Source organism: Cricetulus griseus, assembly GCF_003668045.3.
Source record: "Cricetulus griseus strain 17A/GY chromosome 1 unlocalized genomic scaffold, alternate assembly CriGri-PICRH-1.0 chr1_1, whole genome shotgun sequence".
Lineage (NCBI taxonomy): Eukaryota > Metazoa > Chordata > Mammalia > Rodentia > Cricetidae > Cricetulus > Cricetulus griseus.
This window is the reverse complement of record NW_023276807.1, coordinates 68817791-68961137: the sequence shown is the minus strand read 5'-3', so window position 1 is coordinate 68961137 and position 143347 is coordinate 68817791. Positions and strand designations below refer to the sequence as shown.

The window sequence follows — 143347 nt, the reverse complement described above, 5'->3', positions numbered from 1 at the left end:
ACATTTAGGGTGGGTCTTCCCATTTCCTCCCAATCTAGAGACCGTCACAGACAAGGTCCAGAGGTTTGCCCCCTAGGTGACTCTCACAAGAACTTGTCAAGTTGGCAGCCATCACAAATGGTTTGCCATGGGCAGTTTTTATTTGACTTGGGGAGGGGAAAGAAATGATGAAATATATTGTCTAAAAGGTTTAAAAATAATAAAAATGTAATAATAAAAATAAGTTTGGCCGTACTTGGAGTACAGGAGCGAAAACACATAAAGCTCCTTACAGGGCATGCAGCCAAGTGGGTATGTAAAAGCCACAGACCAGTCACATCTGTCCCTGGCTGTCTGGGTCCTCTGTGTGTGTCAGAAACCCCCAGGCTCCCAAGTGACATGACACCTGGCAGGTCTGGACATACTGTTCCAAGAACAGGGGAGCTGAGGCATTTGAGGAAGGTGGGTACAGGAAGGACTCTGACTGCCTCTGCAGCAGGTGACAAGGCTCTTGTGTGAGAGATGCCCTTGCTCAAACCAGAGGAAGGAAGGCCCTGTCTCCAGGGATCCTTCTCTCAACCCTGGTTCCATCTGGTCATATGTGCCCACAGCGTGGGGACTCCAGTTCCTAAGATGGCTTCCATGCCACCTAATACTTAACAATGAACAATATCCACAGTAGGTGAAAGTGTCTGTGTTCCTTTGTTCCAGGGGTGCCAGCAGGAATCTCATACATGGAGATGGTTGGCTTTCTTCCTGACTCAGCACTCCATTGATTTCCAAGGACTCCTCCACCACATTCACAGCAGCTCCAGGCTGGGCCCTCTGACACAGGTAGCACAGACACCCCAGGCCCTCTCTGTGGTGATGTAGAATGTATGTTTTTAGTTAATAAAATGTGTATGCATATGGGTGTTTTGCCTGCATGCATGTCCTTAGCTCAACCCTGGATCCATCTTGTGATGTATGCCCACAGCTTCCCACAGTGTGGGGGCCTTGGAGTCCAGAAGAGGGTATCAGATCCCCTGGAAGTGGAGTTAACTTATCTTTGTGACCAGTTATTTGGGTGCTGGGAACCTAACCCAAGCCCTCTGTTAGAGTAACAAGCACTGTTCACCACTAAGCTATATCTCCAGCCCCAATTTCTTTTCCTAAAATTTTCTCTTTAAGTAGTTTGTTGCTGGTCGTTGGTGGCGCACGCCTTTAATCCCAGCACTGGGGAGGCAGAGGCAGGCGGATCTCTGTGAGTTCCAGGCCAGCCTGGTCTCCAGAGCGAGTGCCAGGATAGGCTTCAAAGCAACACAGAGAAACTCTGTCTCGAAAAAACAAAAACAAAAAACAAAAAACAAAAAAAAGAAGTAGTTTGTTAATTCTCTGAGAACTTTGTACACTATGTTTTGATCATATTTACCCCAACTAGCTCCCCCAGATCTACTCCATCTCCCCTCACTCATGGTGGGAGTTCTACGTATTTACGCACACGTGTCTTGCTCAGCTATTTAAAATGTGTGTTGTTGGGGAAGGAGAAGTGGGCACACAGCCCTATCCTTACCCAAGAAGCTGTTTGCAGTTGATACCTACTGAGACAGGACGCTTGGTGTATCAGCCACACCCCATGCTCAGGAGTAGTTGGCCAACACAAAACCACTCTGTGTGCTTGTTGTTTGTGTGTGTGTGTGTGTGTGTGTGTGTGTGTGTGTGTGTGTGTGTGTGTTGTCTTTTGGTTTGGGGCAGGCAGGAGAAGGAGAAAAACCTGAAGTTGGGTGGGTATGGAGGTGGGGAAGGATCTGAGAGCACTTGGGGAAGGGAAGGAAATGATGAAATATATTGTCTAAAAAATTTAAAAATAATAAAAATGTAATAATAAAAATAAACTGGAATGGGTGTTTTTTCATTAGGTGGCTAACATGCCTGTGTTTACTGGTGAAGCTTCTGTGCCCTGCCCCCCCCCCTGTGGTTTTTAAATCACTTTTGCACTTTTAGGGGACCTCTGTGGATGTTCAGGATGCATCATAGTGGAACTGACTGTGGGTATCCAAAATAAGGACCAAGCATCCAGGCTGAATTCTGAGAAGCCAAGCTCTGTGGCAACTGCCCTGTCTATGGCATGTGGCAGCTCCCTGAATATAAGAGATTATTATAAGAGATTATTAGAGAGACGGAGCAAGAGGCTGGGATGCAGCTCGTTTTAGAGTGCTAGTCTAACATACAAAGTGGGGTTTGGTCTCCAGCATCACAAAAACTGTGTGTGTAATCCCAGGACTCCAGATGTGGGGAGGCAGGAGGGTGGAAGCTCAAGGCCAAACTTAGCTACATAATTAGTGATCAGCTTGGGTGACTGGAGATCCTGTCTTAAAAAGAACAACAAAAAGGAAAAATTAAGATGGGTCTGTTGCTCTTCTGGTGCCTGTGACAAAATGCTTGACAAAAGTAGCGAAAGCCAGGGTGTGTTTTGGCTGGATGTTTAAACATGGGTTAGTGCCATTATGGTGGAGGCCGTGGTGGGGAGAGCATGAAGCAGCTGCACCACTCACACAGGACCCGAGCGGCATGGAAGCTGTTCCACCAGCCTCTTCCTGCCTCAGTCAAGGACCCTACGGGGGATGGTGCCACCCACATTCTGGGATGTCTTCCCTCAACTATACCTCTCTGGAAACATCCTCAGACACATCCAGAGGCTCATACCTTTAGTCCCAGCACTCGGGAGGCAGAGGCAGGCTGCTCTCTGTGAGTTCGAGACTAGCCTGGGCTATAGAGTGAGTTCCAGGACAGACAAAGCTGTATAATAAAGGCCCTGTCTTCCTGTGATGTTGGAAGGGTTTTCAGTAGTGACACACTGAGAATACCCAAGGGAGTGACTAAGGGAGTCATGTGCCTGGCCTTTTGGGACACATATTTTTGGATGGTCACGCTGTCTCCAGGCCCTTTGCCCTTAGTGACTGCAGAGAGAAGCCATGATTGCTTAAATTGGTGAGCCAGCAGGCACTTGAGTGTCTGCATATTCCGGGAATACAGCGAGGGAGTCCGTTATTTATGGAAAGCCTTGTGAGAATGCTGGAGTCTTGGAAGAACTTCACAGAGTAGGAATGTGCAGCGCAGGCCTGCCAGTCATGTTCACAGTCGCTGGGAATGCCTGCACTCAGGATGTGAGGGAATATATCTGCTGTGTGTGCTGGGGTTTGGGTTGGTCCCAGGGGTAGCCTGGGAGTGCTGTGGAGTGCTGGCCCTGAGCACTGCTGGCTCTGAGCAGGGGAGTAGAGGAGGCTGAGAGCCAGACAAAGGTAGTAGCATCAGCTCACTGTCAACACCCACCCAAGTAGCTGTCCTGGTTTCAGCCTTGTGCTTCTGAGCTAGCCCTGGAAGGCCCTTCTAGGAATGGCATCACCCATGGGCTTGATGTAAGTGGACTCATGGGGTTGGTCTAGACTAATTGGGGCCCTGTGGTTAAAAGGAGAAACTACCTGGTGTTCCCATCTCCACTGGGACAGGACTGCAGGGCCAACCCTCCAATGTTAATCTTTGCAGGCTGGCTTATGAGCTGCAGGAGTGGTGTCACTGGTGTGTAGCATCCCTGCTGAGGGCAAATGCCCTATGATCATCTACTTGCCTAAGGTCCCATTGCCTTAAATGTCTCTGAAAAGATGCCTTGCATTTCCTGGTGTTGGGACGACTGAGTAGAAGTTATAAGAAACTGACTCCTGGGACTGATCCACAAACGAGAGCCCTCATCCAGTGGCTGATGGAAGCAGAGACAGACATCCACAGATATACAATGAGCTGAAATCTGGAATCTAGTTGAAGAGAGGGAGGAATGAAGAGCGAAGGGGTCTGTACCAGGTTGGAGAAATCCACAGGAACAGTTGGCCTGAACAAGGGAGAGCACATCGACCCCAGATGCTGTCGGGGAGGCCAGTACAAGACTGATCCAGACCCCTGAACATGGATGTCAATAAGGAGGCCTCTGCACTCCAGGGAGCCTCTGGTAGTGGATTAGTATTTTTCCTTGGTGCAAGAAGGGACTTTGAGAGCCCATCCCACATGAAGGGATACACTCTGGCCCTGGACACATGGGGAAGGGCCCAGGCCCAGTCTGCCACCACAGGGCCCTGAGTGCATGATGCAACCAGCCTTTGAGTCTCAAATCTCTGTAAAGTTCCTGCTTGCAGATTGTGGCCTTTGCCCAGAATATCACCATAGAGACCATCTTTATTGTACCACTCGACCTTCCATGGTGTCTAAGGGACACAAATGACGCAGGGGGCTTGTTCTGGAGCCCAGCCTTGTCCTTGCAGGTTCTGCCATTTTTAGGTCATAGTTTGGGTAAAGAGATGGCAGGTTATAGCAATAAATGCTAAGGGAGAAGTGTATTTTTCTACTCTATGTGATCAGTAAGCACTGTTCATACAACTGACTCCCCACAAACAGCATTTATCCCACGAGTTCCAATAACCCCTCCATTCACTTCATAGGACACAGAGGGTCAGCGAGACAGAATAATTTACCATGTGTGCTCTCTCTAAGCCTGTGTATTTTTTCTTTCCTTCCTTCCTTCCTTCCTTCCTTCCTTCCTTCCTTCCTTCCTTCCTTCCTTCCTTCCTTCCTTCCTGTCTTTCTTTCTTTCTTTCTTTCTTTCTTTCTTTCTTTCTTTCTTTCTTTCTTTCTTTCTTTCTTTCTGTTTTGTTTTTCAAGACAGGGTTTCTCTGTGTAACAGCCCTGGCTATCCTTCACTTTGTAGATCAGACTGTCCTCGAACTCACAGAGCTCTGCCTGCTTCTGCCTCCCAAGTGCTGGGTGTGCGCCCCCACCTCCCGGCTTCAAGCCTGTGTGTTTTCAGTTTGCCAAGTTTCAAAGACTCCCTTTTTCTTCTCTCCTCCATTAGGTAGCATCTTTCATTCAACTCAAGTGTTGGTGGGCCCATGGGGGAGTGGGCAGTCTTACCCTTGGGACAGGCTCACAGCCCTCACAAACCTCACTTAAATCCAGTTGTTGTTTTTAGTAACACAGTGGTTCTTCCAGCAGGTGGACTAGCGGTGGACAGAAATCCCATTTTACTACTCTGTGTGGCTTGAAGGGCAGTGTCTGAGTGCCATCCTGAGAGAAAATCCATTTTTAGAAACTGAGCTACCCAGAGGTGCTGAGACCTGGGAACAGTCCCAGGGTGCAAGAGAGGCTCAGAGAGAAGAAACAAAGGGAAGAGCCAGACAGGAGGAGCTGAAGGGCACAGCAGGAGGTTCTGCTCCAGCTGGAAAGTGCAGAGAGAAAGCCAGCCCTGCTCTCCACAGCTGGATAGGAGACTCATCCATTGCGAGTGACCCCGGACTTGGGAAGCTCCAGGCCAGCCCAGGGCTGGTCTTCCTTGGGGGTCAGGAATCCACAGCAGGTTGATAGAGCCTGATGGGGTCCCGAGAGCATGAGACAGCTCTCCACCTTTACCTCTGCAGTGCTAGCTATCCACCTGCGCAGCGCTCGCTCGCTCGCTCTTCATCTGTGCAGCGCTCGCTCTACATCTGTGCAGTCCTCGCTCTTTATCTGCTCATCTCTCGCTCCACCTGCGCAGCTCACGCTCTCCACCTGCGCAGCTCTCGGTGCCCTGGTGCCATGGTGCCGCCATCACTTCCCACGTTCCCAGGGTACTGGGGAGACACGCCCCAGCCTGAGCACCCTCCCCACCTCTGCACACACTCCCCCTCCCACTTCTGAAAATCTACAGAGAATCAGATCCATCACTTTTCTTTAAATGTTTAAATATTACATTTACACCCTGTGCGGGATAATTTGTAGAGGTTGATATTTTTTCCTTCTACCGTGTGGGTTCTGAGGGCGGAACTCAAGCCATCAGGTTTAGTGACAAGTTCCTCCACTCTCTAAGCCAGTTGGCAGCTCTCTTTTCCTTTCCTGGTTATTTTCTTTTTCCTTTTCATACACCCCTAGCAATATGATCTGTGTAGACTGGTTGGCTGGGTTAAAAACTACATTCTACAGTGACTGTAGGTACATACCTCTCAGGCACTTGTCTTCTGCTCTTCTGGGGGTGCTGTGAAACCATGCCACCATACACATGGGATGCATTCACACTTTGGCCTTGGACACCCAGCCTCCAGGACTGTAAGAAAGGAAACTTTCTTTTTTGTTTTTAATTTTTTTTTTCTTCGAGACAGAGTTTCTCTGTGGCTTTGGAGGCTGTCTTGGAACTAGCTCTTGTAGACCAGGCTGGCCTCGAACTCACAGAGATCTGCCTGCCTCTGCCTCCCGAGTGCTGGGATTAAATGTATGCACCACCATTGTGCAGCGAAAGGAAACTTTCTTCTTCATAAATTACAGTTTCTGGTATCTCCAGATAGCAGCCAGAATGGGCTAAGATAGAGGGAATAGGTCCAAAGGCTAGTGTAAACATCTGGAGCCAATTTGGAGAGAGACAATGTTTGCAGGGGGATGGGGGATATGGGCTATCTAGGGAGAAGAGCATTTGGCAGCTAGTTAATAAGGGAGGCAGCTCTCCCAGGGGGTGAATGCCAAGGAGCAAAGACTGGTGTGGTGGAGGCCCTGGGGAGGAGCTGGTTTCCTGCAGTAACTGGGGAGAGGCCCCTGAGACCTGGGCGCTGGGGATGAGGTCTGCCTGGCGGCCTTCCCTGCAGATATGTTGTATCTACTCAGATGTCACAGGCAGATGGATAGAAAAATCACCATTTGGAAAGGGACCCACTGTGTGTGTCATTTCAGGAAAGCTGTCCCTTCTATGGCAGTCAGCAGGGTTACCCATGGTGGGAAGGGCTGCAGAGAGTTCGTTCTCAGGCTGGACATACTGCTGGGATGCTTACCAAAGCAGAAAAACCCAGAATTTATTTATTTTATTTACTATTATTATTATTATTATTATTATTATTATTTATTTGGTTTTTCGAGACAGGGTTTCTCTGTGTAGCTTTGGAGCCTATCCTGGCACTGGCTCTGGAGACCAGGCTGACCTCGAACTCACAGAGATCTGCCTGCCTCTGCCTCTGCCTTCCAAGTTCTGGGATTAAAGGCGTACGCCACCAACGCCCGGCGAAATCCCAGAATTTAGATGCTAGAGAAATGAGCAAGCTTGACTACTGGACTTGAGCAAAATGTGGAGTGGGAGAATCCAAATTCCTCCCACAGAAATCCTGAACCCACCATTGCTGAAAAAGGTCTGTGCTCTCTGGGTGTGTCTGCTTGCCTAGAACATGGATACACACAGAAGCAACCATCTAAAGCCGCAGCTGTCCATTCTAAAGCAAGGCTTCCCCCCTGCTCTGGGCCTGGGTGGGTGCTCGAGTGACTCAGCCATGCACTTGCTGCTGGCAACCAACATTGGGTGCTGGTTAGCAGCGAGGCTCATTGATTACAAATCCTAAGATTACAAATTGATAAGAAAAAAAAAGAGAGAGAGAGATTGGGCCAGAGAGATGGTTTAGCCATTAACTGCATATACTGCTCTACTAGAGGACAGGAGTTTGATTCCCAGAACCCATGTTGGGTGGCTCATAACTGCCTTTAACTCTACTTCCAAAGGCCATCTCTGGCCTCCACAGCCACCCAACTTATGTACACACACACACACACACACACACACACACACACACACAAATGTGCATATAATTAAACATAAAGTAAAACTTAAAATAGTACCTAGCCTTTAGACACACACCTTTAATTCCAGCACTTGGGAGGTAGAGGTCGGCAGATCTCCGAGAGTTGAGGCCACCCTGGTCAACATAGAGAGCTCCAAGACAGCCAGGGCTATATGGAGAGACCGCGTCTTAAGAGACAAAAGTGAAACAATCACACCTTTGGGTGGGTCTGTGAGGGCTTTTCTAGAAAGAACTGACTGAGGGATAATGACCTGGGCTGACTGTGAATGGAACCATCTATGGACCCGGGGCCTGGGCAGAAGAAAAAGGCAAAAGGACAAAGCCAACTGTGATGGCTGATGCTGGTTGTCAGCCTGGAAGTGGGAATCCTCAGCTAGGGGGTTGCCTCTGTCAGATTGGTCTGTGGGACTATCATCGATGTAGAAGGCCCTCTGTGTGTGGTACCATTCCTCAGGCAGGGGAGCTTGAGCTGAATAAAAAGGCTGGTTAATTTATGAGCAGGGAGCAAGCCCAGAAGCAGTCTTCCTCTGCAGTTTCTGCTTCCAGCCCCTGCCTTGAGTTCTTGCTTTGGTTTCCCTCTATGAGGGACTAGAAGGTGTAAGATGAAATAAAACCAGTCCTCCCCAAGTTGTTTTTGGCCATGATGTTGCCCACAGCAACAGAATCCGAACTAGAACACAGTTGAGTGCTACCATGCCTTTCTCCACCTCCTGATTTGCCCATGTGCTCCTGCTATGATGGACTGGACCCTCCAACCATGAGCCCAAATAGCCCCTCCCTGTCCAGGCTGCTTCTCCCAGGCACCTTTTCACAGTGACAGGAGAAGTGACACAGGTCTTCACCGGCCAGTGGGACTGTTAGGTACATGTTGTTTACATGCTAAGTTTTTGAGCAGCCGCCATACCATTTCCCACAGTGGTAAACTAAGTTTTGTTTTGTTTTTGTTTTTCAAGACAGGGTTTCTCTGTATTGTTTTGGAGCCTGTCCTGGAACTCCGCCGGTAAACCAGTCTGGCCTCGAACTCACAGAGATCGGCCTGCCTCTGCCACCTGAGTGCTGGGATTAAAGGCGTGCGCCACCAACGCCCCATTTCCCGCAGTGGTAAAGGATTACATTTGTGTTTCTGGGACTTTTGGCTGGCCCTGAAACGTAAAAGTCATTCAGTGGCTGCTGGGGTACCTTAGAAAGGTGGGGAGACCCAAATCTCCTTGTGTTCATAGCCTTTCCATCCAGACATTTGTGGAGCAGCGCACAGGGCATAAAATAAAACACCACCAGCTCCTGTGGCTATTCCACTTCCCTATTCCAGGGAGATTAAAAGTCCAGGTTGGGCAGAACAATTATAGGGGTGGGGTGGAGTGGGGGCATACCCTAAAAGGCTCATCCAGAGTGCCTGAGGAGGCAGGGAAGAATCAGCACTGCAAATACGGTCAGGACATGGGAATGGCAGGGGCCTTAGATCCAGCCATCCATCCTAGAGTATGCAAGAGCTATGGGAAAATACCAAAGTTAGCATTAGTGGAATTGGAACTCCAAAAGAAAAGGAAATAGGGCATGGGAAATATTTGAGAGTTCATGCCCAAGAATTTTTGGAAGGAACCAGGCTCAAGAGAAACAGGGAGATAAATAGTACAGGGAGGCAATGACCACACAGTGTCATGGGAAGTGCGGTCTACAAGCCGTGTTCTTGGGAGGAAATGTCTCCAGCGTGGGAGAGAGCAGCCGTGAGTGTGCTCGTCCTCAGAGTGACTTCTCTGCTCCTGTTCTGTCAGGGTATGAGATGGTAGCATCCCCGGTTTGGTTCTAGCTGTGGAGGCTAAAAAGGTGGAGCGAATGGGTGTGTGACCAAGATGAAAGCAAAATCCAACAGAACCAAAGTGATTGTGACTGCAAGGCAGAACACAGGATACAAGTGATTACAGTTGTTCAGAAACACCCACCACTGGACATCTGAGATCCAAACACAAGAGGCAGGGAAGTGTGAGCCAGAGAGAGAAGAAAACCCACGGCTGGAAACTGATCTGTAAACAAGTCCTCGCTGGAGAGATGGCTCAGTGGAGAAGAGTGTGTGCTGTTCTTCCAGAGGACCTGACTTCTGACCCCAGCACCCCAGCAGGAAGCTCCCAACCACCTGCAACTGTAGTGCCAGAGGATCAGTGCCCTCTTCTGTTGTCTTTGGGCACCCACACACTCTCATGCATACAGGCAGTGTGTGTGTGACACAATATTTTAAAAACATAAGTAAATAAATGACCCTCCTCATAGAACTGATGCACAAACTGACTTCCATTTGTTGAAGGAGCTAGAGGACAGAATGGACGTGTGGAGGAACGACATAATTAAACATGACCAGAATCAAGTGTCTAGATGGTGACTAATGCCAGATGAGCCCCTGTGGAAAAACAGACCAGAGGGTGTGACATACAACACCCAAAGTGAGGTGCAGAAAAGAAGCCAGAGACACATGACCTGCCCTGATGCCCCAAATTATACAGTGAAAATTCAGTTTACTCATTACTCATTATGGACAGGGTTCCCAGCATATTGATGCCACAGTTACAGAAAATTCAGAAAGACACCCTAGATACAGATAACACACACACACACACACACACACACACACACACACACACACACACAGTGAAGTTTGTTTTAATGGATATACTTGGAATGATGTACCTGATAATCTGAAAATTCTCAAATGTTCATTCTTGCCAGACACTTGTTTTTATAAACCAGCTCCTCACTAGGCCACCGAGCAAGGCTCAGCAGACTTCAGTGACTAAATATGAACCCCACTCTCCATCCACAAAGACAATTAAATTAGAACTCTAAAATATGTGTGGATAGGTTTGAAGAGCCGATTTGCTGAACTAGCACATATTATGGAAACTGCTTGCTTGATACAGGGTCTCAGGTAGCCCAGGTAGGCCTCAAACTTGCTATGTAGCTAGGGATGGCCTTGGACCTCCCATTTTCCTGCTTCCACCTTGAAAGTGCTGAGATTACAGGCATGAGCTACCACACTTGGCTCACCATGTGAGCTGGCTGATCTTAGCTCTCGATTTGAGTTTCAGGGAGAGTGGGAAATCTGAGTTGAGGAATTAGCTTCACCAGATTGGCCTGTGGGCATATCTGGGGCTCTTTTTTTTTTTGTTGTTGTTAATTGATGGCGGAGAGCCCATTATATCCCTGGGCAGGTGTTGCAGCATATTTACACTGTGTGAAGATGTGTCACTATGATTGGTGTAATAAAAACCTGAATGGCCAATAGTTCATCAGAAAGAGGTTAGGCTGGATTTCTGGGGACAGAGAGAATTCTGGGAAGAAGAAGGCAGTGTCTCCAGCCAGACACCAAGGAAGCAGCATGAGCAGTATGGAGAGATGAGGTAATGAGCCACAGGATAGAATGTAGATTAAAATAAATGGGTTAATTTAAGTTATAAGAGCTAGTTAGGAACAAGCCTAAGCTATAGGCTGAGGTTTCATAATAATAATAAGTCTCTGTGTCATGATTTGGGGGCTGGCGGTCCAAGAGAGTCTCATTACAGGAATATTTCAAACTCCCTTGTTGGCTTGCTAACAGTACAGCACAGATTTTCCTAGAGAATATGGCTTAATCTTAGATGAATATCTAAATGCACACACTGCTTTGTGTCTCACTGTTTTGTCCTAAGCTACTCTTATACAGGTCATCTATTTCATTACAAACCACAAGTAGTAATGTAATCCATTTGGGTATGTCTGCAGGAAGCACCCACAGAGCCTGTCCCCGCCCCCCAGCCTCCTGTGGTGTCCTGTGCCTGTCCTTGTTTCCTATCAGGCCTCTCTTCTCCATTTGCTGAGCTGAGGAGGGCCACAGCTTCTCTGTTAACTGGACTGACAAGGGGCTTTAGACTATGGTGAACACTTGATCAAGGGGTTATGTTTATCACCAGGAACTATTTTAGGAAATGATATGCATTTTATGAAGTTAAATGTTCTCTAACATAATTTTATAAACATGTATTAGAGTTTTTTTAAATTAATTAAATCTCTCCAGAGTTATCCAGTGTTTTCTCTGATCTTTGAGGAACAGTTGACTGGCTTGAGGATGACCCTGAGCTCTGGACCCTTCTGTGTGTACCTCCAGAGGGCTGGGATTGCAGGCACGCACCACCATGTGTGCTCTGTTCAGTGATAGGGGTGGGACTCGGGGTTTTGTGAATGCTAGACAGACAGTCTACCATCTGTTCTAAAATTAAGCATCTACTTTGCCCTAGTCTATTTGTGGCACAATGGCAAAATAGGACAGATACATAATCAATAAAGAACAGACAGTTATTACCCACAGCTCTGGAGGCTGGAAGGCTGGGATCAAGCAAGCCCACTGTCCAGTGAAGGCTCAGCCCTGCTCAAGATGGTATTGAGTACTGTGCCCTCACAGAGCGGAGCACCCCATCCCACCCTCACAGGTGGAACACCCCATCCCATCCTCACAAGACGGAGCACCTCATCCCACACTTATAGAATGGAGCACCCCATCTCATCCTCATAGAATGGAGCACCCCATCCACACAGGATGGAGCACCCCATCCCATTCTCACGGGGCAGAGCACTCCATCCCATCCTCACAGGGTGAAGCACCCCATCCCACCCTCACAGGGAGGTGCACCCATCCCATCCTCACAGGGTGGAGTACTCCATCCCATCATCACAGGATGAAGTACCCCACCCCCTCCTCTTGGTGTAGGGCACCCCATCCCAGCAGGAAGAGTGGCAGGGTGCACTGGCACAAAGTCATATAAGGGGAGCACTCATGACCTGCTCACTCTCAGAGGCTCTGTCTCCCACTTCCATTGTCTGAAATTCCATTATCTGGAATTTGGAAGAGATACTCAAACCATGAATAAATTGACTGTTAAGTAATACCATCTAGATTCATGGAGTAGGCTTTTGGGGTGGATGCTGGAGCAATTGATTTTTGTCTTTTTATGCATCTGAATAAAAATGGAACTTTCTGTGTGTACATGTGTGTATGTCTGTGTGTGTGCATGTGCTCACATGTACATATAGAAGACCAAGGTCAGTGTTGGATATTGTTCACAGGTCATCATCCACCTTGGTTTGTGAGGCAAGGTCTCACTGGTTTGGAACTCATTAAGTATGCAAGGCTGATGGGCCAAGAACCCAAGGATCTGCCTGCCTTTGCCTCCCTAGGGCTGGGATTACAAGTGTGCACCACCACACCCAGCCTTTTCTCCTGGATTGAACTCCAGCCACCAAGCTTGCATGGCAAACACTTTTCTGACCAAGCCATCTCCCCAGCCCCAAGGAACTTAACTTTTTAAATATGGACTTTGTATTCTACCCAGATACCATTGTGTCACTTGTAAGGTTTTACTTAGTGGATTTCAAGTAAGCATAGCTTGCTAGACTTCTGCTTCCTGGTTGAAACCCTGCACCAAACTCAAGGAGCTGGACGGGGAGATCCAACATAGACAGGCAAGGAGTCACATCCATGTCTGGAAGGTGTGACCTACCTGTCTGGAGCCTGGGATTCTCAGAGCCAGCACTTGCTAAGATAGAACTACAGGAAGCAGGACACTCAACTCTCCTCCAAGCTCTACTCCTGAGGCCCTTTGCTTCAAGTAGCCCTTGTCACATGCCTCTAAATTCTCCCCAGTCCCTAGTGTGGCCTGGAGAAAAACCTAGTATTTCTGGTTATACAGACATTTACATCTGGCCTAGCAGCCTGTGCACTTAAGGCAGGGATCTGTCCCTTTGCTTTGGTCCTTGATTCACCAGGAAGCAGTTCCCAATCAGGCGCCATCGCCAGCCTTCTGCCTCAAGCCTTTCTCCAGAACTTTCATTCTGGGGTCAAGTGTTAGGTTTTAAAATCCAAGTTTCTTTCAAAAGCCATAAAAGAAAAATCCACAGGATGTTTCAAACCAAGGGTTCAAAGGTGTTGTCAGGCTTTGCCACTTATAGGCCACAGTTTCCCCTGCTTTCCTATGATATAACCTAGGCCAAGGGGGCAGAGGTGGCTGACTCTGCCACTCAGTGACTAGACCGTCTCGAAGGGACAGGCTCCACTTACAGTGTCAATCAAGGCTAGGGCATCAGGCTTGGCAAGGCCATTCTTAAGGGAAGTGTGTCTTGTCGCCTCCCCCCCCCCCCCCCCGTGTGTGTGTGTGTGTGTGTGTGTGTGCTCAGAATGTTCTTCTGATGGGGCAGAGAAAGCAGGTAACATGGAACTGGTATGCTCACTACTAAACAGTCCAGGTAAGCATGGGTTTCTGTTGGGCTCACCTCTAAGAGGCAGGCAAGTACAGTCACTGCAGCTGGGCGGAGAGCAGCCTGAGGCCAGGAGTGTCTGCAGTGTGAGCTGTGGCCTCAATACATTTTGGCTCAGAAGATCTGATAGTGGGCAGTGCCTGTCTGCTCTGTTGAGCAACTTGCCCAGAGTCACTCCCAGCTGTCCTGGCCCATCATTTCCTATTCCTTCTTATTTTATTAAGAAACAGAATACAGTGTTTGGCCTGTGTTTTACCCGTGATAATCACAATGCAGAGGGAAGCCAGGGAACAAGAAGTAAGTGGTAACACACCTAGGGGTGACCCCACTCCAGCGTTAGCATCTACTCTTCTCTTGCTTCCCACATAACCCTCCTCTTAACCACCACAACTTTAAGCTATGTTGTGTGTGCTGAGGTTTGGATCCTTGTATTTTCGTTGGGATTTATTCAGCCTCTTGTGTTGTATACAAATGTCTTAGTGTTTCTATTGCTATGATAAAAAACACATTGACCAAAAGCAATTTGGGAACAAACAGGTTTTATTTTAGCTTACAGTTCCAACACATAATCCACCTTCTTAGGAAGCCAGGGCAGGAACTCAAGGCAGGAACTGAAGCAGAGGCCATGGAGGAGTGATGTCTACTGGCTTGCTCCTCATGGCTTGTTCAGCCTGCGCCCCCCAACACCCCCCCAAAAAAAAACCAGGGTTTCTGTCTGTGACAACCCTGGCTGTCTTGGAACTCAGTCTGACCAGGCTGGCCTCGAACTCACAGAGATTTGCCTGCCTCTGCCTCACAAGGGCTGGGATTAAAGGTGTGCGCCACCATGCCTGGCCTGCAGCCTTTCTTATTACACCAGGAACCACCAGCCCAGGGGTGGCACAGTGAGCTGGGCCCTCCCACATCCATCATCAATCAAGAAAATGCCCCACTGGCTTCCCTGCAGGCCAGTCTGGTAGAGGCATTTTCTCAGTTGAGGTTCTCTCTTCCCAAATCACTGGAGCCTGTGTCAAGTTGACATGAAACTTGCCAGCTCCCCACTTAATGACTGTGTAGCATTCATGTTTTACTGCTTTGTGAGGGTTCCATCACAGGGACAGAGCAGTTTTTTTTTTTTTTTAAAATCCATTTTAACTTCTGTATTTTTTTCTATTGGAAACTTTCAAAGGTAGAGAAAAGTTAGAAGAATTGTACAATGAACAGCATGTACCTTCCACCTGGATTCCAGAAAGCATACTGTCACCTCATGCTCGTTCCCCTGGAGAGGGTTCTCAAAGTGCATACGAGCACCCGTAGCCCATGCCACATTCCAAGGGTGCATTTCCTAAGAATGCTTTTTCCTGAGGATGTTTGTCTGTATGGCAGTTACGTCATTATGAAAATGGAAATTATTTTAATTCAATAACATTATATAATGATGTATTTTTCATATTCAATTTTCCTGGATTATTCCCAAATGTCTTTTTCTCTTTCTTCCCAAATGTCTTTTTTCTTTTTTTTTTTTCAAGACAGGGTTTCTCTGTGTAGCCCTGGCTGCCCTGGAACTAGATCTTGCAGACCAAGCTGGTCTCGAACTCACAGAGATCCACCTACTTCTGCCTCCCAAGTGCTGGGACCTCCCGAATGTCTTCTTTTTTTAATAGCTGTTTTTGAGGAATGAAGTGGGGCTTGATTGCATATAAAATGTCACTGTCGATCACCCGTGTTCTGAGTAGCTGGGACTTCTTTTCCTCATGGGACCTTGGATGTGGCTCTGTGGCAACCCAGGGGTCGTTCATGGGTGTGGTTCTGAGACCCTAGATCTAAGTTTGTTCTGAGTCTTACTCACTAGAATCACAGCTTTGGGTGAGTCGCCTCTGGGCATGTTATGGCCAAGGTGCCTATCACTGTACCCCACTGGGATATAAATCTTGGAGTGTGTCCCACATGCTACCCATGGCTGGACAGGGTGAAGCATTGATGTAGAAGAAGGGAATCACAGTGATGTACAGACCTTTTCATCAGGGCTGTCTTTGCTCTTGGGGTTCCTGTTTGGCCTGAAGGCTGGTGAGACTGGCAGAGACTCACGTGGTGTAGCCTCCTCAAACCTTGTTTTAGAATGTGGGTCCCTAAGTAGCACTGTGTTAATAGAACTGTAGTCTTATAGCAGATGCTGAACCCCCAGGAAGCAACAGGGAAGCAGCTGATGTTGTCCCAGTATTTTAGCCTCACTGCCCTGGCCAGGTTTGGGGCTGGGGTTCTGCATTTGCTGACACCACTGAAGAAGGACTGTCCACCATCATCACCCATGGAAGTAACAGAATTCTTGTAAATCCTGAAGCTTCTATGGGACACAGGGATGGGGTGGGTGTGTGGGAGGTTCTCTCCCTGGTGGGCTTGACAACACCTTACCTAGGCTGAAGGACCTGGAGGGCACACAGACGCTCTGGAGAGGCTGTCCAGATATCTGTACCAGGTTTTATAATAGCAGACACTGAGGTTGTGGCTTGTCTCTTCTTTGAACCCACTGTCTCACCATTGTTACCTGGTCTCTTGAGCTGGAGGTCCATTCACCATGGATGGTTCTGTGGTGGTGGTGGGAGGGCAGTACTCGCACTACATGCATATTTCCTAACAGCATCTGGGCAGTCTTGAAATTCAATTTAGTTCTTGGACAAGTAGGAAGCCATGTTTTTTAAGGAAGTGTTGTATCCTCCTTAAGTTGTGACTTCTAAAAATCAGGTTCCAATTTTCCAAGCCCATTGCTCATTTGGTATATATATACTTTCAAGGGTGTGTCACAATGATGGAACATAGGTCATTTGAACATGCTTCTCACTGTGAAATCACATCCAAGTCAAGGAAGATGTTTACAAAGGGAAATTTCTCACACGTAACTAATGTTATTGCTTAGGACAAAGGCTAGAAATACTCATTAACTGGGCTGGAGAGATTTCTCTTCTTGTAGAAGACCAGGGTTCAGTTCCCTGCACCAATGTCAGGGGGCTAACATCACTTGTAATTCCAGCTCTAGGATCCTGATACCCTTTTCTTGCCTCTGTGGGCGCTACACTCATGTGCACAAACATAATAATGATAGAAATAATAAATCTTTAAAAAAATGGCCAGGCATGGTGGCACATACCTTTAATCCCAGCACTAGAGAGGCAGAGGCAGGCAGATCTCTGTGAGTTCAAGGCCATCCTGATTTACATAGTGAGTTCCAGGCCAGCCAGTGATACATAGTGAGAGCAGAAGCTACTAATTAGGCACAATGAAAAAGCCTCAGTAATCTGCCAATTCAGTCTAACACCTCAATGAAAAAGGTTGAACACTACTGTTTGGTCCAGGAGTTGTCATGTATACAGAATGAAGAATGTATACAAAATGAAGAAGAAATACCAGGTTTGCTGAACTTACTGTGGAAAACCAGGATAGAAGAGAGCATTGTGAACGAACTTACAGTGTAGAAAATGAAAAAGACAAACTGCACGCCAAATATACACAAATCTCTAAAGCAATTTGGGACTTACAGAGAACTCGATTTAGTTTTTTTTTTTTTTTTTTTTTTTTGGCAAAAAGGACTTAGAAACTCAGTAGGCAGAGCATGACTTTAGAGCTGACCTCTAGGAAGCCCGTGTGGTTTGGATCAGGGCTAAAGCCACATTGTGGTAGTGGCTTTGTGAGTATATCCATAGAATACATGCCCCCAGCCTACACACCTCACACCATACACACCCACATCCAAGAGCACACACGTGCACCGATATTACACACACACACCATACATACACTCCCCATATCACGGGTGCACTTGCACATATTCCCATACTACACACACCATACCACAGCCCCTCCCCCCCCACCATGTGCTGTACACACCTACCTACCTACCTCTCTCTCTACTCCCCCCTTACACACGGTGTCTGTCAAAGTCTGGAGGGAGCCACATGATACATTTGGTTCAGTTACTAACTGCCCACCTTCAGAGGCTTGTCTTGAAAATGTGCTCTGGTTGTGTGGGTGGTTATGGGTGGACGTCCTGGGTGTGGGGCTCATGGAAACTATTCTTGATACATACTGTGAGTGTACAAGTGTTTCACAGGAGATCTTTTCTTCTTTAGGCACAAAAGCTTATGTAACATACATTCTCTCAAACAGAGAACATGCACTCGTGTTCATGGACCAGTTTTGGAAAGTGGTATTTACCGGCTCAGTTGCCGGGTCACATCAGTGGCCAGCAGCCTCGAGTTCTTGGCTATTAAGAAATGCATTCTTGTCTAGCACTGTGGTTAAGGAGAGGATCAGAGGAAAATTATAAAACCCCTTGGAAGTAGTAAGAAAGGAAGCATTCTCTTACAGAACTCATGGGACACAGTGAGGGTTCTCTCTAGAGGGAGTGGAAGCAGGATGGGAGGAGAGAGGGATGGAGTGTTGTTCTTGGAATAAGCAAGGCACCATGAGGAGCTTCAGGGAGAGTCCAGGATCTTTGTCAATCTGGGCAGTTACCTAGCATTCTAGCTGCTGGTAGGGACTGTGTGACTCCTGGGCTTTGGACAGAGCACCTTGGAGTCTTTCTCTGTAGATGACAGGGGCTTTAGATTTGCATCTTGCTCCTCCCTCCTGAGTCTTCAGAGCTGGAGTGGGGCAGTGGGGCAGGTTGATGCTGCATGGGGTGGGCTTGTGCCACAGACCAGGGTCCGTGAGCTCTGCAGACAGTCCTTATAGGATACACAAACCTGCTCAAAGTTGGTTCCACAGGAAGACATGGTTTTTATCCGCTGGCCAGCCAAATTTTGTCCTCTGCCCAGGATCAGAGATTAGATTTCTATTTTCTTAGACAATCGCTATAACTAGCCAGGTTGCTTAGAACTATGGAGCTTATTGCCTCTGCTTCCCAAGCACTAGGATTACAGGTACAGAATACTTTTGAAGGTGAGTGAGGAACAAAAGCTGTGATGTCAACCACCAGATGTCCATAAATGTGAGCACCCTGGAGCAGGCATGAAAAGACATAAGCAAGAGGGAGTAGCAACAGGAACGCTGGCACGTCTTTCCACAAACCCAGAATGCTCCTCTGCCACTCATGGTTCCAAAACTAGTGGGCAATGGGAAGGAGCAGGGGAGTTCCCACCTTGATTTCTCTGTTGGAGCCACAACACAAGGTCCTCATAGAGGACCCGAATTTCAACTGACAAACAACAGGGACTGGCCACTTCCAGAGAATTCCAGAATCCAGTAGGGTGATTGATGGCCCTTGCATCACAGAGGGTGATTGATGGCTGGGTTCCTGAGGGATTTGCCTAATGGTCACACCAAAGCCTGTATAGCCAGACACATCCCAGGGAGGCCTCAGACACCATACCCTTCTGAGGGATGGTGGGAAGCTCTGTCTCATCCTCCAGTGGGATGTATCTGAGTGGGGTCCTGGATGCTCCCTGGATGTCTACATGTATTATCTAACATCTAACAATCCAGCACCTACCACCTGCCTGTCAATTATTTATTATCTATCTATATCCATCAATCACTTAGACAGTCAGGTGATCATGGGGTACAGTCTCAGGTGAGTGGGAGGGCTAGCTAGTCCACTCCTCCAGGTGGCTCAGGCAGGAGTGGCAGGGGCTGACATTCCAGCTGGTGTTTCTTCACTCTCTCCGAGAAAGGCATCTCTACTCAGTCTTATAGCAGGAACTTATAATAAAATGTCACCCAAATTTGACCAAGTGCTGACTTTGGATGCCAGAAGTGCTCAGTGAAGCACCAGAAAACACTCAGTTGTGAGCAATGCCACTTTCTAGGGTTCTTCTCCAAATAGTCGTATGAAGTTAACATGTACTCAAGTTAGAGAGAATCCAGTCTATGAGTTGAGCATTTTGCATCTTAGAGACTTTTGCCAAAATGAACGGGTGTAGTCAGTGGCCTGTGACCATTGATTCCCAACTTCCACAATCTCCTAGGTCTGCCTAGACCTGGGTTTCTTAGGGTCACTCAACAGTCAATCTATGTAACTATCTTTTGTACTACTGGTAAGTCTAGATCTAGTCTAACAGGGTTTAAAATTCGTAACAAATGTGTTCTCCATTTGTTTTCAAGTTCAGCACTAAGCGATTATTTCTGGCTGGAGCAGCATGATTGGTGGACTCTTTGGTATGGATGGTCAGTTGCATTGCCCCTTTCTGGACAGGCATAGGGTAGCTGGATGGGAAACTGGTTGGCTGCCCCTGGGGCAGGGTAGCTGAGGCTACCTCTCGTAGGAAAATAGAAAGTGAGGCTTGGGTCTGTCAGTAATAAAGACACCACAACTGCAGCCGTGGTTGGTTAGCGCTCCTTCAAAGGCAGCAGCCATCACAGAGGAGCTCACCCTCAACAGACTTCACACTATTCTAATGCTTTGTTTGTGTCTGGAACAGAAATGTAACCACTTAGCCGGAAGATGCTATTAAATGCAATCGATGGTGGTGATTGAAGCTCCTGGGAGAATGCAGGGGAGAGGGTAGAACCCCTAATCGTTTTCTGACAGCGTCTCAAGGCTTCTAGCCTTGAGCAGTTACAGAATGAATGTGCATGCCTGGCCCCGGGGAAGGTCTCCCGGGACATTGCAAGCGCTATTTTAAACTGTCACTGTCGCGGAGTGCCAGCCGGCAGGGAAAGCATAGGGCCGGGGGGCTGGAGTAAGTGGAAATCCAAGTCGGTTGACGGTGAGCACCCCCACCCCCAAGTCTCCTGTCATGTCCTTCGCGCTGGAAGAGGACACCGAGGTCCGGGCCTGAGCGTGGCCAGCACGCTCTCCCGCGGATGCTAATCCCCCTTTCCGCGCAGACCCACCCGAGGCTGCGCTGTGCTCTTGACCGCTGGACACGTCATCCTCAATCTCCTGCGGAGTCACGCAAGGTTTCTGACTGATGAGGTCGCCTGCGCTCCCCCCTATCCCCTCCCCCAACCAGTGGCTTTGCAGCCAGCTGCTTCGCACCGCGCCCGCGTCCCCGAGGCTCGTTCCTGCCCGAGAAAGACCCATCTGGTCACAGATTTAACGAGCATGTGCGTGCCGTCACCGCCGGCTGGCGAGGTGGCGGAGAGACGCCCGCGCCCCGCAGGCGGCGGGCAGGCTCAAGAGAGCATTCTGGGAAGCGCTTACTAATCGCGCGCCGCCCTACCCACAAAGGCGCGCAGCCCCGGGGCGCGCGGGCGGCGCAGGTGAGCGGGGGGCGCGCCAGCTGTCGTGCGCCCGGGCTGGCGCGGGCGCGCGCGGCGGCCCCCGCGTCTTTCTTTTCTGGTGATGTCATCGGGCGACGGCGGCCGCGGCCGGGGGGCGGCGGCGGGGCGGTGCCGGGCGCCCGCAGGTTCCTGCGCCGCTAATGAAAAGGCACTTGACAGTGGGCCAGGGCGCGCGCGTCCCGCGGAGCCTAGCGGGCCTGCTGGGCCGGCCGGGCCAATCGCCGGCGCGCGGCCGCCCATGGGCGCGGAGGCGGCGGGGGCGCGGGTGGCCGCGGCCCGGGCCGCTCCGAGGTGATCGCGCGCGGCGCCCCCTCCGTGCGCGCAGCCCGAGCCGCCGCAGCAATGAATTCTGCCGAGCAGACCGTTACGTGGCTCATCACCCTGGGCGTTCTGGAGTCGCCCAAGAAAACCATTTCGGACCCCGAGGTCTTCTTGCAGGCGTCGCTCAAGGACGGGGTGGTCCTGTGTCGGCTGCTCGAGCGTCTGCTGCCCGGGACCATCGAGAAAGTAAGTGGCCCTGGCTTGATCTCCGGGTGGGTCCCTGGCCCGGGCGGGAGGCGGGCGGCGGGGCGCGCGGGAGCACCTGGCGCGCGCCGACTTGGGGCCCGCGCGCCCTCCTTTGTGCGCGGACCCGGCGGCGCGCCGAGCGCGGGGACCGGCGGCTGGAGTTCGGGGCGCCATTGTGTGCGGGGCGCCGGGAAGGGGACCCGCCCTGAAGGCAGGGGCAGTGTAGGGGGCCCGCATCGACGCGCGGGGCGGGGTCGGGGTCACGGGAAGGAGAGTTGACTGTGCGGGAGCCGTTGGGGTTCTGCTCCACCCTAACATGAAGTTGGGAGGTCAGCTTCACCCCTCGCCGTGACCGACCAGAAAACCTCGTCTCTGCGCCGCGCAGCTGTCTGCGATGGCTTTGTCTGAGTGGTTTTCGTCGCTGGCTATGCAGTCTCACCCTTGCGTTGAATGGACCGGTGGCTGGGCATGTTTAAAGGATGCCTCCATCAAAACTGAGGGAGGGCTGAGCTGTGAAATGACTTACTGCTTTTCCTACCAAAGGACTCTTCACTCATCCAAGCCTGCAGAACTGCGCACTTACGGTGTGGAAGCCCGACTTTTGGGGGCTGGTTCCGAATTTTCATCTAAACTGCATGCTGAATTTGGAGCAGTCAGCTTGCTGCTGCTGGTTGGTGGCTCCCCGGAGGCGGCGCAGCAGTGTGAACCTTGACCGTAGCTGGGGGTGACCAAAGTTTGTTTTCATATGCAAGCTCACAGAGCAGTGTCAGGGGTTGACTTCGCTTCTCAGAACAGTCAACTCTTATGTGTTAAAAAATACTGAAGTCCGTGTTCAAGATTTTGGTCAAAACACATTTTACAAAAAAAAAAAAAAAATTGAGATCCTTAGTTACTTGAAATACAGAAATCAAACTGCCCCATAATTAGGAAGGAGTAGCACTTCTTATTGGAGTACACACACACACACACACACACACACACACACACACACACACACACACACACACACACACACACACACACACACAGGCCCCAGGCAGGACAATTTGTTATTAACAAAATGTGGATTAAGTGATTTGAAAAAGCAAACATTTTAATTTTACTTGTAAATTGGCACGTTACAGTGTTATTGGAAAACATTTAACATGAACTCTGCAGGCATACCATAGGTTTTTACGTATTTTTCTGAACATTATTTATGAAAAACAACATGCATTTTAAAACGCATAACTGGCTCCCTGATGTGAAAATGATGCTTATAAATGAGGCAAATAGATAAAGTTATGATTTAAGATGGGACGGACTGAAGAGCCGGGTCTGACTGTCATCTGGACATCGGTGCCAGCGAATATGAAAGACAGATGTCCCGATGAGACATGCTAAGTTTTCCAAAATAGGTCTTAAAGAAAACCCTGTCCTGTTTCTGAGGATAAGCCTTAAAAAGATTCCTGCTGTCTCAACTTCCACAATATGCCCCTATCAACATACACACACACACACACACACACACACACACACACACACAATGTGGCATGTTGGCTGCATTAATATGGATTGTCAAACTTCAATAATCATATTCTTTTTAACTTCTAGAAAGAGTTTTTTGAAACTGCAGAGGCCCTTTCATCTCTGAGACAACAAAGAGAGGGATGAATAAAATGTTTAGCTTCTGGCAGCCAGATTGGACCTAAACATTCTGAAACTACAGTCAAGTGGAAATGTGTAGTTTTGTCTCTCTGAGCCCCGACTGGTTGGTTTTAAACTGACTGTGAGGGCTGATGATACCATACAGATAGTCCCTAGCTCTTTGGGTCAAAGGTAGGTGTGGGGAGTAGACCATTAGCCACTGTGTGAAACCCTGAATTCCATGAGTTTGCATCTGCCGTGAAGTCATGGGCACTCGGGGGTGCCTGCATGTCATCACATTTGTCTCAAAGCACATGTGTGGAGAAGCTCTTGCTTAATTGAAGGAATGCAAGAGTGAGGCAGTTTCTCCTTAAAAAGGAAACACTTGGGAATGGAGCTGAACATTTATGTGGCATGGAAAGGGTCTAAGCTGGACCCTTTGCCACGTGGACATGCTGACTCTGGTGAATTGTGAGCAGTGTGGGACTTCCCTTCTGCAAGTTCATAAGTTAAAATGAAGCTCAGGCCTGGGAAAGAGCGCAGAGCGAAGGCTTCCCATGTGTCTTTTATTAAGAACACGTCCTGTTCTGTTTCAGAAAGGGGTTGGCTAGAGGGGAAGGGACATTCCTTGGGCTCCAGCTCAGGCAAAGAAAATGGCGGGTTAGGGTCCCTCTCTTGGAGCCTCTCTTGTTTGTTCCTTGGAGGTGAGAAGAGGGAGCTCTAGACTGGTCATGAGAGGTGCTACTGTCTGGTGTTGGCCACAGGCTTTCTACTACAGGGAAGAAGGGAGATTTGCAAGTTTTTCCAGCCCTCGGTATGAAGGTCTTGCCCTTTCATTATCCTAGGGAGAGCCGACCCTGAGCCGGGCCCCCATCCTGTCTCCTCCCTCTTCTGATCCCAAACCTTCCATAACCATCATGCCCCTGACCCCCGATAGCACTATCCTGGCAAGTTCTCCCTTCAGACATTTCCAGGTTATTTTGTCAAAGGAGGCACACTTTAGATGCAGGAATTTTAGAGTATAGAGAAATGCCAAGAATAACCTCTGCTAAAATGCTGTTTTAATTTTACTTGTGAATGCAGGGTACAAAGTTGTTAATTACTATGAAACTTCCAGGAACTTTGTTCCCTCTGTGTGTCCCAGAATGGGACAGGGAAGCTGCGTGCAGTCCACATGGCGTTTTCTGTGGGATATCTGGGGCTGACAGGGATTGGGGTGTAACTGAATCAGAGATCCCTCCTGGGATACACATTTTTTTCATGGTCTGGAGGCTAGAAGTTCACCATTGAGGTATGTGCTAGGGTGCTTGTCCAGGCTTTTCTCACACAGACAGAGACCCCTAAGTTTGTGAAAACATAACTTATATGGCATTCTCACTGTGGCCTCCATTCTATCCAAATCCACTATAGGCACCCTACCCAGTATGACAGCGTCCCTAATTACATCCAAAGTGACCTCATCACCAGGTAAAGCCACATTCTTTGGAACTGTGGGCTGTGACACCCATGTGTGAATTTTGTGGAACACACTTCAACCTATAGCAGCTGGGCTAAATCAGCTTACTAAGAACTTTATTACCTACTTGACACTTCTGGCATTTCTTTTTTTAATTGTACTTTTTATTATTTACAAGTCCTTCCAGACTCTCCCTGCACACAACTTTAAGTTCTTTTTCAAAAACAAAAACCTAATACAACAACGCCCCCCAAAACCAAGAAAATAAAACAATACCCCTAAAAGAAAACAAAAAAAAAAAAAACAACTACCAAACTGTAAGCAAATGAAGCACACACAATGAAACTGTGTAGTCCATTATATATGTTGGCCAACTACTACTGAACACAAGGCCTGCCCTGGAGTGGCTGATATACCCCATGATCTTCCCGCCCCAGCAGGAATAAGTGACAGTTGTTCATAACCTTTACTCTAGTGGCTGGGTTTTCATTTATTTTTTTAAAATATAATAAGCTAAAACTATCACATCAAAGTTGCACAAGACAAACCCACAGAAAGCGAAGAGTCCAAGAGAAGGCACATGTCAGAGACCCACTCATTCACCCCCCCCCCCAAAAAAAAAGAAACTGAAAGCTGTAATGTGTACACAGAGGGTCTGGCACAGACTCGTGCAGGCACCATGCGTGCTGCTTTGGTCTGTTCGTCCATATGAGCTTTGCTCATGTTGATTATGAGGGTCATGTTTTCTTGGTGCCCTTTCCCTCTGGTCTTACACTTTTTCTGCCTCCTCTTCAACAGGGTTCCCTCAGCCCCAGGGGAGGGATTTGATGGAGACATCCCATCTAGGGCTGAGTGCTACAAGGTCTCTCTGTCTCTCTCTTTGCATAATGTCTGGCTGTGGTTCTCTGTTTGTTTCCATCTGCTGCAGGAGGAAGCTTCTCTGATGATGGCTGAACAAGGCACTGATCTATGAATATAGCAGAATGTCATTAGGAGTTAATTTTATCACTACATTTCCCCACTTTTGTTTTAAGATCAGTATTGTTTGGTTTTACTCCAGGTCCCTGGGCTATCTAGCATCAGGTTCTTAGCCACCCAAGCAGAGTCAGGTATGGGTTCCATCTTGTGGAGTGGGCCTTAACTCAGATCAAATACTGGTTGGTTACTCCCATAATCTTTGTGCCACCATTGCCCTCACATATCTTGTAGGCAGTACACCACTGTTGATGATAGAGTTTGTGGCTGGCTTGTTTATATTTCTGTTTGGTGGAATGCTGAACACCTTCCTATATCAAAGACACTGGGACATGGGGGTAAAGGCTCTCTGTAGGCACCAGCCTGACCTGTTAAATAGCAGGTTCTTCTTAGGAAGTTAGAGCATGAGGGAACAACACTAAATGCCAGAATGGTGTGAGGCAGAGAGACCATGCATATCCTTGGTGAGATGGAGAGGAGGCCCAGCATTTGAGGTGAGCGGTCTGGACTGACCTTCCTGACTTCATGTGCCTCTACCATGGACACCTTCCAAAGGCCTGCTCTCTCATTTGACACAAGACTCACTTTTGGTTCAGGTTGGAATGGGAACAGAAAAAGAGTCTCCATGGCACAGAAAGTAGAAGTGCCCATTTAAGAATGGCACCTCCTCTGGCCCTGGGCACCCGACAGCACATGCTGAGTGGTGGCAGTGGTGACAGTATTGATGACATGATCACTCATTGAGGGTTGTGTAGGAAGGGTGAGTACAGTGACTCTCATGAAGGCATGTCAATTGACTGGTAGTGAAAGCCAGACTTTCTCCAGAAAGTTAATGACAAGTTACACCTTGAGTAGAAACTTGAATGCTGAACCTTGCAATAGTTCACCTTGTTTCCTTTAGAAGCATGGGACTTCAGGGTACCACCTCAGCCAGGAACCAGCAAGTGCAGCAGGTGGTTTTGGGTTTCAGGCCTGAAGAAGAGTGAACTGAACCTGCCCCTTTGGCTCGCAAAAAAATAAAACAATGAACAAAAAACCGAAAGACACTTAAATTCAGTTTAACTCAGGAACTCCTAGGAGACTTCCCAAGGGCCAGACTGGAAACACATTTGTGTTTGTGTTGGCACTGTGCATGTACACAGGCACACCCACCCACAGGTGAACATGAAACAACCAAGGAAGGTGTGTGTACACTTGCTGCTGTGCATGTGTATCCTCAGATGTTCACACACAGGTACACACAGAAGCACAGATTGCATGCTTATATTCATAAAGGTGTATGCATGCTCAATAGGATGCATGTACACTCACAGATGCATGCAATACACACATGTGCACACAGCAGTACACATGCATGCATATGCATTAAAGTGTGTACATGTGTGTTGGTGACTCCTGAGTTTCTGCACCAAGGCATGTGGTGTGCACACAGGTATGAGCAACAGACTGAAAGGGAGAGCAATGTGAGAGTGAGCATTTTATTTCCTCAGATACGACTGGTCCCTGTGAAATACAGTGTGGAATTCAATGTAAAATGGGGATTGCCCGTGTCTGTCACTGTACCTGGAGGTCAGGGCTCACTGATCCTCTGTGTCTGCAGCTCTGACACATGAAAGCCAGAGGCTTCTGGTCTCTAGATCTCTTGTCACTTCCTGGGGATCTGTAAGAAATGGTTCTTGTAGGTTTTCCAGGGTCAGGGAGACTTGGCTTTATGCCACAGTCCTTTGCTGGGTGACTCTGGGTCACCTGCTCACCTTCTCTGAGTATAAGTTTGTGCAGCCCTCATGGGCAGGAGTGGCCTTATGGGGCAGCAGGGTATCCCCAGGGTTAGTGAGAAGACATGCTGGGTTCTGAGGAACCACTGTTCTGTCCTTGAAGCTAGAAGCTAGGGTGTGACCACAGAACTATCAATTCCAGAAACAATGTTTTATTCTCATGTGGGATTGACTCTAGCAACCTTTTTTATTTTTTATTTTGGAGGGGTTGTTGCTTCCCTCCCTTTCCTGGATAGACCACTGTCATCTTGGGGCAGAGCATAAGGCTCAGCTCCCAGGCCCCATGCAGCTGCTGGGTGCACAGCTGCAGGCTGTGTGAGGGCTGAGCCTCTGCTGCTCAAGCTTCCCTGGTCCACTTTCATGCAGGCTAAAGGCCAAAAGTCACAGATGGGAGGGGAGACAAGCAGCTCTGGCTGTGCCACAGGGAGGGGGCTCCAGGCTGCTTGGCCTCTTCCATCCAGACATTATCCTCTCACTGTGGTCAGGTTAGGAGACACTATGTTTCCAGTCTTTGCCCCGAGGTTCCCTGGTGTCCTCAGCCAGGCTGATGCTTCTCACCCACTTTGGTCCTGCCGATAGAGCAGTGGGATGTTCACACAGAACATGAACAAAGCCCCTCCCAAATGTACTTGTTTAAATTAATCCAGGGGCTAGGGAGGTAGCTCAGTGGGCAAGGTACTTGCTGTGCACACAGGATGACCTGAGTTTGGATTTGTAGCTCTAAAGTAAAAACTGAGGCATGGTGGTACTTGTCTCTAATCCCAGGTCTGAGTTGGGGATGGAGGCAGGAAGATCTGTGGAGGGGTCCTAGCAGAATCAGCGAGCTCCAAGGTCAGTGAGTGACTTTGCCACAAAAAAATAATGATCGACCACAGCTAAGCACTGGGCCAAACTCCTAGAGTCCAGTTATAGAGAGGGAGGAGCGATAATATGAGCAAAGAGATCAAGAACATGATCGGAAAATCCACAGAAACAGCTGACCCGAGCGAGTGGGAGCTCACTGACTTGGGACTGACAGCTGGGGAACCTGCATAAGACCAAACTAGGCCCTCTGAACGTGGGTGACAGTTGGGTGGCTTGGGTAGTTTCTGGGGTCACTGGTAGTAGAACCAGTATTTATCCCTAGTGCATGAACTGACTTTTTGGAGCACATTCCCTATGGAGGGATATCTTGCTCAGCCTATATGTAGTGGGGAGGGCCTCAGTCCTGCCTCAAGTGATATAACAGACTTTGTTCATTTCCCATGGGAGATTTCACCCTCTCTGAGGAGTGTATGGGGGTGGGGAGAAGGTGGGGGGCATGGGGGGATGGAAGGGAGAGGGAACTGGGCTTGGTATGTAAAATAAGATTGCTTTTTAAAAAAATAATGATTGAGGAGGATAGCCAGTGTTGACCTCTGACTCTGACTGGCCTGTGTGCGTGCGTACATGCAGAATCATTCAAACCTAATGTGTTTATCAGGTTTCTGTTACAGGTACACACACACACACACACACACACACACACACACACACACACACTGGACCACCCTTTCAGGGACATCATAGTAGACCTGCTCTGGTCTTAGGTGTAGAGTGTTTGAGCCTCCGTGTGAAGGGCACAGCCGTCATCCAACCCAGATGTCTTCTTACACAGGTTGCTCAAGGGTAGTCACACAGGGTTGGGTACATTGTGAACTTCAGTCTCAGGAGAACTGCTCACACTGGAGTCTAAGCAAATGGTGCTCACAGGACTGTGCTGGGAGGGGCTCCCATGTAAGAGGAAGGACAGCTGCTCAGAACACAAGTAGCAAGGGTGTGGTTGACTCAGGAAGCGACCCCGATTCTCCAGCCCCCTCTGCAACTACACTTTTTACCTCAAGATGACTTGACTTAGACCATTTGAACCTGGTTTTGATGTGCGTCCAGCAAGATGGCAGCAACATCTGGCGCTGGTGCTGGCCTGGGTGTCAGTAGATAGGCCTGTGCTCATCCACTCTTTGTAGATTCTGACCTACCATGAAGACAAGCTTGGAACAGCAAGAGAGAAGCAAGCTTGGAGCAGCAAGCTTGGAGAAGAACTCAGCCATTCTCACCGAGGTCACCCCCACACCCATCAGCCAGCACTGGAGCACACCCCTCTAGGACCAGCAAGATGCCAGACTCAGCCAGAGTGGACACCAGTATGTGATCGAGGTTGTCCAGGCTACCTGTAAGCTGTAGGCCAGGGATGTGGCCCAGTTGGTAGAGTGTTTTCCTAGCATGCCTGGGATCTGTCCTCAACCCCACATGGAAGTGGGTGTGATTCAGAAATTTAGGGTCATCCTCAGCTACATAGCAAGTGTGATGCCAGCCCAAGCTCCAGGAGCCTTGTCTTTAAAAATGGCAATAGCAGCAGCAACAACAAACCATTTGGGTAGGAGTACAGATTTTCAGAAAACACTGATTGCCTTTTGAACACATGACAACAGAGCGACTTTGTTGGTCTCCTTGAGTAAGAGTATCACAATAATTGTGACAGAGTGACAGAAAAGGAGGAGCTTGGGAAGGATGTTTCAGGTTTTATCGTCTGTGCGCAGGCTCGCAAGAGGAGGGAGAGGCTTCATCCCAGCTGCCCTGATTTCTCCTGAGCCATCTCCCTGTGGTGTTAAAGAGCTTGCTTTACTTAAGATCCAGGTGTCTAATTAATCTCAAGAACACCAGTGCTGGTCACAGGATTTTCCAGCACAGAACATGCTTTCATTTGAAAACAGGCTACATCCATAGCACATGGTCCAAGTGGTACTTCCAGACTATGCCATGGAGGCCAGGTTTTTCATGGACAGGAGAATGGGATTAGTGTCTTCCAGACACTATCAACAGGTGACAAGTGGACGAGGGTTAGCGCTCACCTTTGTTATGTCTGTGGACTCGGCTATGCTGAGTCAGCTCTCCAAGGGGCAAGCAGGGCTCCATCATGGGCTCTTGACTGTGAGGCCATATTTGGGATGACACAGAGATGCCCAGCACACAGGATGTTCTCCAGGTGTCTGTGACGGAGTTTCTGCTTGAAGAGACTAGAATAAGTCTCAACTTACCCCAAAGGAAAGAGCAAGAGTGCAGAACAGCAGAATGGAAAGCTCTGAAATATAAAGTCCCACAGAAAACCAGGAAAGCCAGAAGCTGCACCCGAGAGAGACCTTTTCCAGACTGAGGAGAACAAAGGAGAGAAGAGACAGCCACCAACATGGGAGTCACAGCAGAGTCCACAGGTGGGGACGTGTCAGAGTGAACTGACAGAGGGAAACTCTCCCCAGTGGGCTCTGTTTCTTTGCCAGTGAATTCTACAGCTTAGAGGAAGTGGACAAATCCCCTGGAAAGCACAAACTTCCAAAGCTTACCTTAGAGGAAGCCAATAACCTAAATAATCTTTTATCTATCGTAAAAATTAGGTTTGGAGGGGAAAACACCTCCAATAAAGAAAATTCCAGGTCAGATAATTTCCCAAGAGAATTTACCAAGTGTTTGGAGGGAAATAATGACAATTATGCATGAAGTCTTCTCAAACTTAGAAATAAAGGATATTTACCCCTTTATCCTAAGCAGTCAACCTTATCCCAAGGACGAACTTGACAATGACATTGTAAGAAGAAACATCATCCACACATGACTTTCATGAACTTAAGGGTATAGCTTCCAAAATTAGTCTGTCAGGAGCTAGAGAGATGGCTCAGTGGTTAAGAGCACTGGCTACTCTTCCAGGGAACCCAGGTTTGATTCCAGCATCTACGTAGTAGCTTATAACTGGCTGTAACTGAAGTCCCAGGGGATTTGGTGCTCTTCTAGCCTCTGTAGACACTGTATGCATATAGTACACACGCATGCAGACAAAACACCCATGTGCATTAAAATAAAATTAGTCTATCACCATTATGTGAAAATGGTATAATTCCTTACCAAGAGGGACCAATCTCAAGAGTCATGTTGGTTTCTCAGTTGGAAACCAGTCAATGTAATTGATTATGTTAACAAACTACAAAAGAAAAACCGCAGGATTGTTTCAGGAGACGCAGAGAAACATCCAAGACCATGTAGCATCCATTTCTGAGACATCCTGTGACCAACTCAGATGAGTAAGAAAGGTCATCCAGCCTGCTGAAGTGGCTGCTGTGGAATCCACAGCCATAGTTGTGCACGGGAGTGAGATGGAACTTCCCCAAGATTGGGAACCAGACCAGTATGCAACTGTCCCCACCTCTGCTCAGCCTTGCCCTGGATGTCTGAGAAGAAAAGCTGAAGTAGCCTCCTGGAAAGGAAGGCAGGGTTTCCTTTTTACACAGACACCACAGCACACAATTGTTTAAGCAGAGAACGGAATGTGTACCACAAAACAGCCAACTAACAGGTGACCTCAGCTAGACTTATGTATGAACCCTCTATTCCTGCATATTGGCAAGATAACCTGAATCTGACAAAACAACAACAACAACAACAACAAAACAGAACAAACCAAAAACAAACCCCTCCCAGTTGCCATAGCGAAAGGGAAAAAAAAAAGGAAAACAAAACAAAAGATCAAACCTTACTGGTAAATCTGAGATAGGAAGGAAAGACCTGTGTCCTCATTGACACTGCCCATGGATGCCTCTGCCAGTGGCACAGGACAGTCTCCATCACCCGTTTCTGTGGGGGACTTTAACTCATCACACTAGCTGTTTCCTTTGAGACTCCTTGTGAATGTGGAAGACATGCATAGAATTTTAAAGTCTGAGGATGACTGATGTACTTGCATTTATGGGAATGGGGGCTACTGTGGAGAACTTCCTTGTCCTTGTTCATTTGTTTGTTTGTTTGTTTGTTTTTCTCACCAAATCTTGTCTAAGTGCTTCCTATGTTCCAAGAATTGTGGAGAATAACATTGAAGAAATGAGTTGGCTGTACTATGAACGAGCTACGTGCTCTGACAGCAGGAGACAGCTTTCCAAATACGTGCAGCAACAGGACCTGGCTGACCCCTGGCAGATGGGACCGAGGATGGCTATAGCCTGACAATGATATTTGAGTTGGGCTCTGGCAGATGGCAGATATATGGAGGAGGGGATGTATGCACTAGATAGAGGCTCTGCTTGACCTGGGGCGGGAGTGACCTGGTTCCTTAGACTTGTGCATGTGTTCAGGGCTGAAGCACAGTGTTCTCAGAGGGCTAGAGAGGAAGACAACAGAGGGCCTGGTGGGTCAGTTGTTCTAAAGGCTTTGGGCCATTACTGGCTAAGTGTTTAGAAAACATTGCTTCAGTTATAGGGTAGAAAACACAGGAGAGCTCTTAGGGCTGGGGTTGGGGTGGGGGATGGAGAGAGTGCCAGAGGAGGATGGTAGTGGGTTGAATGCAGGATACCTGGGAAAGGCCTTTGCAGTCTTGCCCTCTGGAAGTTCAGCAGGAGAAGGGTTGTTGTCTCCCTGGAAGCCTGGATATGAGCCCTGGCTGGTGTGTGGAGGTCACAAGTGTGTGGAGCATGGTGTAGAGTTGTCTGTGGAGCTGTGGTGGTCTGGGGGACAGTGCCCAGTTATAAATTGGGGAATCACAGTTTAGAGACAAGGCTTGTAGCTGTAGGCAGAGAAGATTTCATACGGGTATTGTAATGCCAGTGTGGGAAGCCCTAAGACCAAGGTGGCAGTGTGGAAATGAATGAGGACTAGACAATGCCTGGGAGACCAGGAGACCAAAGAATGTGGCCAAGGCACCTACATGAAGACATAATAACAGGAAGGTTGGTAGAGCCCGGTGCTGCTGAGATGTTCGGGTTTGCCACCCAAAGATGCATCACCATGAGGGAAGGATGCCCCACTGTGGCCACCCAATGTCAGCAGGGCTGGCTAGGGCCACCCAGGTTGAAGGTCGCCTCCCTTATCTTGGTGACCTTAGCCAAGGCCCTGTGCTGAGGGTGGGCTGAAGGGGAGAGAGAAGCCCACTGAGCTTGAGGAATGGAAGTAGAGTTGCAGAGTATGATGGCCTCACTGAGCAAGAGTTCATAGAGCTGGATGTCTGTGGAAAGATGATGTGGGAAGTTATAGCCGTTTTGGGGGGCCCAACTGGAGGTCCTGTCACTATATACTCTATTGGGAATTTATTAGTAAGAGTGGCCCTTCAGGTATGTTTTTCTCTGTGTAAGAGTTCTAGCAAACCGTACTCATCTAGGACATGTTTCTTTGAATTCTCAGTGTTTAAAGTCTGTTCCTTTTCTTCAAAGTGGAAGAGTCCTTGGGTTAAGCCAAGTATATGCTATGTTGAGCGTAAACAGTTACATCCTGAGAACTTCCAAGATTGCCACCTTTAACCCATAAATGCTTAAGTGTTGGGTCTTTGCTCATTAGGTAATGGTTTTTAAGGGAACACTGTAACTCTCAGTGTGTGCCTTGTAGCTGATACTTCCAAGTCTAGATATGGGAGAGGTCAGGCATTTCAGGGATGCTGATGTAGAGTTTCTGCCAAGTTCAGGTTGAAGTTGAGGGTTATTTGTTATCATTTCTTCTCTCCACAGACTCTCAGGCTTTGTCTCTCTTTCCATGTAGTAAAGGCTCATGGCATGTCACATATGATAAGCGGGGAGGTAAATGAGCCAAGGGTTGTTTGTCAAATCAGCACTGCTGAATACTGTACAATCAATGGAAACAATTTTCTCTGGGTTTATTTTTTCAATTGAAAACCAGCACGATTCAGCCCCATCTTCATGGCTAGGGGAAACAAACACATTGAGTTTACCTTCTCGCTCCCTTCTCTTGAGAGGCCTGGAGGAGAGTTTTGGGGAGTGGGTGTGGGGAAGGTGTCTCATTACTGAGTTCTGGGCTGAAAATGTCTGGGTTGGCTGGTTCACCCTCTCCTCTCGACAGAGACAACATAGCATATTAAAATGCTAACAATGTCACCTGTATCAGTTGGAGGGCATGGGGTTTGGATCCACTTGACTTACAATGGCGCCTTCTATTATCTGTGCCTCTGGTTCAGGTGGTTTGTGGGTGAAAGTCACCGGATGGGCTCTTGAATCTGAGACCGTTGGTTTTCATCTGCAGAGTTCCTGATGTCATAAGCTTGGGCCAGGCCTGAGAACCTGTGTCTTAACAAGGCCACAGGGAAAGCTGATGCTCTGGGGGTCCCGTTGAGAGCCATGACGGATCTACTGAACAGACCACACAGCACCAGGACTAGATGTACCTTGGGGATGCTTGCACAGGTTGCAGCCCTGCAAAGGGTCTAACTGTGATCTGTTCCACTGTATCAGTCAACTTAGCTCCTTGTGACAAGTTTCCCTTTGTGAGGTGTAGCTAGGCTTTGTGCATCCATACACCGCCTCTAGGGGCATGAGGTTGGTTGTCCTTCCTCTGGGCTGCCTCTGCAAGTCTCAGGCACCTAGTGGGGCCAGGCTCAAGCGGGACTTGTGGTTCCCACCAAGCCTAGGACTCTCTGAAGGTCACCCCATCTGCTTCAGTTCAGCCTCTGTTGAAAATGCATGAGCAGAGACACCTGGCAGTACTTGTCCCATCAGGCCATAGAAGAACACTGTCGTGCATAGGAAGATTAGGTGCCACTGAGCCTTATCTCTGGTCAGCGTGGACATTCTTACAGGGGTCTTATGGAGATCCTGTGGTCACCTTTTGTCTATTGAGGTGATTCTACAGCCATGCCTGGGGAATTCCAAGAAGGCCAACAGGAGGAAGCCGGCTTTGAGAAACAACAGGTGAGAAAGAACACCTCAGCAGAGAAACCAGGCTGCAGGACGAGAAACCAGTGAAGATCATAGATCGGAAGAAAGAAACACTAGAGCAAATATCCCAGTGTGGGCTTGGAAGCTGAGCCGAGATGACTGAGGGCAGAATTGCTAAGCCAAAGTCACATCTGCAGACATGCTCAGCGTGACAGAAAGTGTGACCCGAGTAACCTGAGGGAAGATGAGAGAGTAGGCAGGCTGTTGCCATAAGCTGGCGGGCATTTGTGAGCAGGCGCCAAGGTTGGCATGGGTAGACGCCCCACTCACCCTTTCCTCTCTGTGTGTGTCTGCCTCTGGTCCAACCTGGCTCTGTGGTGCTTCACTGCTGCTCTAAGTGTTCATCTCTCTCCCTCTGTCTCACACTCTCTTTCTCATCTCTGAAATATCAGAGTTGTCAAGGTCTACACAGAGTCCCCACCTGAAACACAGCCCAATTAAATATGCAGATCTCAGAGGCGGCCACATAAACTGCCAGCGACAGGAGCTAGACAAGACCAGATGATCAGGCCAGCTGGCAGGGGACCCTGTGAGGAGCCATACATTTTCCTTAGTGATAGAGGATGAGCGCTGAAACCAAAGCTCCCTTGGCAGTGCAGGTTGCACCGATGCCTTGATGCACCTGCAGGAAATGGAGCCCCAGACCCAGTGTGGACATGCATTATGTGTTGTGTGACAAAACTTTTCCTGGGGAGACGCAACACACATGTCCACACCCCACAGATAGGAAGCCCACAACAGACCACAGTGCAGATACTACCAAAGTCTAATTATTGTGGTTACTTACAGGACTACAGGCAAGGGGTTACTTATAGGTGTAGAAATGACTCAAAGACAGCTGCTGCCTCACCAAAGCCCTCCCTAGCATGGGTGACAGACAGTTCACAAAAGCTGGAACCTGGAGCTCACTGCCCAGCCAGTGGGCAGCGCAACAGGTTGGAGAGTGTCCTGTCCAGGTAGTTGAGTTAGTATGAACCTCTTCCAGTTTCTTTCCTTTGCAGTTTGGCTTCCCAGAGGGACCTCTTTGCAGCTTGACTGCATAGTCTGAGGGGACTCTCAGCAATTATTCCTTATTCAGGCAGGGAGGGGCAGGTGAATCTGGTCAGCTTCAGGGACTTCCTGAGGCTATGTGAGTTGTGTACCTTTCTGCTTAAGGAGCTTCCCTAAAGGATGGGAGGTTTCAATCTCAGAGGAAACTTACACAAGAGTGTGTCTGAGGGCTGGGCAACTAGAGGGAAGCAGCTGAAAACATTCCTGTAATAACAGGAAGAGTTTGTGGTCTTAGAAAAAACCAAGGAGTTGGTTTGTTCCCTGTGTCATTTGCCCCAGAGACCGTGTTTCCAAGGAGACAGCTTGAAGACACTTTAAGTCTTACATCAGAATGGTTGGTTCTGCAGTTTTTGGTGGACAACGAATCATGCATCCCAGTGGTCCGGTGACGAGCCTCTGTTGCCTAGACTCTTTGTAGCTGCTGGGCTCAGGGGCACACTGATGTCCAGACAATGACAGTGTCACCGAAGGAGTTGTTTTTCAGGCTATGGGCCACATGATACAGCAGCCATCAGTGTCATATTTGGTGGCTGTACTCAAGTGGATTGTGGTATTTAGAGGCATTTCGACACAGGTCCTTAACTTACTAATTCACTGAAAAAATGTATAAAGTGCCTATACATATCATATTCAGCTATATCTGTCCCTGTGGTGGTTTGAATGAGAATGGCCCCCATAGTCTTATATATTTGAATGTTTGGTTCCTAGTTGGTGGACTGTCTAGGGAGAATTAGGAGATATGTCCTTTTTGGAGGAGGGGCTGTCACTGGGGGTGGGGGTAGGCTTTGAGGTTCCAGATGCCTACCCCAGGCTCAGTAAATCTCTCTGACTCTGACTTGTGGGTAAGATGTTAGCTTTCAGCTACTGCTCCAGCACCATGCTCCCCACCATGGTTGTCATGGGCCCTCACCCTCTGAAACTGCATGCAAACCTCCAATGAAATGCCTTTTATAAATTGTCCTGGTCATGGTGTCTCTTCACACCAACAGAATAGTAACTAAGATAGTTCCCCAGACTGTTTATTTTTGCTGATGGAGCTTGTACTGTAGAGTGCAGGGAGATACTGTGTAAAGTCAGTGCACAACATGTTTGCCAGTGACTAGTGTCAAGAAGGAAAACAAAACAGGAGAGGGAGAGAGGGACAGGAGGGACAGGGAGAGGCCGGGAGAGTGGGTAACAGGGCAGCTTGCATAAGGAAGTCAGGGTAGCTGTCGGCTGAGATGTGTCATTTGAACAGAAACTTCTCTGGATGCCCTGGAGGAGAGTGATCTGGCAGACAGGATAGTAAACATAAAGGTCTTAAAGGTAGCAGGGGCCTGGCCAGGCCCAGGAAGAGCAGGGCCAGTGTGAGTGACACAGCAGCTGACTGATGTCCTCAAGGTGGGAGCCTGAGCTGACCACACCGTCTGGAGGGACCCACTGTGATCAGACATTTTTCAGAACAGAAAGTACAACGAGTCCCCGTATTGTCTCCCTTCGTCACCCACAGCCTTTCTCATCTCAGCATCTCCTGTAGTCATGATGCACCTGATACAACTAATGGCAGATGTTGGTACTTGATTAGTGTCTTGGTTTTCCTCTGTTGCAGCAGAGATCAATAATCAAAGCTTGCTGAGCCCAAGGATAGAGGCTGCAAAGTTCAAGATCCCAGGGCCACTCTTGGTAAGAGCTTTTGTGTCACGCTATAGGGTGACAGAAGGGCAGGCAAGCACTTGAGGGGTAGAGAGAAGCAGGCCAGACTCCCACTCCTGCTGTGTCTCTCAGTCCCTCCAGGAGGGCAGATATCCACATGAGCTGTAGAGACATTTAGATAATAGCAATTAGTAACCGAAGTCCAGGTTCCTAGGCACCACTCTGTGCTTGTGTCTTGACAAGTATATAATGGCATACAGCCACTTCATAGCATCACAGGGCAGTTTCCTTGCCCTCAGATTCTTGCCTTCTCTCGTCCGATCTTCAAACATCTCCAACATCAATCTTTGGCCTAGATGGACGCACAGTGGTTACTCCAGGTATCTTCTTCCAGTGTGCGCCGAGGCCTATCTTAGTTTGATTCTGTAGGTATGACAAATAACTTGGGGAGGAAGGGTTTGTTTACAACTCCCAGGTCACTTGAACACTGGTGGGAAGTCAGGGCAGGAACTGAAGCAGAGGCCATGGAGAAACACTGTTTACTGGCTTGCTTTTCATGGCTTACTCAGTCTGATTTTTTTATAGAATCCGGTACTATCACTCACAGTGGGCTGGGCCCACCCAATCAATCATTAACCAAGAAAATGCCACCACAGATATGCCTACAGGCCCATCTGATGGGGCATTTTGTCAGCTGAGCTTCCTTCTTACCTGATGACCCTACCTTTTGTCAAATTGACAAAAACAAAACAAAACAAACAAACGAAACTAACCGATCAAAGCTTCCACCCACTTCATGGCTTGGTGTCGCAGTTTCTAATGAGTTGGTTGCTGAGGGATGTTTTGTGGGAATCACCACTGTTTCCTCGACTCACCTGCTGGAGCACACCCAGGAGGCTTCCAACGTTGCCAGCTGTTTATAAGCCAAGACAGATGTCATCTGCAGCTACTGATGTGTCTGTGCGGGCAGACACAGACACCAGCACACATACACTCTGGGTCTTGCGGTAAGACTGTGTAGAGTGTAAGAATCAACCAGATAGCCTTCTAAGGCAGTTGTGCCATTTGGTCTTATGTCAGCCATGCAGGTTTCTCTGTCTTTGTTAGCACTTGGTTGTGTCTGCTGTGGGTTTCACCACCCTGCAGGTGTGCAGTGGGACTTCCATGTCTGAGAGTGCATTTCCCTGAAGATGGGCTGGGAAGCACTTTCCATATGTTTGCTTAACGCAGTGTCTTGGATCAGTGTCCCTTGGAGCCTGAAGCCTGGTCACCAAATTGTGCTGCCGTGGAAGATGGTGGTACCTCTAAGAGGTGATGCCTGGCGATCGGAGGTGTGCTCCTGAAGGGGAGGCATTCCTCAGTCCCGTCCTCTTTCGCTTGCTGCTTTTTGGCTGCCATGAATGAACATCTTCCTCTGCCATGCAACCCTGTTGTCATGTGCTGTGTTCACACAAAAACAATGGGACCGAAGAACTAAACACTGAAACTGTGAGCACAGACAAACCTTCCCTCTTTGAAGGCGGTGTGTCTCTGATATCTGTTACAGTAGGAGAAAGCTGACAAACACACTTGGTGCCCAGGGCCTTCTTTGGGGAATTGGTGACAGGTCTTTCACTTGTCTTTTTCTTTCTTTTTTTTTTTTCTTAAGATTTATTTATTTTATGTGTGTGAGTGTTTGGCCTGCCTGTACGACTCTGTACTCTGTGCATGCAGTGCATATAAAGGCCAGAAGAGGGCACTGGAGTCTCTGGAACTGTAGTTAAGACCTTGAAGACATGGCTGCAGGGATTTGATCCTGGATGCCTCTGCAAGAGCAGGCAGTGCTCTTAACAATTGAGGCTGGCCTCAAACTCACAGATCTGCATGCCACTGCCTCCCAATTTCTGGAATTAAAGGCATGAGCCACTGCTTGGCATCAACCTTATTTTTAACCAATGAAGTCCATTTTTTTCTAGGTGTGTTTCTAGAAAAATATAGTTCTTTAGGATGCTGCTCATCATATTCTCTTCCAGCTGTGCCCTTCTTAGTTCAGACACACTGTGCTGACACCAAGGTTCAGGAGTTGGTGGCTTTTTACCACCCCTTTGTCACTCCTGATACTAGTAAATTCCCTGCTGGCTTTGAGTTCTGTCCCGAAAGGGGGGTTAATTTGCAAGCATGCTAGGCCACTGACACTTCCCACCCTTCTTGTCCTGGCCTTCCTCAAGGGCAGGGCCCACCTGCTATTTATAGAGCTGTGCTTTACTCCACATGTCCTCAGCTGTTCCACCTCATGTTCAGCCAGCCATCTCCCTGGAGGGCTTTGTGGTTCTCAGGGTCTCTTGTTCACCACATGCCTGGCCTGCCTTGCGCTGCTCCTTCAAAGTCCCTGTGAGCAAAGGCACAATGAGGTTGCCTCGGTGGCTGTTGGAGGGACTCTGAGCATGGCAAATATGGCGCTAGCAGGTCTTGCCCTTCTCTCTCATTCCTTCTGCCTTGCTAAGAACTGTTAGATTACATTCCTAAAGCTAGCCCTCAAGGTCTATTACCTTATTTGGCTACATCTTCCTCCTGAGACTGACCACCAAGGTCCAGCTATCAAAGTATGGAAGTCTATGAAACAGAAGCCCCCTTTGGTTCACCTAATTAACATGCCTGATTAAAGTTAAGCTCCTCATCCTAACATGGGGTTTCCCCTTGTACCTTTATAAACTGCCATTTACCTATGGGCCACGTCTGTCTTCTCTCTACCCAGAGGCAGTCTTTGTCCCTCTGGGGCAGTTATCCCTGTCCCTCTCCCTTGTTCCCTTCCCCTTCTCCCTCGTCCTCTGTCTCCTGTCTTTGTCTATAATTACTTCTTCTCTGTCTCTCTGGGGAAGATGCATCTCTTTTGTGCCAAGAACTAGGTGTTGGGGTCCTGAGCTAATACAGGTCCTTTCTGATGTCTGCTTGCTATACATGAAGCTTCCTGAGCAATTTCAAAACAATGCAACACTCCTCTCTCTCTCTCTCTCTCTCTCTCTCTCTCTCTCTCTCTCTCTCTCTCTCTCTCTCTCTCATACACACACACACACACACACACACACACACACACACACACACAATCATACTAACAATGATAATACAAGCAAAGAAGGTTGTTTGTTCAGCAGAAGTGGGAACAAAGTCCCAGAGCCTGTGGGGATCACCTACTATTACTGCTAGTGTCACTGGAGGTAATGGTGGGAGAGTCCTTCAGAAGTAAGTATGAGTTGCCAAGGCAAATCAAATGACACATAAAACACTGTAGGGGGTGAGTGAGGAGGAGGTATGTGCCCACCCTGGGGTGCCTGACCAAGGTGGGACATTGGGTTTCTGGTGAGAGAATGGCAGATGTGTGTGCACACCTGGTTGGAGCAGGCTGGGCTCATGCACAGGATGTGTCTCCTTCTCTTTCTTGGAAGATGACTGCCCTGTTTCCCGGCAGGCTGAGCAAGCCCACACTGGGGATTAGTGCCTGTGTTATCTTTTTCATAACAGTGACAAACACTGACAAAAGCAATCCAAGCAATGAAGGGCTTGTTTTGGTCTTCAGTTCAAGGGTTCTGTCCATCATGGTACGGAAGGCATGAGAGCAGGAGCTCCTCAGCTGTGGTGGCTGGACCAGAAGGTGGCTGGGTCACACTATGTCTGCAGTCAGGAAGCAGGGTCATGGATATGGGTTTTCTTATCCCCCCTTTTTTTATTCAGCCTGGCATCCCAGACTGGTGCTACTCATGTCCAAGGTAGATGTCTTCTCACCTCAGGGTAGCCTTCCTGGAGACACCTCTCTGTAAATGTCCCGAGGTTTGACTAGTAAGTGATTCTAAATGTCATAAGTTGACAAACAAGACTAATTGTCATATCTTCTGTAAATGGCCATGGCTCTTACTGTACTACATATCAAATGGAGAGTTAGAAATGTTATCAGTGCCACTTTAAGATATACTGGGCAAGAGAAGACATTAAAGGGTCTGGGATAGCACAGACACAGAGGCAGGAATCAGGGGCTGGAGAGATGGTTCAGAGGCTGAGCGCTTACTGCTTGTGCTGAGGACCCAGGTTTGGTTTCCAGCACCCACACCAGGCAGCTAACAACCACCTGTAACTCCAGTTCCAAGGCATCTGACACCCTCTGTCCTCTGAGGGCACTGTACGCACAGAGTGCATATGAACTTATGCAGGTACACACTCATTCACATAAATAAAAACAAATACATCCTTTAAAAAAGAGGAAACAAACCGGGTGGTGGTGGCGCATGCCTTTAGTCCCAGCACTTGGGAGGCAGAAGCAGGTGGATCTCTGTGAGTTTGAGACCAGCCTGGTTTACAGAGCCCGTTCTAGGACCATCTCCAAAGCAATATAGAGAAACCCTGTCTCAAAAAGCCAAAAAAAAAGGAAGAGGAACCATAGTATCAGAAGTGTTTAACGTAATAAGGTATCTTAGGCAAAGGACCCATTCATTTATGTTTGTGTATACTTTATATGCATAGCCTGAAGATAATTTTTTAAAATATACTCATTGTATGTGTGTGTTTGCCTGCATGTATGTATGTATGTGTGCCATATATGTGCTTGGTGCCTTAGAGATCAAAAGAGGACATTGGATCCCGTGGAACTGAATTATGGATGGTTGTGGACCACCATGTGGGTGCTGGGAAATGAAACTTGGCCTTAAACTGCTGAGCCATCTCTCCAACCCCCTGAAGATAATTTTATATAATACTTTTACTATTTTTGTACAGGAAAAAGAGGAAACAGTAAGCCACTTAGGTTCCCAAGATGCCATCCCATCATTTATGGGCATTCACTAAGTCAAATGCATGAGGACAGATAACAAAATATGACTACTCAGTGTGAGCAGCTAAAATTTCAAGGGAAGCCTCTGACCACAGACTTGGTTTGACCTGTGACTCTTCTTCGATTTTCTGTCCAATGATCCCTGACTGGACAAGAGTGGCTTCCACGGAGGAGTGGAGTGAACCTTCACGATGGCCTATTCTGGCCACACTGTTGGGTATTAAAGTAGGGTACCCGTCCTTCCCAAGTTTCTTTCACTTGACAGATCAAACTCTGTGTCCTGTTTTTGTAGCATTTCTGGGAGAAGGTGATCTTCTGGATCCACGTGATCAACATTTTGGCTTTAAATATTTTCTTATCTGTTTTTTGGCATTGGCATGCCTGATGGTAGCTACCTCTCTGTGGGGCTGGACATGTTTGTAGGGTTGGTGGGAACCAGGTCCCTGGGAATGTGGTTAGCTTAAGCAGCGTAGTCTGGGTCATTCCCCGGTGTGTTACATCTTTGGCATTTCTGAATTAGGGTGGGGCTGGAGGCTGTGTGCTATCACCCGTTTTAGTCTGGTCAGTTTTATCCAATTGGAAAACATTTAGTCTTCTTCCTTGTGGCTGTAGCATCCCATCTGGGAGCTGGGATTTGGAATATTGGGCACAAAAAGCAAAATAAAAGTATACATTATTTAAGGTTTACACCTTTTCCAATAAACTTTCTTGCCAAGCTACCTATTTTTGAGGAGGACTTTATTTGGCCATTGGATTTATTTGGCCGCTGTTCCACTCAATTCCCAGTGGATTTGGGAGAATCATCTGTGGACTGCCTGGCAGCCCTGCTCACACGTTGTTAACTCCATGCTGCGTTAGAGCGTAATCACAGAGTGCTTGGAAGGAGTGAGACCCTGCTGCAGCCTGGCTGGGTTAGCGGGACAGCTGCTGTGATGGAGTTGCAAGCCGGAAGAGGTGAAACAGTTGACTCCAGAGGTGCACATAGGGTTCCATCCTCAGCCAGGAGTGAAGGAGATCTGCGCCACAGGATCCAGCCCTACATGAGGTGGCTTTGTACTTGAGGACAGTTTATGACCGGGAAGGCATGTTGACCTGAGGGGAAGGGTGGCGGATTTGGGTTGTCATTGTCCTTTCCCTATTTAGTTTAATAATGAGGTACAGTAAGTGCACAGTTAGAAGCAGCCTTCTACCTTGTCCTCCTAGAGGTCGTCTGCTGTTGGCATTGCTTACGGGCACCACATGTTATTCTGGGTACTTACAATTTTATCATAAAAGTGAGTATTGCCCACACTGTACTATGTGTTTCTTGTTGGTTACATAGAGAAAGCTAGGGTTTTGCAGGGGGAAGGGCCTCACTGTGCACCCCAGTCTAACCTTTTACTAAATCTCCTTCTATCTCTGTCTCCTGTGTGTTACCATTACAGGCTGTGCCATCACAGCACTATCTCATGGTGCTGTGTGGTTGTGGTCCATCTTGTGGAAGCATCATAGTCTTTACTGGTTTTATTTTCTGATTATCTGTTTCCAGCTACCACCAGGAAGCTCTCTAGGTTAGGGTCTCTGTAGAAAGCAGGTTACATTAGACAGATGAGGCTGGGATAGCCCATCTGTGAAGTGGGTAACTAAGAGGCCTGTAGGGGGCAGTGGGAAGCAGGGCTTCTGGAGTGAGCTGGTGTGAATGCTTAGCAACCAGCTCTCAGGGGTGGGGACCCTGAGTCATATTTGCTGATTCCTGGGTACCAATGTGATGTCACCCAGTGCAGAACTGGGATGAGATGCTGAGATTCCTGGGTACCAATGTGATGTCACCCAGTGCAGAACTGGGATTAGATGCTGAGATTTCTGGTTACCAATGTGATGCACCCAGTGCAGAACTGGGATGAGATGCTGAGATTCCTGGGTACCAATGTGATGTCACCCAGTGCAGAACTGGGATGAGATGCTCCCAGCTCTGTGAGCTTGCACCAGCACAGCATGTAGCCAGTGCCACCAGTGTCCAGAAGGATGCATCTTCCCATTTCCTGCCAGGACCTCCTGCTGGCTGAACCCCCTCAAGGCCAGAGGGCAGGACCTGAGAGATCATTCCTCTGCAGATACGGAACTGGCTGATGAAGCCTGCGGCAGATAACTTGAGGCAGCAGACCTTGTCACTTCTTCGAGTAAAATAAGAGCTCCCTGTTTTTTCCCATAGGAAGGTTTTTGCACTTTAACACCCCAGTTAGTTATTATTGGCTATTTACCATGAAGTGCTGGCAGGCTGGACTTAGGGCTGGATGTCTGATAGAGCTGAGGTATGCCTGAGTGGTGGATGGCACAGAGAGGCACGGGGCTCAGAGCACACAGCGATTTCTCCATTGGGTGGCAAGATTATTGATAACAGAGTGGGACCTTTGTTCAGGAGTTGGGAGCTTGAGTGACTCTCCATTGTTGGAGAAAACTGGAATATTCCTTCCCCAACAGCTTAATTCACTATTTAACTTACTCTCAAGGTCCATGTCCTGGTGTCTTGAGCACCTCCCAGGATCGTTAGGCCTTTGACAATTCTTTTCTCCAAGCCTGGCTGGGCATCAGAGTCAGGTGGGGGTTTCAGACACACATAGTGGCTTTGTACAGTGAGAACCCCAAGACTAGGAATGCTGGGTAATGGGTTGTTGCTGCGGCAGTGTGAACAACTTTCTCCTTTGATCTTGGTAGCTTAGGCAGCAAGTGCCCTGCTTGCTTACAGCCCTGCTGACCTGCCTGTCCTGCCTTCCCATACAGCTTTTCCACAAACTCCTTAAACACTGTCCAACTGTCTGTCTGAACCAGCTGCCTTCACTGGCACTTTGTTGAGACTATGGAGGAGGGGCTCGCTGCCCCCCAAGCCAGAAGCAGCTGGTGAAGAGTGGAGGAGAAGCTGGACAGCTGCGGAGCTTCTGGGCTCTCGGTTCAGCATTATTTGGTGGTCAGTTTTCATATCAGACATGCTCTGACCAAATACTGAGCACAAAAGCTATTTCTCTGGAAACCAGAAGGTTCTGAGACAATTTCTGATTAGCTTCTGAAAAGCCTGCAGGTTGTTATTGTGGAGACCCTGGATGTGACCTGGGCAGAGCAGACAGTCAGGTCTCTATTGTTCTGGAGTGAGTGCAGAGTCCTTGCTAGTTAGGAAGCAAATGGCTGTGAAGATTCTTAGGCGGGGCTTTTGGTGAACATGTTTTCTCCTGCGTAAACAACTACTGGGTCCTGGGGTAGAAACAAGTTTAGCATTGGAAGAAACTCTGTCTTCCAGTTCTACTCTCCTAAGTCAGGGACGAGAATCACACTTGCTTTTCAGCCGCACCAGCCCTTTCCTTGGCTTCGAAGCTTCCCTGGGTGTGCAGTGTTAGCTGGGGTTTTAATGTGTATTTCCCTGGTGGCTGACGTCAGTTTCTCATTTGTTCATTGACCATGTGCAAAGTGTCTTTAGAGAAGCATGAAGGACTTTTCCGAGTTGCTCTGTCTTGTAATAATCCTAGAGAATTTTTTTCAATATAATCTTCATTGCCCTTGACTATGTACATTTTAGAAAACACCATGGACTGGTGAAATGTCATAGCTGCCTCCACCCCCATCCCCAGTGATCTTGCTGTGCTGCCTGGACTCAAACTCATCAGCTCAAGTGATGTATGCCTGCCAGTCTCTCAAGCAGCTGGAACTGCACTTTATTTTCAAAATGAAGTGATGTGCTGTGAAGCCGAGGCCCCATAAATATTGCTGGATTAATTTATTTTTGGCTGGAACCAACAACTCAATTAATCTATTAGCCTTGAACTGGAGATAAGGAAATAGACTCTGCAGGGTCATGTAACCACCCTAGGTGCCGTGTTTGTCACAGAGAGTTACTGACTTGTAATGTCGACTCTTAGTTTTCCAAACAGCTGAATGTTTGTTGGTGTTGTAGCGACATGCACCCATGTCCACAAACCAGACTTTTTTTTTTCAATTTTTTTATTTGAATTAGAAACATAATTGTTTTACATGACAATCCCAGTTCCCTTGTCCCTCCAGTCTTCCTCTCCCACCCCCACCCCCCATCTAAAACCCTACCTATCACATATCCTTTCTGCTTTCCCTGGATGGTGAGGCCTACCATAGGGTGTCATCAGAGTCTATCTTATCCTTTGGGATAGGGCCTAGGCCCACCCCCGTGTGTCTTGGCTCAGGGAGTATCCTCTATGTGGAATAGGCTCCCAAAGTCCACACCTATGCTAGGGATAAATACTGAACAACTATAGAAGGTCTCATGGATTTCCTAGGTTTCCTCACTGAAACTCATGTTCCTGGGGTCTGGATCAGCCCTAGGGATGCATGGTATTCTATAATCTGGACATGTCTTGTTTGATGGAATAATAATTGTGATGCCACAACCATTTTGGGGTTTCCATTTTTGCTACAGTGAACACTCTGTACAGGTATCATAGGGAACTTTAAGAGTGTGGACACAGCGGGGCGTTGGTGGTGCACGCCTTTAATCCCAGCACTTTTGGGAGGCAGAGGCAGGCAGATCTCTGAGAGTTCGAGACCAGCCTGGTCTACAAGAGCTACAAACCAGACTTTTAAAAGAGTTATTTGAGGGAAGGAAGCTTTAAGGCAACCCTTGGATAGAGCCTCAACTTGCGTGTCCACAAAAAGGAGCCTGTGATTATAAAGACACATAGCCAGTTGGTCTGTCCTTTCCCCTTTTGTCACATTCCTTCTTTCACCTCAGACAAAAGGCAGATCTTCACTCATTCTCTGTCTTTCTTGGACATACTGCTAAAAGATGTGCCGGGTCCGGCCTGTCTCAGTCCCACACTACAGAGGCCATCTATTCTGGACTGATGTCTTTGGGGCTACAATCAGAGCCTGCCGAACGGCCCCGGGTCCATCCCTGAGTGGGGGAGTGTGGGCCGGGAAATTCCTAGCTACCCAATGGCATTAAGGACGAGACAGACACATCTTGTCATCTCAGGAGGGCTCTCAGTTCATACTGGAGTCCACAGTTTATTCAAGCATCCTCTTAAATAGCTTTCCAACAGTGGGGGTGATAGCAGAAGACATCTATTATCATGTGTAAAGCTGATATCAAATATTTCCGTTAATCCCAGAGACAGTCTTAGAACTGCATGTCCTCACCAGCTTCTCACCAGTCCCTAGGCACGTATACAAACACCCTGCCATTCTACAAGGGCACGTCTCCTAGTCTCTTACTAGTTTATAGACATGTTCCACCAGCCCCATGATGGGTGTATGTCCACCCAGGGGCCTAGGCTTATTGTTAAATAAACTATGAACCATTCCCCACCAAGGCCAGGCATCTGGAGGTAATCAGTTAGCATCTGAAAGACAATGGGAGATTCAAGCTCCTAGGATTGAGCTGAGGTTTGCACCCCAAAATATCATAATCTATATTTTCAGTCCCCGAGAAAGTTGAAAATCTTTCCTGTCATTAAAGAGATGATCAGAAACATGCAAGTATAAAAAAGACAAAAAATGAACAAAGTGAAAACACCCAGGATGTTAAGACTTCAGTAACCTCCAATGACAGGAACTCTTGACTCAGGGTTTTCTAATTCCTCGATTTCCTAGAGATCGTAGGAGGCTCTAATGAAACTTTAACACTTAAAAGTCTCTGTCTATGTCACTCACAAAACTCCCATTTCCATGTGCTCATCCCTATGGATGGTTTCTCAGCACCTGCATGGAGAGCACAAGCTGGGAAAAAAATTGATGGTGGAAAACTCATCATTCTAACAAAGTGGTATTATCCATGGTCAAATAATAAATCCAGGCTAGTGAGAGAGCTCAGTGGGAAAGGTTTCTGCCACCAAGACTGATGATCTGAGTTCAATTCCTGGGACCTCCATGGTGGACACAGAACTGACTGCCACAGCCTGTCCTTCCACTTACACACACGGCACACATGCCCCTATACGAGTGAGTGTGATTAAAAAGTCTTCACATTTCTCATTAAGATATCCCCAAGTAGTTTTTGTTTTTTATAGGTAATAGTTACCAAAATTCAAGTATGTTTCCATTATTTTATATAGTTATTATATAGGAGAAAACGTAAGTTAGCCTTATGGTTTCGTAATCAAATATAGAAGAGATGATTTTTATTATTTGTGGTAGTTTCATTCTATAAAGTTATCTCAAATATTGAACTGCCCATGACTGTAACATTGTTCTTGGGGTAAATACAGAAATAGGGACCCAGGAGACTGGTCATAATACAGATTTTTTGTTTTTAATTTGTATGTACATGTGAGTTTGTGCCCACGGCTGGTCACAGTATTCTGTTAACCAGTGAACACATTTCTGAGTATATATGCTATAAATGAGATGCATTTACTTGCAGTAAAACATCAACTCAAGTCCAGCACTATGTACTATACCAGACCGTGGCGGTGTGGTTTGTCACATATACACACATACACAGAATACTCATAATCAGACAGTAAATACAGCACTGTACACATATGCTAGGCACTGTACAGTAGTCAAGCAAATAATCATGCAGTTGGCTTCATGAAAATGTTCACTAAAATTGCACCATTGAGGGAGCTGCAAGATGAGTGTGCTTTGACCTTTGACCTTTACTGAGGGAGTTAAAAGTTCTTTACAGAAATGAACACGCATATTATCTAAATTAATAACACTCAGAAGGTTAAGTTTTCACCCTGGAAATAGTGTTCATCATCTGGGATGAAGCAGTTGCGGAACCAATCCCAAAATATTTCAGATGCTGCCCATGCTTTTTTTTGGCACGCAGTTGAGTTTTCCATCCTAAGTGCTCCCAGGATTTGTTTTTTTGTACCCCATTAGCAGCAGCTTACATTTAAAATTTGCCCTTGGTATGGACACACTCACAGCAAGGTTGTGTCATCCCTGAACGACTCACCCAGGAGTCTGAGAAGCTGTTTTTATCACACAGGTTTGTTTACCAACATTCATGCAAAACAAGACAGTCTCACTAGCACTGAAAACCTGTTCTTCATCATAGTCCTAATCGCAGATAACACACAAAGAAGTTTCTAAACTCTCTCTCTGTAGATCACTCTCCACTGAGTTGAAATTTTCATGATGCATCAATTTTTGAAACACAGTGGCCAGGCAGAACTAGCTGAGAAGACTTTATGTGTTTCTGACCCTGGGTAACAGACTGTAAATTTTTTTGTTTTGTTTTGTTTTCAGACTCACAGTGCTGGCTAATTCTTTTTTAGTGGTCATCATCTCAAGAGTCCACATTTTGCTGCTTTTCCATCTTCTCTACAGCTTCATCAGGCACATTTGATGTTGTCTTGTTACTTTCTGGAGAATCCTGCTCCACCGACATAGCTCTTCTCTCTCTCTCTCTCTCTCTCTCTCTCTCTCTCTCTCTCTCTCTCTCTCTCTCTGTCTCTCTCTGTCTCTCTTCTCTCTCTCTCTCTCTCTCTCTCTCTCTCTCTGTGTGTGTGTGTGTGTGTGTGTGTGTGTGTGTGTATGCTTTGTAGTGTTCAATCACAGCTCATTATAACTCATGCCCAAATGAAGCTTATCTAACAGATTTTTCTTCTGTAAAACACACCTTCACCTTATGAACTCTAACAGCATTTTTGAATGATTGGAGGCCATTAAAACAGCGAAGTTGCATGCTAAAAGTACATCAGCAGACAAATATCGAACTAACTATGAGAAAATGGCATCTGCGTATAGTTTGAGAACTAAAGCAAGCAAGCATGGCTGTGCTCACTGGACCAGGGAATGCACATGGAAAGCAACTTGTTGAGAACATGCCATATTTATCCTGGGGTTAAGTGTAAAAGCTCACAAATAAGTCTTCGATGACTTTATGGATGGGTCTCTTGCAAAAGAAAACAAACGAAGACAATGTGGAGGGTAGGGGCTCATTACTCTCAGCATTTCTGAACAGTTGCAGTTTTTCGAGACCCAAGCACTTTGCAGAGAGACCACCCGCTGTATTCCTGAGAGAGGTGGATGGATGATGTGATTTCTCCCTGTAAGAAACCATCTTCAGTATTTTCAGTGCTAAAATTCTGGATGATGATTTAAACACCAACATTTACAAATCTTTAGATTTAAAGAGAGATGGCTCAGAGCATCTCTGAGGTTAAGAGCACCGACTGCTCTTCCAGAGGTCCAGAGTTCAATTCCCAGCAACCACATGGTGGCTCACAACCATCCCTTATGAGATCTGGTGCCACCTCTTCTGGTGTGCAGATATACATGGAAGCAGAATGTTGTATACATAATAAATAAATAAATCTTTTAAAAAAAAGAATAAAAACTTTAAGAATTGAAAGCTTTCTGATGGATTGGAGTCTTCCTTGCATTGTTCTAGTTACGCATTCTGCTTCTGTTTCCCTTACTGTCAGGCATGGTCGGGTGCATAACATAACACGTGTGGCAGGATGCCAAAGTGGGCCTTAGGTCGCGATGCAGGCTAGCCACACCAGCTTTCCCAGATGCCATACCCACATTAACCGGCCATTCTGGTTAGTCATTCATAAAGCACATGGCCTGTGTTTAGGAAAAGAAATGATGGCAGCTCGTTATTTGACGGTATGAGACTAGGTGAGAAAGAGCGTTAAGTTCTCTCCAACCTCCCTGAGACTGCTCGACCAGCAGAGAAAGGGAGAGTGCTGTGCATTGAGAGCGAGGTGCCGCTACTAGACTGCAGGTCGGGAGGCGGCACGCCTGGGAAGGGAACCCACCAGGGAGGAGGTGGAGCGTGTGGGGCCGGGTCTGGGCCTGCAAGAGAGAGCTCAGGGCCGGAGGGGGGAGGTCTGGAGGAAGCAGGGCCAGGAGGTGGCGCCCGTGGTCCGGGAAGCCGGGCCGGGGGGGGGGGAGGAGGAGGGCGCGCGTGAGGCGGAAGCGAGGCCTGGAGGAGGCAGCGCGTGCGTGGGGCTGGGAGAAGCCGGGGCGGGGGAGGAGGAGGGCGCGCGTGGGGCTGGAGCAGGGCTGGGAAGACTGGGCACCCGCGGGGGCGCGGTTTGACGACGTCACTTCCGGTCACGGGCGCACTTCCGGGTGCGGGCTGGGGGCGGAGATTGGTGCAGCCCGAGGAAGGGAGCGGATGAGGCGTCCAGCCCGCTCAGCGACGCTGTGTGTTGCAGGTCTACCCGGAGCCGCGGAACGAGAGCGAGTGCCTGAGCAACATCCGCGAGTTCCTGCGCGCCTGCGGGGCGTCCCTGCGCCTGGAGGTGGGTGAGCGCTGGGCCTGGCCGAGCCGGGCGGGGCGGGGGAGGCCGGGGCGGGGTGGAGGAGGAGGCCGGGGGCCGGGCGAGCCGGGGGGTCGGGTCGAGGTCTCGGTAGCTGTCGCTGTGGGGCGACCGCTCCTCAACGCCGCCTCCCTGCCCTTTGTGGAGCAGGGCTCCTTGTCCCGGGAAGCACCCCCTCGATGTCTCCTCGTGGCCGGCGGGCGGATCCCACACCTTGTGATGGTTTCCACGAGAACCAGTGATTCTCAGGCTCGTGTGCAGGTGGCAGAAATTCCCGTTGGCCGGGGACACCTGTGCATCCCTGAACGCTGAACCCTCCACAGTTCCCCAGCATCGTATCCAGGTAGGGCTTGGCCCTCAGTAGGTGGTCAGGCAAGGGCCAGGCTCAAACGACGAGGGTCAAACCCCTCCTGATCGCACGTCCTCACCTACTGTTCTGCAGGCCCGAAATTCGGCGGTGTGACCGGATTCTCCACCCTGTAGGTTAGAAAACCCATGAGGCTTGAGACTAGGGTTTGTAAAGCCTTGCTTCCTGGGATAGCTCCTCGGGGCTGTCTTTTCTGTACTGCTTGACGTTTGGTGCTGAACACCCTTTGTGGTCCTTCAGTGGCAGATCTCCAGGGATGTCGCTCTTCCCTTGTTTTTCTTATTCCTGGGCAGTGCTGTAGATCCAGAAAACTGGCTTGGCATAGAGAGTTTGGTAGGAACCTAGCACAGGTTCCTACCTGTGTGCAGCCACTTGCTTCTGTGCGTAAATCTCATTATGTTTGCAACCTCACCGTGTGAAAGGTTGGTAATACCACATGCACTCCAGTTCTGTGATGACCCAGTATAGCTCTCCTTTCCTGGTAGGACAGTCTTCTATTGTATTATTCCTGGGAAGAATTGCAGAAGTTATCCAGTCATGTCTGGAAAATATTTAATTGAAATTGGAATGTAGTGATTTATGGTGATTAAAGTGTTACCGTTTTTTTAAAAAAAATAATTATCTTTGATGCCCTCGAGGAAATTGCTGCAGGTAGTGGGATAGTGGCTGGGGCGATTTCAGAAAGCCTTACAGCTCTTCGAAGATGGGGTATTGGCTTCCTTGGTGGTATCAGCTTTGTCATTTCAATGACAACTTCCTCATTGGACCGGAGAGCAATTTTTACTTTGTCTTGACCTTTGTCATAGGATTTCATTCTCTCCACACTCTTGGGTTTCATTTGTGTTACAGTATTTTTCAGACTCATGCTACACATTAAGATAACCATTGTAAACTAGGAAGTTGCTTTAAAGGAAATTGAATGTTGCACCCTTTTGTTTTCAGCTTTCCAAAGGTTGGTTGCTGCTATGACTTTCATGGTTCTGAGTTTGCCCAGAGATGCTCACAGAGCTCCACGGGGACCTGACCCAGGCACCTAGAACATCACTTGAGACAGAGCAGGACCTTGCAGAGTATTGCTTACCAAGAGGATGAATCTGGAGTTGCACTTGTGATAGCAAATAGGTTTCCACTTGAAGGGGGGAAAAAGACCAATAATGTCTTATTTTGTGCTGACCTTAAAGAGTAAATAAACTCTTCCAGTTACTTAAAAATGTACTAGAGGAAAATATAGGATTCTTTCAAGGTCAGTATATCACACTTAAAACTCATAATTAGCCCAGGAGATGATAATAACAAAACAACACACCCTAATTTATTCAGGCATCATTTTTAAGGAGGTTCTTGGAGAAAGGAATGTCTTTAACTCAGCCATCCATTTGTAACTCTGAGTGAGGGGAGAGGCCTGTACAGGGAAAGACAGATGTTCCACAGACAGATGTATGTAGAGAGCCCAAGGAATGGCCTTGTTGTACCTTTGAGCAATTCTAGGACTTGTACATTTAATTTCCACCAAATTCTCAAAGATAAGAGACAGAAAACATTTTAAAATTACAAATGGGAAGCAAAACAGCTTAAATGTCAAGTTAGCTTTTGTTCTTAGTTCTTAATACCAGGTTGGTTTTTTTTTTTTTTTCTCCAAGAGGTTGTTTCAGGCTGAATTGTGTTAGCAAGAAAGACTGTCTAGCTCACTCCACTTAAGCTCCTAGTGATTCCTTTAAGGGAAAGAAATGCAATATTATGTTACCAGATTGGTCGTGTGTGTGTGTGTGGGGGGGGGGGGGGGGAAGGCTCCAGTATGCCACAGTACTTGTTTGGAGGTCAGAGGACAGTGAGAGTTGTTCTCTCCATCCACCATCTGAGTTTCAGGGATGGAATATTTCAGGCTTTGACTTTACCGTCTTGCTGGCTTCTTTATTTTTTAATTTTTTTACAATTTATCTTTCTACCAACCACATGCCTTAAAATTTTGGTGTAGCTGCCAGGGAGATGGTTTATGCAGTAAGGTGGTTGGTGTACAAGCATGAGGACCTGAGAAAAAGCCATGTGTGGTGGTGTGCTCGGAATCCTAGTGATGTGGTTCTGAGACAGTGGGATTCCCTGGGGTTTGCTGGCTAGATAGCCTAGCCAATTTGGCAAGCTCCAGGTTCTGGTAGAAACCTTGGCTCAAAAAATAAGGTTGAGGCTGAGTGACAGAAAGAAGACAGCCATTGTTTGTTTCTGACCCTCACACATGCACATACACACATGCATTTTATTTTCTGACTTGTGCAGAAAACTGGGCACAGCAATGCCAGTTTTCTTCCATTTGTATTTAAAAAAAAAAAAAATCAAAACCAAAATGGTAATGATGATGTGCTTGAGTTTTGTGAATAAAAAGTACCTTAGTGAATTGAAAGACAAGTCATGAAGTCATAGAGTATTTGGCTGCAATTCCTTAGGTGAAATAGATGCAGAGATACAGACTTTGTTTTCTAATTCTTTGTTCTGTTTTTAACTGTTGGTCCCAGTTGTGCTAGGTATATTTGTTGATGGTCACTGTACATTAGCTGCCAAGATTTTCTTACCCAGTGTTCCTTAATTAGGCACCTAAAATGTATTAAGACAGGTAACCTGTAACTGTTCAGAGCAGAGGCCTTTCTTGGAAAAAGTGGTTTTCCCTGTCACCTATGATGCTTGTACTAGCTTTTTATTCACTGTCTAAAATAGGTGTTAGAGAGATGGCTCAGCAGTTGAGAGCACTGGCTGCTTGTCAGAGGGTCCAGGTTCAAGTACCAGCACCCACATGGTGGCTCACAACCATCTGTAACTACAGTTCCAGGAGATCTGATGCTCTCTTCTGATCTCTGCAGGCACACATACACAGACATGCATGCAGGCACAACATTCATAAACATGAAATGATAATTTTAAAAAACCCTAAAATTAAGGTCATATGACTCTAGTTCTTAATGGTGTCTTCTAAAGCTTAGTCCTTGTCATGACACACAGCGTCAGGGCAGTTAGCAGCAGAGTGGACTTGGATCTAGTTGTTCATCAGAGAGCTATCTAGTGTCTCAGTGTTTAGTTATATTTTAAATACTTTGGTATAGTTATATAATGTGCATTGCTTTTTTATTATGAATTTTGAAAAGTTGGAATGTAGCACTATTATAAATGGGTGTATTTAAGGTCATTTTCTAAGATTCAAGTTGAAATTATGAAATAGGAGCCATGCTTGGCTTGTGAGCTTCCCTGGCAGAGTCCTCTCCCCAGATGGCAGTGGCCTTTCCAAGGCAAGAAAGAGATAACTGGGTTATAAATGAGGAATTGACAGATAGATCTGCGTGCACCAAGGCTCTCCTGCTGAAGAGCTGATACTGCTTCCAATAGTGTCTGCTCTGGAGAGGAAAATAAGATTCAGATGGGATTTCTCACCGTTGCCAAGAAGGAGTCTGTCAAATGAGGCTGCCACAGCTCTTCTCTCCAGCCAGTTCTGGCTCTGTTGCGCGGGACCTGGAAGGGACGATGACCCACTGCAGTTAGCCTTCCTGCTTATTTCACACACCAGATTATTTAACATTCCTTTCTGGCTTTAGGTAGAAACATTAATTAAAATATTAATGTATCAGTCATCCAAAGTTCTAGGTGATTCAGAACAGAAATGGCTTCCCTCCTCATTTTTGGACTTGCAGATCAGTAAAGATTAAAATGTAGACATACATTTGTTGTTGGCATAAAGTTTGCTTTACAAGCTAGTTTTTTTTTTCTCTCTCTCTCTCTCTCTGTGTGTGTGTGTGTGTGTGTGTGTGTGTGTGTGTGTGTGTGTGTGTGTGTGTTTGAGACAGGGTTTCTCTGTATAGCTTTGGAGCCTATCCTGGCACTTCCTCTGGAGACCAGGCTGGCCTCGAACTCACAGAGATCTGCCTGCCTCTGCCTCCCGAGTGCTGGGCTTAAAGGTGTGTGCCACCAACGCCGGCCAAGATAGTTTCTTAATATGTGTATTTATCTGGTGTATTGTGGTGTTTGGGATATGTGAATACATCTCAAATCAAGCTAATCTCCATTTGTTACCACCATAGACTTTTTTGTGATGAGACATTTTAAATTCTTTCATAGCACCTTTACATTGTATGTTGTCAGTAGTAGCTGCCATACTGTGCAGTGCCCTAGACTTTGTCCCCTCTGACCAACAGCCTCCCATTGCTCTGTCCTTTCTCCTAGCCCCTGGTGACTGCGTCTCGTACTTTTGTTAGTTCAGCAGTGTTGGGCTGTGTATGTGAGTGAGGCCATGTATTACTGGTGTTTTGGTGACTGGCTTACTTTATTTACCTAGTGGTTCTTGAGGTTTATCTACACTGTCACTATATGATTTCATATCTTCTTTTTACACTGATAGTGTCCTGTTGCTTATATGTATCTTATTTCCTTTTTACATCTGCCCACCTCAGGTGGCTTCTGTTTTGTGGCTGTTGTGAACATTCCGTCCATATATAGCGAACACTTTTGTGTTTCTCCAACATTTTCTCAGTTTCTTTGGCTATACACCAAAGAAACTCGTAGTGGGATCTGGGCCACAGAGTGATTTTTAGTTTTCTGGAGAACATCTATATCAATTTCTCTAATGATTTGACTAGCTTACATTCCCACTAACCAATATTCAAGGATTCCATCTCCTCACATTTTACCAGTAGTTAACTTTTGTGTTTTTGACAAACATTTGGAGAGGTTCATTATGATTTTTACTTTGCATTTCCTTGATGTTAGTGATGTTGAACTTTATAAAAAATAGTTATTGGCTATTCTTATGCTTTTTGAGAAATGTCAATAGAAAAAAGGTTTTAGATGGTTGTTTGTCTTCCTGGTGTGTTTTGGACACTGGCTCCCTTCCAGATGCACGACATACAACTCTTTAACTTTGTCAGTTTAAGTGGGTATGATGATGCTTGCTTTTTGTGTGTGCTGTAAGAAACATGGGTTAGCAGGAAGCACCAAGGAGAGTGCCAGGCAGGCCTGAAGAATTTTCTGTGCTTCAAACCATGGTGTATAGTATGCTTTTAAGTTGCCTAACAGCCTGTGTTTGTTACATAAAGCTCAGGATATAGAGAAATAAAAAAAAAATGCATGATACTGCCAACTAGAGCTATCAGTGTGTCACATGCAGATAGCTTTAGAGACCAGTGACACAGTAGCATATATGTTCTGTAATACACTTCAATTTGATATGGTGGCAGTGTGACCATCTCCTCGTGCTCAGTGACTGCCTCTTAGAGGCCAGCAATCCCTGTTGGCTGTGGACATGCTTTTCAGTTTTCACTGCTCTAAACAGTGACCCACATGAAAAGCTATTTTTTTCTCTGTGTTCCATTAGCCTCGACTGTCACTCCGGGGTGCAGTTCCTGCTAGGCCACAGCCTGCTAAAGGTGGGAATTCGTGCAAGCTTCAACAGCTGCCATCATGGCACTGGGCTGTCAGTAGCAGTGTATGAGAGTGCCTTCCCAGACTGCCCTCGGTTGCTTGTACCTGATAGAGGCGGTCTTTCCCTCCAGATGAGTGGACCTCTATGCTACGCTGTGTGGTTTCTGTTGGTATGTCTTGCTTGGGTGTGGTAAATGAGGCCGGGGTGAGGCACTCTCGGTTCCCTTGGTGGACCTGTGACTGAGGATGTGAAAGAAGAGCAGCCCTGGGAAGTACAGTTGGAAGCTGGAAATCTGCAGCGCTTCCTTCCAGCCTGGCATGAATAACCAGGCATGAGGCACTTTGTGCAGGCGGAGCTCCAGAGCTCTAGCTGAAAGCAGTTTGCGACTGTTTGCAAAGGTGAGAAGGCCAGTCTCCTTCAAGTGAGGTTTTCATTCCTGCCTTAGCATTGAAAGAGTTCCCGAGGACTTCAGTATGCAGTGTTGTAATGGACCAGGCTGACTTAGGGTGCTGAAGTGAGGCTCTAGAAAGGCTCTCCTTAAGGATAAGCTCATTACTGGCCTGTGTAAGTCTTTGAGATGACTATGAGAGTTTGGTAGTGGAGCTAACGGACAGGAGTTAAATAATTTCCAACTGTAGGTAGTGCTGTCACTTCACCTGTTCTTTGGGAGAGAGAGGGTGGTTGGGATGCTGTCCAGACCTGACAGTAATTTTGTTTCTGTAAATTCTCAAAACTAGTTGTGATTGAATGAGAATATGCTCCATAAGCAAGTATGTCTGAATCCATCGTCCCTAGTTGGTGGAACTGTTTGGGAAGGGTTATGAGGCATATGACATTGTTAGAGGAAGTGTGTCACTGGGGATGGGCTTTGAGGTTTCAAAAAACTTGCCAGGTGTGGTGGTTTACACTGTTAATCCAAGAGGTAGGTAGAGCTCTGAGTTTGAGCTCAGCCTGGTCTACACAGAAAGTTCCAGGACAGCCAGGGCTACACAGAGAAACCCTGTCTTGAAACAAACAAACAAAAACATTGCACCATTTAAAATGTGCTCTTTTTCTATCTCCTACTGTGGATCAAGATATGAGTACTCAGCTGTTCTGCTGCCATGCCTTAGCTCCAACCCTCTGACATTTTAAGTCCACTTAAGTTCCTTCTTTACTATGGTAGTGATGTTTTGTTATAGCAGTTTTAAAGTAACCAAGACACTAACCATACCTACTAAGAAGCTTTGAAGTTAAATGCACACACTTAAAATATTTTCTTGAAAAGTAAGTTTTATTTATTTTTTGATGCTTCCACCTAGACAGTATTATAACCTCAGCCAGCTTTTGGTTACCTCTGTCTGGGGATCTGAGGAGAGCTGAAACAGTGCTAGATTAGCAGCAGGTACTGAATTAATTTTGCCCAGCATACATGTCTGCATTTTTGGTGTAATGTAATGTAAAGGCTCTGTGTGTTTCTGGAGTCCAGACATCTCCTTTCTTGTCTTTCTGTGTGTGTCCTCTCAGTGTGAGCTTTGAGTGTCACTGGACTGTGGCCGTCCACAGAGTGTTTGATGTTAAATGTCAACTTGCCACAACATAATCACCTGATAAGAGCCAACAGAGGATTAGCTAGATTAGGTTGGCCTGGAATGTGTCTGTGAAGGATTATATTGATTTTTAATTGGGGAGACCCATCCTGAGTGTGGACCCTGAACTACAAGACTGAATGAAGAATGTGGACCCTGAACCACAAGAATGAAGAATGTGGACCCTGAACCACAAGACTGAAGAAAGCTAGTTGAGCATGAGCAGCAAGTGAGTGAAGTTCCATTTGTTTCTCTCTGCTTGGGAATGTGATATGGCTAGTTGCTTGAATTCCTGCCTTGACTTCCCCTCAGTGATGACTGTAACCTGTAAGCAAAATAAACCCTTCCTGTCTGACTTAGTCAGTGTTCTGTTGCTGTTAAGAGAAACCATAACCATTGTAACTCATATAAAGGAAAAACATTTAATTGGGGTTGACTTACAGTTTCAGAAGTTTAGCCCATTATCGTCATGGAGGGAAGCATAGCAGCATGCAGGCAGACATGGTGCTGGAGAAGGAGTTGAAAGTTCTACATCTGCATCAGCAGACAGCAGGAAGAGAGAGCCACTGGGCTTGGCTTGGGTTTTTAAAACCTGAAAGCCCACCTCCAAGTGACACACTTCCTCCCACAAGGCCACACCTACTCCAACAAGGCCACACTCCTAATCGTGCCACTCTCTGGTGACCAAGCACTCAAATATGTGAGCCTGTGGGGTCATTCCTATTCAAACCATCACACACCCCTAAGCAGCAGAAATGAAACTAGTGTACTTGGGCTGCTGCTGACCCCGGCTTCTCTGTTCATAAACTATTAAGTGGGAAGGGGCTGGAGAATAGATGGCTCAGTGGTTAAGAGCACTGAGTGCTGCTCTTGCAGAGGACCCAGCACCCACCACTCCAGGTCCAGGGAATCTGACATCCTCTTCTAGCCTCCTGTACATGTGATGTACAGACATACAATTAAGAGGGTGAGTGGAGAACTATTACAGAGTGCTGTACTTTGTCATCTGCTGTTGTGAGTGTCCTTTATCTTAGCTTTACCCAGTCCACACTGATGGAGATACTCAGGGTAAATGCAGCAACTGTTGTGTGACAGAGTTTTCGTGGAGCAATACAGCATACACAAGTTGTTTACTTATCCCAAATACAGTGTTCACAGCAGTCCAAAGTCCAATTTGGTGAACCAGTGAATTTATTGGGGTTTCTTACAGGAGTATGGGTGAGGGGTACTTACAGGAGCAGAATTGACTCTGAGACAGCTGCATCACCAAAGCCCATCCCTGTGTGGAAATCTAGAGCACACTGCCCAGCCTTTAGGAAGCAGCTCAGCAGGTTGGAGAGTATCCTTTTCAGGTAGCTTAGTTGGCCTAAACCTTTTCCAGGTTGCTTGGTTGAGTTGTCTTTGCAGCTCACTTGTCTGAGAGTGACTCACACTGCTGTACTGCCAGTACTCTTGGGAGGGAGCAGCCTAGAGAATGTGGTCAGTTTCAGGGACTTCCTGTCTTAATTGAGCTTCCCTGTAGGATGGAGTGTTTGACTTCTCCTTAGGACATCTTGTTGTTTCACCTTCTTGTAAACGTCCTAAAATGCCCACATTGTTTCACCTTCTCTGTGTGTCCTGTGCCTTCACAAATTGCCCTCCAGAGAAAACTGCTAAATAACATGAACCAAAGTAAAGAGTCCTGATGATGGCCAGAGGTATGAGAAGACAGTGGGGAGCAAGGGATGGTAGAGAATTCTAGGAATGGACAGGTGATATGTAAGGCCCAAGGACTGGAACTTCTCCAGTGACCTTTGTCTTAGAAAACTAAGTGAAGGAAAGGGAGAGTCCATTGCAAGGGGGCTAGTGTAGAGGACCCAGAGTGGAACTGAGTCTGTTGCTCAGAAGCCTGCTGAGTGGGTGAGTTTTAGAGGGGCTGGGAGATGAGCCCTGGGTGGACCTCCCCAGTTCCGTTTGCATCATTCCTGCTGCAGGTACATTGATCTGGCCTCTCTAGACCTTTCCTTGTCTCATAGAATCTGCACTGCAGCCTTTTGCAGGGTACTGTCCCTGTCTGTGAATGAGGATAGGAGGCATGGATGCTCTAAGCCTGTCACAGCTGAGTAGGGAGTCTGGTCTTGGATGTCTTTTTCTCCTTCCCTCCCTCCCTCCCTCCCCCTCCCTCCTCCCTCCCTCCCTCGCTTCCTTTCTTCTCTCACTCTTTTTTTGGGAAGATTATTTATTGTGTATACAGTATTCTGCTTGCCTGTACACCTGCAGGCCAGAAGAGGGTACTAGGTCTCATTACAGATGGTTGTGAGCCACTGTGTGGTTGCTGGGAACTGAACTCAGGACCTCTGGGAGAGCAGCCAGTGCTCTTAACTGCTGAACCTACCTCTCCAGCCCCAAATTCATTTTTCTTTATGATTCATTTCTCTTTTCTAAGGGCCAGGATGTGTAGAAATGTGGGTTTTCTTCTGACTGGAGAAGCTGCTGGGGGTGCTGGGATGTGGTCCACAGGCTTGTTCTAGCTACCTCTGGGCCACACTTCTGGCCCTTTAGACTTGAGTTCTTGCTCTTCTGTGACTTGCTGCCAGGTGATGAATGAGCTGCTGACCTGTGCTGCTTTAGTTCTGCCTTTTGTTTCTGAGGTCTGCAGGACAGTGTCCCTGGAAAGTTCTGTATAACATGTAACCTTCCCTTCAGCAGGCTCTTCTTCCCAGCTTGTCTCCCTGCCTCCTTGTTGTGCTAGCTTGTGGTGGGATGGCTCATATGGTCTCTAGCCCAGTTTTCTGCTGGCCTGGCACCTGGCACTTGTGCCACTTTCCTGCCTGCCTGTGATCCGGGGAGATGAGTCAGGTTGGGCCTGTCCAAGAGCTGGCCTTAGTGGACCAGTCTCTGTAAAGAGCATCACCTTTTCTTGACCTGTGCGCTCTTGGACTTTTGGATTTGGAGTTCTAGTCGTGTCCACCTGTTGGAGACGTCCATAATGGTAAATGACTTATTTCTATGAGTGACTTGTAATCTGTGCAAGGAGTTGTAGCTTCACAGGTGTCAACTCATTGAGACCTCTACCAGCTCTTGTGAAGTGGCATTAGTGCCTAAAAACTGAGACATGGAGAGGTTGGGAGCAGAGCTATGGTCATTGGCCAGTGATTATTATGCCTTCTTGTTCCTGTGCTTGGAGAAGCCTGTGTTCTGTCCTGTCTGTATAGTTGTCATCTGGGCCAATGTATACTGTTTCCAGTGCCACTCCTCCCTTCATTCTGGGTGCTTTGGGCTGTCTGCCTGTCTATGGCTCTTTGAACATGTGTCCTTGCTCATGGATCACTAAGTAGACATTTGTTGAACTGGCAAAAACTCTACCAAGTGTCCACCCAGGGCTCTTGTGGAACCCTTAGGGACCATGGGGTGTCCAGCCAGGGAACTTGGGATACTTGTCAGAGACCTTGGGCATTCTTCAGGAACCATAGGCTCTAGGGGCCTTAGGGTACTGTCCGAGACAAATGATAGGGGGCTCAGTTGCATGGTGTCTGTGTTACCTCAGTTTCTCCCCTCTTCCCTCCCCATACACTCCTTTATTTCGTCCTTAGAACTACAGAATTTAGTTTTGTTCTTTCAAAGCTTTGCTGTGTAAACTGTTACAGATCAAGTGTAATGAGATAAGCAGCCTTTGTATCAGATGGTTTATATGAACTCTGACTTGGATCCAGTGGGTGCTGTCAGCCCTGACATATGGGGATCAGTTAGAGAGGACAGATGGCTGGTAGATGGCTCTGTGCCCCTTGCTGGCTAGTACTGAGCCCAGGTTTTGGTGCTGGCTTCCTTGTGGTGGAACTCAGTGGAAGGATGCTCAGGTCCTAGAGACCTTGAGGTTCTGCAGACTTAGACATGGTACAAATTTCAGAGTTGGAGGGTCCCGGACTAAGGTAGGGAACTGGGCCAAGCACATTTCTGCAGTTGTAGAGGAAGAGAAACTGAGGTGGTTCCGGACAGCAGCAGGATGGAGGGCCACACATTGTGCAGCCTTTCCTCTGGCCTGTGTGCTTCTGCTCTCGGATGATGGAGGATGCCCAGAACCATTTTAGGTCCTGTGCAGGGCAAGGTGCTCCTTCAGTCTCCACCGTGGGAGGCTTGGGGGAATCTTGGGAAGGGAGGCATGCAACATGGAGAAGTCCATGAGTACTTCTGCACTGCCCTCCTGTATCTCCATCTTGCAAGGAGCCCAGCTGGGCTCAGTTTGGTGTCCAGTGGATGGGCACATGGGCAGTTATTGGCTGTGGTGGGTTCTGTGGTGAGGTCTGTGCCTGCTGAGGAGACAGAGCAAGGCTGTACCTCTGAGCCTCAAGGTAGGAGTGCAGGTTTCAGGCCAGGCTGTGGCTGTCACCCTAGGTAATGCTGTTGTGCTGGGTGGCTTGTCTGGACTGGCTCATTTGACCACATGGGTCTGGGAACCTTCCTGAGAAAGCCTTTTATCTCAGACAGTGTCACTGAACCAGGGCAGGTAAAAAACCAGGTGTTCGAATGTGAAGTGTGCTTTATCCTGCTGCAATAGGTCATGTGGATGTTTTTCAGGGATGTTCAGGGTTGGTTAAACAGTAGGAAAATGCTTCACCGAGAATTTGTGCTTTTCTTCTCCTCAGTCCTTGCGGAAAATGAAACAGTGACAGCCATGACAGATGGGAGGCTGTGGAATGAAGCTTGAGATGTACAGGTGTGGCTGAGAGCCCTGAAATAGAGTGACTGCTGTTTCTGTGTGGGGGAATCCTACAGTTACTCACAGTGACCTTTCACCCTTCCCTCTGTTTACTTCCTATTCCGTATCATCATCTCTCCCCCCTCCTCCATGCTGGGGATGGAACCCAGAGCTTTGCACAAGCTAGGTAGATGCTATCTCACAGAGTTAGGTCCTCAGCCCCTCCTATCTTTTCTAAGTCTAGTAAAACAGGTTTCTTTTTGATTGTCCTTTAGTTATCATCTTTCTGTTTTCCTTTGAAAACAAACCCTGCAAACCCCAGGCCATTGTCTGGTTGGATGGGGAAACCCTCTCTTTTCTTGACAGCTCCTTGTCCTTCATCTTTTTGTCTCTGAGTGCCCTTTGTGTTCTGGGAACCAGCTGAGGACAGGTTCCCACTGAGTCAGTGTAACAAAAGCCAAGTCAAAAGCCAAGTCATTGCACTGTGTTTGGATGTGGAGTCTGTGTTAAAAATAACTTTACCCGGGCTGGAGAGATGGCTCAGAGGTTAAGAGCTCTTCCAGAGGTCCTGAGTTCAATTCTCGCAATTCCCACATGGTGGCTCACAACCATCCGTTAAGAGATCTGGTGCCCTCTTCTGGTGTGCAGCTATACATGGAAGCAGAATGTTGTATACATAATAAATAAAATCTTAAAAAAAATAACTTTACCCAGAAAATGTATTTTTGCTCAAATTTGCATTAGTCTGTGTTGGTGTTGTCTCCTGTAGTTAGGACCCTGACTGCTCTTCTGCCATGGCGTGGCATTGATTACTGTGGCTTGTACTACTCTACTCCCATAGAGAATGGCCGCCTCACCCTTCTTCTGTGATGCTTACAGGTGAGGGAGGCTCCTATTACCCTCCTGGGCCTCAGTGTGGGGGAAGCTTTACAGAGACTCTTGAGGTCTTGGAAAGTGCTGATGTGTTTGGTATCTAGAGCTGGCCAACTCATCTACAAGCCTTGGGTTTGCTGAGGGGCACGGGTGGCACCTGTGACCAGCTGGGGCATGAATGCCTGACATCACAGGAATTCAGAAGAGTGGAAAGTCTTGGTGGCCAAGAGCAGGAGTGAGAAACACTCTTCTCTCCAGCTGTGGCTTCACAGAACTGGGGCCACCTGGCTGCCCATTGTGTGAATTGTAGGAAGTGAGCTGTGTGGTCCCAGGAGTGCTGTTGGGCTTTCTAGGATTGCTCACTGCCAGCTGCTGGACAATGGATGCTTTCCTTTTCCCGCCTTGAGAGGTTAGGGGTGGATGGATGCTAGAGAGCTTCCTGGCCTGTTCTCCCTGGACTGTTTCTTACATTAGAATTTGAGCAGCTGGCTGGAAGACAGCAGAGTAAACACTTGGGCCTTTGTGTCTGTCCAGTGCTTATGCTTTGCATTTTATCTCTGCAAGTTTCTACACGTTGGTTTACATTTTATTTTGCTAAACTTTTAAACTACATTATAGACTTGGTGATACTCCTGAATACTTTAGTGCATGTGTTAAAGTATGGATGCTAGCTTTCATAGTTTCCCAAGACATTTAGCATAGTAATCTGTTATTTCATGTTTAGTCCATGTTCAGATATGCATCCTGTTCTCAAAGTGAAGCATCTGAGTAGAGGGAATGTATCATTTACTTTGTCATCCCAGTTCAGTTTCTTTTAACAAAGAACTGCTCTCTTGCCTTTATCATAATTTATGACTTGGAATCTTTAATTTTTATTTATTCTTTACAGTTTTATGCATAAATGTAGTATACTTTGATTGTGTTCCCTCATTATCCTCTCTTACCTCTTTTCCCTCCCACCAAACCCTTCTTCCCAGCAAGTCCCTGTCCTTCTTTGATGTCTTTCCCCCTGTGGCCCACTGTGTTTAATTAGGGTTGTCTGCATATGTGTAGGTGGGAAAGTTATGTGAGAAAGGGTGACTTACTTGACCAAACCACAAAGGAATATAACTTGCTTTCTCCTAGCAACCATTGCTGCTATACCTCCTCCCGGAGGGCTGGGCCCTTATGCATCCCTTCTCTCATCCACAGTGGAATGTCACTGGGCCCAATCTTGTACACATAGCTGCTTGCTGTGAATTCATGGATGTAGACGGCCGTGTCAGGTCCAGAAGATGGTGTCTCACAGAACTCCTTCCCATTGGCTGGCTCTTCCATTTTTTCCTCCTCCTGTAGTGTTCCCTGAACCTTGGTGGTGATAACATAGATGTTCTGTTTAGGGCTGAGTTCTCAGTCACCATTTTCTTAGCATGTGATACGAATTTCTTATTAGTGGTCACCTGCTATAAATGGAGGCTTTGCAAACAGGCTGAGAGAAGCAGAGTCTATGGGCACAAAGAAATATTTCAAAGGCAGTGTGATACCATGTCCATACAGCGAGCGAGCGAGGGAGCAGAAGTAGGTCAAGTGTCTTTCCTCTCCTCTCTCTTTAGCTATGACCCTCTCAGCCCTAGTTTTTGACCAGGTTTACAGTGCCAGGCACATATCCACACCCCTTCAAAGGCCTAAACCCCAGACAGAAGACTGGTGGTTACACTGTGTCTGCAGGTTGGTTATTCTAGCTTGCTGGGTCTACACCTGAGTAAGACTTGACACTCTCGGCATCTTCTGTGTAAGCTAGCTGGAGGAGGGATGCTTCTGGAATAGTTTGAGCTTGATTCTCTGTCATTTGTTTTTATTTTGTTTTGACACAGAGTCTTACTGTATAGCCCATGTTAGCTTGATTCTCTGTCATTTGTTTTTATTTTGTTTTGACACAGAGTCTTACTGTATAGCCCTCTAGCTTGAGATGCTCTGCCTTCTCTCTCCCCGCCCCTTGCAGGTGTTCAGATTATAGTCGTGAGTTGTTATGCCTGCTTAGATGTGTACCTGGTTGTGGTTTGATTCTAGTTAAATAATTTGGGCAAGAATTCTGCGTGAGCTGGGCATTGGTGGCGCATGCTTTTAATCCCAACACTCAAGAGGCAGAGGCAGGTGGATCTCTGTGAGTTTGAGGCCAGCCTGGTCTACCGAGCGAGTTTCAGGACAGGCTCCAAAGCAATACAAAGAAACCCTGCCCCCCAAAACAAACAAACAAAACAAAACAAAAGCTGCATGAAGGTATTCCTGATTTCCCATAGCATTTGCGAGAGGGCACTTAGTGTCTGTCTCTGGGGCCGCAGAGTTAGCTCTTAGGTACCGTGCAAGTCATTAACACTGTCATACCTGTGCTGTTCCTGCCTCCACACCTACCAGGTGATATATCTGACCCAGCTGGCCACCTTTGCTTGAAACACTTTCCATTTTGGTAGTTGATATTTGGTATCAGACCCTTGGGTGTGAGGCTGCCCTTGGGATATTAAGCGCTGGTCAGCACTCTTACAGTACAGTAGACATTGGTGAGTAGAGCTGGTGACATCTAGGCTAGAAGATTGTGTGGGAGAGGAGAAAATACTCCCCTGCTTCTAGAACCAATTATTTGCGTACATACTTATCCACTTCTGACCTCTGTTATGCAGGGTTTTTTTTTTTTTTTGTGTCTGTCTGTCTGTGTGTGTGTCTGTGTGTGTGTGTGTGTGTGTGTGTGTGTGTGTGTGTGTGTGTGTGTGTGTGTGTGTGTGTTTTTGAGACAGGGTTTCTCTGTGTAGCTTTGGAGCCTATCCTGGCACTCACTATGGAGACCAGGCTGGCCTCGAACTCAGAGATCTGCCTGCCTCTGCCTCCTGAGTGCTGGGATTAAAGGCATGCGCCACCAACACACCTTGTTTTTTTTTTTTTTTTTTTTTTTTTTTAATCAGAGGAATGTCAGTCCGGCCTGGACTAAGGCTCTGAGCTCAGTGTCATACTCATGGACTTCAGTTGTAAAAGGAGAAATGTTAACCAACAAGCCTAGTCTACTGAGCGAGTTCCAGGACAGGCTCCAAGGAAGGACACAGGGGAAGCAGCTGCACTATGTGTAAGAAGGAATTGGGAGTCCAGAAGCAGAGGTAGAATGCACTTGTCATGAAGCACACTGGCAGCTGAGTGCAGGTCGCTGCTGTTGCGTCCTTACTTCTCAGGACCAGGACAGCTATAGGACTTGGGTGGAGATGCTGCTGCTCTGCCACATGATGGGGGCTCAGGGGTAGAGATGTGATCCTGTGCCCATGTCTAGTGTATACCCAGTGATAGAGTTGACATTTTAGTGTCATTTCCAGAGCTGCTTTGTTTGACGTTAATTACCTGCTCCCACAGGTAGTGGTGGCTATGCTGTCAGGCAGTTGACTTCTGGGGTTCAACTGTGTGGTTGTTTGAATGAAAATCTCCTCCTCCTACCACCATAGGCTTTTATATTTGAATGTTTGGTCCACAGTTGGTAGAACCCTTTGTTGGAGGAGGTGTGTCCTGTAGCAGTGTAACTGAGCTCTGGGGAATTGCCCTGTGGGGCGGGTTTACTGTCTCCTCCCCCTCTTCAGTGTCTGTCCTGTGAGTCCAGGAACATCTCAAGTTGATCTGCTATTAGGATTCAGTGTAGTGCCTGCTTCTCCTCTGGGGAGGGGTCAGGGTGCTGTTCAACTTCTGTCCAAGGAAAAGGTTGTGGGTGCAGTTGCTTGTGTTGCTCCGTGTCTTATGGCTTCATGGGGTTCTTCCCAACTCTTAGGATTTTCAGGGCCCAGTAGTCATCTATGCTGAATGCTTATAGTCTCTCTCCCCACTTCAAGCTTTTCGCTTGTCACTTCTGTGTGCTATGGGAGGAAGAAGGGGTATTTGTGTGTGTCTTGAAACACATTCTGGGGTTTGTAATTGCTGTTAGTTTTGATGTTTATGTGATATTCTCATTGTCTTTTAGAACTGTGACTGCTGTCACTTCCCAGTCAGGTGTCAGGCCTCTGTCCAGGTCCTGCTGTGGTTAGGTTCAGGTTCTAGTGATAGGTAGGCAGTGCTTTGCCAAGTGTTGGTAAGGGACCCGGGGCAGGCTGTATGGGAGGCCTATGTGGAACTGCACCCTAGTCTCCTCTTCCGGCTGGCAGTGTGCTGTTAGGACAAAGTCCAAGTGGTCTGAGTCAGAGCTTATTTCTGCTCATCAAGCTTCCTCTCCCGGTGTGTAAGATAAATTTGGCACATGGTCTATACTGGGAGGTCCAGGCTGTGCACCAGTTGGTGTGCCATTGATCCTCAGCAAGTTTATTTCCCTTCTGCTGTAAATGGAGCTGCCACTGTCCCAGGTGTGCTTTATGAAGGGTTCTCCTAGGCCAGGGAAGGATGCCTGCCCTTCTGTCTTCCTGTTCTCAACTGTCTCTTCTGTACTCTGTAGGTCCTCCTGGAAATTACCAACACCAATTGATTATGTCTCTATGAATATGTGTTCCCTGCCATATGTGTTTGCATGTTGTTGATAGAACAGATCCACAGACCTGGTAAGATTTGATTCTGATCTTAGAGGGAAGTAGCTTGTTCAGGGGTGTGTTAGGTGAATGTGTTATAACTTCTAGAACCTGGTATGAAGCTCTGTTTTTGTCTCTGGAAGCAGAGTAGGTGGGATAAAGTTCAGAATCTGCAGAAGCCAAGGAGATTAGGGGACAGGGCTGTATTTTACTGTCTTCAACAGTATGGACCATTTGCAATAAACTTAAATAGCACCACTTAAGATTCATTGTCATTCTTGTTCTGAAACCAGATTCCCTTTGACAATATGATAAGACAAAAATCTGTTTTTAAACTTTGTGAGCAACACTCCAGAAATATCTGCCAAGAGTCATGCTTTGTGTGTGCCATTGTGCACATGTGTTTGTGAAATACAACTTCTCATAAACCCTTTGTAGTGGAACTGATGTCCAGGCAGGTGTTGGGGAATTGAAGCCTGGGGTCAGTCTTCTGCAACAGTGTTTCATTCCTACTGAGATGGGGAGGAGAGACACATTTCCCAGGCGCTTTCTGGGTGTAGCCACCTGGGGATGTCATGTACATATGAGACACTCTGTTTTGCTTTTAGGTCAGTATTGCAAGGTGAGTCATGTCAGTTAACAGTGGTCAGTGATGTTTGTGCTTGTGTGGCCAAGCTGCTCTGCTTCTGAGGAGACAGTTGGGCACAGGGTGTGGGAGCACTTGGTGGAACTTGGGTATTATTAGCAAGAGAAGTATCTGGATGGGCTCTGTTCATGTTTAGTGCCCAGTCTTCTAAGTTTAAATTACATGTGGTCTAGGTTGTTGGCTCCTTGCGTAGCTCTCCTTCTGTCTCAGTGGCCACTGGCTTGGCTTGTGTCTTGGTAGTCAGTCTCAAGCCCCTGTTCTTCTTTGAAGAAGGTGCTCTACTACTTGCTGCTGTGGGCTACACTGAAAACTCCTGATAAATACATGGCTTCCTAGAGTAGGCCATGCCATTCCTGAAATTGTAGGCCCTACCTTCCTTTTGCTTGCATTAGGGAGCTTTATCCTTGCAATGTGGACACTAGGAATCCAGGTTTCCTTCCAACAGCCTTGCAGTGGCGATTTCTTGTTATCAGGATTTCCAGCCCATTGACACCTTCAGGCTGCCAAATGCCTTCAGCTTCCCACCTACATTCATGCAGCAAGTTGCTTCTGAACGTAAATTAGAACACTATAGATGTTTTCTGTTCAAGCTACTGAGTTAGAGAATAGTGCAGAAATGTGTGGTCACTTAGGTTCCTAGAGGTGACCTAGAGTAGAGGCATGCGTGGCACAGGCCAGAGTAGAGAGTCCACCTGGGCTGTTGGTCTGTCACCTACTGAGGGTACAGTGGGGCCCTCTGGGAATGAGCTCTTTCACAACCGATTTGCTTACATCCAGGCATCCCTCCCCCTTTCTTTGAAGCCTTAGCTGCCAACAGTTTATAATGACTGTGCTTTGGATTTGGGTAGAAGAGAATCCTTGTTTGCTAGGAAGTGTGACATTGCTTGCTCAGAGTCACAGCGTTCTGAGAGGAGGAGGTGCTGTGCTAAAGTGCTCTTGCTCTGTATGGCCTGTGCTTCTGAAAGTCCTGGCTGTGTTTGTAGGTAGAAGATGGCACCTTGCTGAGGGACATTGTTTATGCATCGCTCTCCCACCCCTGACCAGTTCTGCCAGCTGCAGGTAGGTGTCACTCTTGGCAGCAGCTCCACTTGGGCCTGGCCCTTCTCATTTGAAGAACTTGGTCAGAGACTTGTTGATACTCCACAAGGCTCCTGGAACTTAAGTAGGCCTGCAGGATGCAGGGCCCCCAACCCCCCAAACTAGTGAGGAAAAGTCTAGCCCTACTAAGCCTGGGTTAGAGAAATAAAGGAGGTCAGACCATTGAGTCCTGATAGGGCAGTTCTGGGTGGATCAGCTTCTAGCAGCCATGCTCCATAGGCTCCTGCTTGTCCTACTGTTCTTGGATGAGACAATGTTATAGTTTGGTCAGAAGAACTACATTTGGGGGACACAGATGACCAGGCATGTTTACACCTGTTCACAGGTCACCTTGATGGTGTCACCTTACCTCACAGCTGACCAGGCACATTCACACTTGGTCACAGGTCACCTTGATGATGTCAGCTTGCTCCACAGGTGACCAGGCATGTTCATACCTGCTGAAAGATTACCTTGATGGTGTCACCTTACTCCACAGGTGACCAGGCACATTCACACTTGGTCACAGGTCACCTTCATGATGTCACCTTGCTCCACAGGTGACCAGGCATGTTCATACCTGCTGAAAGATTACCTTGATGGTGTCACCTTACTCCACAGGTGACCAGGCATGTTCACACCTGCTCACAGGTCACCTTGATGGTGTCAGCTTGCCATACAGATACTATGTGAACAGTTAATACCACATTCTTCTCTGTTCAGGCATTTATACAAGAGCTAAGCCTGACATTGTGTTTGGTTCTTGCAGATAACCATAAAATAGGGACTGTGTGCAAATATAGCACTTTTAGAGATGTAGAAGATGTTGTGGCTTGAGATGGCAGGTAGATCAGATTGCAAAGTCTTTGAAGGTCAGAATTGGCTTATCTGGGAATGTGGCCAGCAGGGTCACAGACTTCTGTGCCTGGACAGAAGGAATGTTAGGGCAGGAGAGGGGCAAGCAGACCTTCTGAAGCACATGTGTACCTCTGGTCTGTGTGGCAGTAGCCTCCTGCTTCTGTGTGCTGTGAAGGCCAACTGTTCTGCCAGTTGGTGGTGTTACCTTTTTGGCGAAGCACAGCGATTCCAGGCTGTGCATTCTGTCCTAGACACTTCATGGCTCTGGGGAGTGGTCTTGTATGTCATACTGACTGGCTTAGATGGGAGGTGTTCAGGGAAGGCTCCAGGCCTCTTCTGGTTCCTTTAGTGTGACCGTCTCTGAATTAAGGCCTTTTGGTTATGTTTTTGCTGGCTGGGTTGCTGTTTGGGGAAGTAGTCTGTTGTGCTCCTTGGAAAAGCACCCCAACTGAACGCTCAGTTCACCACATTAGAATGGGCCTCCTGGTTTGTCTGATCTCACTGTTGGGTTTCCTGGGAAGGAAGGTAGCAGTACTTACTGAGGTCTCATGTCACGCTGAAGCCCATTGGCTGCAGCTTCAGCCAGTCAGATGCTCCGTGGTATCTGGGTAGGAAAGCTATATAGTCTTGGAATAACAGGAAGCGTTCCCGTATTTCACATCCTGTTGTTCTGGGGTTTGTGACTTGCTGCTTCACCATAATGAAGGTTAGTGGGAATTTGTATGTTTCTGGTGGAATACCAGAGCTTGAATTTTCCAGGCTCAATATTAGACCTTAGAGCTGAAGGACAGCTCACCATTGTGGCATTTTATAATTAAGGGAACTTCACATTTTTCATGAGGAAACTAAGGCCTAGGCAGGGCAATACATTTTATTCTTTAAAAAATGGAACTTAGCCTATTGTGATCCTTAAAAATTGTAACAGGGAGGTGAACCTAGAAGGAGTTCCCATTTGGACTGGCTCTCTCTGTAAGCTACAAGTGTTACAACCCAGGACAAATTGCAGCCCATGAAAGTCCTGAGGGTTTTGCTGGAAGGGATCAGAGGAAGACTGACCTGCCTACTGAGACTGGTGGAGTTTGAGACGATTGCTTTTTGGATTTTGGGGTTTTGTGCTTTGGTTTGGTTCTCATGAATTTTCAGCAGTGTCCCCTTTTGAACCATCATCCTCTTTTTAAGGTACATCTTACTCTCTGGATGGGTGATGCACAAATCCACTCAGGCCAGGTCCAGTATACATTGGGTGGGTGGTGGGAGATGTGTAGTCAGCCTCTTTAGACTTTCTGCCCTAGGATGGAATGCACACATGGACGCTGGTACTTGGGGGATTTCTGGGAGCTCAGCACAGCTGGGGCAGGACTTCAGGAAGTAAAACAGTGAGACTCTGCAGGAAGGAGGTGGGGTGTGGGAAGGCAGGAAGGGGTGGAGGAGGGAGTTCCTGGCCCTGGTGGGGAGGCTGCAAAAGGAGGAGGAGGGCAGAGTGGCCAGCCCACAGGTGCTTATCCCAGAGCAGCGGATCAAGATTGTTCTATTTTGCTTCAAGAAGAGAAACTATGTTAATTTGTTATGCATTTGGGCATCCAGCTTTTGGCATTTAGCTTTTCTTCCTATAATTTACACCATTTAGATTTGTCTTAGTTTTTCTGGATGATTTGGTTTATAAAAAGTATTTGAAGAGGTTATTTAGTGATCAGAAGTGACACACAGTCCTTAAAGAGTGCTTGGAAAGAGTTGTGCATGTTTTAGCACATCTGTAAGCAGGCATGTGTGCACACATTCCTCCAAACAAAAGCAGAAGTGTTTAACCAGGTGATCTTCTCACATTCTCTCCTAGATTTAGGTGAGTGGTACATCCACATAGCACACAAATACATACACACACACGGGAACACATTCTTGTGTTTGGATTCCAGCTGTCTTAACCCAGGCTAGCTCATGTGTCTTCTCTCCTGGCTCAGTCTTGTGGTGTGACTGACTCAGGGTCAGAGTGAGTTCTGGCCTACAGTCCAGGTTCTTCAGAGCTCTCTACCCTGGGCCCTACCTTGTCTCTCTCCTGGGATCAGCTTCATCTTCCATCTGTTTCTCTGTCACCTTCTGTGCTTTCCCCTGTCTCCATGTACCTTGTGTGCTGTTCCTTGGATGGGGTGCATTTAATTTAACTTCTTATGTACTAGAAGAGAACATCTTTGGCATGTCCTGTCCTGTAGACTCTATACAGTCTAAAGAAAGAGGATTTCAGCCCTCCCCGAGCCTTCACTCAGTACCTTTATTGGTGGCCCCTGACTTACACCCTGGCTTTTGCCTGACCTTGGTGGAGAAGGGAGCAGAGCTGGGTTTGGTTTTCCTCCAAGGGCTTGGTGCCTCACAAGGGAATCCAATGGAATCTTATCCCCAGGGCCTGCTCGAGGTTGTGTTGCCTCTTGAGTGTTTCAGACCAAGTGTGCTGACCTTGTACAACCACATGCCATTGAGAGAATTTCATTTATCAGTGCCAGCATATAATACGGTACTAGTTTTCTTGTTTCATTTCCTTTCAGACTTTTGATGCAAATGACTTATATCAGGGGCAGAACTTTAACAAGGTCCTCGGCTCCTTGGTGACATTAAATAAAGTGACAGCAGGTAAGACTCTCATTAAGTGTCCTCGGGGTGAGTATAAAGGCTTGTGTCTTGTTTCCTGTCAGCAAGGTAAAATGATCATTATGCATCGAGAAAGAAGCGTCTAGTTGTTCTTTCTGCTGCTGGTGGTGTGTGATTCTGGGGTTGTGAGTGCTGGGGCAGCAACAGTTCCTGGTGCTGGGAAATTTTGAACACAGTAGCTGTCTCTGAGCCACTCCCTAGCACATACTTGCTGTGGTTGTAGTTTACAAACAACTTTTCCTGAGCTCCGGGTTTACTAGCTCCTGGCTTTATAGTAAGAATAGGGTCTGCTGGCTCAGAGCACTGGGATGTGGCTGTGTCTTCACTGGCACATGGTGAATGTTTAGAGGTTGAGATAGATTCACAATGGCGTTGTCCACGCTCCGTGTTTATTATGGCCATGAGTCCCACAATGGTGTTTGGTCAGTAGTGGGCTGTGCTATGGTGGCATACACTGTGTAGTCCATCTGAACAATGACAGGCTCTGCCAACAGTTGTGTGTGTGTGTGATGTTGCATGTGACACATCCTTAGTGCTGTCAAGTGCTAGGTAATCATATGTGATGTATGACTGTTCATCTCTGCCTCTCTGCCTCAGAGAAGGGCACATGTGGTGTGCTGGAGACAGAGTGCCTGGTGGTTCCTCGTGAGCATATATATATATATTTTTTTTTCCCAGATGAAGGGAATGTTTTAAGAACACCTATAAAATGGTTTGCAAACTGTTGAGAATTACACTAGAGAAGAACTGATTGATAAGTTAGTCATCCCCAGATGGTTCCTGGAGAGGTATTTGGGGAGTGAATGCATCATTTGTGGGACAAAGAGTCTGCTCTTTGTTGCTGTGTAAAGTGTGAATGGCATGCTTTGTTGTGGGCTTTTGGTGTGTCCCTCCATGCTGGTTCAGTTTTAGAGCCAGTGTGTGTTGTGGGTACATGGTGTCAGGTTTTTCAGCACTTTTTCTTTCTGTGTGTATGACCGTTTCAGACATCGGACTAGGAAGTGACTCTGTGTGTGCTCGGCCCTCTTCACATCGGATAAAGTCTTTTGATTCCTTGGGAACCCAGTCTTCACACAGTAGGACTTCAAAATTGCTTCAGAGCCAGTACCGAAGCTTGGTAAGATGTTTTATTTTGTTTGACTCAGAGCCTTCTGTTCACAGAGCTAGGATCTTGGCTCTGGCAGCCTGGACCTCAGGATAGGAACAGCCTTCCTTGGAGAAGAACCTGTGAATAAAAGCTGGAGTTGGGCAGTGAGGAGGAACAGGACATCAGGAGAGGGTGACAACAGCCATTCTGCCCCAGTGCCACTGCTGATGGGGGTGGCAGTCCTGATTTCCTAAGTGGAGATGTAAAACTTCTCAAAAAACCAAAGTTGCTATGACGAAGGGGACAGCAAGTATTTTTTTTTTTTAATTAAAAAACTTTTTTTTCATTTTACATACTAGCTCAAGTTCTCTCTCCCTCCCCATTCCTCCGAGTGGGTAAGGCCTCCCTTGGGGAGTCAACATATCTGGTATACCAAGTTAAGGCAGGACCTAGCTGCCTCTCCCCCTCCCCCTCAAAAGCAGGTATTTCTTTACTCAAGGTCTAAGTGCAGATCTCTATTTATTTATTTATTTATTTATTTATTTTCCTGCCTGCCTGCCTGCCTGCCTGCCTGCCTATCATTTCTCTGTGCAGCCCTAGCTGTCCTGGAACTTGCTTTGTAGATCAGGCTGGCCTTGAACTTACAAAGATCTACATGCCTCTGACTCCTGAGTGCTGGGACTAAAGGTGTGCACCACCACTGCCTGGCCCTCTTATGTTTTCAAAAGCTAGTTTAAATACTGCCCTGTGAGGCTCCTCTCAGCAGAGGAGCAGCAGCAAGTTAATCACAGGCGTGGGCTGCACGTTGATGCCTTTAGAATGTCCGGGTCTGTGTGTTCATCCACTGATGCTAAGCATGGCTATGGTTCTCAGTGCGACTATCAGGGTTGGGGTTATTAGTAGTGTAAGCATTGCACCTGCTGTCCCTCATCTCTGGGAAGAATAACTAGATTGTTATAGCATTTCCTCCTTTCTTGGAGCCAGGAACCCCAGATTTCTCTGATGCTGTCCTGAAGTTGCTCGGGTACCAGTCTCCGAGTTCACCAACTGTGCTGTAGGAGATTATGCCAAGACTTTTCCATGCTTCTTTTATAGTGTAGTACCACGGAAGACGCTTTGTGGCTTCAATGCGTTACATGCCATCCTCCTGGGACCATTTTCTAAACCACTTGGTACAGATGAGAGTAGTGAAGTGTACTTCCTCCTCTGTTAGCTTCCTTTCATCTCGAGTTGCATCCACTAATGATCCCTTTCTGTTTTGTCAAAAATTTCCTGATTGAGATGAAGTCTGCTGCAGTATATCTTCTGCTGTGTCTTTGATACCTCATAGAGGAATCAGCACTGTTGGGTCCTGTGGGCTCCTGGGGGTCCAGTCTTCTGTCTCTGTGATGGGTGGAGGGCTAGAAAACACCAGTGTGCCCAGATGGGGCTACCTGCTGCTGTCTAGTGGGGACATGGTCAGAACTCCTGACTGGTCTTCATGGATGTCAAAGGCGTGGGCAGAGCAGTGGTGGTCTAAGGCTCTGGAGCATTGTGTCAGCCTTTGCTCAGTTCAAGATGCAGGTGAAATGAGGCCACCTGCTGTAGTGGATGGGTTCGTGGTATCTGGTTCCTAGAAATGTGGGTGCAGATTTTACTGGTTGACTTTTTATTTTTGTGGCGGTGGGTTTTTTTTTTTTTTTTGGGAGGGGTTGGGGGTCATTGTTGGTAGATTTGTACTTGGCCAGCCTCTCCACAGCCTCATTCAAGTTGGGAGGAGAAGACAGAACCCCCAGAACTCCTGCTTTTCAGAGGTATGGAAGTGGGGTCTCTGAGCACTGAGCATCCAGAATGTGAAGTATTGTTTTCCCATTACTGTGGCTGAATGTTTGTTTGATGAACGAACTATGTGTTGCTTAGTGTAAGTGTGTAGAGCTTTTTGGGAGGTAAGTTTAGAAATACCAAAGTTTAAATGTATTACACATGCCTCAGGACCAGCATTTAACATAAAGTTATATTCACAATAAAATGATATGCAAATATTTTTAGTGGAGCTTTTGCAATTTAAGAGAAACACTTCATGTAGTACATAGACAAATATTGGGAACAACCTAAAATTAGTTGCACAAGTGTACTGTGTGCTATTATATAGTTGGAAACATGTCTGTGCCCATAGTATAGAGATTAGTTTGCAAGGTAGAGACAGGCACACTGATTGCATCCAGATGTGTAATGCGCTGGAACTGAAGGCTTGTGTCACCATGCCTGGTGCTCTCCTGCTGTTTGAATGTTTGGAGCAATTATAATAATGTTTTGGCTATTTTTGTGACAGTGAAATGTAACTATTTTATAGGAAAGTAGACCGTACTTCATGGATATTTCTCCCACTCCTCCCCACCTGTCTTCTAGGACATGACTGATAATAGCAACAGCCAACTGGTAGTACGAGCCAAGTTTAATTTCCAGCAGACCAATGAAGATGAGCTCTCCTTCACGAAGGGTGATGTCATCCATGTCACACGAGTGGAGGAAGGAGGCTGGTGGGAGGGCACGCACAGTGGCAGGACCGGCTGGTTCCCCAGCAACTATGTGCGCGAAATCAAGCCAAGTGGTGAGTGGATAAACTTGACTGTGGGAGGAGGAGCCAAAAGAGTGTGAATGTTCCAGGGTCCTGAGTGCCTGTTCTCCATTGAGTGCAGTGGAGTTCAGTGGAGTGAGTTTTTATCCTTTCTTGCACATTGGGATGCTGGGTAAAGGCCCCATCATTATAAACTGGCTTTGTATTACATCATGACATTTTCCTAAGGCAGACTTCTTAGGTCTGGTAATTTTTAGGTCTCTCAATTTTTGAGACACAAGTCTGTGAACATGTTGCCCAGGCAACCTTGGAACCCCTGAGCTCAAGTGATCCTCCTGCCTTAACCTTCTGAGTAGCCAGGTCTACAGCTGTCTGCTCTGCTCATTTTTATTGTTACTATTATGCTTTATATTCTAATATAATTTGTGCTTTGTTATGGCCTGTGCTAGGCTGTATTTTTTTGTTTTTTTTTTTTTACTACTATGGATTTATTTATTTGCCAGTTAGGCACAGGCAAGTAACTTCACCATTTATTCTATGAAAGTGTGTTGATTTTCCTGTGTTTGACATTTTGCTCATGACAGATCTTTGAGGGATATATAGTCTCCTTGAAAGTGCACAGCAACCTTCAGCCCATTTCTTGTTGCTCAGCTGGGATTTGTGTTTTGGAGCTGAAAGTTCTCTGGGGCGAATGGTTGGGTCTATGCAAGGACAAGTCGTGTAGCCCAGCAGCTTAGGGGCCCAGCAGAGGTTCTCTTTGTTCCTGAGACTCAGTGCTGTCCTTCCTGACATTGGCCCTGCTTGGTCGTGTTCCCATGGGTGTGTCACCATTTGTGTCAAGAAGCAGCCCCACAAAGATTGCTGCTCATTTTCAAGAGACTTAGAGCAGGTTGTGTGCCTGTGTGCACTCATGTGTAAGTACGTCTGTTTCATCTTGCTTTCCTGTTAAACTGGGTTAAGAGGAGAAGTAAAGAGATGCCATTGGCAGGGCTATTAGGGCTGGGTCCCTCGTGCTGTAAGCAGGGTCCCTTGGGAGTGGAGACTGATCCTGTGAGAGGTAGTTAGGTCTGGTCTTTTTAAGTCATGTGGCTGTCTCTGTTCTTTCCACTTTGAATAGATGTAGTAGGAGTGTCCCATGAAATTTTTACTTCTCGGGTCTTTTCCAGTTCACCTAGCACAAGATATGCCACTAGATGGGCATGGTGTGTGTGTGTGTGTGTGTGTGTGTGTGTGTGTGAGAGAGAGAGAGAGAGAGAGAGAGAGAGAGAGAGAGAGAGAGAGAGAGAGAGAGAGAGAGAGAGAGAGAGAATCCTCTTGACCTAACTTCTGGATATACTTTCAAATAAGATGTTATTAATGTTGTCTCTTGAGGGCATTCTATGTACAGTATACCTTGTATGCGGGATTGCTGTTGCACTGTGCGTGTGGGGTGTGAGCTTGGCAGAGGAAGGGCCAGTGTTCTCTGTGTGTCACTGCCAACTCCCCCACTCCACCCTGTTCTTAGGTTTGCTCTCTATTTCTGAGTATGTGTCTCTGTGCCAGTTTAAAGTTGAATCCAGGCTCACTGGATCGGAGATGTAGACTGGGGACTAGGGATGTGCCAGAGTGTTTACCTAACATACATGGGCCCGAGTTTAATCCACAGCACAACCTCTTCATGAGTGTTTTTTTGCAAGGAGATTAGTTGACTTTATAGTTTTTGTGCCAAAGTGAGACCTATCTTGCTTTGTTTAGAAAACTTTAAATAAGTATCCCAGTTTTGTGTATTAGTGTTATGCTGTTATACTCTATCTGGCAGTGAGACAGGGGAGTAGCCTCTTGGGAGTAGCACCTGTCTACGATAGTCTTTTAATATGAGCTGAGAAAGCTAAGCCAGTCTAATTGTAAATGTTGGTAGTTGAGGCATAATGGTGTGAAACCACATTTAAAAAGAAATTAAGTCTCTGTAGCCAGCAATCCAGGGTAAAATCCTAGGGTGACAGTTAAATTTTGGCATCATATTTTCTAGTAGCTTATGTGGTATTCTAATTGTGGTATTGGATTCCTTTTTGTAATTTATAGCATAGTTGGTGTTTAGTTTTCTGAGAACAAAACTGCCCATTTGAAGGTGCCTCTGACTGAATCCCATGAGGGCCATCCCTTACTGAACAAAAGCCGGAGTCCATCCTCTTGGCTGAACCTTTTTCTTTTTCATTCTCTTTTGGTTTAATATACAGCTTTTATGCAAACACAGAAGCCAAAGGCTGCTTCTGAGATGTTTTTTCTCTCCTTCACTCTTTTGAGTCTCTGTGAAAGGATAGTAGTCACTGACTGCTTCCCTCTTGTGGTGTGACTTGGAAATGTTCTTGTCACATTTGCTGTTGATGCTTGTGGCCTCCGCACAGCCTGTTTTGAATAGCTCCTCGTTGAAGACAGGCACCGTCCTCGTTTGCTTTCTATTGCTGTGATAAAGACCAAGACCAAAAATCAAATCAGGTAAAAAGCTATGGAGCTCACTCGTCCCAGTCACAGCCACCTTCAGGGAAATCAAGGGAGGAAACAGGACAGGGATCTGGCGGCAGGAGCTGAAGCAGTAGCCATGGGAGAGTGCTGCTTGCTGCTTACTTACTGGATGGAGGCAGTTTCTTTTCTTTCCTTCTTTTCTCCCCCCCCCCCTCTGTTTTTCTCCAGACAGGGTTTCTCTGTATTGTTTTGGAGGCTGTTCCTGGAACTCATTCTGTAGACTAGGCTGGCCTCGAACTCAGAGATCTGCCTGCCTCTGCCTCCCAAGTGCTGGGATTAAAGGTGTGCCCCACCAATGCTTGGTGCTTCTTTTCCTTTTTTTTTTTATTCATCTATTTATTTTATGTCCCGGCTGCAGTCTCCCGCCTCATCCTCCCCCCCAATCCTTCTTCCCTGTCCCCCCTCTTCATTTTGTCTCTATCTAGAAAAGGACAGGTCTTCCATGAGTGCATGGCATATACAGCTGCATTAAGTCTTAAGCTCCTCCCCATGTATTAAGACTGGGCAAGGGGACTCAGTATGGGAAGTTGGGTCCCAAAGCCAATAAAAGAGTTGGAGACAGCCCCTGTTTCCACTGTTAGGAGTACCACAAGAGGTCCAAGCTACACAACTGTAACATATATGCCGAGTGCCTAGGTCAATACCGTTCAGTCTCTGGGAGCTTCAGTGAGTCCAGGTTATTTGATTGTGTGAGCTTTCCTGTGGTGTCCTTGACCCCTCTGGCTTCTATAATCCTTTTTCCTCCTCTTTTGTAGGATTTCCAAACTCTGCCTAATGTTTGGCAGTGGTTCTCTGCATCTGTTTCTATCAGTTGCTGGATGACACTTCTCTGATGACAATTTCCATTTCAGGCTACTTATGCACTATTGCTAGGAGTTTAACCTGGAGTACTCCCTATAGACTGCTGATAGATTTCCCTGTGTCAGGCTTCCGCCCAACCCTGAGACCCTCCACTCCCCAGCAGTCCCTCTTAGCACTCTCCCCCTCTAGCCCCACAATCTGATGGCTCATGTTTCCATCCCTCCACCTGCCCTCAGTCCACTCATGAAATCTCTTCTGTTTCTCCTTCCCAGGGAGATCTGCCCCCCCCCCCCCAATTCTCCTTGTTATCTAGTGTCTCTGGGTCTATGGCTTGTAGCATAGTTAACCTTTACAGCTAATATCTACTTAGGAGTCAGTACATACCATGTTTGTCTTTATCGGCCTGGGTTACATCACTCAGGATGTTTTTTTTATAGTTCTGTCCATTTGCCTTCAAATTTCCTTGTGTCCCTGTTTTTAACAGCTGAATAATGTTCCCCTGTGTAAATATACCACATTTTCTTTACCCAATCCTCGGTAGAGGGACATTTAGTTGTTTCCAGGTTCTGACTATTACAAATAAAGCTGCTATGAACATAGTTGAGCAGTTGTCCTTGTGATATGATTGAGCATCTTTTAGGTATATGCCCAAGAACGGTATAGCTGGGTCTTGTGGTAGGTTGATTCCCCGTTTTCTGAGGAACCACCACACTGACTTCCAAAGTGGCTTTACTAGTTTGCGCTCCCACAAGCAATGGAGTAGTGTTCCCTTTATTCCACATACTCTCCAGAATGAGCTGTCATTTGTATTTTTGATCCTAGCCATTCTGACAGGTGTAAGAGGAATCTCAGAGTCCTTTTGATTTGTGTTTCCCTGATGGCTAAGGATGTTGAGCATCTCCTTAAATATTTCTAGGTCATTTGAGATTCTTCTATTGAGAATACTCTGTTTAGATCTGTTCCCCATTTTTTAATTGGATTATTTGGCTTATTGATATCTAGTTTCTTGAATTCTTTATATATTTTGAAAATCAGCCCTTTGTCGGATGTGGGGTTGGTGAAAGTCTTTTCTCATTCTGTAGGTTGCTGTTTTCCCCTGTTGAAAGGAGGTAGTTTCTTTAATGAGATTCATTCTTCCCAGATGACTTTAGCTTGAGTCAAGTTGACAAAAAAACTGACCAGCATAGATACCTTCCAGGAGTCTGTGGAAGAATCATTAATTGGAATTTAATTGGCATACTATACCATCTGTATGGACAATGCTGTAGAAGGTGCATAGTTGTTGTGGGGCTTTTATTTCCTGTGCACCATTTTGGATGTGTAATGTGTACAGATTTTTACTGTTTTTTTATCCATATAGGTGGTGTGATTTAACACACACAAGCATTTAACAGGGAACTCCCTCAATTCAAGGGGGAAGGGAGGAGAGAAGCAGGAGGTTCTGGGGCTAGTGGTGCTAGGTTTATTGTTAATGAACGTGAAGGCCCAAGCCATGTGTGGTCAGCATGACTGTGCTAGATGACCATCCTAGGGGCAACCTGGGCTTTCCTAACAGAAGCCATTGTTCAAGTGCTTACAAGTCCAGTTTTGCTTTTGGAGTTGTATGCTTGCCAAGATGCTTTGAGATGATTACCTCCTTATGCTGTGTATGCTCAGTGTCCTCCTTGCAGTTTCTGGGCATCACGACTGCTTTTCAGCATCACTTACCTCTAAAATAGATCCTGTTTTGGTTATTGTGCTGGGGCCAAGATGAGTCTGCCTCTCACCCACCAGGAGTGCTGTGAACTCTATACCCTTTGGGACTCTCTCCCTCCTTCTTTCACACATCTCTATTGATACTGGGTGCACTGTGTTTGGAGTGAGTGGCTCTTGGGCTCTCTTGATGTAAGACCAGTCTTCTCTAGCAGAGATCCTGTGATAGTGGCTGCAGTCTCACTGGCCATGGGAGCTCAGGATCTTTGTTACGGAGAGCTGACTTTTGATGAGCTAGGGGCAAATGGTGACAGACTTTCTGTGCTCCCTGTGCCCTGTAGCTGTTCACAGAGGGAGAAGAGAGAGCGGACTTATTCTGCTCGCTGCTGCTGCTTTACAAACTTCTTGTTTGTTAAATTATGGTTGGAACTGCTTTGTGAAAAAAAACTTTTTCTTAGTTCCCATAGTAAATACTGAATTTTATTGACTAGGTGATGACTTCTGTGGTGTAAATAAGAGAACTTGTAAATTCATGGCTTTGCTGTTGTTTTTGTGGCACTCCTGTGCTGGTCCGTAAGCACACACATGTGCCCGTTTTTCACAGGTGGTTCAGGATTGATGGCTTTCAGTGATCACACTTTATGACTTTGTATCTTCACCCACCTCTCAGGTTTTCTGGGTTTAAATCACGGCTTCCACTGACAGAGTGTCTCACAGTTGACTCTTCTGCAGTGAGCTCCCCAATCCAGGTCTGAGTGTGGAAGGAACGAGTCTCAGCCAGAAGTGTTGAGTTCTTGTTCACTTTGCTTAGAAGTAACTTGTGTTTCATGGGGCTGTTTTCCATCCTGTAGGCAGAGGTCTTTCAACTGGAAAGAATACCTTCTGTTCTTTATTTTAACTACTAGGGAAAATTTAACAGTGAAGCATTGCATGAAGATTTAGGCAAGCAACCCCATGGTGGGGGACCCAGGGTTAAGGTTGTGAATTCTGTTTGGGCATTATGGGCTGCTGTGGTGGTTGAGGGACACAAGGGGTGCCACGCAGGCTGTGGGTTCTAGGTCCTGTATGTATCCTGGGAGTGTTGGGTGTGGAAATAGTCCTAGAGCCTGATGCTGTGTGATGGTGGTTTGAGAAAGTGTAGGCAGTGAAGAGCAGAGCCAGAGACTGGACAGGTGTCACCTCATACACAGAGGGATAGGATCCCGCTACTCAGTAACCAGAATTCACACAGCAGGATTATTATGGGGAGGCAAGGGATGTGGCAGATGTGTGACCTGAATTCCCCAGGAAATGCTCATCTGAGTGTCTGGGATGAAAATGTGGGAATGAGTCTCCCTCTCTTTATTCCCACCAGCCTGAATCGACATCCTGCCCCAGAGAACCAGTGATGCCAATGTTAGATGACATGTACCACTCAGCCACCCCATAGCAACAATAGGCAGGCCCTCACCCCGAGACCCAGTGGGATTCCCCTGCCACACACACCAATAGAAACTGTGGTAGGTAGACCTACCCATCCTGTAGGGAAAGTAACAGACACACCCATGGAACCACAGAATACAGACAGATGGATTGCTCAGAACCACTTCCCAATAGAGAGTGGGGACCTGGGGGTGGTGTCTGATGGCAGCAGTGCCACTTTGGACCATTCAGAGGTGCACTGCAGGCCCAGGTGGAGGTCAGGCAATGAGGGTTGTCTTAGCTTGCTTAGCTCTCCTTTCCTCCCTGTCTGTTTAGAGATCCTGTCACCTGTCACCTGTCACCGTTTGAGGTGTGGCATTCCCCAGTATTGTGGGCCTTGGTGCTTTGATGCCCTATATACCTGCTAACAGTATTCTCTATCTCCGGGACCCTTTGAAGCTGTGTGTGTAGCTGAATTGATGTCCTACATACCCGCTAGCATTCTCTGGGACCCTGTGAAGCTGTGTGTGTAGCTGAACCCTAAGCGTAATTTCTCAGATGCTTGGGGAGAATGGGTTGGTGGGCTCTGTGACCTTGGGCACCTGGCCTGAGAGAGGTCTGTTCTCTAGTGGCTGTACAAGGCCCTTTCTTCACCTTCCCTGGCTGGGTTCAGTTGAGGCTCTGTGTGAGTCCTTCTGAGAGAGGAGTCATCTTGGCTTTGATCAATAAAACTTCCTCCTATTTTTTTTTATTCTAGAGAAGCCTGTGTCACCCAAATCAGGAACATTGAAGAGCCCTCCCAAAGGGTTTGATACGACTGCCATCAACAAGAGCTATTACAACGTGGTGAGTAACTGCAGGACAGCTTCTCAAGTGTCCATAGACTATGAAGTCAGTTGTTGCAGATAGACAACTCTGGTGTCCTAGAGGGAGTGTCTAGTATGTTGGATTACCCCACTTTTCACTGTGTGAAGCTATGACTATAGAATGTCTAAAAGTAAGATTTTGAAGGGTATAGTGCATGACAGAATTCTTTCATGCTTCAGGTGCCACTAGGACTGGTTGGAGTGGATTAGACTTTGCAGGTCCTGGTTTATTTTGTTTATTGCTCTTGTCTTTCTTGAGACTACTGTGCCTATATTAATTTACATGGAATTAGATGTAGGGCCTAGACCAGTGCTGCGACCCTTTAATACAATTCCTCATGTCGTGGAGATCCCAACCATAAAAACTATTTGTGTTGCTACTCCATAACTGTAATTTTGCTACTGTTAGAATTGTAATGTAAATATCTGTGTTTTCTGATGTTCTTAAAAGACCCCTGTGAAAGGGCTGTTCAACTCCCAAAGGGGTTGTGACCTACAGGTTGAGAACTACTGTCTTAGACTCTGGACAGTAAATACAGGTATTACAGTGTGTTGCCCTTGACTTCCCTACTCTCTTTTTGCCAATCCTCAGTTGCCTGGGTAGACTCAGTGTAAGTGCTGTCAGCTGTCAGAGGTCATTCATGTTCCTGTGGAGGCACTTGGGGGCCTGCACCTGAAGTTTGCCTCCATGGTGTGCACTCAGCTTTCCACTGGGTACCCAGATGTTGGCAGCCTTGCTGAGGTTCTGATGGTGCAGTGCAGTGGAAGGGATACATGTCCTGGCTCTAATTGTCCTTGCCGCTTAGCCATGGAGTGGTTGGGAGATGAGCTACTGGCAGCCTGAGCAGTGAGTTGACCTATGATATGGGGTTGATATTGCTAGCATTGGCCTTGTAGCTGCCTCAGCGGTGACTTGACCTACAATATGGGTTTGATAATTGCTGGTATTGACCTTGTAACGTGAAGAGGATTTGTGATTAGCCTTCAGGTGCCCAGTGAGGTGCCATACAGGTTTCCATGGTACTGGGAGGCACATTTAGAAACTCTGGTGCTATTCTGTTTGCCAGAAAGTCTTCTGGTCACTTCTTAGGATGCCCCTGAGATCTTAGTCCAGTGACCTGATCATGTAGTTAAAAGAGACATGCCTGTGACAGGACTATTGTTTGAATTGAACTGGATGGATCCTGACAGTGAAACTACTAGCTCCACCCATAGTGTGATGGCAGGCATCTTTCCCAGTAGGGTCCAATAAGGAGTTGGGTGCCCTACTCTGAGGTGCCAACAGTGTTGTCTATGTCCTCATTCATCATCCCTGGAGGCTGCTCATTTAACAGCTTCCCTTTCTTCTTAGCCATTGTGTTGTTAAAAGAAGTAACTCTGTTCATGCCTAATATCACAGGAATGCAAGGTGACTTTTTCCTTGACATGCTTATACAAACTGTGAGTGATAGGTAACAGTCACTAGTTACAATCTGCTAGTGTCCACAGCAGACTTACATCTTTGGACGCTGATAGACACCCCTGTGCTTTCTCTTGTGCTCCTGAGTATCACTGGGCTTGACCTCTGCTCCCTGCAACCTCTTCAGTGCTGGGCCAAAGAAGAGAGAGTGGCAGGTACTGTTGGCCCAGGATTTGCTTCAGCTGATCTTTTGTCTTTAACTTTGGTCAAGATTTCTTTTATATCCCATGTCTTAGTTTTCTATTTCTGTGAAGGGACACTACAACCAAGACAATTTATAAAATAAAACATTTACTAGGGCTCACAGTTCCAGAGGGCTAGAGTCTGATTTTCATGGTAGGGAATATGGTGGCAGCAGCCAGGCAGGCACAGCACTAGAGCAATAGCTTAGTGCTTTCATCTGATCCCAAAGCCAGGAGGAGGTGGGTAAGAGTGAGAGGGAGAGGAGAGAGCAGACACTAATTGGGAATGGCATGGGCTTCTGTAACCTCAAAGCCTGCCACCCAGTGATACTCGTCCAACAAGGCCACACCTCCTAACCCTTCCCAATCAGTTCCACTCACTGGGGACTAAGCATTCAACATAAGCCAGTGAAGGGCATTCTCATCCTGTGACCTTGCGCGTCTGATAGGCGAGCTTGGGGAGGCCTGCATTATGACTCCTGGCTCTCCTGGGAGTGCCCCACTTCCTGTGTCCTGTCCACAGTGTTGTGGAGGAGGGGCCCTTGCCAGCTCCTGAACAGATTTTTCTCCCTGTTGTTTACTGCTTGTTTCGTGTGGGCCCTGATGACACAGGCTGTAGTTTGAGGTGGTACTGAGAAATCAGCATGATGAGGAACAGAGTGTCTGATGAGTTACCTAACCCCTGGGGATGCTGAAAGCCTCAAAGAGAGCCTCTGAGTGGTGGTCCTGGCAGGCTGGCTGCAGTGTTAGGTGGGTGGGTAGCATTTTTTGCTTCCTAAAGTCATAATTGTCATAACTCAGGAAGATTCCTTTTTATAAGGAAGCTGGGTTGTCGAGTCCCAGACAGTAAGTGGTTGAGCCAGGATTGAAGTACAGGTGTGCTTGGGTCTATATACCTAGTGCTTCACTCTGCACAGTGCAGAGGGGTTGTGGGGGTGTGAGTTCTGCAGACTACTGTTTGGCCATGGATTCTTTGGACCCACTTTTTTTTTTCTGGTGAGTTTCTTTTATTTTGCTATTTTGCTTTTTAAAATAATTTATTTTTATTTTGTGTGCTTTGGTGTTTTGCCTGCATGTATGTCTGTGTGAGGGTGTTGGAGCCCCTGGAACCAGAACTACAGATAGTTGTGATCTGCCATGTGGGTGCTGAGAATTGAACCCAGGTCTTCTGGACAAACAGTCAGTGCTCTTAACCACTGAGCCAGCTCTCCAGCCGCTTCTCTTGTAAATGTTTAACATTTGGAAGAAATGTTTCTCCCAAATCTAGTAGAGTCCTGAGTTAGGAATATGCTGTAGTAAAATTTTGTTTTAAATGGTAGATATTAAAGCATGCTTGTCTGCCAGCTAAATAGGTTCTAGATGTCAAGAGGTTATTAAAGGCAAGTGTAAACCAAGACACTAGTTTCTTCTCCTGTTACTGTGGTAAATGCCTGACAAAAGCAACTTAAGGAAGGATTTATTTTGGTTTGCAGGTAAGGTCACAGTCACTGTGGTGGGGAATGCAGAGGGCAGGAAAAAGAGAGCTATGACTGCCTGTGTGCAGCTCAGTTCTCCTTACACAGCCTGGGACCATGGCTCAGGGAATGATGCCACCCACAGTGGGCAGGTCTTCCCACCTCCTTGACCCAACCAGGAGAAGTTCCCATAGGCATGCCACACAGCTGGTCTCCTAGGGGAGTTGAGATTCTGTCAGGATGACAATTGAGTTTCTCTGTCAGACGATTGAACTAGTAATACCAGGGTAGGGTCCCTGCTGTGTCCTTGTGACCTGTAGAGTTATAGAATTAGCAGGAGCTTGGTAGCTGCTTCTTTCACCACCGCTTTCTTGCTCACAGAACACTTAGTGCCACTAGTCAGAAGTTGAATTATGACAGGAGTCCAACTTTGCAGTTCACATTCTGAAAATTTGGATAGACTGGACTGGGTGTGGGGAGATGTCTCAGTCTTAGTGCCTGCTGTGGACACATGAGGGCCTGAATTTGAATTCCCAGCATCCGCGTAGAAGCCAGGAGAGTGTCTGGGAGGTGAGATAGGTGATCCTTAGAGTTCACTAAGTGAATCTGTGAGTTCCAGGTTCTCAAAAACTTAAAATGGGGAGTGGTTGAGGAAGACTCCTGAGTGCTAACTTCTTGCCTCCACATGCACACACTTGTACACCTGTACACCCATGTACATATTTGCACACCTGTACACCCATGTACACTTATGTACATCTGCATACATGCACACTTTTACACATGCACACCTTACAAACATACACAAACAAAAAGACTAAACTCTGGTATCTGGTGGCATGGTTGGCAGCATGGAAGACTGTTTAGGATAGTTGTGCCATTTCACTTTTCCTGTGTGCATAAAGAAGGGTTGTATTGCAAACATTTGGGTTTAGTTTATGGTGATCTTTGTAGGATTTAAAAAAAAAAAGACCTAATATTTTATGATTCTTATATGTAGGTCAGTTGTTTTATAGAGAGGTGTTTGAACTTTACAGTGCAGAGGATGGAGCCTAGGACCCCACACATACTATACAGACATCCTGCCACTGAATGCCACCTCTAGCCCTGTGGATTAGTCATTTTTATACACAGGGCCATCTCAAATCAGAGATGCCGAGGGCGAGTGTCTGTGTCTGCACGGAGTGGGAGTCAGTCCCTCTTGAATTGGTTTGTTTCAAGGCGGTTAAGTCTGAGGAACATGTGTGTGGCTGCTGAGGGTGCCCGCCCTCCTGTGTGGCACTGTTGTATGACTGGACAGTTCTGTCTCGTGACTTTGAGCCAGCCATGCTGCTTGGGTCTTTTCCTCTGTCCTTCTTCAGTACTGTGGGTCACAAAGTCTGCATCTCCCTGAACACTGCTGTATTCTGGGTCCCCAGTCATGGTGTGATGGAGCTGTGGCAGCTGGGGTGAGGTCCATGGGATCCTGCAGCAGCCACCGTGTGCCTGAGGCACAAAGAGGAAGAGAGGTGAGGCTAATTGCTGGCAGACTCAGGCCAGGAAGGGTGATGAGACTGCCCAGGTCTGAAAGCACATAAGCCTCCTGGGTGAGGGGTTGATGGCACTGGTGTGAGCAGGTGAGTAATTACGTGGCTGTGTGTGTGCTTCTGCCGACACCAGTGTATCCTGCTTGGTCTTCTGGGGAGCATTGCAGAATGGCCTGAAAGTTGTATGTGGTACTAGGCAGTGGTTGGAGTGGAGCAGTGGAGTGAACTTCGCTTCTGTGGGGCTGTTTTTTTGGTGTTCTTTTGGGAAGTCTTGACGTGTGTCTGTGCTCAGGGTGTGGCTGAGGAAAGCTGCTGTGTCCTGGGGTCTCTGCACCAAGACACTAGTGGTGCTTTTCCTTTGCCCATCACCTTAGTAATATGTGCTAGGTTTCTGAGGGTGGCCCCAACAAGCTCTCAGCTGTTGATTCTCTCTGGGTTGCAACATTGGTGTAGAGCTCTTCCCCTTATACACCCTGGAAAGACCGTCTTCTTTAGACCCGAGGTTGGTGGTGGCTGCCCTCTTTTCCTGTTGCTTTTTGAGAACTGTGTCTGGCTTAAATTACTGTTTCTGGAGCAGTGTCTGGAGTCACAGTGTGCTTCTGTCACTAGGCCTTTGACACTTGGGTTCAGTGAGTGTGTTAGGAGGACACTGTCATTGTGGGTGCAGCATCCAGATTTCTCCACAAAGGAATGAACTCGCTGCATGGTCCCTCCTCTTCCTGGCTGTCTCCCAGCTGCCCCCATGAATAAGTCCATTCATGATGAAGCTAGAGTTGGGCATCAGCGGAGACAGAGCCTGTGGTGTTTCTTCTTGGGGTTGAGTGTATAAGCTGCTTCTAACACTTCATCTAATGGGGGCTCCTAGAGCTCACAGAGCCCGAGCTGAGCTGAAGAGCCATACGAAGGCTGAAGGGTTTAAACCTCTGCTTAGATCATCAAAAATTATGGTCAGCAAAACAAAAGGGAGGCTATGTTGGTCACCCTTGCAGTCTGTGTGTGATTTGGTGGGCATGGATGCTATCTTGGCTGCCCTTGTAGTCTGTGTGAAGTGGGCGTGTGTGGCTTTGTGAGGCAGGTAGTACATAGCATTCAGGAAGTGCTCAGAAAGCCTTCACTGTGACCTAACTCAAAGAGCCCCGTGGCAGCGATGGAAAGGCCTTGAGAGGGACTTCCCTCTCTGATGGGGGCCCTGTAGAACTCTTGATTGCTGCCTTTTGGACCTGGAGCTGCCCTATGGGGCTGGTGACAGAAGGACCCACTGTTAGGTTTTGACTCTGCAGTTCACCAGGTGTCCAATATGGAAGGAGAGAACTGCTTTGAAAAGGAAACTTTATGTGTATGTATGGGGGTGGGGAGGCTTCCTAGATCTTGATCCTAGTGACTTGGGATGCCAGGGACTATGTTCCCAGTTTGTCCTTCCCTCCCCTTCTCTCCTTTCCCCTCCCCTTCCCCAATTATTTGGAAACAGTTTATGCTATTTGCCCATGTTGCTCATGCTATCCTTGAACTTGCCCCATAGGCCAAGCAGATCTTGAATTTGTAATTGTCCTGCCTTGGTCTCCCAAGTAGCTGAGATGACAGGTCTGCTTATTAGGCTTAAATAAAGGACATTTTTTTTTTTTTCAGGGATTAAGACTGCTATACCCTGAGTAGCTGCTAGGCCCAAGGACAGGGGACAGGTGTGTTGGCAGCAGTGCTTGTGGCCCCAGGCCCTTGGGAAATCCACAGTTTCTGTCCTGCTTGGTCAGGTGGCTATGGTGTTGGTGGTTTTCGGTTGGAAACATTTATTTAAGCTGGTCTGTTTGGTACTTTGTGTTTATCTAGAAATTTTAGAGTTCACTAGTCTTTGCTAAATTTGTTATACTAATGTAAGCTATTTGGAAAGATTTTATCTTTATAATTACTCTGTTATCTTCAAGAAGAATGAATGTCTACATAAGGACTCTTTGATTGACCTTTCATCTTCAATATATGTTTTGTGTGGGATGGTCTAAAACATCACAGTGTCTAACAAAAATCCCTGTCTCCCACAAGTTTATTTAGACCCAGTCTAAAGCAGAGGTTCTCAACTTTCCTAATACTGCGACCCTTTAATATAGTTCCTCATGTCATGGTGACCCCAACCATAAAATTATTTTCATTGCTACTTTATAACCATAATTTTGCTACTGTTATGAATAGTAATGTAAATATATGATATGCAGGATATCTAATATGGAACCCCTGTGAAAGGGTTGTTTGTCCCTAGTGGGTTATAATCCACAGGTTGAGAACCATTGGTTTAAAGAGTAAAGTTTTGGACTTGAGATATGTCTTACAGGCAGTCTGTGTCCATTATTTAAGTGCTTGGAACCAGAACACTGTCAGGTTTTAGAGTTGGGGGGTTGGGCATATTTACATAGACTTTACTGGTTGAAATTCTTTAACTCATACTCTGAAATGGTCCAAAGTGTAAGACTCCTGAGAGAGCTCAAAGTCTAAGCATCCTGAGAGAGCTCAAAAAGCTTAAGGTTCTTGGTCACTTTGGATTTCTTTTTTTGGGGGGGGGCGGGGCTGCTTTGCTTAGGGATGTCCAGCTGCATACAAAAAGAACAGGTTTTATATAGTTCAGTGAGCTTCAACAAGTGTGTAACCCCATACCCAGTTAGAATACAGAGTCAGTCTGTCACCAGCACACTCACCACCTGGTTGTACCCGTACTCCCCCCCCCCCCCCCCCGCCCCGCCCTTGTAGTTAGCTTCCTGCTCTTAGACAACCTAAGTGGTTTTGTATGTGGTACTTGGTGACAGCTTTTTCTGCATCATCCAGCATTTTAGAGACTATCGGTCCAGTCAGCATTCTGAGACTGTCCATAGTCTGTCCTTTGTAATTTAGGCCCACCTCACCCTCCATGTCCAAGGATGGAATGTGCTCTCACTCAACCTAGGCATACTTGTTGTTATATGATGAAGTCAAACTTCTGGGCTGGCCTTAATAATTTATTATATAGGATTAGTAGTTAATAATTTCAAAAGAGTAAATGTGTATTACATGCAAGCAACAAAATGTGATGAACAATGGTGGTGAACTTGCTAAAGTTTATAAATTATGGCAAATGACTCTTGTGTTGTGAACGACAGTGGTTTATCATTTATTACAGGTGCTACAGAATATCCTAGAAACAGAGCATGAATATTCTAAGGAGCTGCAGTCTATGCTTTCCACCTATCTGCGGCCACTGCAGACCAGCGAGAAGTAAGTTGGCTGGAGACTGCTCTGAGTGCCAGCTTGCCTTGGGCACAGCATTGTGTTCATTAGGTTACGGCCCACAGTGAGGCTTCATGCTAGGAAATCAGGATACATGTCAGACCACTGACAGACTTGTGCTTTTGTTTTTCCTGGCCTTAGGTTGAGTTCCGCAAACACTTCGTATTTACTGGGAAATTTAGAGGAAATCTCTTCCTTCCAGCAAGTGCTCGTGCAGACCTTAGAAGAGTGCACCAAGTGAGTTGACTGCCCGAGCTTCAAGTTTGTATGCGCTTAGTTGGTATCAAATGCCAGATCTTTCTGAAGATAGAAGCTAGATTATTTTTTTATTTTGGGTAAAGTTTTATAGTAAAAGCTGTGTGTTAGAGACTGGTTGGTTTTCGCTGACAGACTTTTTAGATAGGGAAAGACTTTGGAAGAGGGACAAATTAAGCTGATGATGGAGGAGGCTGCTGCATGGCTTGTCAGGAGGTAGAAGTAACCGGTAGCTGAACGGCTCATGTGCCAGGTGTTGTGAGGGGTGGCTTTTTCCAGTGTTGTCTTATAGCCCTGTAGCTCTTTGCTGGCTGATAAAGTGTGGATTGCCATGTACAGGCAACATACCATAGAAATAACAAGAAGGGCTACGTTTCATGTATGCCAGAGAAATAACAATGAAAGGTTACTTTTCATATATGCCTTTTGTTTATTGAGTTCCAGCATGGACCAGGCACTTTGTACTATAGAGGTATATTCATTAACTCTGTTACATGCCCTATTGAGGGGGTTGGGGCTTAAGATACAATTGGGACACCAAAGGTGGAGTAGTGGACTCAAATGCAAAGCCTGTATCTGTAGCAGGCTCTCTTGAACTGCCAGTCCCCAAATCATGACATGGAGACTTATTACTTACGAATGCTCAGACTTATGTGTGTCCCACTAGCTCTTATAACTTAATTTAACCTGTTTCTCCTCATCTATGTTTTGCCTCAGGGCCTTTTACCTTTCTTTCATTCTGTATGTCCTACTTTTCTGCTCCTTCTTTGTTTGACTGGCTGTAAGCTGCTTGGTGGCTGCCTGGCTGACTGACCTCAGGTATCTCCCTCTTTTTCTCCCTGGAGCCTAGGTTCCTCCTCCTACTTAATTCTCTCTGCCTGCCAGCCCCACCTACTCCACTACTGCCTAGCTATTGGCCATTCTGCTTTTTATTAGACCAATCTGATGCCCTAGGCAGGCAAGGTGAAAAGGCAATACATCTTTACATAGTTAAGCAAATGCAGCATAAACAAATGCAACACACCTTTACATAAAGTAATATTCCGCAACATAAACAAATGTAATACATCTTTGTAATATTCTACAACACAGATCCCTCTCCATATCATGAAATACTGGTTGATGCCGAGATGATTTCCCCTGCCCCCTGTGTCTCTGGGGTTGCCTGCAACTCACTGTTGCTGTTGAGTACTCGCTGATGTGTTTGACCCTAAGCTTTCCTTTAACATACTGTTTCAGTTGACAGAAACGTGGGAGCCACTTAAGAGACTATGCTGTCTTCTTGGGGTCAGTGCTTACCCCTGAAATGTGGGAGCTACTTCTGTATGCATAGACACTGGTATCTTACTCAGGCACTCTGCCCAATTTGATGGTTATCTGTGATTTGCCTGCACTTGTCTCTTCCATTTTGGAACTTTTCATCTGGTGCACTGCAGTATACCCTCCATCAGCTAAACTGCTTTCTATTCTGGGAGATTTTTAAAACCCTATTCTCTTTCTAACTTTTTCATTTTTCTTCTCATTGCTTTGTGTTGGTTTTATTTGCACTGTAGGGGATTGTTGACAGAAGTTTCTATCCGCCGGGTTCCACAGCTGTTTAGTCCCAAATAAGCACACAGAGGCTTATATTAATCATAAACTGTTGGGCGGGTGGCTCAGGCTTCTTACTGGCTAAGTCTCTCTTAATTATTAACCCATTTCTATTAATCTGTATCTCCACATGGTCTTGGCTTACCTGTGATGTGTGGCCCTCTTTCTGCCTTGGCAGCTACACGGTGTCTCCCTCACAATTGCTGTCTGCTTTCCCTTTCCAGGATTTTCCTAGTCTGGAAGCCCTGTCTAAACTTCCTGCCTGGCTACATACTCCCTGTCCATTGGCCAAAACAGCTTTATTCATCAACCAATAAGACAAACACATATTCACAGCATACAGAAGGACATCCCATCAGGGGATTGATCTCAGAGCCTTACTTAAGTTTGCCTAACACATGTTCTGCCCATGGCCTGTATGTACCCCAACCCAGTGTCACAAATGCTCATGGAAGTTGTGAGTTTCTCCCTTCGTTGATGCAGTATCTGTGTTTCTTTTCTCAGGAGAAAATTATAAGTCAAATATTTTTATGCTTATGCTTTCTGAACATAGTTTTATTCTGCCTTCCTTTTAGCCCTGTCATCTTGTTAGTTTTTTCTTTTCTCTCCCCCCTCGTCCCTTCTCCCCTCCTTAACCTCTCTCCTTTCCCTACTGTTTTAGTTAGGGTTTCCATTGCTGTAATGAAACACTGTGCCTAAGAGCATCTGGGGGGTGGGGACGGGACGGACGGATGACGACTACGACTACGACGACAGAGTTTATTTGATTTACATATCCTGAAAGACAGTCTACGAAGGGAAACTCAAGGCAGGAACTCAAACTGAGAAGGATCCTGGAGGCAGGAGCTGATGCAGAGGCCATGGAAGAGTGCTGCTTACTAGCTTGAACCTCCTGGCTTGCTCTCTTATAGAACCAGTAACACCAGCCCAGGGATGTTACTACCCACAGTGGGCTGGGCCCTCCCCCATGAATCATTAATTAAGAAAATGCTCTACAGGATTGCCTGCAGTGCGATCTTACGGAGGCATTTCTGTCTTTTTTTTTTAATTTTTTTTTTTAATTTAAAATTTCTTTTCCATTTTATGTATTAACCCCAGTTCCCCCTCCCTTCGCTTCTCCCATCCCCTCAACACCCCCCTACCCACCTCCATCCATTCTTCAGAGGGTGTAAGGCCTTTTTTGGGGAATGCACAAAATCTTGTATACCAAGTTGAGGCAGGACCAATTATAAACACCCCCCCCCCCCCCGTATCAAGGCTGAGCAAGGTATCCCACCACAGGGAATGGACTCTATAGTTCATGCACCCAGGATAAGTCCTGGTCCTACTGCCAGGGCCTCTCAGCAACAGATCAAGCCATATAATGGTCACTCATATTCAGATGGCTTAGGTTGGTCCCATGCAGTTTCCCTGGCTGTCAGTCCGTAGTCCATAAGTTCCCACTATCTCTGGTTAGCTGTCTCTGATTTTCCCCATCATGATGGAGGCATTTTCTTAATTGAGGTTCTCTTCTCTCCTGTGTCTCTAGCTGGTATTAAGTTGACATAATTGGCCAGCACAGCTGCATGCACTTGAGACTATTGCACGCGCGCACACACACACACACACACACACACACACACACACACAGAGAGAGAGAGAGAGAGAGAGAGAGAGAGAGAGAGAGAGAGAGAGAGAGAGAGAGAGAGAGAGAGAGCCAGCTTTGGCTGCACTGACAGTGGGTCAAGCAAGATTCACTGGATTTGGCGTGTTGAGGAGTTCTGGCATTAATAGCTTTGGTCCTATTTTCTCTGGGTCAGAGTCCCCAGGGAGCAGGAAGTCCTCTTTCCTATCAGTGTGCTAAGAATCTGATGGACGTGGGCTACTGGGAGTGTCCTCTCAGGCTCCCTGTTTGCAGCATCATGTCCTGTCCTAGGCCTACAGTCTGGGAAGATAGGCAAAGCCCCTCAAGCTCCCAGTGACCCCTGCATGTTGCTCACTGGTGCCCTGTTTGGCTGATGCCAAGTCTCAACATCTACTCCCCATCTCCACAGTGGGTTCCAGTGGCTGTTTCTTTGTTCGTGATTAAAGATTTAATCTTTAATTAAACTCTAGAATCCTATGATCCATTGTTGTTGCCTAGAGGTAGGAAGAAGTAACTTATATTTAACCCTGTCACCTGCAATGAGGTTGTCTTTAGTAATTGTTCTTGTGCCACCTTCAATCCTACATGGGTAAAAACTTAGTTAGGAAGCCATGTTTGGTACTTTGAAGTTCGGCGGCTATGTTTGGTAAGTTCTAACTTTGTGTACAGTATATAAGACTTCAGGACATGTATTTTCTTCACCTCACAGAGCACATAAAGTTGGCTAGGTTGGTCAGTCATGTGGTATGTCAGACCTGGCTGTGAAAAGTTAGCCCCCAGCCTGTAGGAGTAGGCAGGAGCAGAAGGGTATGGGGGCTAAGCTGAGGAAAAGAGCTTGGTGCCTCTGCCCCTTGCTGGTTTCTTCCTGTCTTTATGGTGTCTTTCTCTGTCACACCTACAGGTCTCCTGAGGCCCAACAGAGAGTTGGCGGCTGCTTTCTGAGCCTGATGCCACAGATGAGGACCCTGTATCTGGCTTACTGTGCCAACCACCCATCCGCTGTGGGCGTCCTCACAGAACACAGGTTTGTTGGCTGCGACATCTGGGCCTTAAGGGAGGTGGACAGCTCTGCACCTCTAGATACCGCATGGAACAGCGTTCACACTAAACAAGGACACATTGATTTTGCCCTCAAATTGAGTGTTTGAATGTGTGTTAAGAAAGCCAAAAGGCTGGCCAGTGTTTATGAAAGAAAAAGGTCCTGGGGCTGTGCCTTAGTCAGGGTTTCTATCTCTGGGAAGAGACACCATGACCACTGCAACTCTTAGAAACAAAACATTTACTTGGGCCTGGCTTACAGTTCAGGGGTTCAGTCCAGTATCGGCATGGCAGGAAGTATGGCAGCACGCAGGCAGACATGTCTGGAGAAGGAGCTGAGGGGGTCTTTCATCTTGACTCTCAGGCATCAGGAAGACTGCTGTGATACTGGGCCTGGCTTTAGCTTCTGAAACCTCATAGTCCAGGACCCCCCCCCCACACACACACACAGGCGTACCCCCCCAACATAAGTATATACACACAAACACACAACTTCTGAAACCTTATAGCCCAGCAACCCCCCCAAAACACACACACACGCACACGCACGCGCACGCGCACGCGCACGCGCACGCACACGCACACGCACACGCACACACACCCACACCCACCCCAGAAGAAGGTCCTTTAGCCTGAGACCTTTTCTTGGAGAGGAGCTGGAGGGCAGCTGCCAAGTGCTTAGGAAATTGCTGCAAGCCATGTTGAGGCCTCAGATCAGCTTTCTCCTGGGTGGGTGGGAGAGCTGGGCACTGGGCTGAGTGGGAGCAGTTGTGAGAGAAGTGGCTGTTTCAGGTGAGGACTGTTTGTGGGCAGAGCGTTCAGTTGCAGATCATTTGCTTGAGCCTTTCAATCTGACTCAGAATTAATGTCAGGATTTCACTTGTTCTGTATGGTGCCAGCTGTTCCCTTTGAGCTGGGAGGAGGTGTTTAGGTGTTCTGGGAAGTCTCATTATGGTGAGTGCTGGTATCATGCCAGGTGACTGAGCACATGTCTGGTGAGCTCAGGACTGGCTTCTGATGCTAAAAGAGGCACAACATTTCTATTTTATTATCACTGAAACTTTGTTATTATTGGGAGAAATTATGTGGTTTCTTTTATAAACAGCAGTTCAGGATGTTCAAAGCTCTTATTGGAAAAGTATTCATCAGCATCAAGATACATGTGCTTTTTATTTTCAGTAGCTTTAGTGTGTTCTTAACTGGACATTTTGGTTTAAAATAATGAAGCACAACAAGTAAATACCTTGGATGAAGCAGCCTTGCCTGCCTCCTTAGAAATGCAGCAGAGGCTACAGTGGCCAGAGTCCCTGTTCAAAGGGTTGTGATAAGCATAAGAATACCATGCATGCATTAGCCACTGCAGAGCTCACACAGTAAGCACTCATTATTTTGTTGTCTGACCTGTGTAAGAAAAATAAGTGAGCCAGGCATTTTTTGCTTCTTAGTGTGCTCAGGTGTACAAGGATCAGTGTTGCTGACTCAAGTCTGTTTAACACCTACAGTTTTGGGTGGAAGGAAGGGGATGAGTGCTTCACAGTCAGAGGGAAAGTAGAAGCCACACTTTGGCCCACTGTGTTCTCCTCCTTCCTCCCTGGGATGGGGCTAGGTCAGCCTCTTGTTCTCTTTAGCAGGAAACTTATATTCAGTTACATATTACATTGACTCTCTGAGCTTAGAAGTTATGAAATTTTACAGAAGCAAAACCCAGGTGTTAAGTTTGTGTCTCTAAATATTCTTTAGGAATTATTGATGTACTGAAATGGGAGATAGAGAGCAAGTGAGATGTTATCCCTCACCCCACCCCCCATACATATTTTGGAGAGTATGCCTGGTCCTACAGGGTGGAGTATGAGAACAGAAATGGCAGGGTGGACAGTCCTGGGTAGAGTCTGTCTTACTTCTGTGGGAGGGAGGTGGTTAAAGTAGCAGAGCTGAGGCCAGATGCCAGTGGGCAGTGCTGTTCACCTCCACTCTGCTATTACCCCAGTGACTATTTGGGTCCTGTCTGAAAGGCAAGCACATATCAAAATAACAGGGGGGAAGGACACAGACTAGGTGTTGCCCTGGGAGTGTCCCAGCTGTCTGTTCAACGTGGCATGCTGAATGTGGAGTGGGGTCCTTAGGGTCTGCTCTGAAGAGCCTGGAACAGCTGGTTGTGGGATACTGAGCCATAAAGAGGAGAGTCCTGAGCCGGCAGACAGCAGGATGTGGTGTTTGTGTGCTCTTCTGAGGTACTTGAGCTGTGAGGGTTCCCCCTCAGCCTGCCACAGATCCCATCCTCCTCCTGAGGCGTAAGTTGGTGCTTGGAGCCACGTGTTCTCCTGTCTGATCACCTCTTTTAGCAGTGCTGTCTCTACTGAGTTGCTGGGCTAGCTATCTATCTTTTGCTTTTATGATGCTACCACACTGTGGCCAATAGATTCTGTTTGATGCCAGAGCCTAGTTTTGCAAGTAAGGTTGTATATTCCAGTCTGAAATCTTTGCCTTTGTAAGCTGGGGGGTAGTTCACTGATGGGAAGATGTGCCTAGAGCACACAAGTTTGGGTTTGTTCTACATTCTTAGCTGTCAGCCTTAGCCCTCTGCAAGTGTTCTAGCCTAGCTGTAGCGCTGGGTGTAGATCTCCTGATGGCTATGCACCTCTCCTTTGTTGTGTTGATACATGGTCCTAGGGGCCACGTGTTCTGAATGGGTTCTATAAGTTGTTCTGTAAGAACACATTTTCCACAGTTTGTTACCTTTGCTTGGCTACATGGTGGCCTATATCAGTGAAAACTAAGCCGAATTTGCCATCATTCTGTCAGAATAGCTGTAATGAATTGTTTTAATTATGGTGTTAAGCTGCAGATGAAACTGTCTAGGAAGTTTTGTGTAGTTCTGTTTCTGTTCTTTGCTGTGAATGTTTTTTCCTGGCAGCACAGAATGTTGCATGCAGATCACATACAGTTACTTTGGCTTGTTTAAATTTATTTTATTCTTATGAGTTCTGAGCAGGGGATGCTATGAATTCTCTGCTGTGACTGTGTTATGACATGTCTCCAAACCCTGGAATACTTGAATGACGGGGGCCCACTTTTCCCTCAGTGGGAAAAGCAGAGAGAGGGTCCAGCAGAAACTGAGGACTCTGGGCAATTCTTGTCATTTGAGACTTGTCATAGGAACATTTGCTGACTAGTGAAGGGGTTGTGAAAGGGCGTAGAGTGTTTAAGACTTGTTTTTAATGCTCTCTAAATTTTGGGCCTGCCATGTGTCCCCACTGCTTTCTGTATGTTCTGTGGGGGTGAGATGAAGTGATGCTGTGACAGTCTCCCCCCGTGCTAGAGCCTGTACCTGGCCCTGTCCTTCTGTGCTGCTCTGTGTGTGCCACTAATGCTCCTAGAGAATGTGATCAGTTCACCAGGACTTGGTCAGACCTCTCGTTAGGGTGTGGGTCCCTTCACGTAGGTCTCTGAGGCTCAGAGACAGCTTATTGAAGCTCTTATCAGCTTTCTCTCAGGAGACCTTGTAAAGGTTCCAATAAGCCAGCATGCCTAGGGCCCTTTTGTCACTGGGATTGAGTAAAGATATGTGCAATTGAGGTGAGAGTTGAGAGTGGTTTTGGGTATTTTTCACATTGCGTGGTAACCAGCACATTTGTGGGTGTAAAGCTGCAGCCACTGTAGTATGCCATTTTGTCATAGAAGAAACTGGCTGTGATGCAGAGCTCTGGCCCTGTGTCCCTGACTGGAGCCTCTTCCCCTCTCCCTTCTTCTCCTACTGCTCAGTGAGGACCTGGGCGAGTTCATGGAATCCAAAGGTGCCAGCAGTCCTGGAATCCTGGTGCTGACCACTGGCCTCAGCAAGCCCTTCATGCGCCTGGACAAGTACCCCACACTACTGAAGGAGCTGGAGAGACACATGGAGGTGCCACTGCTTCCTGACCAGAGGCCCTGAGCCATGTCTGACCTCATGTCTGTGAGACTATCCCAGAGCTCGTCTCGAGTTTCTAACTTAGTGGTTTTCAGAGGGACTTTAAGCGTGGAGATTTTCTCCTCATCCAGACTTAGGAGGAAGTATCATTTTTTTTTACTTCATCATGCACCCATCTGCCCACCAAGTGCTCCAAAACCTGCAAAGAGTAATTTTCAAGTAGTGTTGGGTGTCCTGTCAGCATTTAGCTACAAGCAGTAGGATCCTGAGTTGCAGGGTGAAAATGGGGATGTTTATTGTAGTCTGGGATAACAGCTTGAGAGCTGACAGGGATCCTGGCCGTCCTGCTTATTCTTGTGCACCTTCTTTGTAACTGTTCAGCTCAGCCCTGCCCTTAGAGGGCAGGAAAGAGATCGCTGTGGACAAGCTTGTAGCCATGCTCTCATGAGGCTTTATTTATAGAACAATGTTGCTTGCTGACCCCTCTTGGCAGTTTTGTTCCAAATGATCCCTTAAAAGATAAGCAGTCCTCAAATGCTGAGAAACTAAGGACTCTGAACAGTGTCAAAGGTTCCAGGCTAGTCTCCAGGATGCTCCAGTGTGAAAGTTAATCATGTCTCTCTTTTATCCACAGGATTATCACCCTGATAGACAAGATATTCAGAAGTCCATGACTGCCTTCAAAAACCTCTCAGTAAGCGATTAAGCTTATTTACTTTCTCTCAGACATTATCATGACAAATGCGTGTTGAATTAACACCCACTGGAAAAGAGACACAGTAAACGAGTGACTTGTGAATTGAATGCAGTGTTCATTGGAATGAGGTAAAGGTCATGCATAGCAACATTCCACTGCCAGTAAATTCTCCCCAAAGTGCACTGTGGACACGAGCCAGAACTGGGGTGACTGAGATTCAGAAAGGACATGGCATGGTTTTTGCTGTAGATGCTGTAGTCATTTAACTCCCCTGCCTCCAAGTCTAGAGCTCTTGAGTGGCATCCAGGACACAAGTCCTCACTTGTCGTATTGTCCAGCTGTGCTTTAGACACACATTGCTGTACATAGCCATGCTACTTCCTCCTCTTGGGCATGTCTGCTGGCAGACACTGATGAAGCCCGAAGGAAATGCTCTCGTCCACTGTACATGGCTTCCTGAAACTGACAGAATTGCTTATTAAAGCTTAAGGTGCCACGTGTGCATTTTGTTTCCTTGGCTTGAATCCACCAACTCCTTGCAGTTAAATCATTCATCATCCCGCTGGTACAGAATAGTAATTGTAAAAACAGAAGCAGTGTGGTGAAGGCAAGGTTCTAGAAGCTTCTATCTATAAACGGTTGTGTGCTATGTCCCACAGGCCCATTGTCAAGAAGTCCGAAAAAGGAAAGAGCTGGAGCTGCAGATTCTTACGGAGCCCATCCGGAGCTGGGAGGGGGATGACATAAAGTCACTGGGCAGTGTTACTTACATGTCCCAAGTCACCATTCAGTGCGCAGGAAGTGAGGTACTGGGGCCCATCTTCACCATCATGGCTTTGTCCACTCGTCAGGTTTTGTATCTCAGGTCTAGAGTAATGGCGTGTACTACTGACAGTGTGTAGGAGTCCTACACTTGGGGCCCACTTTTTATCCTTGGCAGATGTGGAGAGCTTATGGTGTGTATGGAAAACTCAGAGCAGACGGGCTTGTTGCAGGTTCATATCCACCCAGGATCAGCTTGGTCCGGATCCCTGTGAACTGAGAGAGGGTATCCACCTAAGACTGGAAGAGACCAGCATGTATCTCATCATTTACGGGTGTCTTCTAGAGACAATTGCCTGGCCTGGCTCAGGCTTCTCATCCGAGAATACTTTTGGAAGCCTAGTGTTTTATGGCACTGGCTTCTGTGTATTCTGGTGTCTTATTTCTGGAGTCATATCTTTGTTTCTGACTTGTTAAGTGGCATCCCTCCACAGTGACAGTTGCCTGTTAATGGGTGATCATCATGGGAGGTAGTCCTTTTGATGGTGGGGCAAACTCACTCTTGAGCTTCACCTTGCACACACACAGCCATTTGGATAAGAAAAAGCAGAACTTGCCCTGAGTGTCCCCACCACAGTACAGTGTAGATACTGTAAGAAATTGTCACTTTCTTCTTTTACCACATTGACCTGAAACATTCACATCTTTCAGAAATTTATTCCTTTTTTTCCCTTTCATTTATTTAACTCATAAATAAAGTCATGCACAATTGTGATACACAATACAGTATGTTCACAATGGCATGGCTAAATTAAACCAATTAACATGTTATATCACACATATTCATCATTTTTGTTTTGAGAACACTTAAAGTATACTATCTCACAACTTTTAAAATATAGCATATTGTTATCAACCATATTTATCATGCTCTCAATAGACCTCTAGGCTTCACAGAGTCCGTGCCTCTTGTCCAACTGCAGTTTTATATCCGTAAACCAATTGTTTCCCCATTGTTAAAAGACCTACATTGAAGCCTAATAGCCACAATTCTGCTCTCTGTTCCCATAAATAAGTTCATCATTTCTAGGTTACACATAAAATTGAAATTGTGTGACATTTGTCTTCCAGTGTGTCACTTTTTTTTTTTTTTTTTGGCAAGCATATAACTTTACTACTTACTAAAGATGAAATCAAATTTGCATGCACAGGTGAGCACTCACTGAAACACCTTGGATTCATCACATATTTGAGTTTCAATTAGCATATATATATATATATTTATATTTATATAAAAAGACCAATAATGGCAATATGTTATGCATCAATAGCAGTAACAGCTTTTCCAGGTTCTGCAGTCATTTAAACAAAATTGTAGAGATATCCAGCACACTCCATTTAAAAACAAACAAAAAACAAAAAACCAAAAACAAACAAACAAATAACAACAAAAAAGTAAAAAACAGAATCCCCAGAAAACAGCACAGTTCTGTTACTCTTGTGGTACTTGGCACCTTTTTTTTTTTTTTTTTTTTTTTTTTTTTTTTTTTTTTTAAATTAGCTTCTCAGTCATCATCTGGGAGGAAACCATTCTGAGCAAAATCATTAAAAACAGCTCTGATAAAGCATGGTTACTACTATGTATCATAAAGCAGGTCCACATATGAGTGAGTACATATCATGTTTGTCTTTTTGTGATTGACTTACCTCGCTCAGAATGGTTTCTTTGAGTTCCAGAAATTTGTTCCTTAATCAAATGATTTTATGTGTGTGGGTGTTTTGCTTGCATGCATGTTTTTGTCTAAGGTTTGTGCAGTGTTCACAGTGGCCAGAAGAGGGTGTCTCATCCCTTTGGAAATGGAGTTACAGACAGTTGTGAGCTTCCATGCGAGTGCTGGGGAATAAACCGAGGTCCTCGAGAAGAGCAGCCAGTGTTCTTAAACCACAGAGACATCTCCAGCCCCTTAGCTGTGTTTTTTAAGTTTTGTTTTAGATAACTATGCAACATTTCCCAAGATGCTAAGTCTCCCTAACAGTGGTGGATATTTCCCCAAAGAGAATCAGAGCTGTCATGCCCTCAAGGGGAGAGATCTTCCAGCATGTGCACCCTCAAGAGAACGTAATAGGTTGTTTTCAGCACCTTCTTTAGGATACAGACACCCCTTCATCCCTGCTACCCCTAGAATTGGTGTGACATTGTGAAGAACATGCTTGGGAAAGCTGTTCATTGTACTTACCCACATCTGAAGATGGTGGTTCAAACGATGGAGGACTCATGCCTGTTTCTTTGACTTTTAGATTCTCAGGACTTTTGTCTCTTAGATGTGTGTGTTCTCTATGACTTTTGCTTTCTTGAGGCAAATGATATTTAATATACAGGAAATACTTTAGGTTTTCCATGTAAACCAGAAAATGTTTATCAGATGAGAGCCAACATTTACTTAACATTTTGCCCTATTTTTCTTATATCTTAAAAAATCCACCTGTCCCCATCCCTCATTAAAAATTTTAAGTTCTTTTTCTCTGGGCCATGAACAGAAAGTTACCAAGTAGTATTCAGAGATACTCCACACAGGGCTGGAGAGATGGCTCAGTGGTTAAGAATACTTGGTGCGCTTCCCAAGGTCCTGGGGTTTGATTCCCAGCACATCCATTGCAGCTCACAACCATCTGTAACTCTAGTTCCAGGGATCAATACCCTCTTGTGGTCTCTTTGGGTGCTGTACTCAGTGTGGTACACAGACATACATGCAGTGCAGAAAGATATTCATACACATAATACAAATAAATAAACCTTCATTTTTTATTTTATTTTATTTTTTAAGATGGGGTCTTGTGGTTACATAGCTATGATTGTCCTAGAATTCAGTATATAGGCCTGGATGACTTGGAACACATAGAGATCTGCCTGCCTACCTCTGCCTCAGGAATGCTGGGATTAAAGGCATGCACTATCACACCTGATTAAATAAACCTTAAAAAGAAAAAAAGATGTCTTACAGGAGCTTGCAAGCTCAGGGCTCTTGAATCACTTAGTTACTTTCTGTCTTGGAAAATGTAATGGCATGGGTATTTTGTGCTGTTATAGTGCCATGTTGTGCTAGGGTTTAGTGTAGATTCAGTCTGTCTAATGTAGACTTGGCTATACTTTGTCAGCATTTAGTACTGCCAGTATAATTTGGCAGAAGTCTTAATTAGGAAATATGGTATATAGTTCCATAGGGTCTTGTGTGAAGATTTGTGTGTACATGTGTGAGCAGATTGTTTTTGATATTAGGAAAAGAATGAGCGATATCTCCTGCTCTTCCCAAGCCTTCTGCTCATGTTGTCTGCCAGTCCCAGGATGAGCGGTTTCATCTATCAGGTAAAGACAATTAAATTGACACGTTTTTGTTTGTGGATGCCTTTGAATTTATGTACTCACATTGTACATGCCTGTATATGCATGGTATGTGATACTATAAAGTCACGATTATGAGTTCTTATCTGTAATTTCACTTCTTGGGGGGGGAAGAGTTTCGAGTTAGGGTTTCTCTGTGGCTTTGGAGGCTGTCCTGGAACTAGCTCTTGTAGACCAGGCTGGTCTCGCACTCACAGAGATCTGCCTGTGTCTGTCTCCCGAGTGTTGGGATACAAGGTGTGAATCACCACCGCCTGGCAAGTTTACTTCTTGTAGTTTGATATTTCTCTGTCTTGCCTGGTTCCACTGGACCAGCTTTTTTTGTTTGTTTGTTTTTGTTTTTGTTTTTGTTTTTTGTTTTTTCGAGACAGGGTTTCTCTGTGGCTTATGGACCAGGCTGGTCTCACAGAGATCTGCCTGCCTCTGCCTCACAAGTGCTGGGATTAAAGGCGTGCACCACCACCGCCTGGCTTGGAGCCGCTTTTTTCCCGCCTGCTGGGTCCCTATAGCCACTTACGAAATAATCACTTAGAGGCTAATATATAGTATTATTGTTTGGCCAATGGTTCAGGCTTCTTCCTATAAATTAACCCATTTCTGATATTCTGTATGTAACCATGAGGCTCATGGCTTGTTAGCTCACATCTTGCTTCCCTGGAGACTACATGGCGTCTCCCTGACTCCGCCTTCCTTCTCTCTGCATCTTGGTTTGGAATTCCCACCTAGTTATATTTTTGCCTGTCCATTGACCAAAGCAGCTTTATTCATCCACCAATAAAACCAGTGCATATTCGAAGCATACAGAAGGGCATGAAATTCTGTTGCATCTTTCAGTATGACTGGGCTCTTTTATGTTTTGGGAAGGAGTGTAGATTCCTGAGTGGAAAGATGTTTTTTTTTCTGCTCCTGGGAGGGCTTGTCACCACAGTTGTTCCAAAGGTACCTTTCCAGACGGCAAAGCAGATATGCATGGGGAGACTCAGAAATGCAAGGCCTGCATTGGTGAGGCCCCCTGAGGAGAGGCTGGGTGACTAAGGTGCCAGAGTGGCAGCTCCCTTTGAGAGGTACCTGTTCCTGGCACCATTTTGTACCCCAGAGCCTCAGTCTGGGCTATACTTCTGCTGGGATCATCTCTTGCTGTGGCATGAGGCCAGATGCTGCTGTCTTTGTGCTCCACACAGTTCCCGAGAGCATGCTAATCAGCGCTGGTGATAGACAGCACCTCAGTGCTCATCTCTGTTGGTGGAGCACTGACTGCTGGGTCATGGGCATGCATGCAACCCTAGCACCTGAGGGGAGGGGGCAAGGGAGAAAAATAGAGAATTTTGAGGCTAGTATGGGCTAAGTAGTAGGAACAGCCTTAAAAACGAAACAGCAGATTCCCCCACTGGCTTTGGAGATGCCAGCACCAGCACTAGATTCCTAAGGTACGGGTTTGAGCTGCACCAGGGAAAGCACACAGACAGCACTGCCTCAGCCATGGGTATCAGGCTGTCTGCTGGGCTCTCAGCTTTGCCCTTGACTGCTTGGAGTGCTTGACTTTTTTTTTTTTTTTTTAACCTGGACTAGGGCATTCGTGGGGAAGTAGTTCTGTGTGGTGTGGTGTTGGATGCTGACACCTCTCCACCTCTCTAGCCTCCACTGCCACATACTAAGGGTACCTGCCAGGTTTTGGCACTGCTGCATGTTCCCTGACCCCAGGTCAGCAGTTGTCCTAGTTTGCTTTGGATGCTGTTTACACACAGTAACCAAAAGAAACTTGAGGAGTCAAGGATTGTTTGACTCCCATGTCCAAGTGACAATCCATCAGTGAAGATGTCAAGGCAGGAAAGCAGGAACAGTGACAGCGACTATGGAGGAGTGCTGCCTGCTGCTTCTCTTACACTTTGTAGGACCTCGTGCCCAAGGGTAGAGTGTCCTGCAGTGGGCTGGCCTCCTGCATCAACCATTAATCAAGGAAAATGCCTCACAGGCTTTCCTAGGGGCCACTGGGAGGATGGCAGTTCCTCCTGGGGCTTCCTATTCCCAGGTGTCTCTAACTTGTGTCCAATTGACAAAAACTCATGAGCACAAGTACTGTCCTGCCTACTGATAGATAAAGCCCTGTTTTTAGCTAACAGCTGTTTCCTGGGGCTCCAAAACCCATAGACTCTGTAAATAAAGATTTGGTCTTTGGCCACCAGGTGTCACAGTCTTAAGGAAAGGTGTTGAGTGCATGAACTTTGTCCCGATCATGTCTCAACTGGCATTCCCTGCTTTGTTGAGAGTCCCATCTGGACTGTCACCTGTGCACCCTGTGGCTTCTGTCTGATCTCGATGTGTATTTTCTGTTCGACAGAGTACAGCACACAGTGTCTCAGTGTGTGTTCTTGTCTCTGTCTCTCATCAGTTGGGTTTCTGTAAGGTAGCGTGCGTTCTTCTGCAGTGTGTCCTTTGAAGCGGGGGCTATCTCCTGTCTTGTGTCCACAGACTCACCAGCTAGATGAAAGTCCTGCTTTGAGTCATACTCTGCCATTTTGCCTACTTGGGTTCTTTACCATGGGCTGATATTTCGTATATGTGGCTGTGCTGCCACATGTCAAGTCATTTGATGCTCAATGGCACCTCCTCTATAAGAAAAGCATTAATTGTTTTTTTTTTTGGGGGGGTCTCTTTTAGGGAAAGCTACCAACGACAGGAATGACAATCACAAAACTCGAGGACAGTGAAAACCATAGGAATGCATTTGAAATATCAGGTAACGTGCCAAGCATGTGCAGATGCTGTGTCACAGTGAGGAGAGGCAGCCTATCCTTGAATGTTGAGCCTTGCATATTTCAAAGGTTGTGTAAAAGTGGCCTCAGCTTCTGGGTGTCTATATGTGCCTGTGTGCATTTACTTGTAATTCCACCTCCTCCTCTCTAGGGAGCATGATCGAGCGGATTCTGGTGTCTTGCAACAACCAGCAGGACCTTCATGAATGGGTGGACCACTTACAGAAGCAGACGAAGGTCACCTCTGTGACCAACCCCACCATCAAGCCCCATTCAGTGCCATCACACACAGTAAGGACCACATATCTTCCTTTCTTGGCTCTCACAGCAGTGTCTCAGGTTGGGGCTGTCAGTGGGTGCAGGAGTTTTAAACCCTGTCTCCTTCTTGTGTAGTTGTCATCACAGAGCACACTGCCCCACAGACACCTCTATGTGTCCTCTCAAGCTTCCTGATGCTCAGAGCTACCTGAGAGGGTTCCCCACTGGCCCTGTCAGTGATTTTTCTGAGAATTTAAAACTTTATATATGTATTCAAACAAACCAAAAAGCAGAAGAGAAGTGATAATGGTGTTAAGAAGGCATTGGACACAGTTCCTGATTTACTTTAAGAAATGACAGGGTTGGCCCTGGGCTCAGGTGGTAGAGGTCTTCCTTAACACAAAGGTCCATCCTGGGTTGATAGCATGTGGCTGTATTCCCAACACTTGGAAAGGTGGGCCTTAAGGATCTGAATTCCAAGGTCATCCTTCTCTGCATATTAAGGCCAGCCTGTGCTACTTGAGACCCTGACTCTAAACAGAAGCAAAACAAAACAATGAAAGCAACCAAAAACAAATCTTTTATTTTTTTCACTTAATCAAAAACTCAGCAGCACTTTGGCTTTTTAGAGGTAGGGATTTCAAAATATGTCAGCATTAGTGTTTAAACTTTGTGTGGACATTTTGGTTGAGAAGTTGGTATTATTTTAAAACTTAACTATTTTTACTGAAAAAACAGAACGAACCTTTCAGAGGCAGGTGGATCTTTGTGAGCTCGAGGCCAGCCTGGACTACAGGGTGAGTTCCAGGACAGCCAGGGCTACACGGAGAAACTCTATCCTAAAAAAGCAAAAAAGAAAACAAAACAAACAAAAATAGTTGTGAAGAGAAGGCTATTTATTTCAATATTACTGCTACAAGGGCCATGGGGTACATACAGCTTTCTCCTCTGTAATTACTTATTTTGAGAAAGCTTGTTTTGTACTGGCATAGTGTCATAATGTGCCATGAACCAACAACTAGTGGGTGACCTGCTGCTTTGGGCACTGTTCTTCAGCTCTATGGTGCACAGCCTTCACAGCCTTAGGATTGTGTCTTACCATTGTTCAGTTCCCAGAGCTATGCAGATAGCTCCTGTCAGTTGTGCATTAACTGTATCAGCTGCTGAAATCAAGGGGCTCATTTGAGTCACACTTACTTTATTAACATTTTCATCCCATTGTCAGCATGGTTGATTTTGGGGTTTTATAAGAATATAAACCTTAATAATATATGCCACTGAAAAATCATATTTCAAATTACTGTTTTTATTCAAGCAAGGTGAGATTTTGTTTAAGTGAAAAATACCTTTATTCCAGAGATTAACATCTTTATATGAAGGCCAAATGGTCCATATTTCTGCCTTCACACAGCTCTGTGGCACCTGGGTTAGCCCAAACAGGAAAGAGACATAGATGGGATGGACCTGGCTGCTGTGCCCCAAGAAAATTGTTCCCTCCTTTCCCCTCTCTGCACAAGGGACAGGTCTTAGTTTTCCTTGTCCCTGTGTTAACAGGTGATACTATATTTCCAGGGAGGATTCCCCCATCATCAGCCATCATGCTCCAGTCAGGAGTACCTGTTTTGAAGTTGTGATGCTAGCACTAGTTTCCTCACACACTGTGACATTGCAGCTGTAACCTGTGTAGAGTGTGGATCTCTCAGCATCGCTTAGGAGTATGGTTCAGCGAGGGATTAAAACTGTGTGGTTAGGGCCTTCTCCAGTGGCCTCACCCATCTCATGCTCTTTCTGCTCTTGCTTTTGTGCCTGGCAGCTTCCCTCCCATCCTATCACTCCATCCAGCAAGCACGGGGACAGCAAGCCTGTGGCACTGACACCTGCGTACCACACACTCCCCCACCCCTCTCACCATGGTACCCCCCACACCACCATCAGCTGGGGACCCCTGGAGCCTCCGAAGACCCCCAAGCCTTGGAGCCTGAGCTGCCTGCGGCCTGCACCTCCCCTCCGGCCCTCAGCTGCTCTCTGCTACAAGGAGGTGAGGTCCTGCAGCCACTCAGACTGCCAGCTACAGTGAGCATGTCTTAACATCTGGGTGTGTGAAGGTCTGCACTTAGTTCCATTTGTCATTTCAGTGAGTTCAGTCTTGTGTTTCTGTTATGGCGTAAGGACCCCCAATGAATCCTTCAGAACTGAGAAAAGGGTCTGCTATCCCCTTCTGCAGGGGCCAGGAGGCACCTTTAAACCTATAAGATGGGTCTGCACCACCTTCGGACCTGTATGTACTGTGCCTGTGCTTGGCAGGGTGGTGCCCAGGAGGCACCGAGCCTGAGGTGCTCGTGAATGAGTAGGCTGCTAGGGCTTTGCCCTACTGCATGTCACTCTAGGCCCAAGATCTGACCCAGAGTCTGAGGCTGTTGGAGGTAAAGAGTAGGTTTCCCAGTGAAAATGGTGCAGTCCTTGAAGGCAGTGCCTCCTTGGCCTTGGAGGAGTTGCATCAACTGTCTTCAATCCACTCCTCTTTCCTGCATGCCAAGTGTAGCCATAGTGCACTTGTGTCTTCACTAAGTGTCTGCAGTCTCATGCGCTCCACCTAACCCTGCTTTCACCTGAGGAGGCTCAGCTTTGGTGAGTGTCACAAAGAAGCCAGGTGACCAGTAGGTGTGAGCCTAGACCTGGTTGCTTGTAAGAGATAGAGTATAGGGTCTTTTTGGTGAGTGCTCCTGTATTTCAGGTGTGCTCTGTTGAGTTCACAGTACAGTTCTTTTGGAACTGATTTATGTCTAAGGTCATTATCTATTACATAGGAAATTTGAGGCCAGCATGAACCACAGGAGAGATGTTTCAAAAAATGAAGTCAGTCAGGGTGTGATAGCAGATGCCTTTAATTCTAACACCCCAGATGCAGACGGGAGGATCCCTGTGGGAACCAGCCTGATGTATATAATGAGTGCCAGGCCAGCGAGGGCTACATAGACTCATCTCAAAACAACAACAAAAACAAATGAAAGCAGAAGAGATAGCTGTGAAAGTCTTCTCTGCCCTAGACGTGCTTCATCCCTGCGTGATGGCAGCAGTCAGGCAGGTGTCTGCCCCTAATGTGCTCCTGGTTGAACCTCATCCTCACGCTGTGTACACACTCCTTTTTTACCCCAAAGGGACAGTGCTAAGATTGTTGCTACACTATCTCTACTTGGCTCAGAGCTGGGGACACAGGCCTGCACAGAGAAGCCAGCAAGTCCTTTCCCCTCTGGTCTGCGCTTAGCCATTGATTCCCTGCCTGCTACCTTTGCTTTTAACTTTGGGATTTTGTATATTTTCCTGAAGGTATCTTTACTCTCTGTTCTTTTTAAATAACCTTATTTTCCTTCCCTTATAGCCCAGAATGGACAGCCCTGCCCTGCTTATGGGGAGTGTGTGAGCGGGCTGCCTGTCCTTTCTCTTTTTCAACAGAGGCCTTAAACTACTGTATGCTCTTGTGGGATGCATGGGGTCTGGTTCTGTTAACAGGAAGGTTTTCGTCAGAACTGAAGAGTGTTACAGAGGGATGCTAAATTGTCCTCTGCCTCTTGGTTTGGGTTTGTGTTGGCACTGGCAGAGACAAATGGAAGAATGGGTGATGGGGTTGGGAGGTGCTTGGTGGTGGTCGGCCAGTTTCTTATAGAGCCTGTTAGCATGTTTTGTCAATGGTGTTTTCCTAGGATCTTAGTAAGAGCCCAAAGACTATGAAAAAGCTGCTGCCGAAGCGCAAGCCTGAACGGAAACCTTCAGACGAGGAGTTTGCTGTGCGCAAGAGTGAGTGCCTACCTGGGGGAGCCTTAGTAACACCTCATGAGCCTTAGTAACACACAGTGGAAGAGATGACCTTCCCATAGTGCAGAGGAGAGCAGGGCCTGCGCCTTGAATAGTAGTAGGTGATAGAGTGGATCAGGCTTCACCAGCCTGCCTCTGCTTTGTAAGACTTGTTCACACCCTTAGTTCTAGTCCAGTATTGTATCACCTGTACTCCAGCCCCACCCCAGTCTGCATCTCTGAGGAGCAGTGATCTTCTGTTGCCTTTGCTCTGCTCCACCCAGCAGACCCATCTTCCTTTTGTTTCTCCTGTGGCTCGTCTGTTAGGAAGTGTGAGGGCTGGGCTCAGGTGTGCCTGGTGGCCCTTATTCAACAAGTATTTGCCATGCTGGTCAGACCTCAGTCACTGGCAGACATTTAATGCTGCTTTGTATCCAGCTGTGAGGCAAGCTGGGAAGATCAGGTCCACAGCACTGGCCCTCAGGTGGGTAGATTTGCTCCAGGAGATGTGGATCAATGCCTAAAAACATTTTATTGTGATAGCCAGGTGCCTGTTACTGGTGTCTGTTGATGGAGACCGAGGATGCTGCAGAGCATCCTCTAGCAACCTGCTCAAGAGTTGACACAAATAGGAGCAGTGCCCAGTTCTAAATGCTCCACCCCTTTTGGGTGCAGGGTTGGGGGGAAGCTGAGGGAGCCTCAGCTGTCCTATTGGTGCGTAGGTGTACAGTTGGCAGGGTGGGCTTGTGTTGGGAGAGACATAAACCAGGAGGCAGGATTGAGTGGATAGTGGGCCTGTGGTTCTGATGCAGGAGAGGTCTGGGCAAGCAGAAAGCCACGTGCTCAGAACTCAGAGGACAGGCAGTCCAGTACCCATGTCCTCACCAAGAAGTCCCAGCAGGTTAGGGATGATGTGCCAGAGCAAGGACAAGGGTTGAAGAAATGGTAATGATCCCCACTCAGTACCTGGGGCCTGACTGGTGTCCAGCAAACCTCACTATGCTAAAGCTTCTGCAATTGGATGATAAGTCATGTGCACATGGAAGGCCAGGAGATTATACAGTCTGCAGTAGTCCACACTGAATGGCAGCAGAAGAACATCTGCTGCTGTGAGGAGAGTGACTGGCATGGCTGTGTACACAGCGAGCCTGCCCTGTGTTTGTGGCTTTATGGCTCTTTCTCTGCCCTTGTGCCCCGTGCGATCTACACGAGCTCACCCAAGTGTGAGTGCAGAGAACTGGTTACAGCAGCCAGACAAAGCACACCTGTTAGACCCCCGGAAAACTCAGGTATCCGGGGTCCCAGGCCACGACCTCGGTCACCCCAATCACCAGGTGGATTTGAGAGCTTGCTGCAAACTGCATGAGGCTTTCAGCTGGATACAAAGCAGCATTAATTTTTTTTTTTTTTTTTTTTTTTTTACGAGCTAACCCCATGTTAGCTCGGGTCTTTCACTCACCCGCCATGGCGGATGGCTAGCAAAGACAACTCCTAGGGGCTCCTGAGAGATCTTGTAGGACAGAGTAAGGGGAGTATCTAGGGGTACGCACAGGCTCACGATTGGTGTACCTCCAGCCTTGGAGGGCTTGCCCTGTATTGATTGGCCAACTGGTTGTTATGGCACATAGGCCCTCCCAGGGTGGTTGCTATGCTCTGTGCGTCATTGCTGTATGCTTGTCCGTAAATCACACCCAGAGTCGTAAAGCATAGCGCCATCAGCTAACTTCTGATTGGTTCCTTGTCACGAGGCAGGCGTTTGACTTTCTAGTGTCTAGGACAAGGTCAGACAAGCACGTGTTCAGCCGTTATGGCTGCCGAAAGGGGAGCTGGTGCCTTCACACCTGACTGCCCAGAGAGAATGAAGCTTTTGCTGCAGCCTCCTGTGTTCTTCGGAAGTAGCCAGCTGGTGTGGATTTGGGCTTTTTCAAGGGCTTTTAGCTCTTGGGACTGCAGTCCACTATCTTGAAGTAAATATTTGGTTTGCTTTATATACAATTTACTTCCTTAAAATGTTGCTGAGAATTGGATGTAGTAGTACATACCTTTAATCCCAGCAATCGAGACTGAGGCAGACACATTTCTGTAAGTTAAGAGGTCAGCCTGGCTTACTTAGCAAGTTCTAGAGCAGTCAAAGCAACATAGTGAGACCTTGTCTCAAATAGATACATAAAAGTTACTGGGGCACAATTATTTACAGCTATAAGAATATCAGCCTTTTATTCTTCTGTGTTTTTATTAGAATAGGTGAATTAAAAAAGCATAAGTGAGTAACTTAGGACAGAACCAGAAGAGGAGGAAAATATACAAATAGCTTTCTTCCATGTGTGAGCACAGTGGTGATGAGGGCCATGCCTGTTGCCACTGCCTCACATGTTCTTCTGACCTCTGCCTGGAGATGAAGCTGGCACCCAGGGGCACACTGAAGGCTGAGCTTTGAGACGCTTCTGCTTGGCATGGTAAATTTCCTACATTAGTGTCTGACTGGGAATTCCTGGGTCAGAAGAAATGCCCCTTTGGAGGCCTGTGCCTTTCTAGAAGTTTCCTGTCTTCACTCCTCACACTTGGTCCATGTCTCAAGGTCCAATCTGTGAAACTTGGGGTGCTTGGCTCTGGTTCTCACTTCCTGACTTCATGAGACTTGATATCTCCTTACTGCTGTTGTCTTCTGTGGTTGCATATTCCTCATGCTGTTTCCAGTGTATGGGTGGGGGAACTGCCTTTCTGAGGGATTAGAACTCTACAGAGTTGTGGTGCTAGCCTTTTGCAGTGTGTTAGTTTCAAGACCTTCAAAGCTCTTTAATATACCCATTTATAACTACTTGGATTAGTATAAGAACTTGGATTAGCTAATGGGTGTGGCGCCCGAGGCACGACTAAGTCTGAGTATCCGGTGAAAGCCTGGAGATTTAGTTAAAAGCAGAGACGTCCAGCCGCTTGTCCTATGTGCGTCTTTCCATCTTTATTCGTCCGTCGTTTTCCAGAGAGAGAGCAGCCTTATACACGCTTACAGCACAGTGGAAAAACCCCAGGTGTAAGCTCATGGAAGAAGAGCTTGTGTTTTCCCAGGTGTAGTGGGGTGAGGCCGGGGCTGTAAGCCAGGAGGACTAGAACACCTGATGCACTTTTGGTTGTTGGCTGACAAGCAACTCGAAGAGACCCTGTGGGGGCTGGGACCCAACAATGGGAAAGTGAAGGCCAGTGTCTGAACTGCTGAACTGCCCAGCGTAGCTCTGGGCTGTGTTGAGCACTGGTGGGCTCACATGTCTCTGGGCTGTGAGTGCTGATGGGCTCACATGTCTCTGAACAGGCACAGCTGCTCTCGAAGAAGATGCACAGATCCTGAAGGTCATCGAAGCGTACTGCACAAGTGCGAAGACGAGGCAGACCCTGAACTCAAGTGAGTGTGCTCTTTACCCTGTGGGGGTCAGTCTGCAAGCAGCTGCTCCAGGGACTTGGCTGCTCTGTGGAGGGAGCTTAGCAAGTGGCATACCAGTGTGCCCCAGTGCTGTGTTTAGATAGCATGCACTGTGAGGCCTGCACCCACCCTTTGTGAAGCTTTAATTACACAGCTGCATGCAGAAGGCAGTGGTGGTGCTTTATTTTTGCTCTTTGATGGTGTTACTGGGGCTTTTTTTTAAAACTTAAAAATTCACATCTAGAGCCATATTTCTATCATCTTTAAAATTTTTATTTTTGTTTTTAATATTTTAAAATAAACAATGTCAATTTATTTGGCAGATTGAGCCGGTTTCTCTTAACTCCCTACAGGTGGGGGTCTGCAGCATGGCATCTCCAGGAGCATTGCCTGACTCAGGCCATGGCCCTTTGATGGGCAGGTGGAGCCTAGCAGTCCTCTTTCCTATCTATTTTGGAACTGTCTGTTTGGCTAGAACCCAGTTGCTGTGGATCTCCTGTCTTGCCCCTTCTCCACTCTAGTTTTTGGAGAGACACCTTTCCCCCACTTCTTTAACACCTTCAGGCTGTCTCAGACTCATGTCTTGCCAGCCTTCAAAAGACAGAAAGTGGGGAAAGGACTTTTTAGCCACTTGAGCTTTTCCTGCTGCTGTGCCAGCTAGTGTAGCAGGCTAAGCCCCAGGTAACATCACAGGTGACTAGATGTTTCTTCCTCCCCTTGTGGTATTTTTGCAGCACTGCACTGTCTGCTGCTTATGGCATTCAGATCTTGCTAAGGGTCAGCAAGGTCCCTTTTGTACCTGCCAATTCTGGGAAAGAACCTGTTGTAACTGATCAGTAGAGTAGGAGAGCCCTGGGGAGGCTTGGGTACTCTTTCAAGCCATGGAATGCATATTGGGATGGGTGAATGGTAATTCACAGATATAATTTTGATGATTAAAGTGTTCCATCTTCATTACAGTGATTGTGTTGTGATAGCCAGCAGATTTATAGATTTTGAATTTGTGGTTTTAGATTAGTCAACTCACTTTCAAGTGCTTAAACTGAGGCAGGAATTCCCCAGCTTACAGTCTCAGATGAACATGGCAGGTTGTGAACTCCTGAATGTGGCACAGACCACATTCCCTGTGGGTGGAAGGCAGTGTCTTCCCTGAGGTGAGCTGTGGCTTCATGCCTGGGTTGCCTGACAAGGGTGGCCTGTAGTTCGAGTAGGGCTCTGCCTGGCCCAGGCAGGCTCTGTACTTGCATTTGTTCCATGAAAGAAAAGCACTGGTCACTGCTGAGTTCCAAGCCTGCATCCTGGAGCCTGAGGTCACAGTCATACATGACTGCCACCTGGCATGCTGAGACACAGGATAGGTGCACAGTTAGTGCTGGACAGGTGACATGGCTGATGAGGGCATTTGGAGATGGGTTCATATAAACACACTTCCACATTAAATGCCTAGCAAAACATTTTGAGAAGGCTAATCTGTTGTTATCTAAAGCTCTGCTCTGCTTAGTACGTTTGGATGCCAAGAGGATGTTGCCAACTAAACACAGTTGGCATTGTTTTCTGTCTCGAAAAAGGCATGGCCTGTACCGACTGGGAACGTAGCCTGTTTTCGCTGCTGAGGCTTACCTGTGCACTCTCCCTATAGGAGCCCTGTGCAGCCTTGCATGCCCTCCTAGCTGCTGACCAGCTCATGTTCACATTGCTAACCATGCATGGAGTTCTGCCCCATTCCCTTGCCACTGCCTCTTGTCACCTCCTTTTCCACATGGTGGCATTGCCAATCTGTATTTATCTTCTGATGGTAAAGAACCACGTCAGGGAGGTGACAGAGACCCACGCTGTCCCTTTCTCCGCACTCACACTTTGGTGCTGGGGCAGGTTGTAGACCAACACGGTAAGTTTAGGCTCCTGCTGCTGATGTATGTTGTCTCGGCAAGGGGATAACTGAAGGAGTAACACAAAAATCTGTGAAAGTATTTTGTTTTTAGTGTATCATTTTCAGAATAGGGAGCAATGCTTAGTTAGCCACACAATTAGTACCTAAGATTGTTGGTAGAATTGGTTAATTGCCAAGAATTACAGAATCATGTTTTAGACATGAATGTACTGTGTAGTTTTTTAGCCAAGATATATAGGTATCTTAAGTGAAGCCTTTGAATCAGGACTATGATCGGGGCTTACTGAAATGATGGGTTGGGTTTGTTCTGAGGGTGCTAAGTTCATTATAAAAGCCCCAGCAGTTAATAAGGAGAAACAAACATATTGCCATTTTTTAACAATATTTTCTCTTTCCCTTCTCTTCCCATCACCTTTTGCTTTTGTTCCATGTTTTGGTTGTGGCTCTTCCTGTCCGTCCTTCCTCATCCCCTCTGCCTGTCGCACCTGTCACTTCATCCGTCTTAGCATGGCAAGGCACTGACCTGATGCATAATCACGTCTTGGCTGATGACGACCAATCAAGTCTAGACTCCTTGGGTCGTCGCAGTAGCCTTTCTCGTTTGGAGCCCTCAGACCTCTCGGAAGACTCTGAGTATGACAGTATATGGACAGCCCATAGTTACAGAATGGGTTCTGCATCCCGTAAGAGCTGCTGCTCATATATCTCTCACCAGAACTAACTAACGCACTGAGCCTTTCTTAACAATGCTTGTATCGCAGCCTGCTTTTCTTAGACGTTTCTTGCTGTTCCTTGTCTCTCTTATGTGATATTTTAACAACTCTGGAGAGTGTCTTGGTATTTCCCATTGTACCTAGTGGAGGCTCAATTGCCAATCTGAGAATGCATTCAGACTGCTGCCTGTTGGTGGGAGGTGGTGGGTCCAGCTAGTCTGTACCCAAGGGGCTTTTCCCATCAAGGAGTGTTTTATACAAACCCCAGATGGTTTGGTTTTTTTAATTCTCCATGTAGCAACTGTTTCACTTCCTTTTGGATACAGCCGTATGGACACTTTTCTAGTTTATGCAACCGCACAGGTTTGCGTCCAAGTGCCACAACGGAGGAGACTCTAGCCTTACACATAGGGATCTAATTTTTTTTTTTTTTTTTTTTTTTTTTTAACGTATAATGCACTTGACCAAGTAGCTGTGGAGAGATTGAGTGGAGTGTCAGTACCTGAAGCACCAAGCCAGCTGGCAGCTGGCAGCTGGCAGCTGCTTTGGTGATGGTGCAGAAAGCTACATGGACTCTGGGCCTGGCAGATGCACACCAGGGCTGGTGCCATTGGGTGTTGAGAGCAGAGCCTGCAGTCTGTCTCCACCCATTGCTCTGTGCCTTTTCATGTGTGCGCCATGGCTCTGAGGTGGTAGCTCTCCTTCTAAAGGTGAGTTCACCATCGCAGCCGAGTTGAACATCCACTTAACCATTACACCACACTTCCCTGAAATGCAGTGATTGCTAGTACAAGGCACTGTCCAGTCTGCACGCGGAGGTGGATGCTGTGGTCTCTGCCAGTATAGCCCAGCTGTGTTCAGAGAAGTGCTTGGTTGACTGCTTGGCTGCAACCTGGCTGCCCCACATCCATACTTACGCTATCTGTGAGAGCCATGAGCACCTTGTTGCTTTGGCTACTAGCTGCAGTGAAACTCCGTTTCCAGCAGCCCTGTAGTTCACCCTGGTACTTCATTATATTGCAGTCTTGAAGACTGAGCAGGTTCTCACGTGCGAGCCTGGGAACAGCCCCTCAGCCCCCTGGAGTTTGTTGTATGGAATTTTCACTGGCACCAAGAAACAACTGAATGTGATGTTGCGTTCAGTTGTAGCAGCAGACCACACCTGGCTATTGCTTGAGGGGCAGCACTGTCTACAAAGTGTAGATTGACATCTGCTTCAGAAACGGTGCCACAGATGATGTTCTTTCCATCCTTCAGGGTATGGAGCTCTAGTGGCCATGACCTCTGACCCCTAACCCTCCTTGCCAAGCCCTTGTATACAGTATTGTCTCCCCTTTGCTCCCTGTCTTGGGAGCTGGATCCTGCTGCTGCTAATGGAGGAGTGTGTGCATGGCGGGAGGGATGACCTGGAGCCGCTGGGCAGCATAGCTACCCACACCAAGTCTGCCTGTTCCTTGTGGCTACAGAGCTGCTTATGCTCCCCCACCCCCAAGAGTTTGGGTTTTTATAAGAAAGTCAAGAAGCAAGCTTTTAAAACTTGCACCCAGTGTTAATTTCCAGTAGAAATGAGGTTTGTGTAGACTCTGCCAAGTAGCAAATGGGATTTTTGAAAAACAAAACATGAAATGTCTATGTTTATTTGATTCCATACAGTGACAGAAACGGCTCTGCTGTCATAGCCCGTTCTGTGGTTGTCTTTGCTGACTCTGCCTCAGGCTGCTTGCCCTTGCCTTACCTTAGCATGGGTTGCCTGTCAGTCCGTGTGATACAACAGGGAGGCACAGCTATACTTGAGGTTTTCTCTTAACACCAAGTGAAGTGACACTGGCTGTCTTAAGGAGACATCTCGGTCTGTATTGTTAAGCAAAGTTCTGATGGTTTGCCCTCCAGTCAGAGCCGTTTGGATGGTGTTTTTTTTTTTTTTTTTTTTTTTTTTTTTTTTGAGGCCAATGCTGTGGTCCAAAACCCCAAACTTTTCTTTCTTTGCATTTGTTTTGAATGTCTGACATTGGTTTTGTGACCTGGTTAGAAGTTTGTTAGTGCCACCGGCACAGGAGATGGTCCTCGTGTGGCAGAGGGGACACGGCGTTGGAGGGGCCATCGTCTCTACGTTTGTGGAGCTGTAGTCATGCTGATAGTACCTAACGGTTCTGCAGCTCTGTAAAGCCGTGTACAGTGAGTGTGATAACAGAAGAATGCAGACTGAGCGAGAAGGTAGGTCCAAGCCATCCCAGTGGGCCACCTGCAGGTGGCCCAGCAGTGTTCCTGTCAACCCGTCCTCGCCACAAGTCTTTACTAAGCTACGTTAACTCTGTGTTCGGCATAAAATTGCCAAAACACAATAATGTGTATATAGTGGTATAAGATCCTGGGGAAATCTATATATTGTGCTGTTTTATCTGTGAATGGGAAAAGCCATTTTAGTACAAGACTCCCATTTGAAAATTCACTTGGATGTATATCTGAATGTTGCATTGTATTGTACAGTATGCTTATTGTCTGTGGTTGCATATGGCAATGAAGTGTCTGTTTTATATTAAAAAGACATCTGTTCTGTACAGTTGAAATAAATTTTGCATTTGTTAGCCCTTGGCTTTTATATTTGTTACATGGGGAAGGGGAATAGCGTAGTTTCAAGCTGAGTATGCCGTGGCCATTCTGTCAAGCAGGCATCTTCCATAGGCATGCCTTATGTCTGCCATGATAGAGGTCTAGCGCTTTCTTAGGTGGGATGTAAAGTCTAAAATAGTACAAGGCAGGGTCTTTCTATGTAGCCCTGGCTGGCCTGGAACTCACAGCACTGCCCGCTTCTTCCTCCCTAGAGGCCCAGCTGTTTCCTTCCCATCTCCCTGTTCTTTCAGGCTTCTCACAAGTGAAAAGCAGCTCAGCTTTGAAGTCCTTCATATGGACCAGGGCAGGCATTTGTCTTTTGTTTTGCAAAGTGCATGCCTAGTTCAGAAGAGAAAGAAGCCATTCCTGGTGACAGCCCTTCTTTTCCTTTGAAAAAAGCTAATCCAAATATCAGGCCCATAGACAATGCAGCCCGTGTGATTTGGATGCTACTGAAGAGATCTCTTAAGTGTTATGATTTGTTTCATCTTGAGAGTAGTGCCAGACTAGTGTAAATGATGGAGGAACATGTCACAAGTCAGCCACTGCCCAAATAGTTGATGCTTCATCGAGACAGACAGATAGTCATGCTTTGGGTACAGGCTAACACACATGTAGTCATTGCTATGGGTGCAGGCTAACACACATGTGCATGCCCACATACTTAACCATACCTCAGGGCATGAGGTTGACAGCTGACCTGGTTATTGTTGAGTCACCCAGCTGTATGTCACCCCATGGTCCCTGGAGGGAGTGCCCTGGGGTCATCCTCAGCTATGGCAGCCTAGGCACAGTCTAGTCTAAATTTGATTCCTTGGTTAGATCTGTTTTTCTCCACCAAGGCCCACAGCCTGGTGGTCTTTGATGATGCAGGGCAGGATTTTGAGACTACTAGTGTTTGACTCTTGTGTTTCTGTTGCTGTGAACATGTTCCCAGTCTTGAATCACATCTGTGAGTGGGTGTTGCCATAGGACCTAGAACCTGCTGGCATCCCCAACATCCCAGTTTCCTCAAAGGGTGACCTTGTAAAATCATCACTCAGAGGACGTGAGGTTAGTAAGCCACACCTGCAAGTTTATTCCTGGAGAGTTCAGTCGAGAAGTGCTAGGTTGGGACTGATTGTAAACTATTCTGTTATCTGCGTGTTTTTTTTAAACTATACTTGCACATGGGAATCCTAATGGTGTGGGCAGAATGATAGCTTTGTAGGGTCTCTGGGCCACCGGCACTTCTCACACTGTTAGCCATAAAACCACAAAAGTCCTCTGGTTAGACAAGGAGTCTGGGTGGATTGATAAAGTCTGCCTTCCCCCAAGCCCTCAGTGTGCTAGAAGTGCACTGTGAACTTGGGCATGCAGCCTTTCAGGAAACAGCAGCATCAGATCCTGACTCTATCTCCCCAAAGACCAGTGTGCAAACACACAGCTCTTTACTGTGCAGAGCCTTCACAGTGTGCTAATGGGTCCCAGTTCCTGTGGTGAGATTTTAAGTAGTGTGCTAGGTTCTGTGATTGCATGGTTTTTCTGAGTTAGGTGTTCAAAAAGAGTGTGCTGTGATACCACTAAGAATATTCCATTTAGGTGTTCAAGAAAAGTGCTGTGATGCCAGTAAGAATATTCCAGATGGAATGTTTTTTAGAAAACTTAAAGTTTTTAAAATAGTCCACTAACTTACAAACCTGGCCATGCTATCCTTCATTGCTTTGTTGTAAGGCTTTGTGTTTTTAAAGAGTCATTTTAGAAATGTGTTCTGTTGAAAGGTGGCAGGTGGTGAGCTGGCAGTTATCTGTTGGCACAGATTAACAGTCCCCATTGCATGCCCATGACTTGCCGACAGGGCCTCCAGTGACTGTTCCCCTTGCCTGTGTCAGAGCTGGAGCAATGGGACCTTCTACCAGGAACATGGTCCCATACTCAGACTTCTAATTCTTGAGTGCCTTGTGCACACAGCAGTTGTGCATCCAAGGCCCTGTCATGTGCTTTCAACTGACAACTGGGCCATAGAGTTTTAGTTCCTCAAATCCGTTGTGTTAATTAGTATACTTAATAACTTCGTTGGTAAGAGCTGACTTTTAGACTGTTTGCCTCTAAGAATGGCTCTATAGAGAAGGTTGCCCCTTTGAACTCCCAAGTAGTAAGCGGAGACTCCATGATTAAACTGAAAGGTCAACTCCCAGGAAGTGTCCTCAGTGAGGCTGCTGTGGGTGTCATGGCTCCTCTCTTGCTTTGCAGTGACACCCTTTGTGTCATTTACGCAGTTTGGAAGCTTTAGTGCTAGGTTGTCCTGGGAGAAAAGACTAAAGAACTGAAAGCAAGTGTGTTGACTGCTGCCTGATGCTGTCTGAGGCCTCAGTTCTCAACTGCTGGTCCTTCTCAAGCCTCTGTTGAGTTTAGTGTGACAGAGTAGTCACCAAGACTTCTTAATTTGATGCTAACTCAGTCACTAGCTATTAGCCCAAGCAGTATACTTGGCTGCTGGATACTGGTGGATACCTGCGAAGCTAACTCAAGTGCTGTTCCTGGCTGCCTTTCTTCACCAAGGAGCGTGGGTCCACGCTGACACACCGGAATTATTGAAACCTTCATTTTTCTGGGCACAGTGAGCATGCACTCACTTGTAAAGACAGTAGACACCTGCCCTCATGTGGGAGGTACAGGTGAACACGCACCTGGCACTTTCTCTTGTATTTCCCTGAGTGACCCATATGTCTATCAGTGGTCAACAGAAGAGGAGCCTGAGTGGCCTCCTGCCATATCAAGGAGGCTGTCCAGAAGGGACGTCTGCCTGTCAGTTGGACCCTGCATGGGGTGGGGTAGGGTGGGGTAGGGCTGACATTGTCAGCCTGCTAGTGGTTTTATTGTTTTGTTTTTGTTTTTTTTCAAGACAGGGTTTCTCTGTGGCTTTGGAGACCGTCCTGGAACTAGCTCTTGTAGACCAGACTGGTCTCGAACTCACAGAGATCTACCTGCCTCTGCCTCCTGAGTGCTGGGATTAAAGGTGTGCACCACCACTGCCTGGCCTGCTAGTGGTTTTTAAAAACATGTTTCTTTGCATCTTAAAGCCCTGCAGCTCCAGGACTTGGGGCACTGAGGGAAAGGTAGATGGTATGGCCTCACCAGAGCCTGTTGATGAACCCCCTCCAAGAGTGGGGTGGCCATCTGTGGACAGTCTTTCACAAAGTGACATGTGCATGTACTCAGAGCAAACCAGGACATTGACAGCCTTTCACCTATTCACATGGTAGTTCAGGCTGGGCTACCTCACCACACGCCTGCCACTTCTTTCACTGGCAAAACTGTGCTGTATGACGTAGACCTGGCTGGATTGCCGCTCCTGAGCTCCCCAAGGTATTTCCAGCTCTTGCCATCCTGGGCTTGGTCCAGCACCTTCCAGTGCAACAGACTTGGCAGATCCACAGAAGATGGCCTGGGGAGATGGACCTGAGGCCACAGTCTTCCAGACCCCATAGTTCCCTGGATAGCTAGCGCTTGCCAGGGACAGTTCATAAGCCCTTGCTGTCAGCTTAGACAGCAGTGGCTCACCTCTGTTTGTTCAGAGAAGCACAGGCTTGGGTTAAATTTCCTGCAAAACTACTCTTCACAGTGCCGTCTCTCAAACACTGTGGGTAGGGTTTCCATACCACAAGAAGTGCTCCTTAAAATCTGATGTGCTTTCAGGAAGACATAGAGAGGGCATCCCGGAAACACAAAAGCAAATTAACCCCATTTCCACAGTCAGTCATTTTACCTCATGCCCTGTGCTTTCCTCAGCAGAGCATTCAGATAAGCACAGCCGTGAGCAGGTGTGCCTGTTGTACGGCAGAACCTATCCTTCCTCCAGTTTGCATCCAGTAGTGGTGCTCATAAGCAGAATGCTCATAATCACATTATGTAATCCTTCTTCCTGGTACCTGCCCTTTCAAGGCCAGTGTCTGTGTTGCACAATGCTGTTACATGAGGCGGTCACCAGTCAGCACCTATGCCAGGACTACGTGCCTCTGATGCTGTGGGAAGTTTGCTTCCTTCGCATTCAAAGCTGTGGGTGTCCAAGGGGACTGAGAGATTTTTCACAGTATGAGACAATAAATTTCACCTTTTCTAAACTACATGTTACAATATTATAATTGTATAGATGTTACTGTGCATGCACAGTCTTCTCTTGATGTTTCAGCTGTTAATTTTAGCCCTTAACACTGAGCGACCTCTCCAGAGGTAATTTCTAGAGTTTTTCGTTTACATGCACAAGAATCACATATTCTTTCCTGGTCTGGTCTTTCCAGCGATGCTGGAATGATGCAATGGTTTAAATTTGGTTGTGTATTGAATGCAATGTGGTCAGACCTCTAATGAACTTGCTGTTAGAAATTTCCATAGTAGAAGAGGCTATTTTTATATTTTTTTCTGTTGCTGTTTCCTTTCCTCTGAAATGCTTTGTTGGCCACACCCAACAGACAGCTGGAGAAAACTGGTCAAAGATTTTAATGTGTAGTCACTAGCCTTGGGTGTATAAGTGACATGTAATAAAGTAGGTACTCTTTCTTGGTCCTGCTGTGGCACTCACTTAGGACCTTTCTTTTTAATGACCAGGTTCACGTAAAGAATCGGCTCCTCAAGTGTTGCTTCCAGAAGAAGAAAAAATTATAGTTGAAGAAACCAAAAGCAACGGGCAGACCGTGATAGAGGAAAAGTAAGGTGTTTTCCTTTCTATAGGGCTGGCTCCTATCTCTCTTCCCCTCCTGTTAGTACAGTCTGAACTCTGCTGGAGGCTGGGTGCAGGCTCACTGATGGGTGATGACCTAGGCTGGAGGTTAGCCTGAGATAGCCAGGCGGGCTGTTCCGGTTAAGAATTTAGACAAGGAGACTGAGTAGGCAGAGCCCGTCTCTCTGCTGTCCAAGGTAGCCCCGGAGGCCCTGCCTCCTGCATCCTTAGCATACTACCACCTTTCATGCACATACTCTTTGCTGTTCCAGGAGCCTTGTGGACACGGTGTACGCACTAAAGGATGAAGTCCAAGAGTTAAGACAGGTATGCCAATCACATTTTAGTTTTAATCAGGTTTTTTTGTTTGTTTGTTTTGTTTTTTTAATGGGAGAAAAGGGGAAATACTGTTTTAAACATGAAGCTCATTGTGGACTAAAAGGAAATCACAAAGCCACCAGCCTTACTTAAGAGAAACATGTAAGGGCTAGAGATGGCTCAGTACTTAAGAGAGACAGGCAAGGCCGGGCGTTGATGGCACACGCCTTTAATCCCAGCACTTGGGAGGCAGAGGCAGGTGGATCTCTGTGAGTTCGAGACCAGCCTGGTCTACAAGAGCTAGTTCCAGGACAGCCTCCAAAGCCACAGAGAAACCCTGTCTCGAAAAAAACCAAGGAAAAAAAAAAAAAAAAAAAAAAAAGAGTGACAGGCAAGGGCTAGAGATGGCTCAGTACTTAAGAGAGACAGGCAAGGGCTAGAGATGGCTCAGTACTTAAGAGTGACAGGCAAGGGCTAGAGATGGCTCAGTAGTTAAGGGTACTTGTTCTTCCTGAGGCCCCAAGTTCAGTTTCCAGAATCTACATGGCAGCTCACAACCATATACTAATTTCAATCCTGGGATATCTGATGCCTTCCTCTGACTTCTTTGGGTACTTTGTGTACATGGTACACAGACACACATGCAGGAAAACACCCATACACATAAATCTAGAAACAAAAGATTTCTTTAAATCATTATTTCAAAATACAAGAATGACAGTCCAGAAAATATTTGTTTCTGTGGCACTACTGTTTGGATGCGAGACACTTTGGGCTTTGCTGGAGTAATTTATGGTACTAGCTACTTGACTTCAAAAATCTAGGACAGCAGGACAGTATTTTTTTTTTTAACTCTCAAGTTGTTTTTTATTATTTAGTGTGTGTATATTGTGGGGTGGGGCACTTGCCATAGCATATGTGTGGAGGTCAGATGACAGCCTTGTGGAATTGGTTCTCTTCTTCCACGTGTGTATCTGGGAATGAGACTCAGATCACCTGGCTTGCACTGCGGGCACTGTCATCTGCTGAAAAATTGTGTGCTGTGTATGATTAACAGCTGTTGGGCAGGTTAGGAGGAGGGTGTGGAGTTGCAGGCACTTTTGAGGAACAGGGCAGGACTGCCGTGAGGGTGAAGTAACTGGACAGGTGGTAGTGCCTGCTGGCTCACGTGTGTTCCAGCAGCACAGTTTTCTTCCTTCGTGACATGGTCTATTCAGTTGCTGTTGCTTCTTTTCTGCATTTGACTGGACAGGGGAATTAAAAAATGCTAGTGGTAGGTTTGTAGACATTGTCCTTGTCACTGTTCCCAGCCCCTTCCTTGTGGCATGTTTTATAAAGTTGTCTTGTTAGTGAGAGTAAGTGGGAGACTGCCCAGTGTACCTCAGTGTACATTCATGGCTCAGTTCTTTTGACCAGCCCCTGCCAAACTGGTAGGGCTACTTAAGAATGCAGCTGGGATGCGGGCACTGGAGGGGCCGAGGTGGTGAATCTGCTGTCCTCTGCTTGCCTTGCAGGATAACAAGAAGATGAAGAAGTCCTTAGAGGAGGAGCAGAGGGCCCGCAAGGACCTAGAGAAGTTGGTGAGGAAGGTTCTAAAGAACATGAACGACCCTGCTTGGGATGAAACCAATCTATAGGCCGACCTTCTCATAGGCCGAAGACCAGCAGTTCCCAGACAAGGCTGTGGTCCTCGGCCCAAGCACAGGGATATTCAGGACTAAGGCAGGTGGTCTTCATCGGGTTGTTGCTGTTGTAGTTATGCGTGAAGTATAACACTGAGACCTGGACTGAGCATATGTCTGCCAACTTCTCCATGCAGTGACTGACCAGAGTCCTCTGGCATTTGGACTTGAGTTGAATCTATAAATAGCATACCTGTGTACTTGTAAATACTGACCTCAGAACGCATACCCACGATGTGACTGGGCTAACCCTCTTGCTAGGATTTCCTCCTCAGCCATTCTGACCACAGGGACTGGAAGTTATATTCTCGAAGTGTTGGGAGCAGAAGGGTGAAGCAATAGATGCCTGGGCGGCTGGCTTGTTCCACACAATGCAGGCTCTGCAGTGCCATCAGGAGCGCCCCACTTGGGCTCAGTGAGCGTTTGGGTCACCATCCCCTTCTTAACTGCAGTATTCCTGTCTCAGGCCTATGGCTGTGCCCAGGGAACCATGGATTCTAGGGAGGTGATGTTGCTATCTGCCTGGGATGCTCACTCCTGCTGCCCCATCCTGGCTGGGCCCTGGGTCACAGGAATGTGTCACAGTGTGGAGAAGTGGGTCGGTCTTGTGCTTGGCCCTTCCCTGAGAGAACCAGACCCTGTATATAGATGTGTTATTTATTCCATATTCTCTAGCCGGTGCTGCCGGGCAGGGTTTGACTGCAGGCTGTTTTTGGCCAGCTGTTCTCTGCTTGCCTTTCCCTGCAGTCAGCATTGTCCAGCCCACGGAAAGCCCTCTTCCCCACTTTGAGCAAGAATAAAGCAATACATATCCGCAGTTGAGCTGCACAGTGAAGGCCCCAAAGGGCTTTGCCCTGCTGTGCCATGCCCTACTCTGCTGCCTCCCTAGGCCCAGGTAGGCCCTGGAAGGCAGGTGGCCTGGATTAGAAGCCCTGTTTTCTATTGGGCCAGGGCTTGCCTCTGGTTTGGCAATAAGTGACAGTGACCTCAGGAGCTTGGCTGTCTGTTTCCTTCCTCCAAAGAGGTTGTTTTGAAGCCAGAGAAATTTTTCCATAGAAAGGTGTTAAGTAGCAGTGTGGCTGCAGGGGCTTCAGCATAGCCTCTCCCTACGACGTGACCCAGCCCCCGCTCCCTGTCCTGTGTGGACCTGGCCCCTCACCTATCCTGTGTGGCAGTTTCTGAGCAGGCACTGGGAGGTCCTTTGTGTTCTCTTCTTCCTCCACACTCATGACTGGTTGCAGTGTCTGTGACTTGCGTCTGTCAGGATCACTCAGGCTCACTTAGACCTCTCATCAGAGCCTCCCACTCCAATTAGCATTTTACTGGTCTGTGCTGAGTGAGAAAAGGTGAGGTGTTCTCATTCTTTTTTGGTAAGCCCCATTTTCCAAGCACTTTGCTGACCCAAAAGACACTGCAGCAAAAGACAGTGTGTTGCTGTCACAGTAGACCTTAACTCAGGAACAACACTCCCTGCATCTCTCCACTGTTGGCAACAGGTGCCTGGGGTTGCTGTACAGCTCCTCCGTCAAGAGTAAGCAAAGACCATATTTTCCATTGGCCACGACACCACTGAGGCCACCATCCATGCCCCAGGACAATTTCTTACAGACCTGCCTTAATGATACGCTTGGAGTTTCCATGAGTATTCATGTTGTAACATGCCTGCCCTGGACAGGGTGGCTAGAGGTTGCATGTGGGCACACTGCCTTTTTTTTCTGTGGATCCAGAGTCTTCCAGGCTCTCCAGGGAGTGAGAATCTGCATCTGAAAGCAGTTCTTTTTAAAATCGACACTGTTGTGCACACCCACTCTCTCCTCGAGTCTCCTCGGGTGGGGCTTTGGTACCAGCAACCCAGGGCGCCATTCGCCAACTGTTGCTCCTCTGTTTCTCTGAGGGATGAGGGGGATGAAGCCATTTCCTACCCTGTAGATGTGAAGCACTTTCCGTTCTGAACAATGTTGCGATGTAGCAGCCTCTGAAGCTCCATTGTACTCTTTATCTGCAGTCCATGCGCCTGTGTGCACTTCATGCCAATCCCCCTACTTCCCTGGGATGCCTGGGGCATCCAGACACTACAGGAAACCCGGTGTTGGTGAATAGCACCCGGTGTTGACTACTGCAGTGTGTGTGCTATACCCCTGGAATTATTAAACTCCTTATTTTTCTTATCTCATAAAAATGTGTCACTTTATCTTCTTTGAGATTGTGTGTGTGTGTGTGAGTGTATATGTGTGTGTGCGTGCGTGCGCGCGCGCGCGCACACGTGTTTAAAAATCACAAAGCTAGGAGCTTCGTGGGTGAACCTGCAGTGTGCTGGCTTTACATTTCTATCACATGACCCCTGAGACACTCAGCAAAGAGACAACAGACTTTTTTTGCCTCATGGTTTCAGAGGTGTTTACCCCTGGCGGCTTAGCTCTGTCACAATGGGCCTGCGGGGCCTGTGGTGGTGAAGGTGTCAACATATACCACATTGCAAAGAGATTCAGCGGCAGGTCATCCTGGGTGTGACTCCCTTGTCTTGTTCCTCAGTGCATTATGGTTATCAGCATCCTGTACCAAGTGGCTCATTGGTTATCCAAAAAGCAAGCCTTCAGGCAGCGGGTACAGATGTAGGCCAGGACACACATAACCCCCTCGTGGGGCTGCTGCATGTCCAAGGCAAGCTGGGGTGACTCAGTTAAGACCTTGCTTCAAAATTCAATTCCATGCATGCATGCATGCATGCATGCATGCATACATACATACATACATACATACATACATACCATACACACACACACACACACACACACACACACACACACACACACCACCCACCCCACCCACCCACCCACCCCAAAACTGGCTGGCTGGTTAGAGCTGTGAAGAGCTAGAATGTTACAGATCTACATCCAAACAATCCAGGGCTGTAGTCAGTCCTTAACAACCACTCAATGCCCCATTTCTGGGTTAAACCTAACATCCCTGTGACCATCAGGTAAAACCTTTTAGCAATGTATCAATATACGGCTAGCATCCACACACCCAACAACTAAGGATGTCACTTGACAGCTTCTCAGATTTCTCATAAAAACCTCTGTTTCAATGTTGCCTGAGACACTCAGCAAATAGGACAACAGACTTTTTGGCTCATGGTTTCAGAGGTGTTTACACCTGGCAGCTTAGCTGTGTCACAATGGGCCTGTGGGGCCTGTGGTAGCACAGTGTCTTGTGGTGGTGAAGGTGTGACAATGGAAAGGTGAGCTTCTCTGATGAGAAATAGAGACATATTCATCCATTGTCCCAGTACCTGCTTGGCCCAGGGGATCCACAGGTCATAGAAAACCCACTGAAACACCCACTGCTGTTTGTGTAAAAAATGCATGAGTATCTATGTTAGAAGTCACATTGCAAGATGCAACTTTTGTCTAGAAATCAATTTCCCATAGGTCAGGAACAAAATGTTCAATTTTTATTAATAACAGAAAACATTGAATAGAAATAAAGTGAAAGATGAAAACCAAAGGCTATGGAAGGAGTCGGCAGCAGTCACAGGAGATGCCTGTGGTAATGGCTTAGAGACCTGACACTATAAGGGTGGCAACTCTCCTCTACTTGCCATGCCTTGAAAGCCCTGTATTTTTGTTTATTGTTTCTGTTCTATACCTCAAAAAGTTCTGCAGATTTTGAGGGAATGAGAATGAGCAAGAATGGTTTAGGGCCCTGTGAAGATGAGTACCTCAAGAAGACTGGTTCACACTGATACAGAGGAGTACGTACCCAACAAAGGGACAGACACCGGGGGATCACACAAACCTGGTCTGTGAAGTGACTCATAGGTGCCCTGTGGGCCCAGTTCCTCGGCTCTGCGGGTGGCACTGTGGGCTGGTAACATGCACACACCTTCCCTCTGAACACACCGGGCCAGTGGCATGAGCCCTGGGGTTTCCACTTCATGGAGCCCAGATTCTCCTGCAGCCTCAGCTCTGCCTGTGCCAGGGCTCTGCTCTTGGTGAATTTGAGAAACTGAAAGAAGGGGAGCTCTGACAGGCAATCCCTGCTTCCCTGCCCTCCACACCAGGAGAGCCATTTCCTTTGCTGCACCTGGCTGCACTTGCTTCTCCAGTGACAGCTGATCACCAACCACCCCAGGGAGCAGGAGCTCCCAGGATAATTAATTTCCTTCATATTGTGTAGCCACCGGCTTTTAATTTTGTAAAGTTGCCAAATTTGCAGGAGCTACACATCCTCTCGGTTATTAAATGCCAACCATATTTGTTTACAAATAAAACCGAGTTAATTAAATACTGCATCTATGTTAGCAAGTAATAAGAGCATCATCTGCAGGCAGAGCCCTGTCAGGCTCCACTTGTGTGCTGCAGAGAAGGTCCTTGCAGAACATTGCAGTTGGAGGGAGAACCATGTCTAGCATCTCACTCCCCAGCTCTGCCACACTGCTGGAATTCACGAAACACCTGGAAAATACTGAAACATATGGCAGTTTCCATCAGGGAGGCAAAAGGAAGGCTGTCTACTGCTTCAACTCCTTGCAAGACACATTCGACTAGTGGCCAGCAGAAGGAACCCACTCTAGGGTGCAGGCATAGACTCACTGTGCCTTGTTCCCTCTCCTTCCACAGACAGATGGGATCTTGATTTTGTTCAGAGTTGCACCCTCATAGTGCCTATAAAAACAGGTGCTCCCAGAGAGATTGCATGGCAAGATTTAGAAGTTTGATCCTGTAGCCAAGGTCAGAATGCTGCATGGGTAGCCTGCAGGAAGGAAGAACTTGGACTCTGACTGTAAGCTTCAGAGCAGGACCTTGCACCCGGCATCCTTCCCCAGCCTGTTAGTGTGCATGGCTCTCTTGCTACACATCCATTCCATAGAATGAAATGCTGTGACACCTTCATGACCTCGAGCTTCCAAATGATGTCACAACAGGCAGGGACTGGTTTTCTTCTGTCCACCCCTCCCCCTTCCACCACCGGCTGGCTGTGAGCAGTAGCCAGTTCTTGGTTCAACCAAAAACGTTGTTCCTACTTACAGGGTACCGGAGGGGCAGTGCAGAGGACTTGGCTCTGGAAATGATGGACAGGTTGGTGGCTACAGTTTCCATGGGGCCAGGAAGAGCCCTCAGAGCTTGACACACAACACGCCCACGGGTGGCTACAGAGCCACCCTGTGTAGAGGTATCCTGTCTTCAGGTGTAAACACTCTGAGGTCCCTTCATGCTGAGGTGTCCTGTCCTGTCTTCCAGATGTACATGTCCTGTACCCCCTGTGCTGAGGTATCCTGTCTTTAAGGTGTGGACCCTGTGGGTCCTCTGTGCCGACGTGTCTCGTCTTCCAGGTGTGGACGCTCTGGGGCCTTTTGTTCTGGGGTATCCCATCTTTCAGGTGGATGCTGTGGGGCCCCCTGTGCTGAGGTGTCCTGTCTTCCAGGCATATTTGATCCCCGCATCACTGTCAGCTGCTTCCATGAGATACACCCCAGAATTCAAGAAGTCCCCACCGCACCTCCTGAAGAAGTTTGCAGGTAACATGGAAGAGGCTGTTGGGCTGTTTTTATGGAGGATTTGACTTAGCTAGTGTGGTCAAGGGAGGCAGGGAAGTGTGTTTCTAAATGACCCAAGGAGCCATGTCAAAATCTCTACGTCTTCAGTTTCATTACAGAGTAGTTCACAAGGGACCTCACACATCAGTTTAAGGAACAACAGGGAATCTGAAAGGTTCAGGCAGATACCTAGGCAGCTTAAAGGACCCTGTGTTGCGTGGCCACGTCATGTCTACATCACTCATTATGGGGCTGTGTAGGGACTCAGTGTGCATGTGTGAGCTCCCCCTTTTAAACCCACAGCATTATTCTCTCCTCTCTTTCCAGCAGTTGACCACTAACTCTCCTCTCTCCTTTCTTACTCTCTGCTCTGCTCTGTTCTTCCATTCCTCTCTCTCCCCCTCTTGCTCTCCTGCCCTATAATAAACTGGTTAATGTGCTCTCTGTAGTTCCATGTCCATCACTCTCCAATTTCTAATTTAAGCAAAAGAATAACATTTTTGACGCCCAACGTGGTTTAGGCTCTTCCCAGAACCTCTCCCACCAGGGGTACAGGAAATTTCAGGGATCCTAGAATCCGAATAGACAACCCAACAGAATCACAGGGTTTTCTGTCTGTTACACTCTTTAGTTACTTGAAAATGATTATCTCAGAAGTGGCTTTTTATTTGATCAAATACATTTTTCAACAAGGAAGCATACCGTGCCTGCCTACCTGGTCTGTAAGCCGGCATTAGACTCTTGACCCTTGGGTGTGGAAGCCATTCAAAAACGTGGTTTTCTTGAAGGCACACCGAGTATACATGGTGTAGTTGCATTTGCTTTAAATCAGCAGGAGAAGCTTCTAGAATTGGATGCTTCCCAGGAGGAACATTAGACCACTGGGGACTGGTGAGAAGGAACTGTCACCTTCCTTGCCCAGGTCACAGTGTTCCAAGTTTTTTTTTTTTTTTTTTTTTTTTTTCCTTCTCAACTGAACATGCATTCTTGTGTTGCTAGTATACTAAATGACCAACATGGAGGGCACAGAGAAGAAATGTGTTCATCTTTTGTCTGTCTCCTAGAAGGCAGGCTGGATTCTTGAAGGGCAGTCAACTCCTACCCGGGGCTGAGCTAGCCCCATAGGCCTGGAGTGTGAGGGGAGGCTCAGCCACAGTGGGGCTGGGGAGACACTCCGTCTGTCATGCTGGGGCCAGTCACCTCTGCAGGTAGAAGACTCCTAAGAGGATTGTTTGTGATTTCTGATTCAGAACAAGCAAGATAAGCTGATGTAGGCAGACTGGGGCCACAGCAGAAACAGCTGGGCCAACACAGTGTGCTTGGCTAGGATTGATTGAGTGCCCACCCCCAGCCTCCCCAGTAGGAAAGCAGTAGCTAGAACAAACGGTGACAGAACCCTATTCTTAAGGTCCTTTGGTCTTTGCTTAGAGCCATGAGCCTTGGAGATCTATCTGGACAGGGTGGGAATCAGTGCCCACCCACTTCTGCAAAGGGTTCGTGGGAGCCATTGCACCTTGGCCCCGAATACATGCAGCTGGGCTACCTCAATCCAGGCATGTGGGGTCAGGTGAGAGGTGACCTCAGGATACAGTGAAGCTGTGTTACGGGCAAGGAGGCTGTCTTAGGGGTGCATGTAGGTATATCTATGAACTGTGGAGCTATATCCCAGGGGCAGGAGATGATCTCAACTTGCGGTCTTGCTTTCCTGGTATTTCCTAGCTGTGGACCTGTCTGCTGGCATTCTAGCCTGGACCATGATAAAGGAATTGGACAGTGTTGATTCCTAGTATCCCTTTCAGATGGTGAAGGGGGCTGCTTCAAAGGCTTGTTGAGAAACTGTAAAGTGACAAAGTTAGGTTGTGTTCCCACAATGTCAGAATTTCAGAAATAATAATAAATTCACCACGTTCAACAGTTTTGTCAGCAGACCTTGTCCGGCACTCTCACAGTCCTGGCCAGCCGCACACAGGTTCTTCAATTTCTTATAGTTGTGGCCACTGGTATCAGTTTTCAGATCACACCTAACGGCAAATACATCTCTGCGTATCTATATTACAGTATGACTAAAATGGGCTCAGGAGAGTTCAAGGAGTTTCAAAGAGGGGTGAGCGGCAAATCAGGCATGCTGATAGAGATGCAGAGTCTTGGGGGTGGGGTGGCTAAGATGGTGAACAATGGGATTGAATGTGTCTGCTATATAGTCAAGCTACAGAAGCAGAGTTGAGCTGCAGGATCAAGGTGTGGTGGCTTCTGGAGCAGTGAAGGGTCAGACCAAACAGTGAGCTGACAATTTGATGGGTGGCGATATCAGCAGGGCCCAGCTGAGCTGAAGCTCTCTGGGACAGTTGGGACAACAGGCCAGTGGTTCTGTTGCCACCACAGTGTGAATCCTTTCCCTTCAGTGGTCCAGGTGAGGGAGTCAAATCCGTTTGTGATATAACAGTTCCTCCACTTCCCTTTCTTCAATCTCCTTCACAGTACAGGGTCACTGCTTTCCCATTCAGGGGCCAGGGGCCAGAATTCGTACTCAACTCTGAGACTTTTGTTATTTTCTTTAAGGTTAGTTTTAGTTTTAGTTATGTGTCTGTGTCTGTGTGTGGTTGTGTGTTGTGAGTGCAGAGTCCACAGAGGTCAGAGGCATCAGATCTGTCCCACTTGAGTGCTGGGAACCTAACGTGGGTCCCAAAGAGAGTGGTCTGCACCTTTACCCTCCAAGGGACCCCTCCAGCCTCTAGTGTGTTCCTTTAGATTCAGTGTCTAAATCCAGGAGCAGTCCTCAACCCACACTGCTGGGTAAGCTGGTGCTGTGGCTCCTTGTGCATATGGCACATGGTGACCTGACCATGCAGTGGTCTTGTGTGGCCCATGCCTGTCTTGGCTCTGCTGGGATGTCTTATCTTGATCTTCAGAGGCCCTCCCTGCTTTGTGCTCAGTAGTTAACTTTATACTATTTTGTTCAGAAATTTAATTCATATCCTAGTTTCAAAGCCAGATTTGCATGATGAACAATGGGACTAATGACACCTCCATTCAATCTACCCCACCCCTCCCCACCCTCCCCACCCTTCTCCACCCCACTCCACCCCTCCCCACCCTTCTCCACCCCACCTCACCCCACCTCACCATACCTCACTCCACCCCACCTCAGCCCACCCCACCCCACCCCCACCTTGTTTTCTGCCAAGTCAGTGCTGTGTCTGTACCTTGCAGTGTGTGACATCCCTCTCTATGACATCTGTGACTACAACATCACCAGGGACCGGTGCAAAGACCTCGGGTGCTGTTTCTACAAGGGTGTCTGCTATGAGAAAGCTGTTCCCGGTGAGTACAGGGGAGACCACACACCTGACCCTGTCCTGGTCATTGTCCATTGTCTGTGTCATGTCCCATCCACCACCATGGAAAGTCACTGACAGCTGGCTGCTCACAGCCTCACATAGCTCTGCTCTACTCTGTGCTGAGTGTGAGGGGCTTCTCATACTCTTTCCTGGAAAAAGGTGGGCTTTTGAAGCCTGGGTGTGAGACTGTCCCTACCAAGACAGCTAGCTGTGGGACAAAGGGTGATGCTGGCCGCAGCCAGCTGAAAGTCTGATCAGGCAAGGTTGTGGTGTCCAGCCAAGGACTGTGGGGACAGTTGAGAGTCACTATGTGTCTGGGTTTCTCCATATCATTTTAGCACCACACTGGAACACAGCACAGTCCTGAGATCAGACTTGGGCTGTCCAGGGAGCTGTAGGGCTGGCTTCTCACTGTGCCCTTCCTGAAGAGCCTTTTCTAGACATACCAGGTATCCATGGAGAACAGGAGGGAACTGGAATCCCAGAGAGCCAGAGAAAAGTTGTATACATCATACCTCTTGGATATATTCTCTCGTGTCAGGACTTTGGCTTCTGGACTTTGAGAATTCTCTAAAGTAATGTCTTCAAACCTTCATTAATTCTTCTTGGAAGCTCAAGCATTTACTTGCTCTGTTGATAGCTTCCAGAAGGGTAACCATGGATGCACCCATTCCTAACTTCCAACAGATAAGAGGGGTGGACACTCTGGGGCCGTAAGACCACACTGGCCATGCAGCAGGAACAGCCAGGAACCTTGATGTGCTGCCTGTCTGCCCATTCCCTATGCATAGAGCTACATGCTCGCAGGGCCCCACCTCTTAGTCTCTCTCCTCCTACAGGTAGACTGAGTCCCTTGAGACAGGGCTGTGTCCTCTGGGTATGAGACTTGGGAAGTCAAGGACCTACCTGCCAGATATGCTGCCTGGAACCAGCTCCTCACAGAAAGAGCCAGAGAGAGGCAGACAGGGCGGCACTCACATCAGTGTCATGGAGACTGAGTGTTTAGGCAGATGGCAGTGAAACCCAACTTCTCCCAAAGAGGCCACAAAGAACATCACCATTAGCAGCAAGGACTTCCTGCTGATAACACCCTTGTTATGACTTAGGAAGGCTCAGGAGGCCCCTCCTCACTCAGGGGAGGACTGACCCCAGCACACCAGGACCCCTTTCTGTCATCTAGCAGAAGCAACCAGAACTGATACCATTTTATTAGAGACAAAATGGTCATTCTATAAAATGCATTTTTTTTCAGTGCTGGCAATGGATCTTCATGTACATTAGGCTAATGACCTGTCTAAAATTCACCATTTAAAAAAATGCAATACAGTAGGTTTTTAGCATGTTCACAAACCTGAGGCCATCTCATCACACCTGTTAACATCCATTTCCTAATGCTTCCTTGGCCCCACTGATTTGTCTGTGGATTTACCTGTTCCCAATACTTCATATAAGAGGAGTCACACAATGTGTGGTTCTTTACTGGTGTGATTTCCTCTCTCTGTGGTGTGTGTGTGTGTGTGTCTGTCTAATGCATAACTGTGGATGTGCCTGTGGAGGTTAGACGTCAATGTTGTTGACACAGAACTTGACACAAGCTAGAGTCATTTCAGAGGAGGGAAACTAAACTGAGAAATTGCCTGTATAAGATTAGGCTGTAGGCAAGCCTGTAGTGACTGATGTGAGAGGGTGCAGTCCATTGTGGGTGGTGCCATCCCTGGACTGGTGGTCCTAGGTTCTATAAGAAAGCAGTCTGAGCAAGGCATGAGGAACAAGCCAATATGCAACACCCCTCCATGGCCTCTGCATCAGCTCCTGCCTCCAGGAGCACTGTCCTTAGTGCTTCCAAAAACAAATTGTTATATGAAAGTGTGGGTGAAATAAATCCTTTCCTCCCAAGTTGCTTTTTGTCACAGTGTTTCATCACAGCTATAGCAACCCTAACAAATACAGTATTGGTATTGGTTTTGCAGACATAGAAAATAAAAGATTGAGGGGTCATGGAATCTTACTCTGTGAGAGCAGATGAAACCATGCAGTGTGTGGCAGGGTTGCAATTTATGCAAGGAGTTCCTGGGAGGCCATAGTGTGAGACTGTAAATTTGGAAGCCTAAGTTACAGTGGATACCTTAGGATATTGGAGATGCCAGGATTATGGGACATATGTCAAGGAAACCTGCAAGCACGGAGTAGAACCAGCCTAAAACAGAAGCTATGTGTATTTTGGGTGGCATAGCTGGAGGGTAAGTCCATCTAAGTTTCCTAGGACCAGACAGTGTCTTTGTGAGTCCCAGATGCTGCACATGGAATTGCAGGATTTGGTGTTTGCCCTGCTGGAATCTCATCTTGGTTGAGCCTAGTAATTTCCTGATATCCGGATTCTTCCACTTTGGAATGGATGTGTTTTTTCTATGCTGCTGTATGTTGGAAGTGTGTAACTTGATTTTTATTTTATAGGAGCTCACAGTTGAGGTTGCCTCCAGTCTCAAATGAGATGTAGATTTTAGACTTTAAACTGTTGCAATCCCTAGAATGTGGGGCCTTTTGAAGTTGGATAGTGTTTTGCATTCTGAGATGAATCTGAGACTTTGGGGTTATGATTTAAGTGATGTGTTTGGGCATCAAGTTAACAAGCAGAATTGTGATGGTCTGTCTCAACTGTCAACTTGATGAGCCCTCGAGTCATCTGGAGGATGGTGTTTGGGTATGCCTGTAGGTGTCATCTTCATTATGTTAGTTACGACAGGAAGACTTGCCTACTGTGGGCAGCACTATTCCCTACTGTGGGATCCTGGACTGTGTAAAGAGACAAAGGTGAGCTGAGCACAGTGTTCACCACTTCCTGCTTCCTGGATATGGATGCAGCATGGCCAGCCTCTGGCTTCTTGACTCCCAACCATGATTAGATGGTACCCTTGAGCTGTGAGCTGAAATAAATAAATCATTCCTTCCTTAAGTTGCTTTTGTCAGGGTGTTTTTATCACTCAATAGGAAAGAGACTAAGAGAACTTCTGCAAATGAGACTGTCTGGAAAATTCTTTCTTAAATTCTTTTTTTCTCTGTGGCTTTGGAGGCTGTCCTGGAACTAGCTCTTGTAGACCAGACTGGTCTCGAACTCACAGGCAGAGATCTGCCTGCCTCTGCCTCCTGAGTGCTGAGATTAAAGGTGTGCGCCACCACTGCTGCCTACTGTCTGGAAAATTCTACATTCAGAGCCCCTCAAAGGCTGGAGAAATGAACATCCAATTTAAGAAATGATTTGAGGTGTTTCCATAGGAGCATGTGGGGGCACACTCAATTTCTAGACCAAGCCAAGAGCTGGAGTAATTATTTCAATTGCTACATACTCCAGTGAAATGGGAACCCAGCAGCGGGGCATGGGGAGCTGGTCCTTCAAAGTAGATTCCTTTAGAGGTGTACCCAGACTGTCACTGTGTCTTTTCATCTGCCATATCCTCTGGGCAGTTTTCCAGCAACTCTGAGGAAGATACTGATGGCTTTGTGAATGTTGTGTGTGTGTCATTGCCAGTCATTCACATGAGGACAAGCCCTAGTCCCTGTAGAGTCTTAGCTGTGTGTCTCCTCCAGGAATCCAGAAAACAGAACAGGCTCTCAGGAGCTTCTGCTGGCAAGGGGCCACGGCATTTTCTTGTGGCAACAGAGATGGACCTTCTGTCCATCTTTCCCTGCTTAGTAAATGAGTGTGTGGGCTCTGCTCTTTCTCAACTTCTGACATCTTCCAAGTTGAGAGGTGGGGCCATCTGTAGGAAGATTCTGGGCAGTGAGCCCTGTATTCGGGTTCTCACTGCGCCCTCAAATTATTTTTCGTTTCTTTGACATCTTTCTCATTCAAGGCGGCAAATGAACCTTTGTGCTGTGTAAGTTGTAGGATTCAGTGACAGGGTATTATGAGTTCTTTGTGCATATAATTCCATGTTATGAAAACCTTTCACCAACTTCTTAAATAGGCTGGTTTGAAGTGCACATTGTGTTATGGCATAATCTGTATTATTAAGAATATGAACTTGGGGAGCTAGCATTAGATCTCTCAGAAAGAAGAGGGAATGGGAAGGGAAGCCTTGCCTTCATTCTTCAGTCTTGATTTAGGGCACATTACTTAATGTGTCATTTCTTCTAAGTATTTGACTTCAGTTTCTTCATGGGACTTGCTGAGACGATTTCAAAACTTTGGTTAATTGTGCTGGGGAGACGTTATTAAGCTGTTCTCTCGGGAAAATAACCATTTCTTCTGCTCTTGCTGTCTGGGGAGAGCAGTCACAATACATGGCTTCTAACAAGCCACACGTGTGGTTTCTCACAGCCGGATGCTGCGCAGAGGGACTTGCAGGGTCCTGTCTCTTGCTTTTGCTAGCTTGACAGCAGGGACAAGAGACTGCTACCAAATGTGGGAGGTGCTGATAATAAAACATGAAAACATGATATGTGCGTCACTCACATATAGTTCTGAATTTATCATGTTTGAAGACGCTGGGATTCAAGGATTTGTGGGGTTTTACCTTAAGGCCCTGAACTCACTCTTAAGCGCTTTTCCTTCCATTTGTCTGTGTGCTCAACATCATGAAGAGGGCACTTCCCCTGTGGAGCCCCATGACATTCTTTGTGCCATGATTCTATTATGCTGTAGTAAGTTGCCCCCAAAACATGGGTGACTCAAAGCAACAGCTCATAGGCTTCACTGGGATTGAGATTGGGTGATACAGCCAACATAGCAACCATGACTATGTCACCTTAGCACCCATGACTATGTCACCATAACACCCATGACTATGTCTATGACTATGGTCAGTCAGTTTGAAGTCTCTGCTTCTGGTAAGACTGGCAGAGCCAGTTTTTGGTGTCTGCCATGGGAAGCCACGTCTTCCAGTCATGAGGACTGCTTGAGTATCCTCGAAATGCACTGGGAAAACAGAGTAGACACCATAGAGTCGTTTAGGCCCGGCCCTGGTTTCCACTCTGCTGTACTTTCTTTAGTCACAGGTCAGCCATACTCATGTTTCTCTGGGCTGTAAAGATCAGGAAGTGACAGCACAGTGGAGCATCCCAGAGTTGCTGTGCAAATCTGGAATCCGGGGAATGCACTTGTTCTTTCCTCCTGGTTTGTGAGTTCTCAGTGCAAAGTCACGATTTAAAGAAACAAGCCAACGTGGAGGGAAAGGATTCCTTAATAAGCACTTTGTTGTTGGCATAAGTTTGTCATCTGACAACCACAATATCAGGTCCCCTCCCTTCCCTTTAGCTCCTCCCAGGTAAAGTTTTAGTTTTGGAGTTGCCCCTCCATCTTAGCCATTGCTTACAGGGCTCACATCAGTATGATAGAGGGCTTGCACTGACACCATAGCTGTTCTGTTCAACTTTCAGCTTTCGACCCCTGCTCTCATGTAAGGGATCCCTGTTCTTTTCTCTTATAGTGAACCTCGGAGAGGTCTAGGGTTCATGGATCCTGTTGGAATCCTGCTCATTGCCTAGGGAACAACTTGCTCTCTAGCTGTGCTGTGAATTGAACTATATGTCTGCCCAAAACATAGGGTTTTGGGAGCTGGTGAATATGGTCTGCTTGTCAAGAGAGTTGCTTTAGTTTCCTTTCTGTTGCTGTGATAAAACATACTGACCAAAAGCAACTTGTGGGAGGAAAGTGTTTATTTGGCTTACACTTCTAGGTCACAATCCATCACCTGGGAAGTCAAGACGGGAACCCAGAAGCAAGAATCATGGAGGAATATTGCTTGCTGGCTCACTCAGGCTCATACTCAACCAGCTTCTTTATACAGCCCAGGACTACTTGCCCAAGGAATGATACCATCCACAGTGGACTGGGCCCTTTATATCAATTAACAACCAAGAAAATCTCCCA

General features: G+C 47.0%; 1 protein-coding gene across 6 annotated transcripts; it reads left to right on the top strand.

Moving 5' to 3' along the window:
- Positions 1–51609: 51609 nt before the first annotated feature.
- Arhgef7 (Rho guanine nucleotide exchange factor 7) lies at positions 51610–130780 on the top strand. 6 transcript variants are annotated; one of them, XM_035452203.1, is made up of 21 exons: positions 51684–51805; positions 74322–74406; positions 75411–75541; positions 77900–78101; positions 85222–85310; positions 93091–93185; positions 93339–93434; positions 97568–97690; positions 101467–101605; positions 102246–102305; positions 102968–103114; positions 106348–106434; positions 109129–109207; positions 109375–109514; positions 111295–111519; positions 113183–113276; positions 116581–116670; positions 119086–119262; positions 126490–126589; positions 126874–126928; positions 128434–130780. In XM_035452203.1, exons 4-21 carry the CDS (start codon positions 77903–77905, stop codon positions 128554–128556), a joined length of 2118 nt encoding a protein of 705 aa, XP_035308094.1. In that variant the 5' UTR covers positions 51684–51805; positions 74322–74406; positions 75411–75541; positions 77900–77902; the 3' UTR covers positions 128557–130780. The 6 variants fall into 6 exon arrangements, with proteins under 6 accessions (XP_035308090.1, XP_035308094.1, XP_035308093.1 ...); XM_035452202.1 differs by lacking the exon at positions 119086–119262 and having other exon boundaries at positions 128434–128556; XM_027387850.2 differs by lacking the exons at positions 51684–51805; positions 119086–119262 and adding an exon at positions 52079–52166 and having other exon boundaries at positions 128434–128556.
- The last annotated feature ends 12567 nt before the right edge of the window (positions 130781–143347 follow it).

Bases quoted from the DNA above. Each gene is read 5' to 3' on its own strand.
- Arhgef7 (XM_035452203.1), top strand. From the start codon at position 77,903: ATGACTGATAATAGCAACAGCCAACTGGTAGTACGAGCCAAGTTTAAT. The intron at 109,208-109,374 runs GTAACGTGCCAA...CCTCCTCTCTAG, and splicing joins GAATGCATTTGAAATATCAG to GGAGCATGATCGAGCGGATT. The intron at 116,671-119,085 runs GTGAGTGTGCTC...CATCCGTCTTAG, and splicing joins GAGGCAGACCCTGAACTCAA to CATGGCAAGGCACTGACCTG.